General features: G+C 39.8%; 13 protein-coding genes, 1 long non-coding RNA gene and 1 pseudogene across 16 annotated transcripts in view; 3 read left to right on the top strand and 12 right to left on the bottom strand.

Moving 5' to 3' along the window:
* Window positions 1-21507, top strand: part of LOC115783546 (proline-rich transmembrane protein 3) — a 22856-nt gene extending 1349 nt beyond the window's left edge. Inside the window, exons 2-4 of one of the 2 annotated variants that reach the window (XM_030734422.1) lie at window positions 11938-12847; window positions 13513-13830; window positions 17279-21507. In XM_030734422.1, coding sequence (XP_030590282.1) covers window positions 12013-12847; window positions 13513-13830; window positions 17279-19314 — 3189 coding nt within the window. In that variant the 5' untranslated portion in view covers window positions 11938-12012 and the 3' untranslated portion in view covers window positions 19315-21507. Of the gene's footprint in view, window positions 1-11934; window positions 12848-13512; window positions 13831-17278 lie in introns of both variants that reach the window. The other variant, XM_030734421.1, reaches the window with a different exon arrangement.
* Window positions 21508-21513: 6 nt separating this feature from the next.
* LOC115783561 (cytosolic sulfotransferase 2-like) lies at window positions 21514-24561 on the bottom strand. Its single transcript, XM_030734442.1, has 8 exons — window positions 24364-24561; window positions 23104-23250; window positions 22856-22984; window positions 22405-22505; window positions 22191-22317; window positions 22002-22099; window positions 21756-21930; window positions 21514-21675 (listed from the first exon to the last, which is right to left on the bottom strand). Exons 2-8 carry the CDS (start codon window positions 23240-23242, stop codon window positions 21563-21565), a joined length of 882 nt encoding a protein of 293 aa, XP_030590302.1. The 5' UTR covers window positions 23243-23250; window positions 24364-24561; the 3' UTR covers window positions 21514-21562.
* A 2276-nt stretch (window positions 24562-26837) lies between these two features.
* LOC115783555 (cytosolic sulfotransferase 3-like) lies at window positions 26838-31476 on the bottom strand. 2 transcript variants are annotated; one of them, XM_030734435.1, is made up of 9 exons: window positions 31338-31476; window positions 30265-30363; window positions 29524-29662; window positions 29291-29419; window positions 28806-28906; window positions 28161-28287; window positions 27978-28075; window positions 27220-27394; window positions 26980-27122 (listed from the first exon to the last, which is right to left on the bottom strand). In XM_030734435.1, the coding sequence occupies exons 3-9, from the start codon at window positions 29660-29662 to the stop codon at window positions 27010-27012; spliced, it is 882 nt and encodes a 293-aa protein (XP_030590295.1). In that variant the 5' UTR covers window positions 30265-30363; window positions 31338-31476; the 3' UTR covers window positions 26980-27009. The 2 variants fall into 2 exon arrangements, with proteins under 2 accessions (XP_030590296.1, XP_030590295.1); XM_030734436.1 differs by lacking the exons at window positions 30265-30363; window positions 31338-31476 and having other exon boundaries at window positions 26838-27122.
* Window positions 31477-33790: 2314 nt separating this feature from the next.
* Window positions 33791-39046, bottom strand: LOC115783556 (cytosolic sulfotransferase 3-like). Its single transcript, XM_030734438.1, has 8 exons — window positions 38874-39046; window positions 36699-36837; window positions 36442-36570; window positions 36133-36233; window positions 35921-36047; window positions 35738-35835; window positions 34048-34222; window positions 33791-33933 (listed from the first exon to the last, which is right to left on the bottom strand). The coding sequence occupies exons 2-8, from the start codon at window positions 36835-36837 to the stop codon at window positions 33821-33823; spliced, it is 882 nt and encodes a 293-aa protein (XP_030590298.1). The 5' UTR covers window positions 38874-39046; the 3' UTR covers window positions 33791-33820.
* A 1357-nt stretch (window positions 39047-40403) lies between these two features.
* Window positions 40404-45604, bottom strand: LOC115783559 (cytosolic sulfotransferase 3-like). Its single transcript, XM_030734441.1, has 9 exons — window positions 45559-45604; window positions 44966-45062; window positions 44022-44160; window positions 43765-43893; window positions 43301-43401; window positions 43091-43217; window positions 42908-43005; window positions 40636-40810; window positions 40404-40539 (listed from the first exon to the last, which is right to left on the bottom strand). Exons 3-9 carry the CDS (start codon window positions 44158-44160, stop codon window positions 40427-40429), a joined length of 882 nt encoding a protein of 293 aa, XP_030590301.1. The 5' UTR covers window positions 44966-45062; window positions 45559-45604; the 3' UTR covers window positions 40404-40426.
* On the bottom strand, window positions 45150-49540 carry LOC115783557 (cytosolic sulfotransferase 3-like). Its single transcript, XM_030734439.1, has 7 exons — window positions 49306-49540; window positions 48135-48263; window positions 46753-46853; window positions 46541-46667; window positions 46352-46449; window positions 45817-45991; window positions 45150-45719 (listed from the first exon to the last, which is right to left on the bottom strand). The coding sequence occupies exons 1-7, from the start codon at window positions 49442-49444 to the stop codon at window positions 45607-45609; spliced, it is 882 nt and encodes a 293-aa protein (XP_030590299.1). The 5' UTR covers window positions 49445-49540; the 3' UTR covers window positions 45150-45606.
* Window positions 49541-49846: 306 nt separating this feature from the next.
* Window positions 49847-54142, bottom strand: LOC115783552 (cytosolic sulfotransferase 3-like). Its single transcript, XM_030734433.1, has 9 exons — window positions 54102-54142; window positions 53892-53988; window positions 53096-53246; window positions 52858-52986; window positions 51707-51807; window positions 51491-51617; window positions 51319-51416; window positions 50579-50753; window positions 49847-50474 (listed from the first exon to the last, which is right to left on the bottom strand). The coding sequence occupies exons 2-9, from the start codon at window positions 53892-53894 to the stop codon at window positions 50362-50364; spliced, it is 897 nt and encodes a 298-aa protein (XP_030590293.1). The 5' UTR covers window positions 53895-53988; window positions 54102-54142; the 3' UTR covers window positions 49847-50361.
* Window positions 54143-58175: 4033 nt separating this feature from the next.
* Window positions 58176-63208, bottom strand: LOC115783554 (cytosolic sulfotransferase 3-like). Its single transcript, XM_030734434.1, has 9 exons — window positions 63081-63208; window positions 62911-62997; window positions 61453-61591; window positions 61220-61348; window positions 60748-60848; window positions 60532-60658; window positions 60348-60445; window positions 58929-59103; window positions 58176-58832 (listed from the first exon to the last, which is right to left on the bottom strand). Exons 3-9 carry the CDS (start codon window positions 61589-61591, stop codon window positions 58720-58722), a joined length of 882 nt encoding a protein of 293 aa, XP_030590294.1. The 5' UTR covers window positions 62911-62997; window positions 63081-63208; the 3' UTR covers window positions 58176-58719.
* Window positions 63209-69131: 5923 nt separating this feature from the next.
* Window positions 69132-71119, bottom strand: LOC115783562 (cytosolic sulfotransferase 3-like). Its single transcript, XM_030734443.1, has 7 exons — window positions 70978-71119; window positions 70724-70852; window positions 70274-70374; window positions 70071-70197; window positions 69882-69979; window positions 69338-69512; window positions 69132-69244 (listed from the first exon to the last, which is right to left on the bottom strand). Exons 1-7 carry the CDS (start codon window positions 71114-71116, stop codon window positions 69132-69134), a joined length of 882 nt encoding a protein of 293 aa, XP_030590303.1. The 5' UTR covers window positions 71117-71119.
* Window positions 71120-76517: 5398 nt separating this feature from the next.
* LOC115783558 (cytosolic sulfotransferase 2-like) lies at window positions 76518-92262 on the bottom strand. Its single transcript, XM_030734440.1, has 7 exons — window positions 91864-92262; window positions 91346-91474; window positions 90055-90155; window positions 89839-89965; window positions 79932-80029; window positions 77374-77548; window positions 76518-77276 (listed from the first exon to the last, which is right to left on the bottom strand). The coding sequence occupies exons 1-7, from the start codon at window positions 92000-92002 to the stop codon at window positions 77164-77166; spliced, it is 882 nt and encodes a 293-aa protein (XP_030590300.1). The 5' UTR covers window positions 92003-92262; the 3' UTR covers window positions 76518-77163.
* LOC115783564 (uncharacterized) lies at window positions 91800-102695 on the top strand. The gene is made up of 3 exons (XR_004020219.1): window positions 91800-91873; window positions 102381-102497; window positions 102575-102695. It is a non-coding gene; the product is annotated as an uncharacterized LOC115783564 (long non-coding RNA).
* On the bottom strand, window positions 96822-100495 carry LOC115783563 (cytosolic sulfotransferase 3-like; annotated as a pseudogene).
* A 2670-nt stretch (window positions 102696-105365) lies between the features above and the next one.
* Window positions 105366-107549, bottom strand: LOC115783550 (cytosolic sulfotransferase 3-like). Its single transcript, XM_030734431.1, has 8 exons — window positions 107461-107549; window positions 106931-107069; window positions 106702-106830; window positions 106487-106587; window positions 106186-106312; window positions 105980-106077; window positions 105701-105875; window positions 105366-105630 (listed from the first exon to the last, which is right to left on the bottom strand). Exons 1-8 carry the CDS (start codon window positions 107479-107481, stop codon window positions 105518-105520), a joined length of 903 nt encoding a protein of 300 aa, XP_030590291.1. The 5' UTR covers window positions 107482-107549; the 3' UTR covers window positions 105366-105517.
* A 9095-nt stretch (window positions 107550-116644) lies between these two features.
* On the bottom strand, window positions 116645-118854 carry LOC115783551 (cytosolic sulfotransferase 3-like). Its single transcript, XM_030734432.1, has 8 exons — window positions 118761-118854; window positions 118228-118366; window positions 117999-118127; window positions 117784-117884; window positions 117485-117611; window positions 117279-117376; window positions 117000-117174; window positions 116645-116929 (listed from the first exon to the last, which is right to left on the bottom strand). Exons 1-8 carry the CDS (start codon window positions 118779-118781, stop codon window positions 116817-116819), a joined length of 903 nt encoding a protein of 300 aa, XP_030590292.1. The 5' UTR covers window positions 118782-118854; the 3' UTR covers window positions 116645-116816.
* A 3139-nt stretch (window positions 118855-121993) lies between these two features.
* Window positions 121994-124102, top strand: LOC115783549 (cytosolic sulfotransferase 3-like). Its single transcript, XM_030734430.1, has 8 exons — window positions 121994-122093; window positions 122374-122512; window positions 122613-122741; window positions 122856-122956; window positions 123130-123256; window positions 123365-123462; window positions 123567-123741; window positions 123812-124102. The coding sequence occupies exons 1-8, from the start codon at window positions 122073-122075 to the stop codon at window positions 123922-123924; spliced, it is 903 nt and encodes a 300-aa protein (XP_030590290.1). The 5' UTR covers window positions 121994-122072; the 3' UTR covers window positions 123925-124102.
* Window positions 124103-140073: the final 15971 nt, after the last annotated feature.

The raw sequence follows: 140073 nt of genomic DNA, 5'->3' as shown, positions 1-140073 counted from the left end.
CCTGGATGTAGGCGAGCAGAAAGAGTTGGAGTGTAACAGTCTCATCCGCTGACAGGAGAAAAGGGCCCTATTCTGTTCTAAAGCAGCTCAAGAAAGACTTTTGTGTAACAAGACATAAGATGATCCATGACTGCGTGCCTCAGTATTAAGTAGTCCATAAAAGGTGCACTGCAACTACAAGTAGTCACTCATACTGAGCTGGAGAACTTTAAACAAGCACCATAGTTAAACCGTGCCAGAACAGACAGTCCTGAACTGTCAGACTGGAAAATAAATCATAATTCAAGATATCAATGAAGCACTCATCCCAGAAGATAATCTGTACACAAGCTCTTTTATGGGTCTGGATCTTCATTGCCTGTGGGAAGATGAAACAGCCCAGTAAATGCTTAATATCCATCAAAGATAGCCATGCAGAGGATATAGCAGCTTACTTCATTTTGCACACAACTTGCTTGCAAACTTCGTAAATTGCCACACAACACTGTTTTATTGCATGCAGCTGTAACAATGTGAGTGTCTGGGGTTAAAGTAAAGCCGTGGTTCAGTAAAAGGCCAACAGTTTATGACTTGCAATGCCTGCAATCTATTTTCTTGAAAGTGTTTTGTGGCTTGACACAGTTTGGCAGCGGTCTCAATCTGTCAGCAGACCTGCTATCTTTCAGGGCGTGTTTAACATGTGAGTGCTAATTTAAGTTTCAGTAATATTTGTCTAATGTAAAATTTCTGGCTGACTTTTTCTCCATGGTCACCTGTCATATGTCAGTATTCCCAGCCTGCATTTTCTTTGTGTCTGCCTAGATGTGTGTCTTTTTATGTATGGAGTGCAGTTAAGGGTCTTAGCCTTTGTAGCTGACCTTCAGCCTTTGATCTGTGGCTCATGTAAAGGCGGAACATCACTCAAAGATGTTATGGAGCTCAGCAATTTTAAGCGGGACATCCGCTTCAACTGGGGATCAAAGGCATAGGCAATTGGTTCAGGAGCCTCTTCTCCTTGGATAGCATGTCCACGCTGTGTGGTCAGTTACTCTGTTGAAGTTTAGACCCCCCCACCCCTGAGAGAGGCATCTTTGACAGGCTATGGTTTGTATCAAGAGATAAATGTATGGTTTTACTCTGAGGCGGTGGTCTAAAAGTTGGGTGACCTCACCTGGAAAACTTTTTGGAGAGTCACTAATGTATGTAAAGAGTTCGTGTATGACAAAAACAACAGTTTAGGGTCTTTTTAATAAAATAATTTTATGTGGTAGCAAGCAGGAGTTGTTTGTAATCCATATGTTGTTTCAAGGTGAGGAATTTATTTTAACGGTCAAATCAGCGACCTCCCACACGACTTGCATACCAACATAACCACACTTACTCCCACTTCCATTTCCCCCCTCTCACTATTTCTCACTCTGTCTCACATACACACTAATTCACACACACTGCTTCACAGTCCTACCTCTCCACCCTCTAAAACGCAGTACAAACAAGTTATACATCTGTAGAGTAAGCTAATGTGTGAGCAGTAACACACACTGACACACCAGTCTCTGCTTGGTTATCCCAGCTTCTTTCTTTATTTCTTTCCGTTTATCCATTTTCATTTTCTCTCCCTCCTGCTGTACCTCTCCTGTAATCTTTACATTCATCTTCTTTCATTTGTGCTTGAAAGATTTACATATTTCCTTATTTTCTTCACATGAGGCTTCTTATTGGAAGAGACCAAAATGGACAGGATTAGAAGTGAGTATATCAGAGGGACAACTCGGGTTTAGCAGTTTGGAGACAAAGTTAGAGAAGGCTGAGATAGTTTGGACATGTGCAGAGGAGGGACAGTTGGTATATTGAATAAAGGATGCTGAATATGGAGTTGCCAGGCAGGAGGAAAAGAGGAAGATACCAGAGAAGATTTGTAGATGGAGTGAAGGAGGACACGCAGAGGATTGGTATGACAGAGGAGGATGCTAGGGACAGGGTGAGATGGAGGTGGGTGATCCACTGTGGTGACCCCTAAAGGGAGTGTGTTTTTCCATCTGTAGAAACACACTCTTAGCCAAGTTCTTCTCTGCTCACAGATAACCTTTGATAAGTAAGCCTTCTTCATGAGACAGCCACCTTGACAGTGAATATTAAAAATCAATGCAGGTATTGGAGCTCCCTGTCTTTAGCTGGGAGGCCTACCTATACTGACATAGATGGAGCACAAGCATACATCTGCACACATATACAGATTGAGACTAATGCTCAGCAGTTTTTCATTTTTCAGCCATACTAATAGCAGTGCCAGTCAGTCAACTCACAAAATGAATGACATCAGCTTTAACCCTTCAGTTATGCAAAACAATAGCATGGTAGCTATAACATTGTGAGTGTGTTGCTAACATTAACATTCAGCTCAAAGCACTACTATTCATTACAGCTCAGCGACAGTATAAAAATGGATGTAGCGTCTGTGTTGGAAAAATGAAGCCGGTGTGGAAGTGCCTTAAACGTGCATTCTGGCTGAAGATAGAAGATGGCCACTAGATGGCGATAGTTGTGGTCGCAAAAATACTTCGGAAAATGGCTTTCTAATGCTTTCCTGAATTTATGGGCTCAGTCACTCAATTTGGGTAATATTGAATAAACAAGAGCACTGCTGAGCCAATGCTCGGCTGTTTTGGATTTGTAACGGGGGAAGCGGCAGGGGTGGGGTTCAAAGTACTGTTATAGTAAAATCAGTGAACAAGTGTGTGAAGTTTGATGGATCTAGCTTGAGCAGCATGCATCTATGTATCATCCTAGGTTACTTCATTCTCGAGTTATTGTGTTCACAAGATTTTCAGAAAGCTTGACCTCTGACCTTTACCTTCAGGTTAAGGTTGCTGAAATTCGAACTTGCCGAAGATTTTTAGTAGACGCATCTATGGTGTGAATTTGAACATTCTAGGTCACATCGTTCTTGAGTTATGGCCAGCATTAATGTTTTTGTGGAACAGACGCCGCCGACACCAAAGCTATGACAACAGCTCGACTCTTTCTTTGAAACTGCCAAGATAAAAATTCAAATTTGTTTTACAAATCTGGGTCATGCCATGTTTCAAAATGAAGGATTATTAGTGGTATAAAACTGCGTGCTCACTGGTTAACGAATTGTCAATCACAGTTGTTAGTGTTGGCAGATATGCTCTCAATTGTGCAAAAGGCATGTTTGTTTCCTGTTGTTTACAGACAAGTTATTTTTGTTAAATATTAATGTGGCAGAGGACGCCGACAGCCAATGAGGCGTGTTGTTTTTGACATGTGGTATACACTGGTGGGCGTGAATAAAGTTTTCCCTCTCGCGGTGAGTTGGTTCAAGTCTGGGAAAACTAATGGCTGGTGTGTTTTTGTTCCTCCGTAATGATCGTCGGTAAAGTCTAGGCTTCCATGCCAGGATCTCTGTGCATCTTGTCTCTGCTAACAGGTTATGGGCCCAGTATAGCTTAGACTTGCCCAGAGAAAGTTGTCAAGTGATTTTCCACCGAAAGAAACGTCGCAACGTACAGCGTGTCCGGTGAGAGTTAGCATGCTAACACCATGAGTCGACGGGTCGCCGAGTCAAATAACCGCTGGTCTCGGCTAGTTTTTGACGGAGATGAAAAGAACTATGAACTGTGGGAGACGAAATTTTTGGGCCATCTTCGATTGCAAGGATTGAAAGATATCATTCTGAAGCAGCCTGCCGGCGTCGAGGAAGAAGAGGACAGCGCGAAAAACGCAGAGGCATATGCGGAGCTGATCCAGTTCCTGGATGACAAAAGTTTGTCTCTAGTGATGCGAGAAGCGGCGGACAATGGGCAGAAAGCGCTGAAGATCCTAAGGGACTATTATGCAGGTAAAGGAAAGCCTCGCATAATTAGTCTGTATACAGAACTGACTTCACTCCAAAAGTCTACCAGTGAGAGTGTGACTGAGTATGTAATACGGGCAGAGGCCGCCATCACTGCCCTGAGAAATGCTGGTGAGACATTGAGTGATGGGTTATTGGTAGCAATGGTTTTAAAGGGACTGCCAGATTCATTTAGACCGTTTGCTATCCATATCACACAAAGTGAAGTGACAGTGACCTTTGCAGAATTTAAAACTAAACTGCGGAGCTATGAGGACACTGAGAAAATGCGCACCGTAGCATCGGCGGATAATGTCATGAAAGCAGGAGCACGGCCGGGTGACAAACCCGCGTCTGAAATTCCAAATGACCGGGGAGCCGGGAATACAGACATTGTGTGTTTCAGATGTGGATTAAGGGGACACAAAGCCAGAATGTGTCAGCGCAAGCAGTGGTGCAGTGAGTGTAAAAGCTCTACACATCGGGACGCAACCTGCAGAGGGAAACAGCGACGGGACAACGCGCGAAAAGTTTCTGAGGAACCAAGCGGCAAGGATTATGCATTCCGGACGAGCGACGAGGATCCAGGGATCCAGTCAGGGCGTGGCGTCAAAAAGAAAGGTCTGATGGTGGACACGGGAGCAACTTCGCATATCGTTACGGATATTGCAAAGTTTGTAAAATTCGATGACAGCTTCCAGGCCAAGACACACTACGTAGAGCTGGCTGATGGTACGAAGTGCAACGGAGTCGCAGAGCACAGAGGAGATGCAGAGGTTTGCTTGATCGACAGCAGGGGGCAGTGCCACAAAACAACTCTGAGGCAGGCACTGTACATTCCTTCATACCCACAGGACATCTTTTCTGTAAAAGCAGCTACTTCCAGCGGAGCAACTGTTATTTTCAAGCAAGAGAAAAATACCCTACAGCACAGAGACGGTACAAAGTTTCCCATATATGAATATAACAGATTGTACTACTTGCAAACAGTGAACAAAAGTGATGACCAGTGTAACGGTTGCTATGACATGCAAACATGGCATGAAATATTAGGGCACTGCAATTATGATGACATTCAAAAATTACAAGGTGTTGTCAATGGTATGACAATCAAAGGTAAAACTGATAAATCAGCCCTACATTGCCAGGTATGCACACAGGGGAAGTTTATTCAGACTAGGAACAGGGAGCCTGATGTAAGAGCCAAGGCTGCTCTAGAACTGGTGCACACAGATCTAGCAGGACCAGTAGACCCAGAATCCAAAGATGGATATAGGTTTGCATTATCATTCACTGATGATTATTCCAGTGCAGTGTTTGTGTATTTTCTGAAAAGTAAAAGCGACACAACACAAGCAACACAGAAATTTGTGGCTGATACAGCCCCATATGGGCAAATTAAATGTATCAGATCTGACAATGGAACGGAGTTTATGGGGAAGGATTACCAGGCACTTCTCAGAAAAAATGGGATCAGGCATGAGACTTCAGCACCATACTCGCCACATCAGAATGGTACTGCCGAGCGAAACTGGCGCACACTCTTTGACATGGCCAGGTGTATGCTAATAGAGAGTGAGTTACCTAAGGAGTTATGGACATATGCAGTACAAACCGCAGCTGTGGTGAGGAACAGATGTTTTAACAAACGCACAAAACAGACACCATATCTAATGCTGACAGGAAGAAGACCAAACCTTTCTAGGATGCAGAGATTTGGGACAGTGTGTTATGTTTACAGACAGAACAAGAGGAAACTAGACTCGAGATGTGAGAAGGGAGTTTTTGTCGGCTATGACAAGAATAGTCCAGCTTACATGGTCTACTACCCTAACAGTGGGAAGGTACAGAAGCACAGACTGGTGAAGTTTGTTATCAAAACAACTGTAGAGAGAGAGACACAAACTCACATGATGCCAGGTGATGATGATGACTTTGAGGTACAAAACAGGACTAGCAAGACTAGAGAAAATACTGATGCTCAATGTCAGCTTCCAGTAACCATGCCTGAGGTGAACAACCAGTCACAAGAATGTGAGACAAACCATGAGGCTGCACGTTACCCTTCCAGAGTGAGGAAAAAGCCAGAATATTTGAGTGAATATGTAACTGGTGAGGACAGTGGTGATCAAGTGTTGACTAACATGGATTATTGTTACAGAGTCATGTGTAACATACCCCTGACATTCAGAGAAGCAGTAACGTCATCTGACTCTCAGAAATGGGTAGGTGCAATGGATGAAGAAATGGAGTCACTGAAAGAAAATGGCACATTTACCTTAACCACCTTGCCAGAGGGTAAGAAAACAGTGGGGGGTAGATGGGTATATGCAATCAAAAACAATGTAGATGGAACTGAAAAATACAAGGCACGATACGTAGCCAAAGGATACAGTCAGAAGATGGGTGTAGATTATGAGGAAACATTTTCTCCTACTGCTAACCTGACCAGTATCAGAGTATTGATGCAAAAGGCAGCGCAAGAAAACATGATTTTACATCAGATGGATGTTAAAACTGCCTACCTACATGCACCGGTAGATTATGAGATATACATGGAACAGCCAGAAGGTTATGAGGTGGAATCCGACACCGATAAAAGATTGGTGTGCAAGTTGAAAAAGTCACTGTATGGGCTAAAGCAATCAGGCAGAAATTGGAATAGGATGTTGCATGAATATTTGAGTGAAAACAACTTTGTGCAGAATCCTGCTGACCATTGTGTTTACACAAGGGTGACAGAAAATGAGAAAGTGATCTTGATAATATGGGTAGATGACCTGCTTATCGCAGCCAGTGATGTGAAAGCATTGACTATTGTGAAAGAAATGCTCACAGCAAGGTTCAAAATGAAAGATTTGGGTAAACTGAAACATTTCATTGGTATAGATTTTGACCAGAGTGATGACTGTGTAAGAATGTCACAGAAAAAATATGTTGAAAGAATACTTACAAGGTTTGATATGCAAGATTGTAAAGCCAGAGTGACACCCTGTGAACAGAAAGTAAGCTACACGGATGGTGCAGACATGATGGACAATGTCAGGAAATATAGAGAGGCAGTGGGTAGCCTGCTCTATTTGGCTACATGCACAAGACCAGATTTGAGTTTTGTAGTAAGCAAACTGTCACAGTATTTCACTGAGCCAACTGAGGAACAATGGACTACAGTAAAACATGTACTGAGATACCTAAAGGGGACATCTGAGAAAGAACTGTGTTACAGAAAATGTGATGAGAAACTGAAGGTCCAAGCATACAGCGATGCAGATTGGGCAGCAGATCTAACTGACAGAAGGAGCACAACTGGATATTGTGTAAGTCTGAGTGAGAATGGTCCTTTGATCTCATGGAAAACCAAAAAGCAATCCACTGTTGCTTTATCTACCTGTGAAGCTGAGTACATGGCATTAGCTGCAACTGTGCAAGAGTGTCTGTACCTGCTACAACTATTAGAAGGTATCGATGGACAGCAATATGCACCGTTTAAGGTTTATGAAGATAACCAAGGTGCGATAGCATTGGCAAAGAATCCTGTTACCAGACAGAGATGTAAGCACGTTGATATAAAGTATCACTTTGTAAGGTCAACTGTGAATGAGGGAAAAATTATTTTGAGTTATTGTCCAACAGATGAGATGGTAGCAGATGTGATGACAAAACCTGCCACAAAAGTTAAGCTGGTTAAGTTTGAAAGGTTTATTTTTGGAGGTTGATTGTGTATCAGTGTATACAGTGTAAGGAAAGAAACCTCATGTTTTTGTTATTTGAAAGAATGACAATGTGAGAGCAAGTGGGGGTGTTGGCAGATATGCTCTCAATTGTGCAAAAGGCATGTTTGTTTCCTGTTGTTTACAGACAAGTTATTTTTGTTAAATATTAATGTGGCAGAGGACGCCGACAGCCAATGAGGCGTGTTGTTTTTGACATGTGGTATACACTGGTGGGCGTGAATAAAGTTTTCCCTCTCGCGGTGAGTTGGTTCAAGTCTGGGAAAACTAATGGCTGGTGTGTTTTTGTTCCTCCGTAATGATCGTCGGTAAAGTCTAGGCTTCCATGCCAGGATCTCTGTGCATCTTGTCTCTGCTAACAGTTAGCCACTGAACTGCTTTTTTTTTTTAAATGGCAATTAGTGTGACAGAGATAATGAAACACTTGTGTATTTTTTTCACGTTAAAGCCGTGCTTTTCTATTTTTCAGAATTTGTAATTAGTTGGTAATTATTCCATAATTAGACATCTCATTTTGGCTGTTTTCAGATGTTTGGGAATCTAGATTTTTTTTTTTGGTATAAGATGATTGTTGAGATTTTATTTTAAATAGAAGCATGGATGTCAAGGATGAAAAAAAAAAAAAAAAACCTGACCATGATGACTTCATTGCAATGTGTTGTTGATCCAAGTATTACAGAGACACCAGTTCGTCTATAGTTTTCGTGTTAATTCATTCAAACGTACTTTAGGTTTTCTAGTATTATTGAAACAAAGAAACTTTGTAACAGACATGATTGTACAAATACAAGTTTCTGGTTTTTAACTTCCTTTTGCATAAAAACAATTGAAAACCACATATAATTAGAGCATTTTTAGATTATCTGTCATAGATAAAGGAAACAGTACTGTATGATAAGCACAAATGCAGCAGAAGAGTATTACTATATAACAGGAGTAGGGAACTCCAGGCCTCGAGAGCCGATGTCCTGCAGGTTTTAGATGTGTCCCTGATCCAGCACACCTGACTCAAATGACTGAATTACCTCCTCAGGCTGCAGTCAAGTTCTCCAGAGTCCTGCTAATGACTTCTATATGTGATTCAGGTGTGCTGGATCAGGGACACATCTAAAACCTGCAGGACACCGGCTCTCGAGGCCTGGAGTTCCCTACCCCTGCTATATAACATACAATGGGTTCATAAATGACTCCACTCTAAATGAATCAAAAATGTGTTTTAATTTGGAACTATCAAAATAAACAACTGCAATTCAGGCCTTGACTTCTGACTCATTTTCTCAATTTTACAATTTTCTATACTCTGCCCTGATGGACACCTTTCACCATAAAGTATTGAAGTTTATACCGGACAAGTGCACATTAGATTGCCTAAAAGACAAAAATGCTTCTGTCCACACATTTACATTGAAACATTCACTCAAATGAGTGGAAATGTTGCCCTGCCAGACTGTCTGGAATCTGGCAGCAAGGGAGAGAAAATATTTGCCAGAAAGAGTAGGATCCTCTAAAGACTTAAATGCCCAGACAGCCCCTCTTTGCTGGGTTCCCTGCACAAACTTCAAGCATTAGCTTGTCATATTAATACATTACTGTAGACATGACATCACTACTGTTATGATTACTAGCTGATTAGTAACAGCTGTTGTAGTACTGAATCATAAGATTGTATAACCAGCAGGTCTATACTGTGGGCAAGGAGTTTATAGTAATCTTCAGATTGTTACATGCTGCTGGGCTATTGGATATGTAATCCATGGGCATTTCCTGCACTGGACAAAGCACATATTGTGCAGGAGAGCGTGACGACATCATGCTCAACTCACTGCAAATGAAATACAGAGTGATGTGTTCTGTCTGTGTCCCCCGGGGGCTGAACGTGATAAAAATACTTTGACCATGCACACATCTGCCTTCTCCCCATGGACAGTCACAGAGAGATGTGCTGTCTTATTTGTGTGTGTGGACTATGGGATAAAGTATGCGAACATGTGCCATAAAGGACTGAGGGAATACAGATTTTCATGCTAGCCCAGAATCAGTGGTTACACTGATCTAGTCTTTGTAGAGTATGTGGTTGGAAATGACATTGGACAAGCTTGTTTGTAGCCTTTAAGGAGGTGCCTTTCTGCCTAGATTTACTCCGCTTGTATTAGTTCAGTGGAAATTCATAGTCACGCTGTCAGTGAAGGAGAACATTTTGGAGAGCTGCTCCTGTGTGTTGCTGTGTTCTTTTGGATGATGTGTGGAGATGAGATTAATTCTGACAGCGTTTCGAATACAGCAGCAGAATGTTACTCCCTCACCACTAAAGCCAAATGCCATTTGAGACTCATTATTCTGTTCTGCTTCCCCTCATACACACTGACTGACACATGCTGGTTTGCTTTTAGATCAAGATAATGCTATGTTTACTAAAAGCTATGTGCTAATAGTCAGGTTGTTCGAGCTCTTGTGCCAGAAACTGCACACCTGCCAGTTAACCTCAGAAGAAAGGTGGGATCAGTTTCTCCACATGGCTTCCTGGCTTGATGGCCATGTCAGCTTGCCATAAACCTGTTAATCCTGAAACATAGTTGCTGTGACTCTTTTTTTCTCAGATATTCATCTCCTGAGTGGCTACCTTCACCCAGTCTCCTTAGTCTAAATTTTTACAGCCCTCACTGCTTTTTCCAGTCTTAATTTTGTCCCAGATCCTTTTAACACTCTTCATACCCTCCATTGTCAGCTTCATTACAGCATGCCTCTATCTCCATCTCTCCCCTCCTGCCCAAACTCTCTTTAAGCCACTTTCCTACCTCCATGTTCTTCCATCTATTTTCTTTTTTTCCCAGCTCATCTCTCTATTGTTAGGACTCTCTCAGAAACCCCCACACAGGAGCGAGCTGGAGGCCTGTTCTAAACTAGCTCCAGCTAAACAAGGAACAAAAAGAAAAGAAAGTAAAAGGGGGGAAATGGGGGTTGGCCAAAAGCCAACTAGACAGAGCAGAAGAGGTGGCTGAGACTGGAAAGAAAATAAACACTGACGCTAGTGTGAGTGGGCGGAGATTAAGATATACTAGCCCTTATATTGCCATACTCATTGACAGTTTTTTTTCCCTTCAGAAGCGCTTGTGTGGGAGATTGTGTTTTGCAAAGGAACAGAATATGTTTCTTCACATATCAACAGTATGTTCTCTCACCTATGGTGCAGCCTTACACATACTTAAACATATTTTCCATATACTCACACAGATTACTCATGCAATGCATGTGTTCGTGAACACAAAATGCGTGTCAGCCAAATGGTGTAGAGCTGCAGTATTTCCTCTGAGACCTAAGCATCATGGCTGTGAATGGACCCTAGGTGAATCATCATCAGCAGAATGAATTCTCCCAAAGGCACTGAGTTCTATTTTCTGTACTTTCCCTCCTAATGTTTCAGCTATAGTTTAAGTATGATCCTGACTCTTATCCCTGAGGTTATCTCTTACTGTGAGTCATAGGTAGAAACTGATGTGAAGGGAGATTTATATAAGTCAGAGAGAAAGAAGAGGGGTGTTTTTTGGATAAGAACAGCTTGTTTCGGGGATGTGAATGCCAGCTGTTTGGCTAGATGACTCGTAGGATTGTGTAATCATCAGGGGCCTGGAGGTTTCTACGTGCCACTGGACTCCCTGAGCTTCACCACACTCAGTGTTACAGCTGTCAGCTCCTGGCATCCACGACTTAAACATAACAGGGAATAAAAAGAAAGTAGAGTCCTGATGCTTGGACTGAAGATTTTTGAGAAAAACTGAAACTCTTTCCAAAGAACATTTTATGGAACAGATAGTGAGGACAAAAGTTAACATGTCCATCTGCCACTAAATAAAACCATCTGTGACGTGTTTTTTTTTTTTTTTTCTTTCTTGGCTTGATCATTTTGGTGGTGTGACTTGTTATATAACTTACAAGCTTAACTTATGTCTTTATGTGTGTTCGTTTGCATTGGCATGTGTGCAATGGCCTCTGAAATCATACACCTTACCACACCCTGTATGTGTGCTGGTGTCATGCTCCTAAAACTCAGTGGGAGTTCCACTGACCTACCCTCTGAATCAGTACAGCAAGGGCTGCAACATATAATCTTTAAATCAGACATAACCACAAATTCTTGCTTCATAATTCCTGTTAAGACAAGCTTCAGACCACTGCTGGTAAATTAACGTGAATACTGGAATCTCTGCAAAGAAGTTAAACCTTTTAGATTGATCTGATGCAATATAGGAAGGTCTTGAAACACCTTTTCTGCACCCGTGTGATGTGTCTACATATTCGCTGTGCTTCATATGCTGTGTCTGTGCTTGCGTAATGTATTTGCAAAATTAACACAATTCCTGTTTTTCTCAGCAGAAACACAGTGAAAGGATGGTGTGACAGACAGATTTCCAGAGGAACCAGTCACTGCTCAGCACTCAGAGGGAGACCATGGCTCCCATGTCCCTCATGCTCCTGGCCTTCCTCACCTGCTTCATCGATTTTGCCGGTGCTCAGACCGTTATTGGCTACTCTTCCTCCTTTTCTCTTCTGGACTTGCCCAGCAGTTCTTCACCTCCACCAACCAAGCAGACTCCTCGTTTCTGGCCATCTTTGCCTCCTAGGGGGCGCAGTGATGTGCCCATCAGAGCTACAGTACGGGACAGGTTAACAACTACGAATACAGTGGAGCAGAGGCAAAGAGTCCATCCATCAGTGAGACAGGTCAACCCCTCTCTTCAATCTGCCCTTTCTATGCAGAACATTAGTAGTGAGCTAATTGTAACCCAACCAACTGCCTCTAGGCCCAGAACTGACACAGCTAGTTTAGCATTCAGCAGGGCTTTCAGAAAGGGAAATACTACTACAAAAGGCTCAACTCCACCTCCACCTGCATTGCCTTCTGCTGAAGTGGCTGAGCCTGCAGGCGATAAGTCAGTGACAGCAGCGAATCCAAAGGAAGGAACAATCAAAGAAGGGCAGGGTGTTGATTCACAAGGATTGGGATCAGGTACAGTAATGTTTGCGGAGGAGGAATCATCTAATCCTCTGTCAACATTTGATGATGAAATGGCACAATACCGGCCACAGGCACAGACTGCGACCTCTGAAGTTTCTGATTTAAAAACTCCACCACTGGACAGTCAGACTGTGAAGCCTCACCTGTTTGCGTTGACAACCACCAGCACAACCAGCATCGCTTCTACAGCACTGCAGACTGAGACAGTGAGGACGCCATTGTCCCCTGTGGTAACCCAGCAGACACTTAAGACTGTGCAATTAAAAGGTGAGAAATCAAAATGTTAGATTGTCTCATAAAGTTACTTGAGAATCATAATCACGGTTATGTTAGTCAGTATTAAGATCATGATTATTTACTGGAGTTGCTCAACTCCAATCATTTTATCTCCATTATCTTGTTAGCTCGGCTGTTGTCGCAGCGTTGGCGTCTGTTCCACAAAAACTTTAACACTGGCCATAATTCAAGAATGATGTGACATAGAATGTTCAAATTCAAACCACAGATGAATCTACTAAAAATCTTTGAGTTCCAATCTCGACGACCATGACCTAAAGGTAAAGGTCATAGGTCAGATTTTCTGAAAATTTTGTGACTGCAATAAATCAAAAACCATGTGACCTAGGTTGTTTATATTCACACCATAGATGCATACTGTTCAAGCTAGATCCATCAAATGTCGCACACTTGTTCATTGACTTTACTATAACAATCACTTTGACTCTAACCCCTCCCTCCCCCTTCCCTGTTGTTACAAATCCAAAACAGCCGAGTGTTGGCACCCACTCAGCGGTGCTCTTGTTTTTAATTGTTGGAGGCCTTAAATGTAACTGAATTTCAATTTTGACGAACTGCACAGCCCTAGTGATAGTAAGGGGTTAAGGTAAGATGTTGCACCATTTAACAAATGTTTCCTTTCCCAAAATTTCCAGGTGAACTGGCACCAAACACTCCTTCCACTGACAGAGTTACTCCAAAGCAGGACTCTGTTGCTGTGATATTACCCCAACCATCCTCCACCACGACTGGCTCTAGTGCTAAACGGCTCCAGCCTCCAGGAAAGCCAGTTACTGCCCCAAACCAGAAGAGTTCACCCTCGAACACCACAAAACTACAAGTGACAAATACGTCTTTGCCCAGTGTGCTTCTTTCTACTCTGACAGCTTCCTCCAAATCAACAACTCAGCTCAGCAAAACAGTACAGCTAGGAAGACATGCAGCAAGCACAACTGTGCAGTCAACGAAGATGGGTAAGAAACAAGAGCCTTGTGTTCTGTTTCCTGTGTCCTCTGTTAATTTAAAATGGAATTATTTGTGCAGCTGGGACTTTTTTACTGGAAGAATAAAAAAAAAAAAGTCTTCAAAGGGAAGGAAAAGCAGACACACGTTTCCATGGAAAGTGGGGTTGTAATGTGTGGGTAGACAGAGCAAGGGAGGTGAGAGAGTGAGCTTAAGAGGGGGTGGGTGGAATTGCAGCAAGGCAAGGAGATAAGAGACAAAAGGGAAAAAGTAAGGCCTAAAAAAGAGACTACTGGGAATACCGATGAGAGAGTAGACAGGGTGGGTGAAAGTGTGGTACAGGAAAGGTACTGGCATAGAAATGCAAGGAGTGGAGATGGCAATGAAAACCAGATGCAGAGGGGAAAGGGGATGAAGGGAGAGGAGATGATGAAAAGTAAATGGAAAAGGAAAAGCTTGACACATGGGACACATGACCCAGTCTCTTAGATACCATAAGAATAACATCGTAATGACTTTTAAACAGCAGGACTCTCCTTCAGAGCACCTTTAAAGGAACCATGCTCAGTGTTTTGTTCTGTAAACACGAACTAACTCTTTTTCTTTTCAACATTAGCTTAGGTTGGTTCAGCCAAAGCCATTTGGCCTCTCCTTAACTGTGACATAATAGGCAAGAGTCCGAGGTCTGCTTTGCTGTTTCATACTCAGTTATAACTGTGGTAGCAGCTGCTGCACTCATAATAAAAAGCAGAACATTGGCTATTTCGATCACATGAACTGTAGCCCCAGTTTGTGTACGTACATTATATCTGCAGAGCTATTTGCATTAACAAGCCTGATGAGCACAAATGGCAGATTTATTTCTCCCTACCAAGCTCATCTGTATAACAAACAGTAACATTAACTGCCCTAAAGAACATGGTTCTTTCTTCTTGAAAGAAAGCGGCTAGTTAGGCTACAGCACAAGTATGCACATAAAAACTCTGTCAACGGGCTATAAAATTGTTTCTAGTGATTGTCAAAGCTCCATCAAGCTCTGTCTCTCAGGTGGAGTAAAAAGAATGATTGACTAAAATGAGAATCCTCCTCCCTTCTCCCTTGACTGAGTTGGCACAGACCATGCACGTCCAAAACTGTGAAATAAAATAGATTTCTAGACTTTAAATTTTACTGGAGAAAACTGATTTGAAATGATGATAAAAAATTTTGTATTCACTATTGTACAGCCACTCCTTCTCTCATAGTTGTGTTTGGGATTTTTAATTTTTTTTTCCCAGGTGTGAGTCATGTGATGATAAAGTTCAAGTAACCTGGTTTGAGTATACCAAAAATAATTTTGTTTTAAGCCTTAAAGTCAAGTATACTGTGTGTGTGTGTGCGCGTGTGTGTATATTATCGAGTGGTCCTTGAGATGCCTACTGTAGCAGGAACTACCACAAAAATGGTTTTAAGTTCTTTGTGTTTAGACACAGGAGTTTCTCAGTTGTGCAAGATTCAATCAACTTTATAGGTGCATAATTGAGATAAAAAAAAATACCTTTCATAGATTCTTTTTCATTTATAATGTATCTGTATTTACCATATGACGTATCTTTATCCAGTGTTTAAACATATTATATTTTCAAAGGTGGGTGTGGTTGGAGAACTCACAGGCTTCGTGGCTCAAGTTATCCAATCACAAGACGGTCTCCAGTTATGTTTCACCTCATTTCAACATGTGGACATACAAAGTAGTGTTAGCAGTGTGTATGCGAAAGAGAAAAACCTCAAGGGCAGCGGTAGGTTTAAATGTATCCAGCTGTGTAATGTGATCAGTACATGTGGAATGTGTCTGGATCTTGGTTCTATTAGAAAAGAAAAAACAACTTGAGGAAAGGAAGTAAAACATACCTTTTGTATAAATAAAGGAGTGTGCCTGTGATCTGTACGCAGTGCTCAACCATGTGAAGCCTGAAAGTGGAACGTTTTTGTGTGTGGAGTGTGTGTGTGTGATGGAATGAGGCAGAGGGAGGCAGAGTGAGTCATTATTTAGTGTGGCAGTTTTATGGATGTCTTCTACAGGGTGAGGGCAGGCTTAAAGTCCTCCAAGTAGTTGATGGTTTGAGTGTTTTACCACGGATCGTACTATTCCACCGTCCATCAGGCTTAAATGTGTGTGAAACATCTTGTTATATTGTATATGTTTGCTGTCTTTCTTAAATTATTTCTAAATTATCACACTTAGTAGTATTGTTACTATGGTACTCCCCTGGTTTCTCCAATGATATGTATTTTACACTGTGTGTTATCTGTACACTTGAGTAGCTCACAAAGACCTCGGTGACGAATGAACCTATGGTCATAATGTTGTTGTGTGCATGGGTACTATTCCTGGAAGAAAAGGCGGAGTGCCTTGAACAAACAGTTTGTGTGAGCATGAGAAAATGAGAGAGAGAGAGATCTTATATTGCCAAGGTCTTGTCTTGTCCCATGAGGTCATTTTGTATTGTATAATACTGCAAATGTGAACAGTAGTTTCCCTGGTTCATACATGTGCTGTGACACATCACTGAGTTGCATAACAGAGATGTCCTTGTTTAATTACATAATCTAATCCAATTAAGTCAGACAATTGCTTCCCGCTTATTCAGAGGAGCTCTTTTGTTAGTCAGATGCATTTATAATATAAACAAGAGGACTGGCTTGGAGTGCTATTCACATCAAATTTTAGAGATTTTTGCATGTTGTGAATAACATTTCAGCTGTAAACTAATTTTAGAAGAGGTACTTTGTTTTTGGATTATTTTACTTTGATATGTAAACTGTAGACTTGTGCTTATGCAAATTGACACTGTGTTTTAGGTTTGTTAGTTCCATACTTGGGAACGGTTAAACAGCTCATGTTAGTGACACACTAATCAGATTTTCACAGAGATGAGAGTGAAAGGAAAACTGATGCTAATGTAATGGTGAACATGCGACTTGTCCGGTGTGTACCCTGCCTCTCACCTCATGGCGACCCTGAATTGGATAAGTGGTTGAGAAAATGAATGCATGGCTGGCAGAGATATCATGATTTTAAATGTTGGAGAGATCCACATCAGCAAAGATGTTTGTAAAAGCACAACTACCAGGGTATTTTCTTAATCAGATTTGACTGGTGATTCTAAACAAGTAGTTTTTATGATCCAGAGACCATAAAATAAACTTAATTTGATATCACAGTTTGGCTTATTTGTGTAGCTAGACCTTGAACAATGCACCTCTGCAGAGCTGATTAAGTTACTCTGCACAACTGAAGTCTGATGTGTCTAGCTCATGATTGTGATGGTGAGCTACACCCCTCTAGTGGCTCTCAAAAGTTATACATCATTATTGTTTTTAGATAAACGTCATTTAAGAAATATATAGCATATTTGTTTTAAGTATTTAAACATTTGAAAACTAAAACTCTGTTTCTCTTTTTTTTTTTTTTTCCAGGGGCCTCTTCCATGCTTACTGCAAGTGTTGTACCAGTCACCCAAACACGGTTTCGTCTCACATATCAGAACGGTATCAGTCAGAGGAACAACTCTCGTCAACTAGGAATCATTCCTCACCTAGCTCCCTATTCCACTTCTGATCCAGCCCCCTCTCCCAGTGCCAGTTCCTCACCTAATGGCACACTTCTTTATTGGGGTCACCTAAGTCAGACACTTGCTTTCGCCTGGGAACTTCACGTCTACGGCTCAGCAAGCCTCTTTCTCCTACTGTTTGCTGGAGCTGCTCTTGGCCTCACCTTGTCCCCTGGCACAAACTGCCCTCATCGTGGTGCTCTTGCACTGGCCAATGCTTTGCTGTTTCTGGCTGGAGGCCTTAGAGCAGCTCTCTTTCTCATTGACCCCTATGGCACACGAAAATTCCTCCCTCGTCCTGCAGTTTCAGCCATCTACAACTTGCCCCTACACCTGCTGGTATGGACACATGCTGCCCTGGCACTGCTGGCCCTGAGGGTGGCAGGACTAAGCGTGTTACCGTCAACCATGGAGCGTCCTCCTCTGGTGGCTGTGCTGGCTGTGTTGCAGTGTACCTTGCTGCTGGCAACTGATCTGCTCTCCCCAGCCCTGTCTCCTGTGGTGCCTGTCACCCTACAAGTCCTGTCTCTGTGTTGGGGTCTGGGTATCTGTCTGGGCTTTCTCTGCTATGTCTTCCCACGTATACGCTGCCCTGCTGTTCCTCAGCCTGGACTTTCCGAAGAAATAAGGAGAAAGGCTTGGACAGGAAGCAGGAGAATAGGAGTGATTCTGGGACGAGTGCTGGCAGTGTGTGCAGTTCTTGGGGCATTATGTTGTGGGTTGCATGTCCATGCTACCTTGTGGCTCTATGGAGTGTTAGGCGACTGGACACGCTTCAACTGGGGATGGTGGTTAGTACACTTCTGGGCCCGGCTACTGGAGCTGGCCTGGGGGTTCTCTCTGCTACTCCTGAGTTCTTGGGTGTTCTGGAGGCCTCAGAGTTGCCGTGGAAGGGAAGAAGGTGGACAAGATGGCAGAGCAGCAGGAGACTTGGCGTCCCCTGGCCATTCTGTAGGCTCTCCTCAAACACATACCTGTTGGTCCAAGATAGTCCAGAGCCTGAAGGGCAAGCCCTGTAGGAAGTCTGACAGTAATGGCGTAGGGGGCGGAGGAGGAGGAGGAGCAGGAGCAGGAGCAGGAGAAGTGCCTAACAACTGGGCAGGCCAGGAACGTCCTGGAGCTGATATCAGCAAGAGTCTGATTAGAAATCAGAACCACGAGCAGGCCGCTGTCCAGCCACGCAGTGTCAAAGACAGCAACCGGGGACGCAACCATAGGGTCCCCTCTGCAGAACGAGGCCTATCTGATGGCTCTACTGGCTCCCTCCTAAGACTGCAGGCGTTTGGCCAGCCTCCACAGCGCTCGGTGAGTGGCAGTCTGGATCAGGATCGAGATACTTCCCTGTCTTTCTATGAGTTTGACCTGCGCCCCCCTTCCCCCATTGACTTGACCCGCAGCATTGATGAGGCTCTGCACAGAGAACACCTGCTTGAAGGAGGGAGCCTGTTTCATCCTTTGAACCAGACCTTACAGTCCCCTTCCCCAGGCTCAGGGGTCAGTCAAGGGCCGTGGCTTCGCAGGAACAGTGATCCTCAGTTACTCTCAGAGAGTAGCGAGGCTCCAACAGAGTCTTCCATGCCACTGGGTGGAAGCGTTCTCAGCAGTGTACCCAGCAGGCAGGTGACTGCTCCCCCAACACCATCCCACCAGGGTCATAGATGGGCTGGAAATGGGGCAGCAAGTGTCCCTTCATCAGTGTCCTGCCCTGTTTCACTCCGTCCCTCCAGAACCTCAACGGGACATTTGGGGGACGATGGAGTGGACGACACACGACCATTTATCACCCCAGACTCTGAAAGTGTGCGAGGGAGAGCTGCGAGGCCAGTGGGGTCACGCAGTTACCTGGAAGTCAGTCGACATGACGATTCTGCCAGTGTCAGCAGTGAGATTATTGACCTATGAACCTAACCTTGGACATGAGGACCAGTGACTGCACATCTAACACATCCATTTAACAATCACTGTTCCTAACAAGGAATGCTGCAAATATTGGGATAATATTATTATTAAACTGCCTAATAATGACCATTGGTCAGAAGAGGGAAAATATGAAAACAAAGGTCTGGGTGATGAACTTAAAAGGTGTCACCTAGTTGCCTTTTATCTTTAACAACTGTGTTTGTTGAATGGATTAGGGTAAACATAATTTGGGAGCAAAACTAGGAGATGCAGCACAGCTAAACAAACACAGCACACTCCTTTTCACATAATTCTCTTTTGTATGTATAACACTGGTATGACTTCAAGGACACTGGGACCACACTTACATACAGTTCCTGAGAATGGCTCAGCAATAGCAAGTCCGTGCTTGTAACTGGCTTCAGATTTGTGAAGCTGATAAATTTAATCTTTCAAGAAAGTAAGTAGATTTGATATTCAAGTTCTTGTTTGCAAACAGAGCACCACTAAGTTTGAAGGGTAAAAGACAAATGATGCAATCAAGTGTCTTTGGGTCCTGTTTATATTGTTTTTGAAAAAAGTTTGGATATCATTGGTCACTAGTTCAATTCCATTCCTAGAGTTTATTTGCTGTCTTCCATATTTCATTTTGCTTTGTGATGTAAAGATGTGCCATACATAGTCAAAGTTGGTTTCTGTGCTATTTTTAATGGTTCTATACACCCATTACTTGGGCTAACGCTCTCTAGCATCTTAGCATAGTGACTCACCTGCAGATTACTACATCTAAGCTCTTAACTTGCTGCTGCCATTGCTGTACTCAGTCCAGTTTGCCTTGTATTTTAAAACCGGTTACATAAAGAGGCAGGCGATAAACAACAGCCAGAGACAGCTGTAGTGTGGACACATGCTAGCATGTGTTCCTGAGGCTTTAAGCTGTTGATGAAATTGACAGACATAAAAATGAAACCCAACTATGATGCTAAAGGACAAAGCTTCGCAATCAATAACCACGCTTAACTTGAGCCTCTGAATAAGAAGTTGCATTGAATCTGTTCAATCTGTTTGATGTCTGCTTACATGCTACACAGCTTTGCAGGGCTGCAGCACACTAGACAAGCTTAGCATGATCCTCAAACTCTTATAGTTAGGCCCGACTCAATAACGGAGCACTTAACCCTAAGCCTGAGCGCTAGACTGAAGTATTTTACTATTAAAGAGGAAAATATCTTTCAAATCTATGATGTATAAACAACAATGTACATAGTTATTTTTGATGTTTCATGAATAAAGGTGTATCTGAAACAATTATAGTTGTTACTGTGAAAGACAATCTGAGTGATATTGCTTATGCATCTGAGCTGTGCAGACAGTTTAGGTATTTCGACGTCAGATTGTGGCAGAACTGTGACAGTTGATACTTGACTGCAGATGTTGTGTCAAGGTTTTTTGGGCTGTGCTCAGAATTTAATAACAATGCAGGTTTTGCAAAGTGTACAGTTACTGGCCAGATCTGCTGGATTTTAATTTCAGCTTTAGCTTTTCTGTCATTAATGATGACACAATTATTGGGGGAGAAACAAAAAAAAAATCAAAACACTTTAGGCCATTAATTCACTTGAACTGTTTCTGATCCCCAAACTAGCCCAGTGATTTCCCCTTCAGTCTTAAACTTGAAAGGTTTTGCTCCAACATGAGATTTATTATTGTACTTCAGTCTTGGGATGTTGTTTTGAATATGTAAGGATAAAATGACTTTTTTTAAAAACATTTTTTGGAAAGAAATGTAGTTACTCATGCCTCTGTTCCTGATTAGAGCCAGTCCCTTACTTGTTTTCCGGTTACCTCAGGGTGACTTGCAGTACCTCCCAGTGATGTGAGATGCTTAAGTTGTTTAGTATTTACAGTACAATGGCCTTTTGTTGCTGTCTTACATTCCAGTGAACCTGTAGAATTTCACCGTATCAGCTCTCGCCGTTACCTGTTTTACTTCATGGCAGCCGTGGTTCCTCCAGCAGCTGTAGTGTTGTCCCACAAAGCAGTATGTGCCATAGAAAATGTGCCCCTTTCGGTCTGTAGCCAATTTGCAGGAGTACAGTGTTAGTGTTATCGGTTTACTTTGCTCATTGAACTTTTGTTCTCCTATTTCTTGCTGCATTTTACGTTTGGATTCAAATAAAAGTGATAAAACTCAAACCCACCTTTACTGTCATGATTTTCTTTATTTTTTTTCTGAGTACTGTATAATCACCTACAGAACTGTACGAAATAGAAGATCAGTGTTTTTCATCTTCTTCTCATAGTCCTCATTAAACTGTTCATCCTGCTGTACAGTGAAGTGATTCTTCCAGTCGCCAACCCTTCCTGAAAATACAGAAAACAGCAATAAAATAAATGTCTCCTACTTCCTTAACCTTTTCATTAAACAAACTTGTACACCCAACCTTTGCGCATGAACGGGGAGATTTTGAAATCAAAGACTTCATCAGTCGAGCCGTTCACCATCTTGTTCGTCTTCATGTTGTCAAACAGAACTTTTTCTGTGACTTGCTTCTTCAGTTCTGTGGTAGGAGACAGGCCGAGGAATGAGCAGATATGACCGAGTTCTTGTTCAATATCCTGCAAAAAAAACACAACCATTGTCATGTGCTTATGGCCATTAACCCACAGACAGCAACTTCGACACTGACCTCAATCAGGTCCTCATAGAACAAATACAGGATATTAGAAGAGCTTTGTTTCTTCTCCCACCAGCCTCTCACATGTTCGTACCAGGAGCCAAACACCACTGAGAGATGACAGGGGACAAATCATAGGTGATAAAATAATGTTTCACATTTAATATATTCAGTCATTCATGCTTACGGTTCATCACTCACTTTTTCCCTCCATGAATCTCTGGAGGAAACTCTCCCAGTTGCCAGGCTCTGGCTGGGCCTTGTTCATGCGATCAAAGTGGAAATAGGATACGGCAGTGTCCTTGGCATTGCGAGCCACATAGATGATCTGAAATCAGACAGAAATTAGAAAAAAAAAATGCTCATAAGCCTGTCTCCATGACTCGTACCACTAGCTTATTTGCGAGCCATGTACCTTAGAGTTCTGCTCCCAGAAGGATTTGGGAAGAAACTGGACAGGTAGGTGTGTCTTGATAATGCGTGGAAAGGTAGATAACTCATTCAGCGCATCCACTCCTGGTAAAAGAGAATGTTAGCAGAATGCCACAAAGACACTGACTTATATACAATCACCAACCACTTTGTTAGGTGTACCTTGCTAGTATCAGGTTGGAGCCTATTCTGCTTTCAGAACTGCCTTAATTCTTTGTGGCATAGATTTAGTAAGGAAACATTCCTCAGAAATTTTGGTCCTTATTGACATGATAGCATCACACATTTGCTGCAGATTTGTCACCTGCACCTCCATAATGCAACTGATTGGCTGATTAGATATTTGAGTTAACAAGTGATTGAAAAGGTGTTCCTAATAAAGTGTCCAGTGAGAGTATATGCCCGTCACACAGTCAGCCTTTAAACCAACTTGCCTGAGGGAAACCCAGGTATTTGTATCTCCAGGAATGGCACTCTTTCATGGAGTGGGACTGAGCCTTGTCGTTCTGGTGAAGTCCGGCCAAAGTACAGAAGGTCCAGAACGTAAGACACCCATGTGTTTCCTTGGAAATAATAATAATAATAAAAAAAAGACAATTATTTGGGTAATAATATCTGAAACACAGAAACAAACAACTCCTACCTCAAAAATGCTAATGTAATGTGGTATGAAAAACCCTACCCGCTTTAGGGTAAGAAGCTAAGACAATATCATCTGGTCCTGCTTTGAAATTCTGGATGTTGTCCCAGTTGTCAGTGAAGTATTTGGTCATGCAGACTCCGTAGAAATCAAAGAGTGAAGGTCGCGACAGGGACTCCATCTGGATGTCTTTGAAGAAAAAGTTTTGATTACTATCCACAGACCAGTTTGGGGGAGATTCTACCATAGTTTGTTCCTTGTAACCACAATACAGCAAAGAAAGCTTTACTACTGTATTGGAAAACTTCAGAACACCCTTTAAAAGTACACTAGCTGGTATAGTACCCCAAGGACAAAGTGAAAGAATTCATGGCTGTTTTATAACTTTGCCTGATATTATTTAAGTCTAAATTAAATAAGGATGGACCAATATATACTGGCCAAATATCAGCCAGTTTCAGCCTTCCTGACTGAGATCAGTTATTGGTGGTTATGGGTATCGGCTATCACCCAAATTGTTAAACTAGAGATCAGTATCAGTCCAAAATTTCACAATTTGTGCATCCTTAAAATTACCTACTCACTTACTGAAAAATATAGAATCTACTAAAATGTGCAAAGACATAACGTTCATTGCTTCAGTCTAAATACATAAGCAATGTCTTAAACATGATTTAACATGACAACTACAAAGTGTGCTTCAGCAGATGGATGTGAATAGAGAGGTACATCATCTACTGTAGCTACTTAAAAAAATTAATGTGACCTCTAAGGAGATCTTACAAGTGGAGAAAATGCAAGTAATGTGATGAATATCACAATCTGATTCAAGCATCTGAATCTTTGTTTCACAGTTTGGAAAGAATGAGCATGTTCTGCTCTGAGACGCTGGGCGGAGCTGATTGACAGTTTGAAGCCTTGATTATCCTCCGCTCCGATGGCTGCGGACCCGATGGCCATTCCTCTTAAGTAAACCTTGATTACAGACCGCACTGTGGAGGCAGAATGCTCAGGCTGTTTTTATTTTACTAGATAGGTTAGTGGGAAGATTACTACATGCACTGCAGATAATGAATACTTTCGATAATTTGTTGTTTCTCCGGCGCAGTCAATTTGGAAGCCAGCCTCTTATTAAAAAAAAAAAAAGTAATAGTAATACTTCAATATTGCTATATTGATCCAATCAGGAATTTTTTTTACTGAGGACTATATATAGATATATAAGGAGAGAAGGCAACTTATACTTAGTAATCATACTGCAGCAGATGTTGGGGGGACCAGTAAGAGCGGCTTATTACTTACAGCTTACTCCGATAAAAGTCCGTAATTTTCCAGGATAAAATGATGAGTGCGCAGGCAGGTCTTGGCTGATCTTGATCTTCAGCTCTTCCTCATTGTGGTTCTTTACAAAATCAGTCAAGCCCTTCTTCCAAATAAGGAGACCGAGCTGTAGTACAAATTCCGCAGTCCAGGAGACAAGAGCTGCAGGGCGAAGGCACAGCAAGCAGCCGGACTTTTTTTTTTTTTTTTTTTTTCTCCTTTGGTCAAACTTTATTTAAAACAGATAAGGTTAGGGTGACCAGATACCAGCAAATTAAATGTGGGGCAGGGAGTATGTGTAGGACAATGTGGGATATTTTATTCGTGGTGACAGGTGGCAGGAAATGTTTATAAATCCACCTTAAATAATATAAAATAAAATAAACTCTTCAAGTTGAATTTGGCAGTGATCATGTGATAGTCACGTTTTCTGTGATCATTTTGTAACATAGATTGTGAGTTGACGCTTCGGTCTTCCATTCCTTGATTGGTGGAGCAGCTAGGGGGATGCAGTCATGTATTTTACTTACTTTTATGACTGAGTTTACAACGTAGCCTGATAAAGGCAGATAATATTTAACCAAGAAAGTTCACCCTTAGGAGATCACGACGTAGCTGCTACACTTTTCTATTTGGCTGGTCAAAAGCTTGAACTCAGCTGCTTCGTATTATTTATACAGCATGTATACAAACCTTTAATTTGCCTCTACATCATTAGAGGGTGTGTGCAATATGATTGTAGATTATTTGTCAAATGCAAACAGAAATGTTGATTTCAGGTTTCCAACACTTTTATGCAAATGTTGAATTTGTATTGTTTCATGTCACCTGGATTGTGTGTGCAGAAACTTTAACAGAGTTAACTGTTATGTAAAGCAAGTCTTATGATGAGGAGCTGCAACCTCTTCACCTGTGAAGGTTATTTTTACCTCCGCCAAAGAGGTCGTGTTTTGGTAGCATTTGCATGCATGTGTGTCATTCTGTCTGTAAACGTGATAGTTTGAAAAAATAAAAATGAATTCTGATAAAACTTTGTAAGGGTTTCAAATGGGGTCATGTTAATAATCCATTAAAATCTGGCTTACATCCACAGCGGTCTTCAAGGTCAACTTAATGATTTATTGGTCAAAAATTGAAAAAACGCCATAACTTAGAAACTATGATTCTTACAAGTGTGATGTGTATTGCTGACATATAGAAAGCACCATATAAAGATTTAAAATATCATGTCACATTTGACCTGTGACCTCTCCTTCAAGGCTGATAGCTTGATCTGAAGGTCAAAGTGATAATAATGTTACATAGACTTATTTAAAACTGTTTCATACCACAATAAATAAAAAATAATTATACTCTATCAACCTTATGAATTTTAGTGCTCTGAATGTCTGAGAGCTTTGAGAAAATTAGATTTTCTTTGATCAATAACTAATTTTTAAAAGCAAGGATAATTATATCAGTTCTCTTGTACAGAACACAATTTGCTGGTTGTTTTCCTTTGCTGTAACTAAAGTTTTTTACTTTGCGTCAGTAAATCTTAAGCTCAGGCCCAGAGGAGGCAGAAGCATTCTTGTTGTTGTCTCTGTTTGGTTTTCTTCTTCTTTCTTTGTTAAATGGAGCTAAACTTGCACTTGACACTGACAGTGGTTTTCAGAAGTGTCCCTGAGATCACCGTGCAGTATTTTCCTCTGCAGAATTGCCTGTTTTCAGCGCAGCTTGAAGATCTTGACCATTCAGAGAATGTAAATCATGTAATCTACCACAGTTTATAAAATCCCCAAAGACAAAATTGCTGAACTAGTTCCATGCAGTTTTCACAAAGTGATGAACCTCTCCCCAGGTTTAGTTTTGAAAGGCTTGACCTCTTCCAGTTGCCCCCTTCTTGTTGTTCAGCTGCAAGGACATCTCAGTGCACCCCTGTGACAAGAAGGCCATTACTTTCCAGAAGCACCAGGGGGGCACCACTTTTGGAGCTTGAGTAAAAGAGGAAGGCCTAACTCCTTTCCCTGAATTGCACAGCAGATGGGTCAGCAAAGGGCCAGATATATCTCTCAGGCCCTGTGTCAGGTCTTTGCTGGATTTTTCCCCCTATTTCTTAAGTCCTTGGCTGATGTTTGTCTTTTGTCCTCCATAAGTCCAGTTTCTTCAGATTCTTTAAGGACACATTGCACACCATGCTGCTAAGTTTTCATTTGCATTTTTCATAGATTCAGCTAAAGACATTGAAATAAATTATGTTTGTATGTGACAGGATGCCAGCAACAAAGTGCCTGAAGATATCATTTAAAATGGATTCTTTGTTGTCTATTATGTATAGACTGCATAGATTAGTTTAGACCAACATGCATCAATAAAAATATGAAACAATCCAAACCAATCCAAGGAGTCAAATTAATGCTTACAAGGAAAAAGGTCACAACGTTTATGTCTTTAGAGACAGAAAGAGAGAGAGAAAGTCTTGACACTTGTTAAATTTTATTCTCAATAAAGTTATTTTTTATGAAGCTTATTTATATTAATCAGCATCACAATATAAGTAAACTGTGTTGATCAAACTTATCATTTGATTTATTATTAACTACTTATTCACATAATCACTTCAGAACTCCATCACACCCAGCTGGGCCTTTAAATTTCATAACGAAATTTGAGATCAGGATTCTTCATCTTCTGCTTGTAGTCTTCATCAAACTGTTCGTTCTGGGCCACAGTGAAGTGGTTCTTCCAGTCACCAACTTTTCCTGGAGAAGGAGAACATTCAGATCAACCTGATGTTAACTGGAGCCGATCCTGGTGCAAATACTGAGAAAAAAAATGCTGCCCAGCAGGCAGTTGTACCTTTTCTCATGAAAGGAGACACCTCCTGGTTCATCACCTCAACTGTGCTATAGTTGGTCATTTTGTTTTCTTTCATACTGTCAAATGTCACACTGGCTCTGACTCTTTCCTTCTCTTCAGCTGAAGGAGACAAACCGAGGAAGGAACACAGTCCATCTATTTCTCGTCCACAGTCCTGTTCACATCAATATTGAGAGGGGACAATGATAATTTCTGTCATTCTGTCATTCATTTTATGAGTTTGACTCATGCTGCTATACATGTGTACAGCCTCCGGGAAATAGCCTTGCATGTTGTGTGTGTATTTCCACTTGACAAAAGCTCTTATTTTCTATCAGTCACACTAAAGGAAGAATTACAGTTTCAAAATGTAACACAACTCAATAGGTCAATATAGCAGCTTCTTTAAAGCAGTGTAGGTGGTGAGGGATGGATGCATGTTTTCACCTTATTAAAGATCTTTAGACCATCCAGTACTACAAATTAAACTGGATACAGCTGATCTTTTAGGGCCTGTTATTGCTACTTGTTTTGTATTTTGGTCTCAAGATCATTTTTCTCATGCAACACAAATGAGTTATGAATGTTTTTCAAACAGCCAATGTATAACTGGAAATGTTATCGAAGAGTTTGAAACATTTTCTAAAACATATATGATCATTAAACTGGGACAAAGTGTTAATTGACAAAGTCAAGACCATTTTAAACATTATGGGCTCAGTTGAAAATGGCACACATGTCAACACAACTCACTGCACCTCAATCAAATCTTCATAGAACATGTAGTGAAGATTTGAATAAGTCTGCTTCTTCTCCCACCAGCCGCTCACATGGTCATACCACGATCCAAAAACCCCTGGAACCACAGAACAATCCACAAAGGAATGTTTAAACAGAAAAGATGACGCAGTTCCTTTACGCTGAAACTAAACAGAACTCACTCTTTCCCTCCATAAACTCCTGCAGAAAGGTGCTCCAGTCTCCTGCTTCTGGCTGGGCATTGTTCATGCGGTTAAAGTGGAAAAAGGACACAGCATTGTCCTTTGCATTGCGGGCCACATAGACTATCTACAGAAAGAGACAACACTAAATTATAATTTGCAGATTTCAGTGGCCACGAGAGGCAGTGCTTGCCACCAGACCAAGCCTCCCAAAGGGGACCCCCACCTGATACCACTCATTCCTATTGCAAGTAGCTTGAATTATTCAGCTTGTGCAAGCCTGAGGACAACAGCGGAAGCCATTCATTGAAAAAAATGAGTGGAGCAGATAAAACCAAGTAAATCAGAAATAACTAAATACTGCTAATTTTGCCTTAACTGTGGGGGGGTACAGACACTTGAATAACATAACTCCCACCAGCATCACATTATTTCTTTTGTTTACTTTGGCATTTAAGATTAGTTAACTTAGCTAGCAGAGTGTGCCCAACTCTTCTGGTTGTGGCGTAAGTCAAGTGCACAGTTTTTTTTTGGTTTTTTTTGGTGGTGTCAGATGCTGATTGGAGGGCTTGTCTGAGGATTTTTGCCTAAGGCACCAACACAAATCGCCACTGCTGGCTACAGGTGTATGTGCATGACTTTTACCCTGCTGCACTGCTCCCAGAAGGACTTTGGTAGAAGCTGGACTGGTAGATGAGTTTTAATGAGACGAGGAGTGGTGGGAAGTTTGTCAGCCATTTCTGCACCTGAGTGATAAGAAGGATTAGTTTGATCATGTGCAAAGTTAGACTTTTTTAGATACCACACATCAATAAAACTAAGTTGATAGATTAACCTGATGCATTTACACACTAATAAAACTTCTGGTGCTACCAGAAAGCTCCTGAATTTTAGGAATTTTTAATTTAGGAGCTTCCTTTTCAGCATTTGTCATAAACAGATACATGCAAACAAATCGAATGTGAAACAAACAGGTTGAACCTATTTTAGAGCAGATTCTGAAAACTAATGCAATGACTTACAATAATCCTAATGATGTCTTTATTTAAGTAGAGTACACCAAAGTGAAATTAGCACTTCGAGCTTTGGTTCTGGTATACTTTAAAGTCATAGTGGCCACATGATTCAACCTATAAGTAGTGGAGGTACGCAGAGCTCCAGGAAGGGCACTCGTTCATGAACAGGAATGGATGTCTGACGTTCTGGACCCAAGTGTCCAAAATATAGAAGATCTAGGATGTAAGAGACCCATGTGGTTCCTGTGATTGAAATGGATAAATGCTGTTTAGCTGTAAACCTGTCAACCCATCAACATGAACTTGTTTATGAAAAAATTAAAGCTCCTCACTCTTATATACAGTACCTGCTTTAGGGTACGTAGCAATGACAATATCATCTGGTCTTGCTTTGAAGTTCTGTATGTTGTCCCAGTTGTCAGTGAACATCTTGATCATGGAGACTCCATGGAAGTCAAACAGTTTTGGCCGAGGTGGCATCTCCATCTGTGTAAATGTCATGTTTTTAAATTGAAATATCTGAAACATTTTTCTCAGCTTACTGCATGGAAATTATCCTTAAATAATTTTATTTAATTACTTAGAAAGGGCCTGATACAGTAGGTGTCCCCCAGGGGTAGAGTTGTTGCTTAATGCCACACAGATCAGATGAATTGCTCAAAGCCATATTCTTAATTTACTTCATGACAACCTCATAGCGCAGCACATTTACAAAATCATCTGTTACTACTATTTAATTCTTAATTGACAATTTAAAACATATTTAAAACATGACTTTTTGTGTGAATAAAAATGAGCAAATTTATTGTTGGTAACAACTGATTATAGAGCTTGGATGCCTTGCAGGCTCACACCTATCAACTGGAATAAGCTTCAAGTTGTGAACGAGTGACTTCACAGCTTAATCATGACTCTCAGCAGTTACTCAGGGATGAGTTGAACATTTCCTGCGTATAAGTTGAACTAATTTTAGCAGCATGAAGTTACAATAATTGGTCTTGCTTGACTCCTATGCCAAATAAAAATGGCAGCACATTTTAAAGCGTGCACACCTAACAACCTGGTGTATTTGTGTACTCCACACTCACCTTGCTGAGTAGTATTACACTTGGGCTGGATCCGGATCTTTCAGAAGTCTGCTGGTTGCGTAATGCTCACTGCAGAAACTGTGCAACTTCCTGAAATCTCTGTAAAATTGCACAGACTGTTTAACCCTTATATTCACACTGAGTCTCACTGTTCACTTGAACACCAGCGGTATAAAGTCACATGAGCCGGAGTTTTAAAAAAAGTTCATCCAAACCTACCAGTAAACACAACAAAAACAAGCAAAAGAAGAGGTTTGATTATTTGATTTATCTGATTTATCTCTAGTACCGACTGGCTATAAAAAGCTCACCTACTCTTACAGAGAAAGCGGACCATGGGCTCTCATTCACTCTCACGTCAATCAGCAGCTGCGTTTGCAGTTTTGCACATTATTATTTGGGTCCGTCGGTCCTGTTTTTGGTTTTGGTGCTATTAGTTTAGTTTCGCTAATATTAGATTGGGTAGAGATCCCAAATCCAGACGGCTGAAGTTTTCCTGGTTGGTTTATGATCATCCTCTTTTGTTTGTTTTTGCCCCAGGCTCCCATCGCCACTCGGCTTTATTCTGCAGCTGCTTTTGCAGTTTGGCTTATCATTATTTGGGTCCGTCAGTCCTGCTTTTGGTTTTGGTTCTATTTGTTTAGTTTTGCTAATATTCCCGGTGGCTGGTGGCTGGTGATTTCCTTGTTGGTTTTTTCCTCTTTTGTTTGTTTTTGCCCCAGGCTCCCATCTCCATTTTTGTGTTCGGTCTTTGTAAGTTATTATATTTCCACTATTAAATTATTTGAAGTGCAGCAGCGCCCTGACATCTTATATATTAGGTTGAGCCATGGATTTAGGGACCATGACATGATGCTCAAAAGATTAAATAAAATAATGGTTGGCGTAATAAAAAAAAGAATAGATCACCAATCAACCCAACCACGAGGGGGCCACAAGCCAGCGTACTCCTAGAGCCGAATGCTGGTGTTCCCCGTCACAAATGGTATCCCCACCCTCGATCAGGAAGGGCATCCAGCGTAAAATCATTGCCAAATCAAAAATGCAGAACGTCAAGAATGAGATTTCCATACCGGATCGGCCCCGTATTAACAACGACCGCCTCCGGTGCTGATGGTCAACTGGGTGCCAGCGGAAACTGTGATACCGTTGACCGTAAACAAAGGAAGAGGAGAGGGGGAAGGCGTGTTCAGAGACAGCGAGAGAAAGAGAGGCAGGAATGCGGAGGTGAGAGTAGGGACTTAAAATATAGGGATTATAACTGTATACGAAGACAGCTGGTTGACTTGATGGAGGGAAGGAAGCTTGATGTATTGTGTGTGAATGAGACCACAAGGGAAGCAAGGCCAGGAGTACTGGAGGTGGATTCAAGCTGTTCTAACATGGTGTAAATAGTAAGATAAATGGAATAAGGTTAATCTTGAAGAAAGAGTATGTAAATAGTATTGTGGAGGTGAAGAAAGTGTCAGACAGGATCCTGTGTTTGAAACTGGAAATTGAAGGGGTGATGTTGAATGTTGTCAGTATGCCCTACAGGCTGGATGTCAGTTACAAGAGGACGAGGAATTCTGCAGTAACTTGGATGAAGTGGTACAGATTGTTGTCAGGGGGAAGAGATTGGTGCAGATTTCAATGGACATCTAGGTGAAGGGAACAGAGGTGATGAGGTGTTGGGTAGGTATGGCATTAAGGAGAGAAATGTGAAAGGGCAGATAGTGCTGGATTTTGCAAAAAGGATGAAAGAGGGAGGAACACAGGGTGACATTTAAGAGTGGAGAAAGAAAATACAGTACCAGTCAAATGTTTGGGTAAGTGTATCCAAACTTTTGACTGGTACAGTATCTTACGCAGAAGGTGCAAATGGAAAGAGATAGGTGACTGCAAGGTGGCAGCAGGGGAGAATGTATTTAGGCAGCATTGGATGATAGCATGTAAGTTGACTTTGCAAATCAAGAAGAGGAGCAAGTGAAGACAGAGGCAACAATTAAATGCGCAGAGTTCAGGGAGGATTTGAGACATGCTCTGGGTGGTAGGGTTACCAGATATTTGTGGTGGGAAAGTGCAGCTTAAGTGGTGAAGGAAACTGTGAAGAAGTTCTTCAGTGTATCCTCTGCACAGAGAAAAGAAGGCAAGGAGACTCAGTGGTGGAACGAGGAAGTACGGGAAAGTATTCAAAGGAAGAGCTTAGCAAAGTAAAAGTGGGATAGGGAGAGGGATGAAAAATGTAGACAGGAGTAATGGGAGGCTGGGCAGCAACAAACAGCAAAGCAAGAGGTGGGGAAGGCAAAGGAAAAGGATTATAGTGAGGTGTATGTGAGGCTGGAAACTAAGGATGGAGAACAGGACTTTTATGAATTGACTAGGCAGAGAGATTAACTGGAAAGGATGTGCAGCAGCTTAGGGTGGTTAAGGAAAGATGGAAATGTACTGATGAGTGAAGAAAGTGGATGGATGACAGTGAGTCAGGAAATGCAGAGGACAAATAAGGAGGAATTAAGAGCAGCTTTAAAGAAGATGGCTGGTTGGTCCAGATGACATACCTGTGGAGGTATGGAGATGTCTAGGAGAGAGGACAGTGGACTTTTAAACCAGATTGTTTAACACGATCTTGGAGAGAGAGAGAGAGAGAGAGAGAGAGAGAATGCCTGAGGAATGGAGAAGGAGTGTACTGGTACTGATTTTCAAGAAAGATGTAGAGCTGTAGTAACTACAGAGGGATAAAGTTAATGAGTCATACCATAAAGTTATGGGAAAGAGTTGTTGAAGCTAGATTAAGAAGAGAGGTGATCAGTGAGCAGCAGTAGGGCCTCATACCAGGAAAGAGTACTACAGATGTGATGTTTGCTTTGAGAGTGTTGATGGAGAATTATAGAGAAGGTCAGAAGTGTGTCTTTGTGAATCTAAAGAGACCCAAGAGAGGAACTGTGGTACTACATGAGGAAGCCAGGAGTGCCAGAGAAGTATGTGAGGGTGGTGCAGGACATTTATGAGGACAGCTGAGTTCAAGCTGGGGGTGAGATTACATCAGGTATCAGCTCGGAGTCCTTTCTTGTTTGAGGTGGTGATAGACAGGTTGGCAGATGAGGAAGCAGGTGGAAGAGAGCCTGGAGAGGTGGAGGTATGTTCTGAAGAGAAGAGGAATGAAAGTCAGTAGAAACAAGAGAGAATACATGTGTGTGAATGAGTGGGAGACAGGTGGAAAAGTGAACATGCAAGGAGTGGAGGTATTGAAAGTAGATGAGTTTAAATATCTGGGGCCAATAATCCAAAGCAATGGACAGTGCATAAGAGAGGTGAAGAAGAGAGTGCAGGCAAAGTGGAGTGGGTGGAGACGAGTGTCGGGGTGATTTGTGACAGAAGGATAGCAGGAAGATTGAAAAAGAAGTTTTACAAGATGGTACTAAGACCTGTTGTGATGTATGGTTTGGAGACAGTAGCACTGACAAAAAGATAGGAGGCCGCAATATAAGACAAATGTGTTGATCAAACTTAACATTTGCTTTATTAACTACTTATTCACATCACTTCAGAGCTCCATCAGGCCTAGCCAGGGCCTTTAAATTTCAACGCGAAACTTGAGATCAGGATTCTTCATCTTCTGCTTGTAGTCTTCATCAAACTGTTCATTCTGGGCCACAGTGAAGTGGTTCTTCCAGTCACCAACTTTTCCTGGAGAAGGAGAACATTCAGTGTATTTGATCAACCTGATGTTAACTGGAGCAGATACTGGTACACTGGTACAATACTGAGGAAAAAAAAATGTTGCCCAGCAGGCAGTTGTACCTTTTCTCATGAAAGGAGACACCTTCTGGTTCATCATCTCAACTGTGCTATAGTTGGTCATTTTGTTTTCTTTCATACTGTCAAACGTCACACCGGCTCTGACCCTTTCCTTCTCTTCAGCTGAAGGAGACAAACCGAGGAAGGAACACAGTCCATCTATTTCTCGTCCACAGTCCTGTTCACATCAATATTGAAAATATGAATTCGTTTTAAAGGGACAATTTAGTTCCCCTTTTTTGGAGATATTTGGACATGGCTGACTTCTCTTGACATATGTGACACAGCATGCAAAAGCCAGGCTAAAGTCCACAATTTTATTTTTTTCAGAAGATAAATACTTTTAGCATGTTTATAAATGTTTACATTTCTGATAATAAGTCTGCAAGGTTTACACCAGACCGCTGATGGATCACAATCCACGCAGCCACAGGTTACGATCACCTAAGACTAAAGACCGAAAGGTTGCAAGCAAATTACTATAAATAATATCTTTTAAGTTATTTTTTTCTGAACTGAAATGATAAAAAGGGAACATATCATGCAACAAGGAATTTTTAGTGCAATGCAGAGTTTCACTTATAAGTGGAATTCTGAACTTATAGTTTGCATTGTCAGCATGTGGAGGGAGCACCTTATCTTTCCCTTTTTTCTACTGGTGCCAGAAACATAAGTAATGATCCTGAGAAAAGATAGTAATGTGATACAGCATAATATACTTATAAAAGTAATGTGTTAATAGCATTAAGTTAAAAGGTTTTCACATTATAGAATTTGAATTCCTCAAATTCAGCTTCTGAATATTCTTCTTGGGCGTAGCATTCACTACACAGTGTTTACTATTTCTTTTTCATTTGATAGAAACAATGAAACACTTGCAATACAGAGGATTAAACTTATGTGCTGGGGAGTGTTACATAATAAAAATATACATTTTTTAATATCATAAAGCCACACATACCACGCTGCACATATAGCACAATAATTTACACTAATACACTTTAGTAACTGGGTATTGTTGGAATACCTGAGTTTTTTAATAGAAGATCAGTATGTTTTTTAAAAAATGCCAAATTTCAGTCCCCATCTCACACCAGACAACACAACAGACCACGTGTGGCAGTAGCAACAGTCCCACGACAATTTCATCAGAAACTTTTCTAATGTAACCTTCAAATGACTTGGTTATGCAGTATACTATAAAAGTACTCAGTGAGAATTTACATCATGAACTGTGTATTCTAGGGTCTAACTCAGATGGAAGTTTTAACATGTTTTTGATAGAGACAAAAAATAAGCCACAGAGATGTCATGTGAGACTATTTGTTGGCCTGGCGGAGGAATTTTCTCCACCCTCTGCAGGGGCAATACTCCACAAGCTGCTAGCTGTTTCCCTGCTTCCATGAATTATGGTATTCAAAGGTTGCTAAGCTAAGCTGATATAACCTAAACTGACAGTTATCTGGATTTAGCCTGAAATATGAAAGTGGTATCATTCTTCTTATCTAATTCTTCCAAGAACAGAGGTTAGCACCTCTCCTTTTTCTTTGTTTATGAATTACACAATTTCTCAAGCCAGCAACTAGCTGGAAACATTAACCAAATATTTAAACATTTTCTAAAAGGCGTATGATCGTTAGCAAAGTCTTAGAGCTCAGCTCAATGTGGCACACATTAGCTCAACTCACTGCACCTCAATCAAATCTTCATAGAACATGTAGTGAAGATTTGAGTAAGTCTGCTTCTTCTCCCACCAGCCGTTCACATGGTCATACCACGATCCAAAAATCCCTGGAACCACGGAGCAATACACAAATGAATGTTTACTTGGAAAATAAAATGATAGTGTGATACAGTAAAAGTACACTGAACTCACTCTTTCCCTCCATGAACCCCCGCAGATAGGTGTCCCAGTCTCCTGGTTCTGGCTGGACAAGGTTCATGCGGTCAAAGTGGAAATAGGACACAGCATTGTCCTTTGCATTGCGGGCCACATAGACTATCTACAAAGAGATAAAGCTAAATTATGGCCTGTGACTTTCACAAATCATATTTCTGTGGGTACAGGCGTATGCACATGACTTTTACCCTGCATTGCTGCTCCCAGAAGGACTTTGGTACAAACTGGACTGGCAGGTGAGTTTTAATGAGACGAGGAGTGGTGGGAAGATTGTCTGCCAGGTCTGTACCTGAATGATAGGATGATTAATGATTAGATACCACAGATCAAAATAAATCATTGCCAAAATGCTGTAAGGATCTTCTGAGATGTTTTAATCAACCTGACACTTTTTGCACACTAAAAAACTCCTGGTTTCACCAGAAAGCCACTGAGCACTTAGCACTTGGAGCTTTTTGTTCTGGTGTACTTTAAAGAGATGGTGGCCACAATTCAACCTGAAGGTCGAGAAGGTACGTAGAGCTCCAGGAAGGGCACTCGGTCATGAACAGGAATGGATGTCTGACAGTCTGGACCCGTGTGCCCAAAATACAGAAGATCTAGGATGTAAGAGACCCATGTGGTTCCTGTGATTGAAATGGATAAATGCTTTAGATCTGGATTTAAAGCTATCAACCCAGACATCAAGATTAAACTTGTTTATGAAAAATACTATGATTTTATATAAGCTTCACACTTATACACAAACCAGTACCTGCTTTAGGGTACGTAGCGATAAGAATATCATCCGGTCTTGCTTTGAAGTTCTGTACGTTGTCCCAGTTGTCAGTGAAGATGTTGGTCATGGCGACCCCATGGAAGTCAAACTGTTCTGGCCGGCGTGGTGCTTCCATCTGTGAGAAGGACTTGTCTTTAAATCAAGGTATCTGTCAAGTTTTCCCCAGCCCTCTGCTTGCTTGCACAACACTGTAAAAAAGTTATGCTTAAAAAATTCAGACAATTGCATTAATTAATTACTCAGGCAAAGGACCTGATAGGTTGTTTTCTCCCACCAGAGGTAGAATTGTTTCTTAATTCCACAAAGATCAGATCTCTCCAAAAGTCACATTTTAAAATAACTTTATGGCAAATTTGTAGGTAGGCTACATTATTGCAAGGGATTTTGTGCAAGGAAACTCTTCTTTCTGCTTGTGAATCTTCTTACAATGCTTAAGGTTGGTTTTGACTCCTGGCTAAGCATCTGGATATAAGTTTTGCTTTTAATAAGAGTGATTTTGCATGTGGCTCAGACATGATGGTGTCTTATTCTTCTGTGGAGAGAGAGGCACTGGAAGGTGATCAGGTGCTGTCCTTAAACTTTTTTTTTTCTTCTAAGTTTGTGGTCTTGAGTTGAGACCACAGAGTGTCTACAAAGGCTAAAAACGTAAAGCCTTAAATTTGTATTATTTTTAAATGGCCACCAGGGGGCGATTTCTGGCTAAAAACGTAAAGCCTTAAATTTGTATTATTTTTAAATGGCCACCAGGGGGCGATTTCTGGCCAAAAGAGCTGTGATTGTACAGAAGTAAAGAAAACAAACCTGCTCTTCATTTATGCCTTCAGGAACCATTTTTTTCTCATCAGTCTTCATCTTTTAAACAGCCTGTTTCAGTGTTTTCAACAGAATGTATTATTGATTTTGTAAATTATGGCCACATTTAGCATGAAATAACTTAATCCAGCAGAGTATGCTTTAGGTCAGGTGTGCCCAAACTTTTTTTCAAGGAGGGCCAGATTTGATCATGTGAAAGGGCCCAAGGGCCAACAGTCCCTGGTGCAATTATTTTAAACAATAAAAGATACCTATAGATATTCTTTTAATGTTTTCATTTTTATGCAGCAAAGAAAAAAGTGAGCAGATGTAACTGTTAAGATGAACACAGAGCATAAAAGCCATCTGCCATGTCTCAAAGCAGTTTAACAAGTCAGCAAAATTGAACCAGTAATTGCAATAACAACGATTAGCCAGTACAATAATAATTAATAATTAGTCAATCATTTTTGGATTAATACCTTTTCAAAGAAAAATAGCAAGAGAAAGTACATCACAGCTCGTCACTATCATGATTCAGCAGTGTGGAGGGCATGATGTGGACCCAGATGCAGGAGTCAGGAGGTGAAAAGTAAACTCAAAGGGTAGTTTTATTACAGAACTCCTCATTCAAACTAAAAACTAATAGGTCAGTCAAGCTGGAGCAAACAATTAAAAAAACTAGGAATCTCAGGGAGGCATGGAGCAAAGAAAACATGTGGGAGGATGCAACAAAGGACGAGTGAAGACTGAGACAATATATATATATACAGAAGGGTGATTGGGGGAACTGGGGAAACAACACACAGCTGAACCTACACAGAGATAAAACACAGGAAGCAAAACTAAAGGCAAAACACAAGGAACACAAACTTTCAAAATAAAGCAGGAAAAACGATAATGATACGGGGACAAACACGGACACATGAATAAACGTAATACAGCAGACTCAGCGAACACAGGGAGGGATCGCTGCAACAACAGAGAACTAGGAACAAAACATAACACACTAGAAATACACAAAACATAAATAAATGTTAAATAAACCAAGAATCAACAGAATATTTATAAAAACAAACATTTAAAGTGCCCCCCCCCCCCAAAAAAAAAAAATCAAAACGCTGGGCAAGTTAACACAGGACCATGACAGTCAAGCAAGAAGTAAGAATTTTGCACTGCAACATTGGTAGGGCAACACAAAAATTGCAACACTTCCCTTCCAGCTGTTCCAACCTATTTAACTGTCAAAGTATGAAAAGAATTCAAAACAGGATGTTTATTTTAAAACAAAATATTTTTTGTGAAGTAGAAACACAGGAGATTTGTTGTTGGGAACAAATGATCATGAAGCTTGCTTACCTTCTCGGGTCACTCCTGCCAACTAACATAATCTCGAAATCAGGAACAAGCCGCGTAACTCGATGGTTTAATCATTAATGTCGATGACTCTCACATATTGTGGGCGAGTATGAAGCCAGAAAAAAATCGGATTTTTCTGATCATTTATGAAAATGTACAGCAAATGTTAAAACATACACATCTACTAACCAAGCATGTGTGTTCCAGTGAATATTGCTTGAAGTACGACACACTCAACGTGCTGAGTATTTCTGCACTGGGTTGGGTCTGGATCTTACAAAATAAAGAAATCTTTTTGTTGCATAATGTTCACTTTAACACACTGCACAACTTCCTTAGTAGTGTGTACTGAGACTGACTGTTCAAACATGAACACAATGATATACAGTCAGATAAGCCAAAGAGGAAAAAAAAATACTTGTTTAATTACACACAGTCTCATGAATGGAAACACACTGTTCCTTGTTTGAAAGGTGGAGCATTTAGCCTTTTTGTTTTGTTTCATATTGTTAAAGGTCCCACTGGCTCTGACAAACCAAGGAAGGAACACAGTGGGTCTGTTTCTCATCTCGAGTTCTGGTAACATTAAAAAGCCTCAGCATGACCCCTGCTTTGAACAAGTACCAGAGACATTTGAGTTATTTTTAAAAGGCTCTATTATTCTGAACATCTCTACGCAACAATAAGATGAGAAGACTGAGGGTGTTAGCCAATATCCAATGTACTTTTGTTCTACTTCTTTTCTTAATCCACACAGGTCTGTGTCTGCATTTTAAGCAATACATCCTACAGCTTATGCATTCCCACATTACTCTTTTTGTGTTGCCAAAATTGTGAAGTATTATTGTTGAACTAGTTTTTTAGTAGTGTAGATTGCAAGTTAATGATAAATGTTGTCATATTAGGAACTTGCACAAAGTTCACTATCCCAATACTGTGTGTGTGTTTGTGTTTTGTTTGATCATGATAAACTGTATACATAATATTTTTATTTATTTATTTATTGAGAGTTTTACTCACACATCTGGCCAAAGCTCTGTCATGCAAAGCTGGGCCTCTTAATTTCAAACCCAGTGGTATAAAATCAGATGAATCAGGTTAAATCAGTTAATCCAGTGTTAGCAATAAAAATGACAGAGTTTCAATTACTTTTGTTTCACAAAAATCAATGAATGATTTAATATTAAAGGATGATAATAACATCAATGTTTAAGTTTCTTTGAACAGAATCAAAATGGGACCATATGGAATGATATAATCTGATTTAAAAGATATTATTGAACATTTTGGGAAAGGTGATCTGTCTCTTGTGGAGATTTCAGTTACATAATCAACACTTTACACTTGCCTTTAACAGAGGCTACAGCCTGCAATAGGAAAGAGTTCATGCTATGTCTTGACTCTTGTTGAACTTTAGGTACAATCAATATATTTTTTAAACAGTAGTATCATTAAAATATATGGAAATTATGTTATTCAGGCTCAGACATTTGCTTTATTCTTAACTATTTATCACAGGTCAATTTAGAGCTCTGTCACACCCAGCTGGGCCTCTAAATTTCAAAGCGAAACTTGAGATCAGGATTCTTCGTCTTTTTCTTGTAGTCTTCATCAAACTGTTCATTCTGAGCCACAGTGAAGTGGTTCTTCCAGTCACCAACTTTTCCTGGAGAAGGAGAACATTCAGAGTATTTGATCAACCTGATGATAAATGGAGCAGATACTGGAACAAATACTGAGAAAAAAAAAAAACGTTTTGTACCTTTTCTGATGAAAGGCGAGACCTTCTGGTCCATCACCTCAACTGTGCTACAGTTGGTCATTTTGTTTTGTTTCATACTGTCAAATGTCACACTGGCTCTGACTCTTTCCTTCTCTTCAGCTGAAGGAGACAAACCGAGGAAGGAACACAGTCCGTCTATTTCTCGTCGATAGTCCTTTTCACATCAATATTGAAAATATGGATTAGCTTAAAAGGGGCATTTCACCTCAAAAATTAAATTAATATTTTTCTTCCTCTGGTCTGTTGTGCTATTTATTCATCAAGATAGATTTGCTGGGCTGGGATTTTCCCCTCATAGCTGGGAGGTTTGTTGTCCAAGGATTTAGGGCAAAATAGCATATTCTTTATTTGCAATTCATGCATCTGAAACTATTTAATGAACTGCATTTTTCTGACATAACCCTGCTATGCAGGGCAGAAGTCATTATACTCCTAATGCTGGTCCCAGTCCTGGATAATTGAGGAGGGTAGCTTCACAAAGGGCATTCAATATGAAATCAAATCAAACTTGCAAACCATCAAACATGCAGATGTGTAGGAGAGAGCTCACTGGACTGTTTAAGTAGATTCTTTAACACAGTCTTGGAGAATGAGAAGATGCCTGAGGAATGGAGAAGACGTGTACTGGTACTGATTTTCAAGAACAATGTAGAGCTATGGTAGCAACAGAGGAATAAAATCAATCAGCCATAGCTTCAAGATATGGGAAAGAGTTTTTGAAGCTAGGTTAAGAAAAGAGGTGATGATCAGTGAGCAGCAGTGTGGCTTCATGCTGAGACAGAGCACGACAGATGTGATGCTTGACTCGAGAGTGTGGATGGAGACGGGTAGAGAAAGTCAGAAGGAGTTGCAGTGTGTCTTTGTGAATCTAGAAAAAGGATATGATAGGGTGCCAAGAGAGAATCTGTTGTATTGTGTCAGGAAGTCTGGAGTGTCAGTGATGTTTGTGAGGGGGGGTTCAAAACATTTATGAGGACAGGAAGACAGTGATGAGGTGTGTAGTAGGAGTGACAGAAGAGTTAAAGATGGGTGTGGGATTACATCAAGGATTGACTCTTCTTGTTTGCAATGGTGATGTACAGGCTGACACAGTGGATTATCTGCCTCCATCTCACCCTATTCCAAGCATACTCCTCTGTCACACCATTCCTCTGTGGTTTTACTGTTTTTCTCCTGCATGGCAGCTCGATGTTCAGCATCATTTGTCCAATATATCATTTATCCCTCCTCTGGATGAGTCCAAAACATCCCAGCCTCGTCTCTCTAACTTTGTTTCCAAACCATTCATCCTGAGCTGTCCCTCTGATGTACTCAGTTCTAATGCTGCCCATCCTGGTCACTCCCAGTGAAAATCTTAGCATCTTTAGCTCTGCCACCTCGTGATCTCTCTCTTGGCTTTTTGTCAAAGCCACTGTCTTCAAACCATACATTATACCAGGTTTTACTACCATCTTGTAAACCTTCCCTTTCAATCTTCCTGCTATCCTTCTGTCACAAATCACCCCTGACACTTGTCTACACCTGCTACACATTGCCTGCACTCTCTTCTTCACCTCTCTTGTGCACTGTCCATTGCTTTGGATGGTTGACCTCAGGTATTTAAATAATCAACCACCTTCACTATTTCTACTCCTTGGAGCTTCACTGTTACTCCTGTCTCCCGCTCATTCACACTCATGTATTCTGTTTTGCTTCTACTGACTTTCATTAATTTTCTCTCCAGAGCATAACTCCACTTCTCCAGGTTCTTTTCCACCTGCTCCATACTCTTACTGCGGAACTCAATATCATCTGCGAATATCATAGTGCACTGAAACACCTGCCTGACCTCAGCTATCAGCCTGTCCATCACCACTGCAATCAAAAAGGGTCTTAGAGTCAATCCCTGATGTAATCCCACCTTGAAACCATGTGTCCCTCCAGCTGCACACCTCACCACTGTCTCAATGTCCTCATACATGTCCTGCACCACCCTCACATACTTCTCTGCCACTCCTGATTTCCTCATGCAATACCACACTTCTTCGTGTGTGTGTGTGTGTGTGTGTGTGTGTGTGTGTGTGTGTGTGTGTGTGTGTGTGTGTGTGTTGCTTACTTACTGGATATTGTCAGTGTGTTTTAAAAAATGTCAAATGTTAATTCTGAGTCGGCACTAGATAATCCAACTGACCAAGTCTGCTCTCATGCAACTTTGAAACAACTTGGTTATGCAGTATATAATATGCAATTTTGCCATAATACAATACTGCACCTCAATCAAATCTTCATAGAACATGTAGTGAAGATTTGAATAAGTCTGCTTCTTCTCCCACCAGCCGTTCACATGGTCATACCACGATCCAAAAACCCCTGGAACCACAGAACAATACACAAAGAAATGTTTACACAGAAAAGACGATGTGGTTCCTTTACACTGAAACTAAACAGAACTCACTCTTTCCCTCCATGAACTCCTGCAGAAAGGTGCTCCAGTCTCCTGGATCTGGCTGGCCAAGGTTCATGCGGTTAAAGTGGAAAAAGGACACAGCATTGTCCTTTGCATTGCGAGCCACATAGACTATCTACAGAAAGATATAAAATTAAATTATGGCCTGTGTGTTTCATAAATTACATATCTCTGTAACTAGAGGTGTACGACTTTTACCCTGCATTGCTGCTCCCAGAAGGACTTTGGTACAAACTGGACTGGTAGATGAGTTTTAATGAGACGAGGAGTGGTGGGAAGTTTGTCAGCCAGGTCTGTACCTGAGTGATAAAAAGGTTTACTGGGAGACTGACAACATGAAACGATAGACTTCTTTATGTACCACAGCTCAAGAACATTAATTACCAAAACATTTTAATTTGTCCCTGAGATGCTGTGATTACACATTAACACACTAATAAAACTGCTGATACAATCAGAAAGCCAATGAATGAATGAAAACAGATGTAAGACAAACAGACTGAACCTGTACCAGAACCATTTCTGAAAAATTTTCTGACTTCCAACAATCCTAATGATGTCTTTGTTTAAGAACAGTACACCAAAGTGAAATTAGCACTTGGAACTTTTGGTTCTGGTTTAAGTACAAATATGGCTAATTAAAGGTGGTCACATGATTCAACCTGAAGGTAGAAAAGGTACACAGATCTCCAGGAAGGGCACTCTGTCATAAAGAGGAATGGAAGTCTGACGGTCTAGACCCATATTCCCAAAATACAGAAGATCTAGGATGTAAGAAACCCACGTGGTTCCTGAGAGGGAAATAGACAAATGCATACTGTTTAGTGGTAAACCTATCAAGTCAGACATCAATATTAAAATTATTTTTTTATGAAAAAGAAAATAATTTTATGATTACACAAGCTCCACACCACATCACCTGCTTTAGGGTAAGTAGCAATAAGAATATCATCCGGTCTTGCTTTGAAGTTCTGTACATTTTCCCAGTTGTCAGTGAATGCACTGATCATGGAGACTCCATGGAAGTCAAACAGTTCTGGCCGACGTGGCACCTCCATCTGTGAGAAGGACTTGTTTTCAAAACCAAGGTCATGTTTTCTCCAACCTTCTGCTTACTCGCACAACAGAGTAAAGAAATTATGCTTTGCGTTGGCCTAAATACCAAAGTGGAAGTTTTGTGGTGGTTACATCCTTTTTTAAGGACATCTAATGCTTGTGATTCAGTTTGAAGACACACATTTCATGGGGATCCCCTCTTTTGGTCACACACCCCTGTTGTGGCTACGCTGTGATTTAAAGAGTCACATCTGGTTTCTTGTCTTAATGACAGATCTGATGAAAGTGGCAAGTGTAAATCCCTGTGTCAGAGTCTGCTAATCCAGGATTCTGGAGCTGCGCTCTCTCTTGGTTTTTCTTGTTGTTGTTTTCAGGTTCAGCGGAGATGGTTTGATACTGCACCACTAAATATACTTCTAGCTCAACACCACCTTTGACAGTTTAACCTTTGTGACAGTAGTGCTGGCTTTTTCCAGAATTTATGTTTTTACTTTATGGTTATTTCTGATCATCACTTTCTGATTGCAGTTTGGACCTTGCATGTCTAGATTCTGCCTCAGCCTTGTGTTGGCTTCCCACCTGGTTTTGTGCAACCTATTTAATATTACTCTGATATTGTCAATATTTTGAATAAGTCAATACATGCACTCAGCATTGATAGACTCACCAAACTTACATTTCCCCAACACAATGAAAAAAACACAGTGAAATTTACTGAATACCTTATTTATACTTTAAAGCACATAAGTAAATAAGTAAAAACAGCAGATTTATTGTTGGTAGCACATGATTATGAAGCTTGCTTACCTTCTAGGCTCACTCCTACCAGCTGGTATGATCTTGAAATTGTGAACAAGGCATGTGACTTGATGGTTCAATCATTAATCTCAGCAATGCCTCAGACCTAAGATGGATGAGTTGAATCTTTGCTGAGTATAATCTAACCAAACTTTAGAAGCATGAAGTTAAAAAGAACTGTTTTTCTTGTTGTTTATTAACATGTCAAATTACAACCAGAAGGGAGCACATTTTCAAACTTATACATCTAACATCATGGCATGTTTAGTGAATATTGTTTTCCAGAATAAGTAATTCTTATATTTGCTTTTCAGAAGTCTACAGCTTGCTGTGTCATGGGAAACTTTAAAAAATAATAATAATAATCAACAACCAGTCAACACAATACAATCCACACCATGGCTACTTCTTGGGAGCATTTTTTTGTGCATAAGTAGATCGGATTTCACAGTATAGCTCTACATAGGACTTACAACTAAACTCAATCAAGTTTTGGTTTGTTTGTTTGATTGATGCTGATTTATATCCATCAGGATGGTTACAGTAAGGAGGGATAAATGTCCTCTGCTAATTATGAGATATCTGTGTTGATCAAAGCTTACTTATATTTAACATAATCACTTCAGACCTCCATCATGCACAGCTGGGCTCTAAATTTCAAAGCGAAACTTTAGGTCAGGATTCTTCATCTTCTGCTTGTAGTCTTCATCAAACTGTTCATTCTGGGCCACAGTGAAGTGGTTCTTCCAGTCACCAACTTTTCCTGGAGAAGGAGAACATTCAGAGTATTTGATCAACCTGATGATAAACGGAGCAGGTACTGGTACAAAAATTGAGAAGAAAAGTGTACACAGTCACACCTTTTCTCATGAAAGGTGACACAGTGTGGTTAAGTGTTTTGATGGTGGTGTAGTTGGTCACTTTGTTTTGCTTCATACTGTCAAACGTCACACTGGTTCTTACTCTTTCCTTCTCTTCAGGGGAAGGAGACAAACCGAGGAAGGAACACAGTCCATCTATTTCTCGTCCACAGTCCTGTTCACATTGAAAAGCTTCAGTGTCAGCCATGACCATGAAGAAGAGACATTTAGGATTTATTATGCTGAACATCATATAGAAATTATTCCTTGAAATTTCCTTGACAGCTTAAATTAATGACAGATTTTCTCTTATTTTGATATATATATATATATATATATATATAAACCTTCAAAGATGATAGATTAGTAAATATCTATTCATCTTTTTTATACAATTCTTCAAGCCATCAAAATACAAGGAATGTAAACACTTCCTAAAGATATTTATTAAGCAAAGACAAAGTGTTAATTGACACAATCAAATCAAGGCAGCTTTAAAAAATTACAAGTTCATCTGAAAATCAACTCACTGCACCTCAATCAAATCTTCATAGAACATGTAGTGAAGATTTGAATAAGTCTGCTTCTTCTCCCACCAGCCGTTCACATGGTCATACCACGATCCAAAAACCCCTGGAACCACAGAACAATACACAAAGAAATGTTTATATGAGGAATGAGATGATGTTGAGGTTCCTTTGCACCAAAACTAAATTGAACTCACTCTTTCCCTCCATGAATCCCTGCAGAAAGGTGCTCCAGTCTCCTGGTTCTGGCAGGGCACTGTTCATTCTTCCAAAGTGGAAAAAGGATACTGCATCGTCCTTTGCATTGCGGGCCACATAGACTATCTACAGAAAGAGATAAAACTAAATTGTGGTCTGGGGGTCTCATGAATTACATCTGTGGGTGCAGGTGTTTGTATATCAATTTTACCCTGCAGCGCTGCTCCCAGAAGGATATTGGTACAAACTGGACTGGTAGATGAGTTTTAATAAGACGAGGAATAGTTGGAAGTTTGTCAGCAAGGTCTGTACCTGAGTGATAAAAAGTTTCAGTTTGTGACTTCTAACGTACAAAGTTGGACTGTTTTTGTTTGTTTGTTTTGTTTTTAGATACCACAGGTCAATAAGAGTAAAATATCAAACACTGTAAGCATCCAATGATGCTGGGGGGAGACTTAATAACAAAAAAATTAAATGTTTATTAGCCTGAACAAAAATAAATTAATTAAAAATAAATAATAAAAAAAAACCTCCAGTATATCAAAATCCAAAAACACAGGAGATCACAGGATAACACTGTGAATAAAGAGCAAAAGGAAAACTGGCCTATTGATACACAGAGGGCTGATTAGGGAAGTGGAGACAGCTGGGGGAATCGAGACACAAGTACAGACAATTAAGAGAAGGGGGAAGTTCAAAATAAGGCACAAGATCCAACTACAACTGTAGCTTCTAGCCCAACAAAATGACAGGAATTATGACAGTGCAGTAATTCTGAGAAGTTTTAATAAACTAAAAAAATTTACACACAGATAAGGGTCTGAACAATCTGCACTAGTGAAATGAAGTAAAATGATATTTAAAGAGGCTGCAATTAATATTTTTATACCAACAGTATATCAAAGAAAAATACAAATCCTACCTGTGGTCTAATTGAGATATTCAGCATCGAAGCTTATCCTTTTGGCACTAATGTACACTACCATCCCTGACCTAAAAGAGACTGAACACTGGATTCACAACAGCAGTAAAATGACTCCAAATTAATTACAACATTCCTCAGAGAATGCAGATGTACACCTCCCTCCAGCGTGGAGGAGAGCCACAGACAAGAAAGTGAGAGAAAAACTTCTTTAAATGTTCACCAGCTAATATGAAATATTGTCTTTATAGCTCCACAAATAGTGGTATTTTTCAAAGAAAACCAGGGTGATCCTAAACTTTAAGCTTTCAAGTGAAGGGAACTGCATAATCCAGTAATAATTATCAGTGTTTTATGATTAGAATTTATGTAAAGCACAGTATTGATCATAACTGCTTTAAAAATTCGATAGTCACTGAACTTTCAGAAATAGGGATTTTAGAACAGAAAGGTTACGCTTTATCAGTCTGGTTAAGGCATGAGCCACCGTTTAATCCATCACACAGAAGGAAGCTGATGTGACACCACGTGGCTGGACCTTCACAGATTTTTTTGAATAGGCTCTGAAGGTTCTAAATACATATTTTTATGCACACCAAACTTAAATCTACACTTTTCTTTGTTATAGTGTATATAACAACATGTGAGTGACTGTCAACACATGATTCAACCTGTGGGAAAAGAAGGTTTGCAGAACTCCAGGAAGGGCACTCTTTCATGAAGATGCACGGATGTCTGACGGTCTGGATCCATATGTCCAAAATACAGAAGATCAAGGATGTATGATACCCATGTGGTTCCTAGGATTAAAACAGATAGATATATGTTGTTCAGTGGGATATTAACCTATGGAATATCAATCTTTGAAAATTTGACATTTTAGTATATTTCAGGTCAACACTGAGCTCAAAGGATTTAAAAACCTGATAAATAAAGGTTAATAAAATACACACAGAGACAGGTAGAGAGTCTTAAACAACATTTAAATTCTAACCAAATATCACCAAGTTGTGTAATTGTGCACATACAGTTGCAGTCAGAAGTTTACTTACATTCATCATGGCCATGAACATCATAGTAATTTGGGGCTATTAATGATTTCTTTAAACTGCTATTTTTCCAGGGTGGAATGAAAAACAAGAATTGGGTGTACAAGTTTGAATTCATTTCAGATTTAGTCAAATCCACACAAGGTCAAAATCATACTTTAGGCTCATGAAACATCAAATCATGTCCAAGTTACAACTGTCTATGTTGATTTAAAGTGAAGTTGAAGAATTTGGAGGTAGTCCTCCTTCATTATTACATCCACTTTGTGCAATGTACAAGTCCCACTGGCAGCAAAACAAATCTACATTTTTCATGATCATTAATGTGAAATTAATTGGCTTTGGTCATATAAAGCTGACAATGTAGAACCTTTAGAACCAATTATTAAAAGATGTAAGTGAGTGTATGTATATATTTGAGCCTGTATGTATACCTTTGACCCTGAGTGGATTAGAGAAAATCTTAAATAAATTCAAACATGTGCACCCAATTCTTGTTTTTTAAAGTCATTGAAGATGTATGCTTGTAATCATTACATTACATTCATTCCACTCTGGAAAAAAGAACAGTTCAAAGAAATCATTAAAAGCCTAAAATTACCATGACATTCAACTGTATAACTACAGACCTGTATCTGCACAGTCAGATGGTGATTGTTAATAATGTTACCAATTTTGAGTACGGTATACACTTAGCCACAAATGCTTAAGGAATACCATATTCAATGGCTTTCAGTCTCTGCTGTGCACCCAGGCTTACAAATATGTGTCTACTAAGGTTAAATAACCTTACCTGCTTTAGGGTAAGTAGCAATAAGAATATCGTCTGGTCTTGCTTTGAAGTTCTGTACATTTTCCCAGTTGTTGGTAAATTGTTTGAGCATGCAGACTCCGTGGAAGTCAAACAGTTCTGGCCGAGGTGGTACCTCCATCTGTGATGCTGAATGTTTTTATTCTAAATAATAGCTTCCTGAGTTTTACTCAGTATTCTCCTGTGTCATTCTCGTCTGTTTGGTTTTTAATACTGTGTAATCGTCTGATCTTCTCAGCTCCTCCCCCTCTGCACTTTGTGATGTTTCTTTTCAGAGTTCGAGTTTTTCCTGTTCGTTTCTGGATTCTGGCGTAACCTGCTTTCTTGGGTTTGTTTCCTTTCTATTTTTTGTATGAACTTGAAGATAAGTTATGATGCCGCAGTGACTCTGCAAGGTTCATGTAGTTCAGTGTGATGTCACCAAGACAAGACAGGGGGTGTTAAAAAGAGATGAATGAATGAATGAATCACACAAAATCAAGTTAAGATGTTTTATTTATTCTGCCAAGAGGCAAGGGTGTGTGTGTGTGTGTGTGTGTGTGTGTGTGTGTGTGTGTGTGTGTGTGTGTGTCTTAATGAGGTTTCATCTGCCCATCACTAGGTAAATGTTTACAATTTTCTATATAAAAAAACTAGTTAAAAAATGAGTGGTTATTGATAACTGGACTATGAATACAAATTAGCATACTATTCACTCTGAATAACTGGAAAAATGGCTGGCTGTTTGTTGGGCCTGGATCAGTTTGTTTTATTATGTACACTGGCTCTGAGTCTTTCTGTCTTAAACCAAGGATGAAGCACAGTCGGTCTATTTCTCATCCAAGGTCCTGTTGACAATAACAGCAACATCGTGGTGCCCAAAAATATATAGTTCTGTTCTACTGTGTTTAATTTATATATTCCTCCATCAAATGATGGATGAATGGCCCCCATTAAATATACAACTATTGTGTTGCTCCCATTTTATATCAAACTTGATTTGTTTTTAACTATTTATTCATATATCAGTGCAGAGGTCTGTCACACCCAGCCGGGGCTCTAAATTTCATAACGAAACTTGAGATCAGGATTCTTCATTTTCCGCTTGTAGTCTTCATCAAACTGTTCGTTCTGGGCCACAGTGAAGTGGTTCTTCCAGTCACCAACTTTTCCTAAAGAAGCCGAGAAAATAATTCAGGTTATTTGATCAACCTGGTGCAATAAATATTTGTACAAATACTGAGACACAAATACTGAGACTTTCAGACAGAGATACCTTTTCTCATGAAAGGGGAAACAGTATGGTCCATTATTGGAATGGTGGAGTAGTTGGTCATTTTGTTTTGTTTCATACTGTCAAATGTCACACTGGTTCTCACATTTTCCTTCTCTTCAACTGAAGGAGACAAACCAAGGAAGGAACACAGTCTGTCTATTTCTCGTCCACAGTCCTGTTCATAATAATATTGAAAATATGATTTAGTTTTAACAACCCAACATGCAGAAGTCCACAATTTTTATTTTTTACTTTATGTTTACAAAAATTTCAAAACTTTTAGATTAACATGCAAAAAACAATTTATCTGTTTTTGTTTATTTTCTATGAATTTTTAACTCAAAGATATCAAACTTTGCCCTTTCTATTTCTCACCCAGAGTTCTGTTCACATTAAGAATATCTGCATCAGCCTCGCTGTGACTGAGACTGAAACTGCAAGCCAAAATTAAATTTGTTCTACTTCTTTTACTTGATTCATACCAAATGTGTCTGTAGTTAGTGCCATGAATGCAATCCCACATTTCAAAAAACTCTTGTATCTACGTTTTGTGTTGCTTTTTAGACAATTTGTCTAAAAATACTTAACAGGGTTTTACTTTATCTCAGTTCCAAGCAATACAGACCACACATATGGGCTCTAACATATTGGACAGAGCCTATTTATGAACAAAAGTGCTACTTGTTTTTGTGACAAAATATAACAAAAACAAGAAAAATCCTAAGCACAACTCACTGCACCTCAATTAAATCTTCATAGAACATGTAGTGAAGATTTGAATAAGTCTGCTTCTTCTCCCACCAGCCGTTCACATGGTCATACCACGATCCAAAAACCCCTGGAGCCACAGAGGAATGTTTACACAGGAAATGTCAGTTTGGTCTTTTTTTAGTGAAATTACAATGAACTCACTCTTTCCCTCCATGAACTCCTGCAGGAAGGTGCTCCAGTCTCCTGCTTCAGGCTGAGCATTGTTCATGCGGTCAAAGTGGAAATAGGACACAGCATTGTCCTTTGCATTGCGGGCCACATAGACTATCTATAGAAGAAGGCAACACTAAATTACAATGGGTGCATTTCATGAATCTCATATTTCTATGGATAAAGGTGAATGTGCATGATTTTTACCCTGCAGCCCTGCTCCCAGAAGGACTTTGGTAGAAGCTGGACTGGTAGATGAGTTTTAATGAGACGAGGAGTGGTCGGAAGATTGTCAGCCAAGTCTGTACCTGAGTGATAAGAAGGATTAGTTTGATCATGTGTAACGTTAGACTTTTTTAGATACCATAAATCAATAAAACAAATTGGTTAATGGATTAACCTAATGCATTTGCACACTAATAAAACTGCTGGTGCTATCAGAAAGCTCCTGAATTTTAGGAATTTTTAATTTAGGAGCTTCAAACCTACCTTATCTTCACAGTGTTTAAAATGTAAATCTGAGATAGGCAGTCTTACACATTGCTTCTGGTCATGCATTAAAGTTAAGCAATTCTGGCAGATCATTGGTGGGGAAATGAACAAAATTCTGTGTATTAAATTAAACAACAATCATTTATTTTTATTACTAGGAATAACTGATCCAAGTATTACTGACAAATATAAAAGAAAGCTTTAGAGAATATTAATTTTCTGTGCAAGAAAATGTCTTAATTCTTAATTGGATAACTGAAAAAAATCCTTCTAAGATACAGTGGCAGAAGGTGATCTTGAATTACATTTCTCTTTATTATCTGACATGCAGCCTACAAGACAATGATGTTTTTGTTAAAACATGGGAACCCTTTCTGTTATACATTGGAATGAATATTTCCACAATCCTTACAAGAGTCTTTTTAGTGTAATATTATCAATGAATATGTTATTGTACTAGTTAATACTGATACTAAATGCTATATTTCCAATTATGTATAGGCAGCTAACACCTGATTGGGATTCCTGAACATGATTATATTTATGTTTATGGGCCAAATATTTGTCTAAGTTTTTTTTCTCTTTCCTTTTGTCTGTTTAGTTTACAATTGGTGAAAATTTCAGTAAATATATATTTTTAAAAATTTAGGAGCTTCCTTTTCTGCATTTGTCATACATCCAACAGATACATGCAAACAAATCGAATGTGAAACAAACAGGTTGAACTTGTTTTGGAGCAGTTTCTGAAAACTGATGCAATGACTTACAATGATCCTAATCCTAAAGTAGAGCACACCAAACTGAAATTAGTACTTGGAGCTTTGGTTCTGGTATACTTTAAAGCGATAATGGCCAGATGATTCAACCTATAAGTAGTGGAGGTACGTAGAGCTCCAGGAAGGGCACTCGCTCATGAACAGGAATGGATGTCTGACGCTCTGGACCCAAGTGTCCAAAGTACAGAAGATCTAGGATGTAAGAGACCCATGTGGTTCCTGTGATTGAAATGGATAAATGCTGTTTAGCTGTAAACCTGTCAACCCATCAACATGAACTTGTTTATGAAAAATTTAAAGCTCCACGCTCTTACACACAAAACAGTACCTGCTTTAGGGTACGTAGCAATGACAATATCATCTGGTCTTGCTTTGAAGTTCTGTATGTTGTCCCAGTTGTCAGTGAACATCTTGATCATGGAGACTCCATGGAAGTCAAACACTGTTGGCCGAGGTGGCATCTCCATCTGTGTAAATGACTTGTTTTAAAATTGAAATATTTGAAACATGTTTTAAAAATGTTCCTGGCTCTCCACTTACATGTACAACACTGTAAGGAAATTATCCTTAAACAATTATATATAATTACTTAGGAGACGACCTAATACAGTAGGTGTCCCCCAGGGGCAGAGTTGTTGCTTAATGCCACACAGATCAGACGAATTTTTCAAAGCCATATTCTTGATTTACTTCATGACAACCTCATAGCGCAGCACATTTACAAAATCATCTATTACTACTATTTAATTCTTAATTGACAATTTAAAACATATTTAAAACATAACTTTTTGTGTGAATAAAAATTAGCAGATTTATTGTTGGGAACAACTGATTATAGAGCTTGGATGACTTGCAGGGTCACACCTATCCACTGGAATAAGCTTCAAGTTGTGAACAAGTGACTTCACAGTTTAATCATGACTCTCAGCAGTTACTCAAGGATATAGTGGATGAGTTGAACATTTCCTGTTACAAGTACTAATTTTAGCAGCATGAAGTTAGAATAATTGGTCTTGTTTCCCCTCTGGGCCAAACAAAAATGGAAGCTCATTTTAAAACACACATTCCTAACAACGTCGTGTTTTTTGTGTCAGTAAATATTGCTTAAAGTACTCCAAACTCACCATGCTATGTAGTATCACACTTGGGCTGGATCCGGATCTTCCAGAAGTCTGCTTGTTGCGTAATGCTCACTGCAGAAACTGTGCAGCTTCCTGAAATCTGCGTAAAATCGCACAGACTGTTTAACTCTTATATTCATACTAAGTCTGACTGTTCACCTGAACACCAGCGGTATAAAGTCACATGAGCAGGGTTAAATAAGTTTTACTTACCAGTAAAAATAACAAAAAGGCAAAAAGGCAAAAAAAAAAAAAAAAAGAAAGAAAAAAGGTCTGATTATTTTGTTGTGTTATGCGAGTCTCAATGCACCGGCATATCTCTCATCCTGGTTTTCATGTCCACGCCTCCCTGATTCATCGCTAGTACCAATTGGCTATAAAACGGCTTATCTACTCTGAAAGGCGGACCATGGGCTGTCCCTCTCTCACGCACATTAATCTGCTCCGACATTATTCTGCAGCTGCTTTTGCAGTTTTGGTTAGTATTACTTGGGTCCGTCAATCCTGCTTTTGGTTTCGATTCTATTAGTTTACTTTTCCTAATACTGAATTAGGTATTAATCCTGAATCCCTGTGGCTGTGGATTTCCCGGTTGGTTGATTATCTTGCTCTATTGTTGGTTTGTTTTTGCCCCAGGCTCCCATCTCCATTCTTTGTGTTCGGTCTTTTTAAGTTATTATATTTCCACTTTTAACATTTTTTTAACTGCAGCAGCGCCCTGACATCTTATGTGTTAGGTTACTTTGGGCCACGGATTTAGGGTCCATGACATGTTAACAGAGGTGGGAAGTGACAAAGTATAAATACTTCCTTTTGGACTTCTTGCAGCAGCCTAATAACACATTTTGGTTTTTGTTGACTCCATTCTGTTTTCTGTGTGTGCATTTTGGGTCCTCAACATTGCACTTCACATAGTCTGCACCTGCAGATTGTGGTAGTCTTTGAATGGATATTTTTCTTGTTATCTAAAGGTTCTTTCTTGTACATGGTCTTATTCTGTTTTAAATGCAGTGTTCTGTCTTGTTTTTTAAATCTTGCCATCTGAAGCAATGCCTGACAATCTGAACCAAGTGTAAAAACTTTTATACTTTAATTCATCATTAGGATTATTGGATTTGAGTGGATTTGGCCACCAAAACTGAAAATACAACTAAAATAAAATAAAAAACAAAACAACACAAAGAAAAAAAGAAAAACAAGTTGTTGTTTTAGTAGGCATTTAACACAGCGCGTTTGCTCACCACATTGTGCTTCATCATTATGTCCCTAGCCCGAGGTAACCTGGACATAAGATGAGGCATGACTCCCCACTCCAATCACGCTCCATTAAAAAAATAAATACAAATGGCCAGCAACACAGAATAACTGAGGGTAAATGTAGTGATGGGACCACTGTATCGAGGCTTTCTTCATTAAGGGCGAGTGCTGTCACTGGTGACGTCGGAACCCTCGTTAGTTCAGGTAGTTGTTCGAGTGTTGGCGTGATTTATGAAAAAGTGATGAATCCCGGCAAAATTTGTTCATGTTAGATTTTCAGCAGTTTGATGTGACGGAGAGGAGCTGGTATCAGCGGAGCTGCTGAAAGGCGAAGGGTTTCCCCTTTATGACAACCCTTTGAGCTGATCTCTCCAGTAAGATATTATATATAATATATATATATATAGATATATACATATAGATAATCAAATGTATTACTTCTATAATATTCACAAGTCTTTTTTTTTTTAACCAAGGTGAAGTGTTTGCAGCTGGGAGTGGAACAGCAACACCTCATCTTTAGGCAGGGCTGGACTGATAATCGGGCGTACCGGGCATTTGCCCGGTGGGCCGACAGTCCTGAAGGGCCGAAGATATTGGATTTTTTTTTTTTCCCTTTTTTTTTTTTTTTGTTCTAAGAGACGGTCCACAATTTAGAGGGGGCGGTCCATTGGCCCATCTTGAATATAGACAGTGGATAGAACCAATCAGGATATAGGATGAGCGCGGCCCCACCCTTTCTCTGCGTGGCCCCCAGTAACTCCGCTTGTAGTTTCAGTGTTGAACGCGTGTTAAAGGAGAGGCACGTGGAAGTTTGCTTCCATTGAGGCAACATGGAGAAACCAAAGCGGCAGAAAGGAGGTGCGGAGAAGTTACGTGCGAAGAAACTGAAGAGTGTCACTGTAGATGCTACAAAATGTGTAAAGATCACAGACATGTTCGCTGCTGTAGCCTCCACGTCCTCTCTAACAGCAACGCTTCAGCAACAGCAGGCTGTAGGCAGAGCCGGCCGAGGCATAGGCGACATATGCGGCTGCATAAGGCCCCCTGACCACCAGGGGGCCCCCAAGCTCACCCACGTTTGTCACGAAACTGTTTTGGTTTGTTTTAGTTTTTTACAAATGCCAATTTCCTAAAAAAAAAAAAAAAAAGAAAAGAAAAAAAGAAGAGATCATTCTAACGGCCAAATTTGTACACTTGTAACAACACTCATTTAATGAGTAGGCTACACTCTAATATTTCTGTCAGACCGATGCTGAAAAGCTAATTCATGCATTTATTACTTATAGGTTAGACTATTGCAATTCATTATTATCAGACTGTCCTAAAAGCTCTCTGAAAACCTTCAGCTGATCCAAAATGCTGTAGCTAGAGTATTGACAGGGACTAGAAAGAGAGTGCATATTTCTCACATATTGCTTCTCTTCATTGGCTCATAGTACTCAAATCACCCCAACAGAGCACTTTGCTCTCAGACTGCTGGCTTACTTGTGGTTCCTAGGATACTTAGGAGTAGAATGGGATGCAGAGCCTTCAGCTTTCAGGCCCCTCTTCTGTGGAACCAGCTCCCAGCTTGGATTCAGGAGACAGACACCCTCTCTATTTTTAAGATTAGGATGACTGTTGGATTTTCTCTGTAATTATTCTAGGGTCTTTACCTTACAGTATAAAGCGCCTTGAGGCGCCTGTTTGGTGTGAGTTGGCGCTGTATAAATATAATTGAATTGAAAAAGTGAATTGAAAACGCTGAAACAGTAATGCATCCTAAAAAAAATTAATAATTAACTTTAACCCTCCAGCATTAATAATGGGGACAATGAAGTGGTATGAAGTGGGCCCCAAATCAAATGTTGCTTGTAGGGCCCCTTCAAGGCTTGGGCCGGCTCTGCTGTAGGTGAAGACAGTAGCAGCAGACAGGGAGAGGAGCAGCCAGAGATGAAGGCTTTGGAAACCGAGGGACAGAGTGACCGAGGAAGTGTAGTACATAAGCAGGTAGTAACGTTAGGATAATACAGGGACTTTGAGGTGATGGAGGTAACGTTAGCTCTATTACATGAGAATGATGAGCAGTGGCGATAGATTAGTATCAATATTTATTGGTATTTGCATACTTCCCAAAATCTGGCAGCCACGGCCCTTTAATCTGATAAAATAGCAAACGATCAAGGCCGAGAAGTGTTGAATCAGCAGCAAGTGTTCATTTTAGGCTACATCATAGCATTTTAGATATTTAGGTTAAAGGTGTGTTGAAAGGCTGCATAGTAGCTTGAATTTGTAGCCTCTAAGCTGGTTAAACATGTTTTAAAAAGCACTCAAACAGGTGAAATAACAGATTTTTTAAAAAGCCAAATGATGAATAAAAGCTTTGTAATTTAAGCATTACTAAAGTAAGTGTACAAAAAAGGATAAAAGTATTATTATCAAAAGGTGTGCCCACATTGAATAAGAGTAAGACAGTGTCAAATGCTTTTAAGACATAGTTGCGGGCCGGTCTAAGCCAAAAATGCCAGGGCCGATTTTTTGTCCCAGTCCAGCCCTGTCTTTAGGTATCAGATGCCTCTAAAGATGCCTAAATATATGCCTCTGCCTAGGTCCTAGGCAGAGGCATATATCCAAGCCTATACAGGCTTGCTGTGGGATACTTGTGCAGCCCTCAATCCACCATAGCATGTAAAACAATTTTCTCAAAAGCCAGGGAGGTGATTTCCAAAGAAGAGAAACTGACTGAGTCCGAGCACAGTGGAAAAATATATCTTAATAAAAACGATTAAAGTCACCATCACCCCAGAATTCATAAGCGCAATTGCTGTACCATCGTTTGAAAATGCTGCAACAGTTTTAACACAAACACCTTGTCCTATTGGATTTACTTAAACACTGACTGAAATCAAGTTTTTGAATGTATGAATCACACAAAATAAAGTTAAAGTTTTTATTTCTATTCTTGTCAGTGATTATTCTCATGCTGACACTGTTGCAAAAAAGCCAAGAGGCCATCACAAATAGCTGAAATGACAATAGAGGTTTTGACCAGCAGGGGGTGTCTGTATGCACATGAAGCCTCCAGAAATGAACCTTTTTTTTTTTTTTTTTTAAAACAATTGAATGGAAAGCTTCCAAGGCTTCATCCGCCCATCACTAGGTAAATGTTTACAATTTTACTATATAAAAAACTGTTTACAAAAATAGTGGTTACTGATAACTGGACTATGGATACAAATTAGAACACTCTGTTCACTCTGGAAACTGGAAAAATAGCTGGCTGTTTGTTGGGCCTGGATCAGTTTGTTTTATTTTGTATACTGGCTCTGACTCGTCTCATACCAAGGATGGAGCACAGTCGATCTATTTCTCATCCAAGGTTCTGTTGACATTAACAGTGATGTCATGCTGCCCAAAAATTTATAGTTCTGTTCTACTGTTTTTAATTAACATATTACACCATCAAATTATGGATTAATGCCCCCCATTAAATATACAACAATTCTGCTGCCAAATTTTACATTAAACTTGATTTGTTTTGAACAATTTAATCATAAATCAGTGCAGAGGTCTGTCACACCCAGCCGGGGCTCTAAATTTCATAACGAAACTTGAGATCAGGATTCTTCATTTTCTGCTTGTAGTCTTCATCAAACTGTTCATTCTGGGCCACAGTGAAGTGGTTCTTCCAGTCACCAACTTTTCCTAAAGAAGTCGAGAAAATAATTCAGGTTATTTGATCAACCTGGTGCAGTACATAATGCACAAATACTGAAAAACAAAACTTGCAGACAGAGATACCTTTTCTCATGAAAGGAGAAACAGTATGGTCCATTATTGGAATGGTGGAGTAGTTGGTCATTTTGTTTTGTTTCATATTGTCAAACATCACACTGGTTCTCACGTTTTCCTTCTCTTCAACTGAAGGAGACAAACCAAGGAAGGAACACAGTCTGTCTATTTCTCGTCCACAGTCCTGTTCACATCAACATTGAATTAGTTTTAAAGGTACAGTTCACCCCCAAATAAAATTTATTATTCTTCTTCTGGTCTGGAGTTCTATACATTCATCACGATAGATGATGCGTGAGCTGCCCAATTTGAGATATTTAGACATGGCTCTTCACATTTGTGACACAACATGCGAATGTCCACAATTTTCATTTTTTACTTTTTTATGTTTACTAAAATTTTTAAACTCTTAGATTAACATGCAAAAAACAATTTCATTTATCTGATTTTGTTTATTTTCGATGAATTTTTAACTCAAAGTCAAACTTTAACTCTTCTATTTCTTGTTCAGAGTCCTGGATGACCTAAAAATATCGAAAAATATCAGCCTTGCTGTGAGTGAGACTGAAATTGAGAGTGGTAGTCAAAATTAAATGTCACTATTTTTCCTATTTTTTTTACTCGATTCATACCAGAGGTGTCTGTAGTTAGTGCCATGCACCCTACGCACTCCCACATTTCAGAAAAAAAACTCTTGTAGCTATGCCTCATGTGTTGCTCAGTTGTTTAGTGTAACATTCACTTGAGAAGTAAATGAAGATTAATTTATTTTAAGCAGTGTCGGCAGTAAGTGAAGGATAAATGTTTTGATATTAGGAACTTTCAAAAAGTTAAACACCACCTACACTCAAAAACTAAAAAACTAAAAAAAAAACAGAAACTTATCTAATAAGTACAGAAGAATGAAGTTATTGTTCTAAGAGTTTTGTGGCTAACTGCCATCAGTATTGGAATTTTGCCTAGTGAGTGTCATTTTGGCCCATTGCAGGATCACAGGTCAAAATGACCTCCCACTCTATAAAGGGTGCAACCATAGAAAGAGCATAGCAAATCTAACCGCAAATATTAGTGCTCCACAGAAAAAGGCATTTTTAACCCTTCTGCAGTGTCCCTATTTTTCTTTTATATATATATATATATATATATATATATATATATATATATATATATATATATATATATATATATATATATATATATATATATATATATATATATATATTTATTTATTTTTACTCAGCCAATGTTGGTGGGTCTGAATTTGACACATCATTGTGTTATTAAATCAATAACAGATGTTTGCTGTCTGTATTCCAAGCAATACAGACTACAAATTTGTTAGAGCCTATTTATGAAAAAAAAATGCTACTTGTTTTTGTAACAAAATATAACAAAAACAAGAAAAATCCTAAGCACAACTCACTGCACCTCAATCAAATCTTCATAGAACATGTAGTGAAGATTTGAATAAGTCTGCTTCTTCTCCCACCAGCCATTAACATGGTCATACCACGATCCAAGAACCCCTGGAACCACAGAGAAATACACAAATGAATGTTTACACAGGAAATGTCAATTTGGTCTTTTCATAGTGAAATTACAATGAACTCACTCTTTCCCTCCATGAACTCCTGCAGGAAGGTGCTCCAGTCTCCTGCTTCAGGCTGAGCATGGTTCATGCGGTCAAAGTGGAAATAGGACACAGCATTGTCCTTTGCATTGCGGGCCACATAGACTATCTATAGAAGAAGGCAACACTAAATTACAATGGGTGCATTTCATGAATCTCATATTTCTATGGATACAGGTGTATGTGCATGATTTTTACCCTGCAGCCCTGCTCCCAGAAGGACTTTGGTAGAAGCTGGACTGGTAGATGAGTTTTAATGAGACGAGGAGTGGTCGGAAGTTTGTCAGCCAAGTCTGTACCTGAGTGATAAGAAGGATTAGTTTGATCATGTGTAACGTTAGACTTTTTTAGATACCACAGATCAATTAAACTAATTCACTGATTAACCTAATGCATTTGCACACTAATAAAACTGCTGGTGCTATCAGAAAGCTCCTGAATTTTTAATTTGGGAGCCTTTTCCGCATTTGTCATAGACAGATACATGCAAACAAACAGAATGTGAGGAAAACAGGTTGAACCAGTTTCAGAGCAGTTTCTGAAAACTAATACAATGACTTACAATGATCCTAATGATGTCATTATTTAAGTAGAGTACACCAAACTGAAATTAGTACTTGGAGCTTTGGTTCTGGTATACTTTAAAGTGATAGTGGCCACATGATTCAACCTGAATGTAGAGAAGGTACACAGAACTCCAGGAAGGGCACTCGCTCATGAACAGGAATGGATGTCTGACGTTCTGGACCCAAGTGTCCAAAGTACAGAAGATCTAGGATGTAAGAGACCCATGTGGTTCCTGTGATTGAAATGGATAAATGCTGTTTAGCTGTAAACCTGTCAACCCATCAACATGAACTTGTTTATGAAAAAATTAAAGCTCCTCACTCTTATATACAGTACCTGCTTTAGGGTACGTAGCAATGACAATATCATCTGGTCTTGCTTTGAAGTTCTGTATGTTGTCCCAGTTGTCAGTGAAGATCTTGATCATGGAGACTCCATGGAAGTCAAACATTGTTGGTCGAGGTGGCATCTCCATCTGTGTAAATGACTTGTTTTTAAATTGAAATATCTGAAACATTTTTCTTCACTTACATGTACACCACTGAAAGGAAATTATCCTTAAATAATTATATATAATTACTTAGGTGAGGACCTGATATAGTAGGTGTCCCCCAGGGGTAGAGTTGTTGCTTAATACCACACAGATCAGATGAATTGTCCAAAGCCATATTCTTAATTTACTTCATGACAACCTCATAGCTCAGTACTGTCAGGTTTAGGGCTGTGGCCAACGAGGCAGAGGACCCCAATGCAGGATTCGAAGCAAGGAGCTTAATTTAACTCTTTAGCTTTAATATCAACTTTGATTGAGCAAAAACATAGCATAACTTAGTAACATAGACTTGAAGCGTAGACATAAACTTGAACCATAAACATGGACATGAAGCACAGACATAAAGGCTCACAGTAGGAAAAAAACAACGACGACGTGACAAGGAACTAAACAACACAGAGACCTTAAATACACTGAGCGATAATGAGAGAAAAGGGAAACAGGTGACAACACAGGTGAACGAAATACATTGGAGACAAAGGGAAGTAAACCAAACACAAAGCACAATGAACACAAGATTGTCAAAATAAAACAGGAAGTGACCTAACCAAATACATGCACACTTGAGGAGACTGACACACAGAGGGACTCAGAAAATGACCAACACAGAAACCTAAAACACAGGGAAACCTTGGGACATCCAACTAAACACAAGACATGAGACAAGGGAGAGACACTAAGGGAAACACAGGGAGAACTAAACCAGAACTAAGGGAGAGGGAACCTAAACACAGAAGGGACCAGAACATGGAAAACTAAACCGAAAACAAAGACAAACTAAAATTATGAAAATCTTGAACAACCAGAAATAAAACAAAAAAACGGAACTTCACAAAAAGAACTCAAAACACTGGGCTTGGGTACATTTACAAAATAATCTATTACTACTATTTAATTCTTAATTGACAATTTAAAACATATTTAAAACATCACTTTTTGTGTAAATAAAAATTAGCAGATTTATTGTTGGGAACAACTGATTATGGAGCTTGGATGCCTTGCAGGCTCACACCTGTCAACTGGAATAAGCTTCAAATTGTGAACAAGAGACTTCACAAATTATGACTCTTTGTCATGACTCAGCAGTTACTCAGGGATCTAGTGGATGAGCTGAACATTTCCTGTTATAAGTTGAACTAATTTTAATAACACGAAGTTAGGCAGCATATTTTAAAACATACATCCCGAACAGCATGGTGTATTTGTGTTAGTAAATATTGTTTAAAGTCCTCCACACTCACCTTGCTGTGTAGTATTATACTTGAGTCTCCAGAAGTCTGCTGGTTGCGTAATGCTCTCTGCAGAAACTTCGCAACTTCCTGAAATCTCTGTAAAATTGCACAGACTGTGAATCTGACTGTTCACCGGCGGTATAAAGTCACATGAGCGGGGTTAAATAAGTTTTACTTACCAGTAAAAAATAACAAAAAGTCAAAGGAAGAGGTCTGATTATTTTGTTGTGTTACGTAAGTGCCAATGCACCGGCATAACTCTCATCCTGATCCCAGTTTTCATGTCCACGCCTCTCTGATTTATCGCTAGTACCGATTGGCTATAAACCGGCTTATCTACTCTTAAAGGCGGACCATGGGCTGTCCCTCTCTCACACACGTTATTCTGCAGCTGCTTTTGCAGTTTTGATTATTATTATTTGGGTCCGTCAGTCCTGTTTTTGGTTTCGGTTCTATTAGTTTAGTTTTGCTAATATTGAATTAGGCATTAGTCCTGAATCTCTGTGGCTGGGGATTTCCCTGGTAGTGATCTTCCTCTTTTATTTGTTTTTGCCCCAGGCTTCCATCTCCATTCTTTGTGTTCGGTCTTTTAAAGTTATTATCTATCCACTTTTAACATTTTTTTTAACTGCAGTAGCGCCCTGACATCTTATGTGTTAGGTTACTTTGGACCGTGGACAAGCCGGGTTCACCACTAAGCGCCAGTCCTTACAATTTTAAAGCAGGCTCGTTACTTTAGGTTTATCGTATTTGAGGGAAGTTTTTATTTCACGTCACTGATTCTATAAATGCTGTGTGTCTGCTAGCTGAAGGTCCAGCTGCTGTGCTTCCAGGGAGAGAAAAGAAAGAGAGAAGTTCACTCAGAGACGGAGAAAGATGTAGGAAAGAGGGCAGGAGAGGAAAAGGAGAGGTTATATTTAAAGTTAAGGATGTGATGTTTTTCATATTGGGAAACATCCTGCAAAACAAACTGATGTACACTAACTTTGTCTTATTCAAATACTCTGGAGTTTAGTGCAGGATAAACAGGTTAGTCTGCTGTACTGTATTTACAGTAAAGCTCTGTGTTGGACAGGTGCACAGCTGCTGTGTTCATGGTCAGAGTTTTTTACATCAAGTGTAGCAGAGATGAATTTGAGTCTAAACCCATGATGCTTAGATTCATTCACCAAATTCAACATTTATACAACTTGTATACTGCCAGTATAAAGAAAGTATAAACCATATACTGTTAGTGTAGGTTATGTAAATCAGCTAAGATAGCTCATAAAATACTGGGTTACATCTTACTGAATTCAGTTCATCTACCAAGAGCAGTAAACGTCAGCAGCACAGGTCAGCTGATAACAGCCTGTACACATAGAAAATCTCACAATAGAAAGTTGCTATTTTTTTCCCCACACTGAGCCAGTACAACTGAGCTCCTTTTTACTTTCTTACTTTAAGTAGCTTGTACTTTTTCACTTTTACTTGAGTAGAGAAGTTGATTCAGTACTTCAACTTTCACCTGGGTACTTCTACTTAAGTAAAGAATGTCTCTACTTTTGCCACCTCTGCATGTTGCACAAAACATTTAATACAATAATGTTTGGCTAATAAAAAAGAATATATCAACAATCAATGCAGCCACGAGCAGGCTACAAGCCAGTGTACTTCTAGTGCTGAGTACTGGTGTTCCCCTTCATAAATTGTATCCCCACCCTCGATCAGGAAGGGAATTCAGTGTCAAATCAAACATCAAGAATGAGATTTCCATACCGGATTGGGGCCCATATGAACAACGACCTCATCCGGTGCTGATGCTACTATTGACCGTAAACAAAGGAAGAGGAGAGGGGGAAGGTGTGTTCAGAGGCAGCAAGAGAAAGAGAGGCAGGAATGCAGAGACAGCTGGTTGGCATGATGGCAAGAAGGAAGCTTGATGTATTGTGTGTGAATGAGACCACAAGGGAAGCAAGGCCAGGAGTATTGGAGGTGGATTCAAGCTGTTCCAACACGGTGTAGATAGGAAGAGAAATGGAATAAGGTTAATCTTGAAGAAAGAGTATGTGAATAGTATTGTGGAGGTGACAAAAGTGTCAGACAGGATCCTGTGTTTGAAACTGGAAATTGAAGGGGTGACGTTGAATGTTGTCAGTATGCCCTACAGGCTGGATGTCAGTTACAAGAGGACGAGGAATTCTGCAGTAACTTGGATGAAGTGGTACAGATTGTTGTCAGGGGGAAGAGATTGGTGCAGACTTCAGTGGACATCTAGGTGAAGGGAACAGAGGTGATGAGGAGGTGTTGGGTAGGTATGGCATTAAGGAGAGAAATCTGGAAGGGCAGATGGCAGTGGATTTTGCGAAAAGAATGTGCTGATCACATATTTCAGAAAGAATACACAGGTGGAATACTGCATATCTTATGCAGAAGGTGCAAACTGATAGACAGGTGACTGCAAGTTGGTGGCAGGAGAGAATGTAGTTAGGCAGCACTGGATGGTAGTTTAAAGGATGACTTTATAGGATCACTGCAAATTAAGAAGAGGAAGCAAGTGAATGCAGAGGCAAGGATTAAATGTGCAGAGTTCAGGGAAGATTTGAGACAGGGTCTGAGTGGTAGTGAAGAGTTACCAGATAGCTCTGGTGGCCCTCAGTTTTTCTCTGTTCTTCGTTACATCATCATCTTTAATCCCGGTTCTGTGTATCTATGCAGCACTGGGAGAGAATACATTTTAATTTTCCGCACTCCTACGCACTCAAAGTACACAAAAAAATTTATTTAAGGGCTAAAAAAGTGGATTTTGCATGATATGTCCCCTTTAAGAGCCACATTTTGAGCATTTTGAGAAGACTCATGGTTTTGGAAAAATATCTACCTGAGAGTGTTGCCATGTGTCAGCTTTTCCAAAAATTGCTCTAGTGATATCAGTAAACATTATCCCGACAAGTTCAAGGTCTTGTTTAATAGTTTCATGTTGTACGGAATACAATATGGTGCTCAATTATGAATTTTGGTAGAGTGCAATTTAAAATAAAGTAGGCTGTACAGCAGGACATGCCTAATTTTGTGCTTTCCAAGTTCCTAATGTGTGAGTATGCTGTGTATTCCAAAATACAGCATTCATGTATATCAATCAATTTATCTTCACTGGCAGTACACATTTGCTTTATGAGAAAGTACACCTGGTAGAAGGACATTTGGGACAATCATGTCATGCAAATCAGGTCTAAAGCTGGTCTAAAGAAAAAACAGAGCACATATAATTGGTTGCCAATTGCTGTGTCTGTAACAAAGCACACACACACACGCACACACACACACACACACACACACACACACACACACACACACACACACACACACACACACACACACACACACACACAAAGAGAACAAACAGCACCTGCAAGACAAAAACGGAAACAGAAACAAGCACACAATCATGGTTTGTTTTTGTGTGAGTGAGCAAGTCTAAGTGTCTGTATATTGTGTGTTTGTAATGAAACATACTTGGTAATGAGGGTGATAAGCTGCAACATTGGCCCCCAGAAGCCTGAGACAGACAGTGAAGGACCCAGAAGACCCGGACCGCCCGCTGCACCCAGGAGCGGTGAAGAACCAAGGCCACACATCCCGATAACATCCATATGCCAACTGCAGCAGAAAGAAGAGGGAGGCCCAGTCAGAGCCTCCATGGCCAAAAGGCAAGTGAACCAGAGGCAGCGGGCTGCCGACCCCACCAGAGGCCGGCCACCTCGGTGCAAGCCAAAAGCAGGCCCCCAAGCGCCCTAGAATCACCCAGTACCCCACCATACACACACCGGCACATACTCACACATACACATAAATACACACAGGCCACTCTCACACACACATCCACACAAAGAAAACAATAAATGTGTCCTTTAAAAATAAAGGACACACTCATCCACACTAATTCCCCTCAGAGTGAAGGTGAATGGATGCCCCCAGTGGCCAGCAGCAACCCTGGGGTGCAGCTGGCCCTGTCCCCTAATCACCCCCACCTCACCCCAAGGGTTGGATGCAGGAAACAGGGGTGTGAGAATACCTACCTGCTCACCCCTCACTCATCAATGTTAAAGGTGAAGTGTTGGGTGCAGGGGTGAGGTGGAAAGGATGAGTATGAGTGTGTGAAAACTAGAATGTAATTAAAATTGAGGGAACAGTTGTGACATGAACACTTGACAGCTGGTCATCAGTACTCGTCCACAGTGGCCCTCACTACCCTCAGACCCTTTTTCCACTGACCGGGTGCTGGTGCCAGTATTTGAACCATTCAGCGGTTTTTCCACCATGAACGCACTCTTCTCTGTGCTTGGCCGAAAAACGGGTTCAACTCGGGCCCCGCAAGCTAGCTGTTCTGGAACCAAGAACATGTGACGAAAGCAGCAGAAGGGCATGACTCTGCCATCTCAACGTAAAGTTTTCTACCACTATTTCACTGCATGACTACATGAGAAAACCTAATTCACAACTTTTCACAGCTGTGAATTAGGTTGGGCCCTAAGGCTGAACTTGCTGCTTTGTATCAGTTCATAATCACAGAAAAAAGGACACAGAGTGCATACTTGTCATCTTGCTTGTAATCTCTGTCTGTGTTTACCTCTGTGCTGCACACGGATGCTGCAGTAGTTTTGTTTGGACTGTAAAATATGTTTGCAGCACAAGAAAGGGGAGCATATTGTCCCACATTTGTGCCCTTAGGCTTCTGTGTCCAGATGAGGACCCGCCCACACTCATACGTAAAGGATCAGTTCACAAAGCGTGATGGAAACGCAGGTTCCTTCTTAAGTGTTTCACCAGTTTATTGAGCTAAACAGATAATAAGCCAGCAAAACGGTACATTAAAAACAAAAGAAAGCTGAGATATCATTCATATTATAAAAAAAGCCCTCCTGCTCACTTGATTGATGACATCAATAAACACTATCCTGATGAGATCAAGATCTTCTTAACCATTTTCATGTCCTATGAAACAACATTTTGTGCATTACAAAGTCATGCCAAGTTCCTAAAGTGCGATTATGCTGTGTATTCCGAAATGCAGCATTCATGTGTTATCAATCAGTTTATCTTCACTGGCAGCACACATTTGCTTCATGAGAAGGCACACCTATCTGAAGGTGGTTGGGATAATTCTGTCATGCAAATCAAGTTTGACACCAGGCAGCAGAAGCAGGACATCCCGGAGGTGATGGGAGTTCCATATTAATGCTAATAACAGCCCAAAACTGCATTCATGGAACTTCTAACAAGAGACTGAAAAGGGAGACAGAGTGCTTTGATTGCTCAGCACAACACTTTTTAAAAAAATCTATTTATTTGTTTATTAGACTGAAATGAATTAATGAAGTGAATGTTTGCATGCAATAGTTTTGGTGATTTGGAATGGAAAATGTGTGAAATGTCAGACTGATTAAAATTTTATCCATCTATTTTAGATTTTCAAAACTTGCTGCACCATTTGTAGTAGCTATATTTCAGCTAGTGAAAATACTTTGACATGAAATGTTAACAAAACATTTGTGAATCACAGAAGTCAAAGTTTTTGTGAAGAAGGTGCCATCTCTTGGTAACACTGCAATTGAAGGAAAGGGGTGTGATCATGGTGGAAAGTAAATATGCCCCAGGATATCAGGACTTCCAGAGGCTAACAGCCAGCTGGGAGCAGCAATTTTAAATGGCTGTATCTGTATTATTTGTATTGTGCATCCCGTGGAAATGTTAAATATTGGTTTTGATTATTTCAATGAATATGAAACAATCAAACCCATGGCTTCATCTGTAAATTTTCTGCTTCCAAGAAACACAAAGCTTTGTCATAAGTTCACAATGTGTCTCGAGAGTTAAACTTGATGGTGAAACTTCAGTCTCAATCACATTCTTTGTTTAAGATACTGATTTACATACATGAGCATTACAATGTAGATACAGTACATATCTGCCAGTAATTATTTAACAACTGTGTTGATCAAAATTAAAATTTTATTTACTGAATCAAATATCAGTTCAGAGCTCCTTCATGCCCAGAAGGTTGTAATACAAGTAGAAAAAAAACAGACTGGTTATTTTCAAAAATGCTTCATTAGTGTCAATTCATTTTTTTGTGAAGCTGATTTTTATCCATCAGCATCACTATATAAGAAAATTGTGTTGATCAAACTTAACATGTGATTTATTGACTGTGTGATCACTTCAGAGCGCCGTCAGGCCTAGCCAGAAGTCTAAATTTCAAAGCGAAACTTGAGATCAGGATTCTTCATCTTCTGCTTGTAGTCTTCATCAAACTGTTCATTCTGAGCCACAGTGAAGTGGTTCTTCCAGTCACCAACTTTACCTGGAGGAGGAAAACATTCAGAGTATTTGATCAACCTGATAATAAATGGAGCAGATACCGGTACAAATACTGAGAAAAAAAAAAGTTTTGTACCTTTTCTCATGAAAGGAGACACCTTCTGGTCCATCACCACAACTGTGCTATAGTTGGTCATTTTGTTTTGTTTCATACTGTCAAATGTCACACTGGTTCTCACATTTTCCTTCTCTTCAGCAGAAGGAGACAAACCAAGGAAGGAACACAGTTGGTCTATTTCTCGTTCATAGTCCTGTTCACATCAATATTGAAAATATTGAAAAAATTAAATTTATGTTTTTCTTCTTCTGGTCTGTAGTGCTATTTATTCATCAAGACAGATTTGATGTAAGTTTATTGATAGTTAGATAAAAGTCTGATTTTAAAATGGCACATTCTTTTCATCAGCGCTCAACTCCTTCTGAGAATAAAGATTAGCATTTCTAGTTTTTATTTATTTAGATTAATAACACTGTTTTTCAAACCAGCAACATAAATCTGGAAACATTATTGAAGGGTTTTAAACATTTTCTAAAAGGAGTATGATCATTACACAAAGTGACACAGTCAAGACAGTTTTAAACATTAGGAGCTCAGCTGAAAATCACACAACTCACCACACCTCAATCAAATCTTCATAGAACATGTAGTGAAGATTTGAGTAAGTCTGCTTCTTCTCCCACCAGCCGTTCACATGGTCATACCACGATCCAAAAATCCCTGGAGCCACAGAATAATACACAAAGGAATGTTTACATGGAAAATGAGACAATTTTATTTTTCCTTCATACCAAAACTAAACTGAGCTCACTCTTTCCCTCCATGAACCCCTGCAGAAAGGTGCTCCAGTCTCCTGGTTCTGGCATCCCACCGTTCATTCTCCCAAAGTGGAAAAAGGATACTGCATTGTCCTTTGCATTGCGGGCCACATAGACTATCTACAGAATAAGGCAATACTAAATTATGGTATGTGGATTTCAGAAGTCACTGTGGTTAGAGGTGTATGACTTTTACCCTGCATTGCTGCTCCCAGAAGGACTTTGGTACAAACTGGACTGGTAGATGAGTTTTAATGAGACGAGGAGTGGTGGGAAGTTTGTCAGCCAGGTCTGTACCTGAGTGATAAGAAGGATTACTGTGAGACTGACAACTTCTTTATGTACCACAGATCAATAACATTAATTGACAAAAAAAATTTAATTTGTTCCTGAGATGCTGTGATTACAGATTTACACACTAATAAAACTGCTGATACAATCAGAAAGCCAATGAATAAGGCTGCATTTTGGCTGCTTCCTTTTCAGCACTTATCACAGATGCATGTAAATAAAACAAAACAACAAAAATAAAACAAAACAACAGTACAAAGAACAGTACACCAAAGTGAAATTAGCACTTGGAACTAACTTTTGGTTCTGGTTTAAGTACAAATATGGCTAATTAAAGGTGGTCACATGATTCAACCTGAAGGTAGAAAAGGTACACAGATCTCCAGGAAGGGCACTCTGTCATGAATAGGGATGGAAGTCTGACGGTCTAGACCCATGTGCCCAAAATACAGAAGATCTAGGATGTAAGAAACCCACGTGGTTCCTGAGAGAGAAATAGACAAATGCATACTGTTTAGTGGTAAACCTATCAAGTCAGACATCAATATTAAAATTGTTTTATGAAAAAGAAAATAATTTTATGATTACACAAGCTCCACACCACATCACCTGCTTTAGGGTAAGTAGCAATAAGAATATCATCCGGTCTTGCTTTGAAGTTCTGTACATTTTCCCAGTTGTCAGTGAATGCACTGATCATGGAGACTCCATGGAAGTCAAACAGTTCTGACCGACGTGGCACCTCCATCTGTGAGAATGACTTGTTTTCAAAATCAAGGTCATGTTTTCTCCAACCTTCTGCTTACTTGCACAACAGAGTAAAGAAATTATGCTTTGCGTTGGCCTAAATACCAAAGTGGAAGTTTTGTTGTGGCTACATCCTTTTTTTAAATACAGCTAATGGTTGTGATTCAGTTTGAAGACACACATTTCATGGGGATCCCCTCTTTTGGTCACACACCCCTGTTGTGGCTACGCTGTGATTTAAATTTCCAAATAACAGATCTGATGAAAGTGTCAAGTGTAAGTTTCCGTGTCAGAGTCTGCTAATCCAAGATTCTGGAGTTGTGCTCTGTCTTGGTTTTCCAAGTATTGCAATCAAAATGAAGCTTGCTTACCTTCTCGGCTCACTCCTACCAACTGACATAATCTTGAAATTGTGAACAAGGCGTGTAACTTGATCGTTTAATCATTAATCTCAGCAATGACTCAGACCTAAGGTGGATGAGTTGAATATTTGCTTTATATAATCTGACCAAACTTTAGAAGCATGAAGTTAGAAAAATATAATTTTTCTTGTTGTTTATTAACATGTCCAATTACAACTAAAATGCTGCACATTGTAAAACATACACATCTAACAGCATGGCATGTTTTTTCTAGTGAATATTGTTTAAAGTTGCTGCGTAAGCAATTCTTACATTTGTTTTCCCTTTCTCTGACAGGGCACTGTTCATATGTTCAAAGTGGGAAAAGGATACTGCACTGTCCTTTGCATTGCATTGTCTACCTGCAGAAAGAGATAAAACTAAATTATGGTCTAAATTATGGTCCATGAATTACATCTCTTTGTGGGTACAAGTGTTTGTGTATGACTTTTAGCCTGCAGCTCTGCTCCCAGAAGGAGTTTGGTACAAACTGGTCTGGTAGATGACAGGTACAGACAATCAACACAAGAGGGAAAGTTCAAAGCGGCACTAATATTAACACGAGTCCAAACCAGAAAAACACTGTAAATCCCATCATGACAGGGATAACGGCAGTGAGGTAATTCTGAGAGGTTTTAATGAACTAAAAAAATTTACACACTGATAAGTGGCTGAACAATTTGCACTAGTGAAATTAAGTTTAAAATGATACTCAGAGGCTGCAATCAATATTTTTCTACCAATAGTACAGAATGCAAACATATACTCCACTCCAAAAGTATTGGAACAGTGAGGTTTGCTGTGGACTGAAAACATTTGGGTTTGAAATTAAAAGATGAATATGAGACAAAAAAAATCAACATTTTAGCTTTTATTTTCAGGTATTTACATCTTGATCTGATACACAGTTCAGAAGTACTCAGAAGAAGGGGGTAGCATGATGGCGTGGTGGTTAGCACTGTTACCTCACAGCAGGAAGGTCTGGGTTCAGATCTACCTTGGCTGAGGCCTTTTTGTGTGTAGTTTGCATGTTTGCGTGGGTTTTCTCCTGGTACGCTGGTTTCCTCCCACAGTCCAAAGACATGCAGTTTGTGGGGTAAGGTTATTTGGTTCTATTCTAAATTGCCTATGGGTGTGAGTGGGAATGGTTGTTTGTCTCTCTGTGTTAGCCTGTGACAGGCTGGTGACCTGTGCAGGGTGTACCATGCCTCTCATCCTATGACAGCTGGGATAGGTTCCAACCCCCCACCACGCAACTCTGAAAAAGGATAAGCAGAAGAAAATGATGATTTTCTGTGTTCAACTGAAACCTGGCAACAACCTATGAACTTTTCACTACTTAACGACTCCACTCCACCTGGCTTTGTTTACATTTGTCAACCCTGTGGCTCAGGTCGCGGAGGTGGTCTCGTGATAATTCATCACAAAAAATGGAAAGCCCTGTGTCCATACCTATGGAAGCTTGTTCCCGCCACTAAAAATAAATTAACAAAGACAAAAATTGCTATCCGCAACTCCAAATTTTGAGTTATTAACTCGAAAAATACTGACACCAGTTTTTTTTTTTTTTTTATAGAGACGCTCTAATTGACGTCTTTTGGTTTTCAATGACCGAATTTCGAGTTAGGGATGGCGATTTTTTTTTTCTTGTGGCGGAAACAAGCTTCCATACAATACCCACCATCAGCTCATTCGAGTGTATGTCTGTAAACTGTCTGGACCCATTTCCACCATCCTTGTCACAGTTTACTGCCCCCTGAAGCCACACAGTGACTTTGAAAACCAAAAGACTTCAATTAGTGTCTCCATTAAAAAAAAAAAAAAATGGTCTCACTATTCATAAAGACATGTAAAAATCTCACATATTGCATTATAAGGACTCAATTACAAACCAAATCGGCCTACAACTCCAGCCTTATGTCCTCTAATTAAGGCAACACCAAGACCCTGTTTTCACTGCTAAATAATATTCTCCACCCCCCCAACCCACCCCCGACTTATTTCCTTCTCATTTTTACTCCACTGTAACTTGTAACTCCCTTATGTTGTTTTTCAGTAAAAAAAAAAAAAAATCAACAAAATCCACAAACACCTTTGTCCTGTTTCTCCTTCCCTCCCCCATCTGAACTTTCCCACCTCTGTCAGCTGCTCTCCAGCTTTCACCTACCAACTCCCCCTGAAATCACTGACCTCATACAGAAATCCAAGCCCTCCACATGTCTTCTTGATCCTCTCTCTCTACAGTTCTGTTTAAATCCTGCCTCTCCTCTCTCCTCCCCTTCATATCTGCCATTTTTCACTCATCTCTTACCACTGGAATTGTTCCCACTCTCTTCGAAACTGTAGCTGTCACTCCAATTCTAAAAAAGCCTGGTTCTGATCCAAATAACTATAATAATCTTTGCCCCATCTCTTATTTACCTTTCATTTCCAAAATACTTGAAAAAAACCATTGCTATTCAGCTTCACACCCATTTAACCCAAAACAGTCTGTACGAACAATTCCAGTCTGGTTTCTGCCCCCGCCATAGCACAGAAACTGCTCTACTAAAAATCAACAACAAACAAAATCCACCTTATCCATAGTTGGTAGTTTCTCCCTCACCGTCGACAGCTCCTCAGTTTTCCTCTCCCCTCAGGTTAAGAGTCTCGGTATCATCCTTGACAGCACTCTCTTTCCATTCTCATATCAATAATATTACCTGGTCTGCATATTTCCATCTACGAAACATAAATCGTCTCTGCCCCTCCCTCTCCCCAGCGTACCACCTTCATCCTTGTTCATAGTCTTATTACCTCCCGTATTGATTACTGTAACTCTCTTTTATTTGGCCTCCCTCACAAATCCCTCCAAACGCTTCAAATGGCTCAAAACTCAGCCACTCGCATTATCACCAAAACCCCCTCATTTCACCACGTCACCTCAGTCTTACAGCAACTCCATTGGTCCTAGGTAAATTCAGAATTAATTTCAAAATCTTGTATGCTTCAAGGCCATCCACAACCTCGCCCCTCCTTATCTAGCTGAACTTCTTCACATCACCTCCTTCTCCCGCACCCTCCAGTCTTCCTCTTCTATCCGCCTTACTGTTCCCCCCGCCTGCCTCAGTACCATGGGGAACAGAGCTTTCTCCCGCTCTACTCCCCAGCTGTGGAACTCTCTCCCACCTGACATTCGCAAAATTGACTCTCTTCATGTTTTCAAATCACGACTCAAAACTTAACTGTTCAAGATTGCATACTCGCTTTAGTTCCTTTGGTCATTTTAGTTTCTGTTTGTGCTTTATGTGATTTCTTTTGTTTTAACCCCTGTAAAGTGTCCTTGGGTGTCAGGAAAGGCACTTACAAATAAAATATATTATTATTATTAATGCTGCACCCTTAACCCGTTGCCCCACCCCTCCTCTGCAACCGAGTTCTAAATCATACACCACCGCCCAACTCAGCCACGGCCAGAAGCTGTGACCTCACTGGATTTGGGAGCTCAAATACTCCAATATTGTCCTTTAGGTTTAACTTATCATAATTCCAAGCAGCACAACATGTGCCACCATCTTTCCTTGCTTATTTTAGCTGAGAGATGCTAAGGCTGAGAGGTGAGGTTTGTGGTCTGCTGAGGGCTCAGGACACAGTCTTTAAGAGATGGTGACACTGCAAGAACACCCAGAGACAACCTATCCCATGCTATCAGGAAAGCAAAATGATAGTACAGAAAGGAAATGTCATATCTGGTCCTCTTTTGAAGGACTGTGCCAGGGAGCTGAAGGATGTCTTTGCTGACATCTTCAACATCTCTCTGAGCCAAGCTGTTGTCCCCACGTCTCAAAGCCACAGCTATAATACCAGTACCAAAAAAGCCTCTTCCATCCAGCTACAACCCGTAGCACTGACTTCCATCATCATGAAGTGCTTCGAGCAGCTAGTCATGCAATACATCAAGTCCATCCTCCCTCCCGCCCATGACCCATTTCAGTTTGCTTACAGGTCAAATAGAGGACCTATTCTCTGCTGCTCTCCTTCCAGCCCTCACCCATCTGGACATAAAGAACTCTTATATGCGGGTGCTGTTCTTAGATTTCAGTTCAGCATTGAAAACAATCATTTCCCAGCAGTTAATACAAAAATTCAAACACCTGGGACTCAAAACTTCTCTCTGTAATCGAGTTCTGTACTTTCTGACCAGGAGGCCACAAAATGTGCGGGTCAGTAGTAACCCCTCCAAGACCATTATGCTGAGCACTGGTGACCCCCACCCCTCACACCCGGTTTGATTTGAGGTTTGATTTTATATGTTCTCAAGAGTGTCCTTTTAGCTTTTCTTAACTCTTCTTTTATGCTAAGGTGGGAGAAAAACAATATTTTGATTCTCCTGTATGTCCTATACAGCCAATTGACAATTAAAAAAAACCAAAAAACTTTGAATCTTGTTTGTATGACTAAAAAACTTAAGTTTTATTTATTTGCCAATTAAAGTTTTTGAAACTTTATAAAATCTGTGCAATTTTTCTTTAATATATCATAGAAATGTAATAAAAACTGAAGCAACAAAGTGCATGAAAAACTGCAGTGTTGGAGTACACTTAAAATAAGCGTAGTTATGATGAAATATCTTCACTGGTAAATTAATGTATTTACAATGGGTTTTCTTTTGTGCAAATATCAATGCTTGTTAAATAAAATTCTTAAAACAAAATATTTTATTAAAATAATGATAATTATTCTACTTAGAAAGCACGTGTTTTCTTGATTATTCAGTTGTAGTGATTTTTCACAGTACAGATATGGCTATAGTGGCAATGGTATTACTTAATGGAAAAGGCAGTGTTTCAGTTATAAGACTGTCTTGTTTTCTCCAGCTGTCTCTACTTCCTCTGTGTGTATATATAGTGAGATCTTGCCATCTGAAGCAATGCCTGACAATCTGACCCTAGTGAAAAAACAGTATACTTTAATTCATCATTAGATTTAATTCAAGTAATGATTAGGATTAACAGAGTAGATTTGGGCCCAAAAACAAAAAAGACAATTTTTTTAAAAAAAACAGTTTTTTCAGTAGACCTTTTCCACAGTGTGTTTGCTCACCAAGTTGTGGTTCATCACGTGAACTGTGAAGTAGTTGTTCATTTTGTTTTATTTTGTATACTGGCTCTCACTCTCAAACCAAGGATGGAGCAAAGTCGGTCTATTTCTCATCCAAAGTCCTGTTGTCATTAAATGGCTTCAACATCATCCTTGTTGTGATTATGCAGAAAAATTTTACTAGCTTTAAAAGTATTTATCATTCTTAAAGGGACAGTTCATCTCGGAACAAATTTATAATCATATTCTTTATTTATCCATACATAGCACTAAATGCCACAGGAAAAAAATATTTGGGGGTGACTTGTCCCTTTAACATCTCTACAACTCTGATTTTGGTCTTGAATAAAATCCAACTGTATTTCTTAAGGTTTTTGAAGATGCTACATTACAACATGCAGTTCTGTTCTACTGTTTTCAATTTACATATTACAGCATCAAATTATGGATGAATGTCCCCAATTAAATGTACAAAAATTGTGTTACTCCAATTTTACATCAAACTTGATTTGTTTTAAACTATTTAATCATAAATCAGTGCAGAGGTCTGTCACACCCAGCCGGGGCTCTAAATTTCATAACGAAACTTGAGATCAGGATTCTTCATTTTCCGCTTGTAATCTTCATCAAACTGTTCATTCTGGGCCACAGTGAAGTGGTTCTTCCAGTCACCAACTTTTCCTAAAGAAGTCGAGAAAATAATTCAGGTTATTTGATCAACCTGGTGCAGTAAATATTTGTACAAATACCGAGAAACAAAACTTGCAGATAGAGATACCTTTTCTCATGAAAGGAGAAATAGTCTGGTTCATTGTTTGGAAGGTGGAGTAGTTGGTCATATTGTTTTGTTTCATATTGACAAACATCACACTGACTCTCACTCTTTCCTTCTCTTCAGCTGAAGAAGACAAACCAAGGAAGGAGCACAGTCTGTCTATTTCTCGTCCACAGTCCTGTTCAAATCATTATTGAATATATTAATTAGTTTTAAAGATACAGTTCACCCATGAGTTTATGTTATTCTTTTTCTGGTCTGTAGTACTATTTATTCATCAAGATCGATATTGTACGAGTTTCCCTATTTGAGATATTTGGACATGGCTCTTCACATTTGTGACACAGTATACAAAAGTCCACAATTTTCATTTTTTACTTTTTATATTTCCTAAAATTTCAAAACTTTTAGATTAACATACAAAGAACAATTTAATTTATCTGTTTTTTGTTTATTTTCTGAATTTTTAACTCAAAGATATCAAACTTTGACCCTTCTATTTCTCACCATATTAAGAATATCTTCATCAGCCTTGCTGTGACCGAGACTAAAACTAAAAGGGCTAGCCAAAATCCAATTTTTCTACTTCTTTTACTTGATTCATACCAGATGTGCATTTGCAGTTAGTGCCATGCACCCTATGCAATCCCACATTTCAGAAAACTCTTGTATCTATGCTTTGTCTTGCCAAATTGTTGAGTAATGTAACATATTCACTTGGGAAGTAAACAAAGTTTGACTTCTTTTAAATAGTGTCGGCAGTAAGCTAAGCAAAATTTTTTTACTAGGAACTTTCACAAAATGAACTACCACCCACACTCAAAAACTAAAAAAAAAGAAACTTCGGTAATAAATACAAAAGTGTGACATTGGTTTAGTTAGTTTTAAAGTTATAGTTTAATCACTAACTACCCATCAGTATTGGAACTTTGCCTAATGAAGGTAATTTCAGCCTGTTACAAGACCACAGGTAAAAATGACCTCCTTCCATCTAGGTTATGTCACTACAATTAAACAATTTTGGAATCACCACTGCTCATCTAGTAGATTTATACATGATATGACGGTTGTATTCCTACTCAGTCTATAAGGGCACAACTGTAGTCATAGCATATTTATACACATTTATACATTTTTCAAACCTCTATCACATAACTTCAAACATTAGCGAGCTACAGAAAAAAGCATTTTTAACCCTTCTGCAGTGTCCCTATTTTTTTTACTCGGCAAATGTTGGTGAGCCTGGTGAACCTGTCATATTATTGTGTTATTAAATCAATATACCCAAAACAATTTATGTAAAAATACTTCAAGGATAAACACACCACTTTTTTTTTTTTTTTACTGGCTTTTGAGTTACTTTGATTATGTATTATTTCAATATAGATAATTTACATTAATTTTAACCATCTTTGTATCATTTTAATTTTTTTACAAGCAATTTTGATTGTCTGAATGTACAAAAATGCTACAAAAGTTTTAAAACACCGCCCCCATGTTGATGACGTATTACCATGTATTTGACAGTGGATCTTGGACTATATCATCATCAAGTTTCTTGTGTTTTCGCGATATCTATTTGAGTTTGCCTATTCAAAAATGGCTAAACGAGCAAGGAAAGATGGTGCTTGGAATTGTGACAAGTTAAACCAAAAGGACAATATTGGAATATTTGAGTTCCCAAATCCAGTGAGGTCACCGGAGTGTCATCAATTTCGGTGCAACCAAGTGAAACGTGCCTGGTATTACAGTAAGGCTGTGTTTAAGGCAGGGTCTTCAAGGTTTTGTGCTGCACCTTTTGATGCATCTGCAGTATCAAAAACTTGCTGGTTGCTGGTTGTTGAAACCCAGAACTGATGCCAAAAAGTCAAGTGTATGGGACATTAAGAGTATTTTCAATGTAGCCCAGCAAGTCAGCACAATGTCTAAAATAAGAAGTCCAGTTGCCAAGAAAAACATACAAAGACTAACCCTTCTGTACTGTGTTTATCCAGTGAGTGCAGGCTGTCAGACCACTGTTTACCTTATAATGCCAGGTGTGGCACATCCACATACTCTGGATGAGGCTGTGAAACTTTGGGAAAAGAGTCCAATACGGGTCAATGAGTGCTAGAACAGCTCACTTCTGTCCAATGACAGCGATACTGAGGTGAGTTGTTCAATGTCTGATGATGATACATCGCTGCTCTGCACACTGTCCATGCTGTTTTGTTTGATCGTATACACGGTAATACACCATCAATGGGAGACACTGCTCACGAGTAGTCTAGTGGGCATAAAAAACAGCTTCTGCTCATCAATAGATGAAAATAAATAACATTGTTGCTGTTTCTAGGGTGTTTTACAATACAATACATGTACATACAAGTAGTACACTGGTAATGTGCTTATCCTTTAACAGGTGTTTATTTTATTTCAATTCCAAGCAACATAAACTACAAATATGGTTAATATTTGGAATTTACTTATGTTAGAGCCCTTTTATGAACAAAAGTGCTGCTTGTTTTTGTGACAAAATATAACTAAAAAAAGAAAAATCCTAAGCACCATACTCACCATACCTCAATCAAATCTTCATAGAACATGTAGTGACATTTTGAATAAGTCTGCTTCTTCTCCCACCAGCCATTCACATGGTCATACCACGATCCAAAAACCCCTGAAGCCACAGAGGAATTGTAGCCCAGGTGACAAAACTGACTAATGAAAGGAAAATGGAATTAATAGGAGTGTATGCTTAAATTTCAAATGCCCTACTGCACTTGAATGCATCGTTCAGTGTATGCGATCCTACGCTGTTCGGCAGCCAATCAGGAATCACGCTCAGAAGCGTAGGGTGAAGTCGAGGAGCAAATGGAGAAGGTAGCTACATGCTGAAGGGAGAACATCTCGGTTGATAAAGTGAAGAGAAAGCCAGAAGCAATTAGCTTACTTGCTGCGAGCTCAGGAGAGAGTGATTCGGCAAAGGGAGACGAGTTACAGCAGCTGGTGTTGCCGTTCGCATTGGGAGCTGTGGATGCGCCGAAGCTAACAAACTCCATTTGAAATCCAGAGCAACGGTGAGAACCACGTTTCGTTTGGCTACAGCTAGCTTGTTTCGGCTGCTGGAATTAAAGCTAATGAGTGAGCTATGGTGAAATAAGTGCAAACTGAATGTGTAACTGCAAGTAGGCTGCAGTCACTGTGATTTATGTATTGTAATGTATGCTAAGAAGAGTTGTAGTTGTGTATTGTTGCTAAATGTGTTTTGTAAGCTCAAATTATAGGGGAACTCTATTCCTCCTTTGTAAATTAAACCAGGTTAGAGGGCAATTTTTGGTGCAGTTTCTCTATTGTATTAATAGGCCTGTAATGCAAGGGAAGAAATTAAGCACACTTCTTTGATACCTCTAAACCAACTTGTATGTGTACTCGTTTTGTTTAAAATTGTTTGTTTATTCAGGTTGTGATAACTTTTCACAAGATTGATTTGAAATTGTAACTTAGTAGAACATTGTTCACACGAACAGTAAGTAATATGAGTGCTTGAATATTTAGTTCTCATGTTTGATTAGTTTTGAATTGCTGAATGTTGTACAACTAAAACAGAGATTTAACTGACTGAGGACATATGACCAAGGTTAAATTCAATAGATATGTTGATTTTGAATCTTTAATGATGCATCTAAGAATATGAAGTAATGGACATATACATGTATGACCTTATCTGTAGGTCAGGTTTTTTTGAGTGGACAAGAAAAACAGTCTTGAGGACCCAGCGAGACTCCGATCCAATTCGATGGCAAGCTAAAAGGACTTTGGAGAAAGACCCAGATCCAGAGAAGGAAAGAGTCAAGTACACACATATACACATACAGACCATTCAGATAGACTCAGCATACCCGGTACACCTGCAACACGGGCTGTCTTTCCCATAAGAGACTCAGACGGACAATTTCCTTTTTCATCCCTAGTGGGACTTGTGCACAATTTTCTTTTTTTTGGTTTGGGGTTTTCAGTTAATTGATTGTAAGCCATGGCAAATTTTATTTTTATTATGTAACAATATAAGAGTTGCTACTCAATTTCATCTCTGTGTTCGGCTCATTATTACTGCTTTATTCCTTGGCTCCACGAACCAGGTTCTTCTGATCTTAGGCCCACAGTTGTTCTATCAGTTATATCACTATTAAATGTAATCTGCTCTCGTATCTCGGGAAATTGGTTACATAAGTGGCGAGCCAGCCAGGAGCCATTTGAATTTAGCAGCAATACTGAGACGTGATCAGTATGGATTTCATACAGAAGTCTGGCGTCAAAATTCCAAACGCAGTTATTATCAGCGGAGTCACTAAGGTGGCCAGCCAAGATGAGCAGGTGATCGACTTTCTGAAACATTATGGGAAGATTGAGAGATGCTTTTCTGTTGATGATTCATTGTCTAAGTTCCACCAAAACCTGATCGTTGAGTATTCCAGTGGTTCAGCCATAGAAGGTTTAGAGGCTCACTTACCTTATAAATACACCTCACATGATGACCCCACTGTTGTGTATGAAATCAGTGCACTCAGTAGCGTATATGCTGCCCAGGTTGGAAGTAATGTCACAAAAACTTACTTAGCTGAACTTAAAGAACTAGCCAAGCTGAGTGGCGAAGACTATAGTGAGGTGTTGAAGCAAACAATGTCCCAGATTGGGGAGGATGTTGAAGCCATTCAACCCGTAGCCGAAGATTCTCCCCGTACACATGTTGAGACCATCACACTATCTTCACCCACTATTAAAGAGCAACAAGATCCCACTATTTTCCTAAATGCCACACCAAGCAGCAATGGTGCCACTGACCATGTCACCCTCACTAGTAAAGGGAGGACACTGCCACTTTCATTAAGTGATATGAACCCACCTGACATCCAGAAGGTCGTGGTTGAGCATATAGTACGGAGTCAAGATGTTGTTCCACCCATGCAGTCCCAAGTGAGGCTTCGCTCTTTCTCCGGGAAAACTTCCCGACCTAATAATGAAACCGATTATGACACATGGCGCGCACACATTGAACTACTCCAAAGTGATCCTAGTATGCCTCCCTTGCAAATATCCAGAAAGATTCTTGAGAGCCTGCTTCCTCCAGCAGCGGATATAGTAAGGGGTTTACGGCCTGAGTCATCACCCGCAGCCTACCTGCAGCTCCTAGACTCCGCCTTTGGCACAGTGGAAGATGGGGAGGAACTTTTTGCCCGATTCTTGAATACTCTCCAAGATCCAGGTGAGAAACCATCCACTTACCTCCATCGACTTCAGGCTGCATTAAGCCGCGTTGCAAAGAGGGGTGGAATTGCCTGTACAGAGGTTGACAAACATCTCCTAAAACAATTCTGCAGGGGTTGTTGGGATGACGCTCTGCTGAGTGCCTTGCAGCTTGAACAAAAGAAAACCGATCCCCCCCAGTTTTCAGATCTCCTACTACTGATTCGCTCTGAAGAAGATCGACAACAAGCAAAAAGTAGTCGTATGAAAAAACACATGGGTACCACAAAACACAGAGCCCAGTTGCAGCTCCAAGGTGCCTATGCTTGTGAACCAGAAAAGAAACATGAGGGTAGTAACAATGCCATTGAGGAATTGAGGAAACAGGTGGCCAGTTTACAAAGTCAGTTAACTACATTCATGACACAGAAGAAAGAAAAAAATAAGGGATCTCCATGGAAACCTCAGGGCAGAATGTCAAGACCAGAGGAAGGGGATGCGGACGCACAAAGGCAGACTAAAAAGAAACAGATATACAAACCCAAACCCTGGTACTGCTTCAACTGCGGTGAAGATGGGCATATTGCCTCACGTTGCACTGACCCTCCCAACCCTATCCTAGTAGGAGAAAAGAAGAAGCAGTTGAAAGAAAGACAGCTCAAGTGGGAGTCACAAAATGGTGCTGCCTCACCTTTAAACAGTTAACAGTTCCTGTTGTGGGACAAACAGGGACTGAGGGGAGTCAACAATGTCCCTCAGACATGCCAAGTGAATCCAAACTCTCTGTCAAGAGCTGTGGGGCGACTACATCCGCGGAAGAGCTTAATGCTCAACCACGCTCTGGCCTACGACATTCAAAGCAGAACCAACCCTCCCAAATGCCCAAACGGTTGGTTGGTACCAAGAGTACAGCTCAAGTGATTGTGAAAGGGGAAGAGGTTAGCTGTCTTCTTGACTCAGGATCGCAAGTTACAACTGTACCTGAGTCATTTTACAAGCAATACCTCTCCGACCAGGAGATTAAGCCCCTGCACGACCTCTTAGAAGTGGAAGGTGCAAATGGCCAGTTGGTGCCATATTTTGGTTATGTTGAGCTTACCATAACTTTTCCAAAAGACTTCTTAGGGGATTCGATAGATGTGACCACACTCGCTTTAGTTGTGCCTGATACCTCACAGTCCCTCATGATTATAGGCACAAACACGTTAGATGTATTGTTTGACATTTACTCAGGGACTGATGTAATCTGTCGCCATTCTCTCCCATATGGCTACAAAGTAGTTTTCAAACTTATTGAGCTGAGACGAAAACAAGCAAGTAATGACCAGCAGGGGTTGGTGAGAATGCAAGGCAGGAGCCCTCAAGTCATCCCAGCCGGTAAAACAGTAGTGGTGGAGGGTGTTGCTCTGGCCAATGGCCTCCAAGGTGAAAAATCCGTTATTATTGAGTACCCATCATCATCCCCCTTGCCAGGTGGGCTGCTGGTTCGAGCTGGTCTAGTTGACTTCCCTCGGTTGCGGCCCCATAAGTTGCCAGTAGTCATAAGCAATGAGTCAGACCATGACATTGTCATCCCTGCAAAAAGCACTATTGCAGAGATTGGCACTTATCAGACCATCCTATTAAAAGAACATGGCATAGTCAAGCAATCAGAATCCCTCCAAAGAACCCCAGAAACTCAGTCATCTCAAGAGTCCACCTTACATTTCAATTTTGGTGACTCCCCAGTCCCACTTGAATGGAGAGAGCGCATCACTCGGCAGCTCAACAGCATGCCTGATGTCTTTGCGCAGCATGATCTGGACTTTGGCCAGACAGATAAAGTGAGACACCACATAAAACTCACAGATGAAACCCCTTTCAAACTGCGTGCCCGACCAATACACCCTCAAGACATTGAGGCTGTCCGAAGGCACATTCAAGAGCTCCTTGATGCAGGAGTAATCAGAGAGTCAGAGTCACCATTTGCGTCACCCATAGTGGTAGTACGGAAAAAGAATGGCCAAGTACGGCTATGCATTGACTACAGACGTCTGAATCTCCAGACTATAAAAGACGCATACAACCTTCCAAAGCTGGAGGACACATTCTCAGCTCTCAGTGGTTCCCAGTGGTTCTCTGTACTCGACCTAAAGTCAGGATACTATCAGATCGAGGTCGAAGAAGCAGACAGACAAAAGACAGCCTTTGTATGTCCCCTCGGATTCTGGGAGTTCAACAGGATGCCCCAGGGTGTAACTAATGCTCCCAGCACCTTCCAGAGATTGATGGAAAGGTGCATGGGGGACATGCATTTGAAGGACGTGCTGGTATTCCTGGATGACGTGATAGTATTCTCCAAAACTCTTGAGGAGCACGAGGAGAGACTTATGAAGGTGCTCACTCGCCTCAAAGAGTTCGGATTGAAGCTATCCCCAGAAAAATGCATCTTCTTTCAGACCTCAGTTAGATACTTGGGCCATATAGTCTCCAGAGATGGGGTTCAGACTGATCCTGAGAAGATAGCAGCCCTTAAATCATGGCCTGTTCCCCAGACCCTGCGAGAACTAAAATCTTTCCTCGGTTTTGCTGGGTACTACAGGAGGTTCGTTAAGGGTTACTCTAGCATCGTAAAACCTCTCCACAATTTGACCTCTGGTTACCCACCTTACCACAAGAAATCAAGGGGGAAACCAGTAGGTATAACACAGAGAAGAGACCAATACCATAACCCGAAAGAGCCCTTTGGAAGTCGCTGGACGCCAGGTTGCCAGCAGGCTTTCGAGACAGTCATTCAGAGCCTTACAACCGCCCCTGTATTAGCCTTTGCTGACCCCCAGAAGCCTTATATATTGCACACCGATGCCAGCACCACTGGCCTGGGAGCGGTGTTATATCAGGAACAAGAGGGCCAGCTTCGAGTTATAGGCTATGCAAGCAGAGGGCTGTCTCGAAGTGAGAGTCGATATCCAGCACACAAGTTGGAATTTTTGGCACTCAAGTGGTCGGTGACAGAGAAGTTCAGTGATTATCTTTATGGCAACCACTTCACTGTTGTAACAGATAGCAATCCACTGACTTACATCCTGACCTCTGCAAAACTTGATGCAACCAGCTATCGATGGCTATCAGCGCTATCCACGTTCTCATTCAAACTCCTCTATCGTCCAGGAAAACAGAATGGAGATGCAGATGGGTTATCTCGAAGGCCCCATGGGGTACTGGCAGATGATTTAAGGTCTCAAAAAGAAAGAGAGCGCATTCAACAGTTCACACAAGATCACATCTCTGATCCAAAGAACATCAATGCAGTAGATCAGTCAGTTGTGAGAGCAATTTGTGAGAGGCAGCTCATCTACAGTGCCCGTCCTGATGATGGGGAAGAGGGGAAGACAGACTGCGTTGCTTTAGTGGAGACTCTTGCCATGTCCCCTAGTGCTGTACCCGACAGCTATGGACAGGAAGAACGGTTTGGTGGCCTGCCAACCATCCCCCACCTGTCTGAGACCGAACTGGCAGATAAGCAAAGGGCTGATGAATGCATAAAACATGTCATTTCCCAGATGGAGCATGGGAGCACACCACCTCCCACATTGCGGGATCAACTTCCTGATCTCCCGCTCCTTCTCCGAGAACTCCCCCGTCTTGAGCTTATGAACAAAGTTCTGTATAGACGACGCCGGGTAGGGTCTCAGATAACTTACCAGCTTGTACTTCCATCAGAGCTTCGAGACACAGTCCTCACCAGCCTACATGACCACATGGGTCATATGGGAGTCGACCGCACCATGGATCTTGTGAGGACCAGGTTCTATTGGCCAAGGATGGCTGTGGATGTAGAGAAGAAAGTGAGGACATGTGGCAGGTGCGTGCGGAGGAAAGCACAACCTGAAAGAGCGGCACCCTTGGTGAATATTAGCACAACCAGACCCCTTGAACTCCTCTGCATGGATTTCTTGTCCCTGGAAGCCGACAAAAGTGGAACCAAGGATATACTTGTGATCACAGATCACTTCACCAAATTTGCAGTTGCCATCCCAACACCCAACCAAAAGGCCCGCACAGTAGCAAAGTGTCTGTGGGAAAATTTCATGGTACACTATGGTATCCCAGAAAAGCTACATAGTGACCAGGGGCCAGATTTCGAGTCCCGAACAATCAAGGAACTTTGTCATGTCGCCGGTATCCACAAGGTTAGGACAACTCCATATCACCCAAGAGGAAACCCTGTGGAGCGATTTAATCGCACCCTGCTTGACATGTTGGGCACTCTTCAAAATCAAGATAAGTGTTGTTGGCGTGACCATGTAAGACCTCTTGTCCATGCCTATAATTGCACCAGGAATGAGGTAACTGGTTTCACCCCATATGAACTGATGTTTGGCCGCCAACCTCGTCTGCCAGTTGACCTTGCATTCAACTTGCCAGTAAACGAGAGTCAGCATTCATCTCACTCCGAGTATGTGAGAAACCTCAAGTCACGTCTCAAAGAAAGCTACCAGGTAGCTATGGACCAGGCTGCAAAAATAGCTCATAAGAACAAAGCAAGGTACGACAGACGTGTAACAGCCTCAGATTTGGAAGCTGGAGATCGAGTGCTGGTCAGAAATGTCCGCATTCGGGGTAAACATAAGCTGTCAGACAAATGGGAAACCACTGTGCATGTAGTGGTGAGAAGAGCAGGTACCCTCCCAGTTTACATGGTCAAGCCTGAGAACAGGGATGGTCCCTTAAGGACGCTACATAGAGATCTACTACTCCCATGTGGGTATCTGCCCATGGAGGAAAGCAGTGCGCCTGTCCAAAACCCAGTATCCCGCAAGCCAGGAACTCGTGCTAATCCTGCTGTAGAGGAGGAGAACTCCTCAGATGAAGGAGATGATGTACTAATTCCAATTTATTCAGGGTCTCCTGTTCCCACAGTTTGTGAAAGTCCTGTGGAACCTGATCTATTGTTGACTAATGTACAAGATACACAGCGTGCTGAACCTCCAGGCCTTCACCCTGTCAAGAGTCCAGAAACCGCTCAGAATGCCAAGAGAATTTCTGATATTGACAACCTGCCTGATATTGACAACCCGCCTGATATTGACAACCCGCCTGATATTGACAATCTACCCGATCTTGACCAAAACTTACCTGATATGTCCAACAGTACTTCAGATGGTCCCCTGATACTCACTGAGTCTAACTCTTATCAGAGTGACACTGAGTGCTTACCCAAATCCACCGAACAAGCAGAAAAGACAGCCTTCACTCAAGAAGAATTACCTGAGGTTGAATACCCGAGCATCCAAGGTGAGCAACCTCTAGTTCCAGCAAAGATAACAGCGAGTACTGAGGAGAATGGCAGTAAAAGTGCAGAATCTGAGGAGGATGGGACAGTCCTGATGGATGAAGAGAAGGAAAAGAAGGAAACAGATATGAATGATTTTGTCAGGAGATCTGAGAGGGACCGTCAACCACCAAAACGGCTCGACTATCCGGAGTTAGGTAATCCCTTAATCACTGCAGTGAAGTCATTCTTTCAAGGACTCTCCAAAGCTTGGGAAGATATCGAAGGTGATGGTAAAGAACCTGGTCATACCCCTTCTCTGTCCCCCCGAGTGATCATTATTTAACCATCTACCATGCACAGGGACGTGCATAGGTTCAGGAGGGGAGGGTGTAGCCCAGGTGACAAAACTGACTAATGAAAGGAAAATGGAATTAATAGGAGTGTATGCTTAAATTTCAAATGCCCTACTGCACTTGAATGCATCGTTCAGTGTATGCGATCCTACGCTGTTCGGCAGCCAATCAGGAATCACGCTCAGAAGCGTAGGGTGAAGTCGAGGAGCAAATGGAGAAGGTAGCTACATGCTGAAGGGAGAACATCTCGGTTGATAAAGTGAAGAGAAAGCCAGAAGCAATTAGCTTACTTGCTGCGAGCTCAGGAGAGAGTGATTCGGCAAAGGGAGACGAGTTACAGCAGCTGGTGTTGCCGTTCGCATTGGGAGCTGTGGATGCGCCGAAGCTAACAAACTCCATTTGAAATCCAGAGCAACGGTGAGAACCACGTTTCGTTTGGCTACAGCTAGCTTGTTTCGGCTGCTGGAATTAAAGCTAATGAGTGAGCTATGGTGAAATAAGTGCAAACTGAATGTGTAACTGCAAGTAGGCTGCAGTCACTGTGATTTATGTATTGTAATGTATGCTAAGAAGAGTTGTAGTTGTGTATTGTTGCTAAATGTGTTTTGTAAGCTCAAATTATAGGGGAACTCTATTCCTCCTTTGTAAATTAAACCAGGTTAGAGGGCAATTTTTGGTGCAGTTTCTCTATTGTATTAATAGGCCTGTAATGCAAGGGAAGAAATTAAGCACACTTCTTTGATACCTCTAAACCAACTTGTATGTGTACTCGTTTTGTTTAAAATTGTTTGTTTATTCAGGTTGTGATAACTTTTCACAAGATTGATTTGAAATTGTAACTTAGTAGAACATTGTTCACACGAACAGTAAGTAATATGAGTGCTTGAATATTTAGTTCTCATGTTTGATTAGTTTTGAATTGCTGAATGTTGTACAACTAAAACAGAGATTTAACTGACTGAGGACATATGACCAAGGTTAAATTCAATAGATATGTTGATTTTGAATCTTTAATGATGCATCTAAGAATATGAAGTAATGGACATGTACATGTATGACCTTATCTGTAGGTCAGGTTTTTTTGAGTGGACAAGAAAAACAGTCTTGAGGACCCAGCGAGACTCCGATCCAATTCGATGGCGAGCTAAAAGGACTTTGGAGAAAGTCCCAGATCCAGAGAAGGAAAGAGTCAAGTACACACATATACACATACAGACCATTCAGATAGACTCAGCATACCCGGTACACCTGCAACACGGGCTGTCTTTCCCATAAGAGACTCAGACGGACAATTTCCTTTTTCATCCCTAGTGGGACTTGTGCACAATTTTCTTTTTTTTGGTTTGGGGTTTTCAGTTAATTGATTGTAAGCCATGGCAAATTTTATTTTTATTATGTAACAATATAAGAGTTGCTACTCAATTTCATCTCTGTGTTCGGCTCATTATTACTGCTTTATTCCTTGGCTCCACGAACCAGGTTCTTCTGATCTTAGGCCCACAGTTGTTCTATCAGTTATATCACTATTAAATGTAATCTGCTCTCGTATCTCGGGAAATTGGTTACAGAATGCTTACACAGGAAATCAGATGTCAATCTGGTCTTTTTACAGTAAAACTACAAGGAACTCACTCTTTCCCTCCATGAACCCCTGCAGGAAGGTGCTCCAGTCTCCTGGTTCAGGCTGGGCACTGTTCATGCGGTCAAAGTGGAAATAGGACACTGCATTGTCCTTTGCATTGCGGGCCACATAGACTGTCTACAGAAGAAGGCAACACTAAATTATAATGTGTGCATTTCATGAATCACATATTTATATGTCTATAGGTGTATGTGTAGGATTTTTACCCTGCATTGCTGCTCCCAGAAGGACTTTGGTAGAAGCTGGACTGGTAGATGAGTTTTAATGAGACGAGGAGTGGTGGGAAGTGTGTCAGCCAGTTCTGTACCTGAGTGATAAGAACAATTAGTTTGCAGCTAATAAGCTGAACTTTTCTAGACACCAGAGATCAACATGAGTAAAAGACTAAACATTTTAAGATGACTTTGGAAATTTTGTTTTGGTTTGTTTTTTTAAACCTGTTGTGTCCAGCACCATTCCCAAGCAGACTCATGATCTCAGTGCACTTTTATGCCAAACACATTTGCTTTATTTATTATTATTCACATTAGTATATAAGTAATTTAACAATACCAGAGCTGACAGGCAGGGAGAGACAGAAGCAATAAAGGGAAGAAGGAAAGAAAAAATAAGAGATAAACAGAAAAGCAAAAAAGGGAAAACAGGAGAAAAGATAAAAACTAATTAAAATGAAAGGAAAAAGCACAGATAGTGAAGCTCACCGGCTGCAAACATACAATGTTGCTCTGTGTGTGTGCGTGTGTGTGTGTGTGTGTGTGTGTGTGTGTGTGTGTGTGTGTGTAAGAGAGAGAGAGAGAGAATGTGACCATGAGCATGACCGCCCGTGTCTTTGTCACAGAACGTACTTGATATAATGAGGGTGAAAATCCAAAACAACACTCACTAGGAGCCAGAGGCCAAGGTGGCTCGGAGGGGCAACCCCCACCCTCCACGACCACTTCTCACATGGGCCTAGGCCCAGTCATACACACACACACACACACACACACACACACACATTTACTGGCGACTCACACACATGCACAATCACTCAATTATAAGTGCACAAAGGCACACACCCATCCATAACAACCCACCCTCCGATGTGTGGGTAAATTATCAAGCAAAATAAAAATAATTTGCACTTGATTTAAAATTATACTCAAAGAGGCTGTAGTTAATATTTTTTCTATTTTTTTCGGTTCATATCTTTGTACTTTTTACATATCTTATCTGTGCAAAATATTTTATATACCATGCTCCACCTGAGATAATTGCAAATGAGAAGCACACTAAATGAAGACAGATTTATGCAAACACAACTGATGTGTAACTAGCTGGCCGGACCTTCAGAGACGTGTTTCAAATAGTTTGTGAAAACTGTTGCAATGACTTCCAACAAAAGACAACCTAAAGATATCTTTATGTAAGCAGAGTACATAAAACTGAAATCTGCACTTGTTGCTCTTTGGTTTGGTGTAATAAAGCAGCTGAATGACAGTGAACACGTGATTTAACCTATGGGCACAAAAGGTTTGCAGATCTCCAGGAAGGGCACTCTGTCATGAAGAGGGATGGCAGTCTGACGGTCTTGACCCAAGTGTCCAAAATACAGAAGATCTAGGATGTAGGAGACCCACGTGGTTCCTTAGATTGAAACAGATAATAACATGTTGTTCAGTGGGAAATATATCAATCTATAAAATTATTTATTTTAAAAGAATATGCTATGATAATGAGCTCTACACAAGCCTTCTACTTAACCCTTAAGATTTATTTATTTATCATCTTTCAGTTCAGCATTCAGCTCAAAGGGCAATATCAAAATGATTTAGAAGTCAATAAAACACGCACACACACGAATACACACAGACAGAGAGAGTGAGAGAGAGAGCGAAAGAGAGAGAGAGAGAGAGAGGTAAAGTCTAAAATCACTTCCAAGGCTTTCGAGTTCAATATTTCGATACGTCTTCAGTGTCTGATGCATGTGCACCCAGGCTAGCAAAAATCTGTCTACCAAGGTTAAATAACCTCACCTGCTTTAGGGTAAGTAGCAATAACAATATCATCTGGTCTTGCTTTGAAGTTCTGTATGTTGTCCCAGTTTTTGGTAAACTGTCTGGTCATACAGACGCCATGGAATTCAAACAGTTCTGGCCGAGGTAGCGCCTCCATCTCTTGACTTTCTTATTTGAAATACCTGCCTTGGTTTTATCTTGCACTCTTGGGTGTAATTCTCGCTCTCTTAATTTTGAGTCTTCTGTACTGTATTAACTGATATTTTCTGCTCCTCCTTCTCTGCTTAACTAAGTCCATGCCACAAATCACTAACCTTCAGTAGTTATGCCTGCAGTGCCCTTTGCTTTATCGGGTTCTGGTTTTATTGCTCATCATAACATTCTGGTTTCTGCATCAATCTGTTCCCTGCTTCTTAGTTTTGTATTAACTTCCAGATCTGCTGTTAAAAAAAACAATCTGGTCAACATCCTAGTTCTGATTAATGATTAGTCAAAACATTTATTGGTTTTAAGACAAAAAAGACACACCGTACCAGGAGTAAAAACCGGCACAACAGCACTTTCCCTAATTTCTTATATGCATGAAATTGCTATAAGTTATTGAAGCCTCTGATCTGTCCAGTGGTCCTCTGTGTGTTTCAGTGGGAATACATTCATAGATCAGCACTTCTCTTTGCAAGCATGTTTCTTGTGATTTATATGTGTTGACTTTTGTAAATTAGAACCAATTAATATGTGAGTCTCACATATTAATTGGTTCTAATTTACTAATTTCTACTCTAATTTTGTCTCTTTGTCTGTACATGTGTAGCAGGGGGCAAAAGATAATAATGTTGTGCAGTCTCACATGTTCTTTATGTTTTTTCTCAGCGAGACTACATAATGAAGAAACATCTACAAAAAAAACGAAACTTTTCTCATTCATTGAGTTTTCAGCTGTCTTTAACCTTATATAAATTAGTGATATTAAAGTTGTACACTTTTTCTTGTGTAACTCCCTCCAAGATAATATATTAGCAGAAAAAAGGTGCTCCAGTCTCCTGGAACTTGCTGGGCAATACGATAAGCAATAGGCAATAAAAGGACTGCACTGTCCTTTTATTGCAGGCCACACAGACTACCTACAGAACGAAAGAATAAATACACTATAATCTGTGGGTTTCACTGATCATGTAGTTCACTCGCTATGGGTATTTGGGCATGACTTTTACCCTGCAGTGCTGCTTCCAGAAAGACTTTGGTACAAGCTGTACAGGTGGATGAGTGGTGGAAAGTTGGATGCCAAGTCTGTGCCTGAATGATAAGAACGATTAGTTTACAACTCATAACATGCAAAGACAGACCTTCTTAAATGTCACAGATAAATGAAAATAAAAGACCAAGTTAAGGTGCTTCTGAGGTGTTTTAATGGCTGTAAAGTTTACACATAAAATAGCTGATCAAGACTGATATAACCTCATTTTCAAAGAAAGAAAAGACTTCAAATACTAATGGATGCTGGAGAATCTGCCTTTTTTTATTGACAGAACACATTGTCCTTGTCTTCCACCTGTTTTCTTCTTTTTCTTGTAGTTTTTAATTTGTTTTTATCTTAACTCTGATTCCAATTTTTTTTTTTTTTTCATTTTTACTTGAGCCACAGTGAATATAACAGGGGAAATGACAGCCTGAGAGTCACTATTTATTATTATTTTTAACTGTAGAAACTGGGGAAACACTTTGGAAAACTGTACCTCTTCTGGCTTCCTCCTTGAACCTCAAACACAATTATTCAATTTTTTTTACAGCCAGACTTTCTCCTTATTTCTTGCCTCAGAGGTGCGGGCTTCTTGCTTACATCTTCAGCACTTTCCCTGATTCATCTGGAGATAAACGTGTTTCCTTATAGAGGAAATGAGGTCGGGGCAGTATGCAGATAGTATGCAAATTGGACGGAGATTGCGCAAAGGCTGTCTGTTCCAAATGATGGTCTGCACAGCAGTGAGAACAAAATAGGCCGGTACGACAATTTTGTGTGCAAACTAATTTTTTTGAGCAGGTTAAGAACATTAAATACAAAGGAAAAATACAAAACTGCAAAACAACAAACTCAAAACACTGGGCAAAAAGCCCAGGGCCATGACAATGAGCTTGAACTCTCCTAAATTACTCCTTTCCGAAATAGTTCAGAAATATGCTCCCTGAATTTCTGGTACTGCTTGGGTGGTATGTGTCAGTGAACCCCAGGTCCTCATCATTTACAGCAAACACATCAGCATATCTCTACAAGAGTGCCCCGAGCTCTGCCTGCTGCTCTGGGCTGTTGCCAAAGAATGCATAATCTAGTTTTTGGTAACAACCAGATATCCTGCGAGATGTTTACTACCTGAACCCAAAACACTGATCTGTTAGATGAGATGGCAGTGAGAACAACCATCAACCCACCAGGCAGAGGTGAGTTTCCAGGCTTGAGCAGCATGGAGGAGTCACCACTGGACTGTCTCTTGCGCCCCCTTGCAGAGTGTGGCAACAGAGAGGGCAGGCACACCTACCTTGTGCTTACTGGCGAGCCAGGCCATGGATGTCTTCCCAACTAGTGCCACCTTTGTACTCTGATAAACTTCCCTACAGACAGGATCAAACTCGCCAACCAGAACTATGTCAAACTGTGTGTACTAACTGCCTACATCTCTTAGCAATGTTCATTTCAAAATGCCAGGCACCAAGGGGTCTGGCTCTTCAGTGTCACCATATTTGATTATCAGGAAACCACACTCAGGGATAAGTATCCCAAGGAGTTGTATGTCTAGCTCGACATAACCCAAGTAAAGGAGTGGCAGTTTGTTGGCTGCAGTTAGTTTGAACCATTTAGCAGTACAGCTCATCTCCTCCGTGGAGGTGGTTTCTGAAGAAACCCTCAGTCAGAGTGCTTACATTGCTTCCTGTATCCAGTATACACCTAAGGGGCACACCCCCATCTGAACCTCTAGTTTAGGACATGTTCTTTGGTTAAATGCACTCTGAGCTTTCTGACTTGCCTCACATTGCCTGGCTCACAGCAATGAAGGATTCCTGTTTCCCTGCAATGTGAAGCTAAACATAAGCTTAGTCTGCAAACAAATTTGATATTAGGCCTGCAAGTACAGTCTAGGTGTACTGTTTTAGGATCATCTAATATTAATGGTTATAGAACAGTAACATCGCTGTGAAATTGTTTGCTGCCAATAGAAAAAAAATCAAGGACTAAAGCAGTGTCTAAAGATCTGTAGTTATTACTGATGCTCATCAGGGAAACACAAAGACTTTAGATGGTACTGAAAAACTTTAGAACCTTGTGCTCTCCCCACAGAGGATTGAGGGATCTTCCAGGAATGGTAAAGCTATTTTCTGGTTAAATAATTGGTCAGTAGGTAGTGATTTCATACATGTTGATCTCTAATCTGGAACTTAACCTTCTCAGGTTAGTTTCACAGCACATGTTACCATGGTCATGGTAAGAAGTAATTATAATCAATTCAATTCAATTTATTTCTAAAGTACCAAATCACAACAAACAGTCACCTCTAGGTTGTCATGGACCCCACAGCGGGTGCCGCTCCTGTCTGTTAAGAACAGGAGATTGACACCACAATTTATGGGCACACCAAAATCAGACAACAGAAGATTGGAAAAACACTTCCTGGTTTAATGAGTCTCGATTTCTGCTGCGACAGATGGTAGGGTATAAACATAGATGCATGGATTCATCCTGTCTTATATTAATGGTTCAGGCTGCTGTCGGTGGTGTAATGGTGTGGACAATATTTTCTTGGCTCACTTTGGGCCCCTTAGTGCCAATTGAGGATTATTTAAACACCACAGCCTACCTGAGTACTAGAGCACTTTTGGATATGGTGGAATGTGCAGCCAGTGAATCTCCAATAACTGTCTGATGCTATCACGTCAATATGGACCAGAATCTCTGAGGAATGTTTCCGGCACCTTGAATCTATGCCATGAAGAATTAAGGACACCCTTTGGAAGGCAAAAGGAAAAAGAGACTCAAAAGCTTAGGGAAGTATAGATGAAGATCAAAACATTGATAATAACCAAACTAAGAACTGAACTATAATAATCTCACTTCCAAGCTCTTTCCTTTCCAAGATCCAAGCCCGAGCCACAGCAGACCACCACATCTGATTTGTGGAGAAAGTTTAGTTTTTTCAATTTGTAATTTCACGAGGTGAATATGGGACACAATATTAAAATGTTTGGACAGAAACATGCACGAGTATCCCGCTGGAGGCCATTTTCTTGGCTCTGGCAGGAACAGATACTGATACAACAAAACTATGCATGGATGTGGCATCCTGGAGGAGCTGGACTACTTATGCAACCTGCAGGTACTGCCTCATACTGGCAGCAGTGATAAGGACACTATCAAAAAATCAAAACTAGAGAAAAAATTAGTCAGGAGATATAAGGAAATTGTCTGTGGCCCCCACCTGCAAAGCCATTCCCCTTTTGGGGACCTGCTGTATTGCAGGTCATAGCGCCAAATCACAACAAACAATTGCCTCATGGTGCATTATATTATAAGGTACAGACCCTACAATAATTACAGAGAAAACCCAACAGTCAAAATGACCCCCTATGAGCAATCATTTGGTGACAGTGGGAAGGAAAAACTCCCTTTTAACAGGAAGAAACCTCCAACAGAAGCAGGCTCAGGGAGGGGCAGTCAATGAGTAAAATGAACGCATACTTCTGGTATGCAGGTTTATGGCAGGGGCTTGATGTTTCTAGAGAGGTATTTACCCAGAGATAGAGAGAGAGAAACAGACACAGATTGTCCTTTAAGATGTTCTGAAGAACTGTGGAAATAACAGGATATTTGGTCTTCTTGAATTGTTCATTCTTGCAGTAGATTATAATGTCACCAAGGAGAAGTTTTCTAAGTTATTCTAAGGGCTTGCAATTTAAACACATTCATTATTCAACTCATTATAAAACTCCTCGGTCTGCTGACTGTCTAGTTTGTCAGGTTTATCATTAACACTTTTTTCCTTAGGCCTATCTTGTGGAATGTTAGCTTGTAAAATAAAGATATTTGGGGTGTTTATATTACCTTATTCTACTGTATAATTCTGTCACATGTGTGATACAAGTTATTTAGATTGAATCTTTCTAATTAACACTCCACAGTGGTACTTCTCTATATGCCACATCTAGTCAATCATGGAGCCATTTTTGCACACTGTGTAGTATGTTCAGTCATGTTTAAATTTCAGTGCGGGATCTTTCATCTTCTTCTTGTAGTCTTCATTGAACACTTGATTTTGAAGTGGTTCTTCCGGTCACCAACCTTCCCTGTAGAAACACAGATAAAAATCAGTCAGGTCTTTTTTTTCTAATGTCATTTCTTGCATGGCATTACTGTTCACCATACCTTTTCTCATGAAGGGAGAAATTTTGAAATCAAAAATGGGAGATGTAGACTGGTTGGCCATCTCATTGTTTTTCATGTTGTCAAACTGCACTCCACCTGCAATCATTTTCTTCTCCTCAGCTGAAGGAGTCAAACCCAGAAAGCAGGACAGTTTGTCTATTTCCTGTTCAATATCCTGGAAACGCACCATGGAATATCATTACAACATTATAAACAGCTAGATGACAGCTTTAGGCAAATAGCATACATGGGAAAATGCCAACAAAACAACTAAATGACCTCAATCAAATCTTCATAGAACATGTAGTGAATCTTTGAGCATGTCTGTTTCTTCTTCCACCAACCATTCACATGATCATACCAGGAGCCAAAGACCACTAAGATCCAAGAACAAAATAGGAATAATGCATACTGTGTATGCTGTGTACAAATTGCAAATTACTGGCTACAATCATATATAGTGTTTTTGATATCTGTATATAGTGTTATGATGTATATGTGTATTGATATTTTTTGATAGTGTTTTCTATTTTATTTTATTCTATTTTATTTTATTTTATCTTTATCTGTACTTGAGCTGCTGTAATGTGCAAATTTCCTTGAGGTGGGATCATTAAAGTTTATCTTATCTTTTCTTGAATACAGTATTCAAACAATGTGAGGTGAAACATCTGCATCTTTCTACAACTGAAAAAGCCTTTATTATAGTATTTGATGCATACTTTTTCCTTCCATGAATCTGTGGAAGTAGTTGTTCCAGTCTCCAGGCTCTGACTCAACCCTATTCATGTGATCAAACTGGAAAGACACCATGTTGTCCTTTGCATTGTGGGCTACATGGACTAAAGGTGACAAAAAAATCTTTGAACTTTATCTGAGATAAACACTCTTGATTTGTACCATTTCTCTTTATTGTCATTTCAGCTTCAAGTTTAATATAAGCCCTTTTAAACAGACATATTGACAAATTAGCTTCAGAAACTCTGTAAGTTCCTGAAGCTCATTTAGTGCCCTAGACTGCACTATCATCAATATTTCTGGATTTTTTTTTTTTTTTTAGATTCTTGATAATACACTGAGATGATGCAGACAATACGCAGGCCACAGCCCGAGTCTTAATGAGTCGGGCAGAGGTGGGGAGCTTGTCTACCAGGTCTTTTCCTGCATGAAACAGTGAAGATGTAGTAAGCAAAACCTTGAATGTGTTAAACGATGATACCAACTGGTTATATTAAAATATAATTTTAGCAATATGACTGATTGGCAACCTGACTTCAAAGTTGGAACACAAATGTCCAGTAATGGTAGTCTCTCATTAAAAGGGATGGTTTTCTGCCACTCTGGGGATGTCTGAAAAAATACAGCAGGGCAAGGATTTGGGAGACCCATGTGGTTCCTACAGAGAGAGTAGGAGAGAGGCAAATATCATCCCAATCCTGACCTCTGCATACACATTTTTACGAGATGTAAAGTTTTTACACCTCTTTCTTGGACTGACCTATGTTGGGATATATTGCAATAAGTATATCATCTGGTCTGGCCTGAAAGTTTTGAATATTCTCCCAGTTGTCTGTGAAAATGTGAGTCATTGAGACTCCATGGAAATCAAACAGTTCTGGTCTGGAAGGCAAAACCACCTTTGAGGAAAAAAGAACAAAGAATAAACAAACATCTAAATATGTGAACAGCAACTGCAGTGATTTGACAGGGGAAAAGAGAAAGCAGTGTTGCCAGTTGTAGTTAGTGAGGTCAGACAGTTCAAAAGTACTCAGTGTGCTCAGACTTTGGTCGTTGGTTAAATTCACCAAAAACACTAATGCTGACTGACAAAAAAGAGGGTAAAATGTTGGCAAAACAAGTGGAGTATGCATCGCTCCTGCATTTAAACCTTCCTATGTTATTAGCTCAGCCTTACATGCTTAACAAGAAACAAACTCCATGAAAGGAAAGCAAACTAGCAAAAAAAAATGCTAAAACAGTTTTCTTTAAAGATGTCAGACATACCTTCTCAGAATTAAGTGGCATGTTGATTCTTAGTTTCTGTCTGGCTTTTTTTTACTGTAAGAATAATTTTCTCCCCCTCTTTGGCATGTAACATTGTCAACTATTGTCAGAGTAGGCTCACTTCCAGACATGTGATCTGAAAGTGCAGCCCCTGTGGTTTCAAATTCCCTGATCCCTTCCTGGCAGTACTGATTTCTAAGTGTGTGTGTGTGTGTGTGTGTGTGTGTGTGTGTGTGTGTGTGTGTGTGTGTGTGTGTGTGTGTGTGTGTGTGTGTGTGTGTGTGTGTATAACAGAGCTGGATGGGAGCCAGCAGAACAAATTACAAAATTAATTACTTAATTGATCTAGAAACAAAACATGAACAGTAGAGCACACAGCAGGAAGGAACCGATGATGAGGGCGTGACGAGGAACAAATATACATGTACCTAGACGCAGCATTCAGCGGGGCAGGGCGGCGCCATTCTACAAAGTTATTCAAGTTAATGCGTTTCATTCACACATTCAAATATGCACTAATATAAACTGGGAAACTGATAGGCACAAAAAATTATGTAACTTTCTCTGATAATTAAAAATGTTAAATAATCCATTTTAGGGGCAGGCATCAAACCAGTGTATGTATTTCTAATGTTTTTATGCGTGTTTACAGCTACTGATGTTTGTAACACTGTTACTGTAATGATAAATATCTACAATAACCAGATCCTGACATAACATCTGCAGGTTTTCTTAATTTAAAAAAGCATTTTTATAGTCACTGATTTTATTTTTTTTAACCAATTTAAGTGTTATTAATGACAATCTTTAAGGCAAGAAATGAACAAAGTTTACGAATTAAAATAAGAAACTGCAATAGACACTGATCGACTTAATTTAACAGAGGAAAAGAGATAAGAGGAAAATGTTGCTAGTTGTAAGCAGTGAAGTCAGTTTGTGCTTGAAGCTGGTTTCTACAAATCCTCTGAGTGAAACAACAAATGATTAACAGTACAAAACATGGTGCTGAGTGATGATAAGAAGGCCTAAAATTTCCAAGTATTGAATTGTTCTTGCATGCATACAAACCACTTTTATTCACAAATACATTTTCATTAGCTCAGCCTTATATGCGTAACAAGAAACAAACTCCATAAAAGACAAGCAAAATATAATAATAATAATAATACATTTTTAAAAAGCAAAAATAATTTTGTTAATAGATGTCAGACATACCTCCTCAGGATTAAGTGACATGCCGTTTGCTGGTTTCTGCCTGGCTACTCTTACTGTAATTTCTCACTGACCAGCTGTGTATTTTCTCTTTTTGGATCTCAAGTGTCTCAGATTTCTCACTGAAATCATTTCAGTGAGCTTTATTTGATCTGAAATTTTAAATAGACAGTATTACAAATGCATAAATATATAAATGAATATAAAGAGTCTTGGCATATTTATTTATAATTTTTTTCTATTATTTGTAGTGAGTAATAAGAAGTTGAATCTTGTAATGTTGTTGCTACAGGAGAAAGTAAACAAAGTAATTTTGTGACAGAAATCAGTGGTGAAATTTTAAAACAGGCTTTATCTGAAATATAGCAAAAACTGCAAACTGTTCTGATAATTGTTGTGGCTTATAAAGGGTCTGTTTATTTTTATTTGTTTTCTAAATATCATCAACAACGTTAGTTATTATAAGCTAGATTAATGGAGATCATTAGCTAATTTTTTGCTTTAAAAGCTATTACTTTGCTGGTATATCACTAGATGCCAGCCAATGAACCAATGTACCTTATTATTTTTGTGTGTTAAAGTTTTCCTTTTCTTTTTCTGGTCAAATCGGGCTTCATTGTGTGTTTAGAGTACAGCTTCAGCACCAGCAAGTCAAAAACATGTAACCTGTCAATGGCCAGCAGCAGCCTGCATTCAGTTTGAATATTGCTATAAATTGATATGGATCAATTTATTGGGTTGTAAATTGTTTTTCACTGTTATATTTAACTTTTGGGTGACAGCATCCAGATGGTGAGAGAAGGAGAGTAGGATGAAGACAGCAAAGAAAGCAAAAGCAAGAAAGAAACAAATAAGCACAGACAAAGTCAACAAAACATTATAAAAACCAGTGTAGCTTCTGTTTTGCCCACATTCATTGATGATAAGTAAGCAGTTTGTTATACTGTCTGTGTAGGTTTTCAGTCATCCAGGTCATAGTAGTCTCTGGAGCTTGAAAATACTCTTAGTAAATGTAGATCTCCTACCTGCTCTCATAATAATTTCTTTAAGATTATATTTTTATTTACTAGTTGAATACAATATGATTGCCTGTGATTGTCAGTGCAAAGAAGGAGTGAGGAAGATGGAGAGAGAGGACAGAGAGACTGTATGAGAGCAAGAAGAATCAGGTGAGCAAAAGGGCTGATAGTGTGATTAAGAAGAAAAACAATAATTATTTTTAATAAAATAAATTTACATTCAGTTCATAGGTGCTTTGTGTGGTTTCCAGTAACACACTTAAAAAATGCAAGAGGACATTCTAAACAGAACATATTGATATGAATAGCAGCATTTTACTGGATTTATATCACTTTAAACATGGCTTGAACAGGATAGCTGCCGCTACATTAATGTGACATACTACAAATGTATTCTCCACTCTTGGATTTGGGGTACATGATGCTCTGTGCTGAGTCTGCATAGTAAAGAAAATTCTGGTCAACAAGAGCCTTTACCTCAGGTTTGATCATTCAAGAGTCCACACTAAAACTGGTGTGTTATATTGAAATTTGTTATTATTCATTCTGAATCTCTCCAGAAACTGCAATAGGTCATCCATCTGATTTGTTTTTTTGTTTGTTTGTTTTGTGTACTCAGAGATGTTCTTCTGCAGACCTTGGCTGTAACAAGTGGTTATTTAAATGCCTTCCTATCCCAATTTGTATCCTCTCCACTGCTAAATAGAATTCCCCCATTGTGGGACTAATAAAGGGATTTCTTATCTTAAATCCTATAGATGGTTGTGTGGGAAAATCCCAGTAGATCAGCAGATCGGCTGTCATTGTCCATTGTTCCTCTTAGTTTGATCCATTTTTTCTTTCTTTTTCTCCTCTCTATCATGTGTTTTTGTTTAACTTTCCTTGTGTTTCAGGGGCAGGCCTATCCTGTGTCCCACCTTCCCAGTGACTCACCTGGTGGCCATCAGCTAATTATGGAAACCCTATTTAGATGTGGAGGAGACCTTCAATTGATGCTGGCACCTACTACAGTTAGTGTTTTGTTCTCCAGTTACTTCCACCTGCTCCTGTGTTGGCTTTGCCTCATCTTCTGTTCTCTTCTGTGCAGGAAAACCTGAGAGAGCAGAGAGGAAGTGCTTTTATTTGCAGAGTGAATTTTGTTTAGAGTGTGCCCAACCAGCACCTGAGCCTTACATTTTAATGGTGCACGTTTATCACAGAATAAAACTATGGACAGTATGGATGGTGAGTGCTTTTTGTTTGTTTTATTAGTTAATAACATTACAGGTTGTTTTGGGTGCATTCATTCTGTTGTCTTATATATTCTTGATGATTCATAATATAAAGTTTATGTATTTAAATAAACACTCCAGCAATTCTCACATCTAGTCAATCATAGAGCAATTTAGAGCTTTAAAAAAAAAACCCGATGTGGGCTTTATAGATAATTGGGAAACTTTCTGGGGAAAACGTCGTCTTGTTAGGAGAGACGGCATCCATCCCACATTTGGTGGAGCAGCTTTCATTTCTAGAAATATGGCCAAATTTATTAACCCTCCTAAAACCTGACTACCCAGGGTTGAGACTAGGAAGCAAAGCTGCAGTCCCCAAACCCCATCCGCATAGAGATGGTGCCTGCTCCCAAACCACCAAAAAAACAAAACAAAACAAAAAACCCACTAAAATCAACAAAAAATTAATTTAAGCATAAAAATTCAAAAACAATAAATAATATAGCATCCTCAACTGCACCAAAGAATTCAACAGTTAAATGTGGATTATTAAACATTCGGTCTCTCTCTTCCAAGTCCCTGTTAGTAAATGATTTAATAATTGATCAACATAGTGATTTATTCTCTTACAGAAACCTGGTTAGAGCAGGATGAATACATTAGTTTAAATAAATCAACACCCCCGAGTCACACTAACTGTCAGAATGCCCGAAGCATAGGTCGAGGAGGAGGAGTAGCTGCAATCTTCCATTCCAGCTTAGTAATTAATCAAAGGCCCAGACAGAGTTAATTCTTTTGAAAGCCTGACTTAGTCTTGTCCACCCTAATTGGGAAATTCAAAAACCTGTTTTATTTGTTGTCTGTAATAGAGACCAGGGGTTCCATTACCTTTACCTGCTTAAATTGTTTAATGAAGGATTGATGTTTTAAATAAGCTATATAAAAAATAACACACATTAATTGTTTTGTGCATTCTTTATTGAGTTTTAAGGTAGTTTTTGTTAAAGTGACAGTTATGAAATGTGAAGAAATGGAGAAAGATTGGCAAGAGCTCAATCACCTGCTTATGAGCCCCTGGAGCAAACCAAAACCAAAGTGCCAGGTTAGGAGAGTTTAGATTAAAGAGTTTTAATATATATATATATATATATATATATATATATATATATATATATATATATATATATATATATATATATATATATATAATCAATTTTTAAAAGAAATATGTTATTGAATTATGTATGTGAATTTGTCTATATGTAAATATTCCTTCTTTGTGTTAAATTTTGTTTGGTTTTGGATTGTTATTTGGTTTTCATTTGTTTGACTACACCCAAACTTGGACTATTCTGGATGCTTGCCTGTGGCAGGGAGAGTATAAAAAAGAAACCATTTGCTTGTAGAGTTGTTGGTGTGTTGAAGTCTGTGAAATGCTCTTGCTTATTTAATAAAGACCACAAGTTGAATGAGTTTTATTCCAGCCTCATGCCTTTGCTTAAATGCCAAGTGACTGCTGGCCAAACTGGAATTGTCTATTGTCCACCTGGCCTTTCTGTTTCTGTCTGATTTCTCAGACTTTTTGCCTGATTTAGTGCTCAGTTCAGATAAAATAATTATAGTGGGTGATTTTAACATCCATGTAGATGCTGAAAATGACAGCCTCAACACTGCTTTTAATTTATTATTAGATTCAATTGGCTTCTCTCAAAATGTAAAGGAGCCCACCCACCATTTTAATCATACTCTGGATCTTGTCCTGACATATGGCATAGAAACTGAAGATTGGGTGGCATTACCTTGGCCTCCAGTAACACAGTGAGAAATCTTGGAGTCATATTTGAGCAGGATATGTCCTTCAATGCATATTAAACAAATATGTAGGACTACGCCCACAGGGGTTTAAATACCTGGGTCTCTCCACCATTTGGTTGAGAACTGAAGAAGCCTTTCGGATGAGAGGTGAAACGTCTTCAAGAAACAAAAAGAAGTCCAGTCGCCTTTTTCAAGCTCCAGAGACTACTATGACCTGGATGACTGAGAATCTACACAGACATATGTAGGACTACTTTTTTGCATTTGCGCAATGTCTCTAATTTTAGAAATATCTCTTCTCAGAGTGATGCTGAAAAGCTAATTCATGCATTTATTACTTCTAGGCTGGACTAGAAGTAATAGAGCACTTTGCTCTCAGACTGCTGGCTTACTTGTGGTTCCTAGGATGCTTAAAAATAGAATGGGAGTCAGAGACTTCAGGTTTCAGGCCCGTCTTCTGTGGAACCAGCTCCCAGTTAGGATTCGGGAGACAGACACCCTCTCTATTTTTAAGATTAGGCTTAAAACTTTCCTTTTCAATAAAACTTACAGTTAGGGCTGGATCAGGTGACCCTGAACCACGACTTAGTTACATTGCTATAGGCCTGGGGGGAGGTCCGTAATGCAGTGTTTCTTTTTGTTCACCTCTTTATGCTCTTTAACTTAACTTAAGCATTTAATCATTAGTTATCAATCTCTGTCTTTGGTTGTGTCTCTCTCCTCTCAGCCCCAACTGGTTGCGGCAGATGACTGCCCCTCCCTGAGCCTGGTTCTGCCGGAGGTATCTTCCTGATAAAAGGGAGTTTTCCCTTCCTACTGTCACCAAATGCTTACTCATAAGGGGTTGTTTGGACTGTTGGGTTTTCTCTGTATTATTGTAGGGTCTTTACCTACAATACAAAATGCCTTGAGGTGACTGTTTGTTGTGATTTAGGGGAATATAGATAAAACTGAATTGAATTGAATTTTTGCATAATGCATTCACACAGTATGTGTGATCCTGTTTAAATTTCAGTGCGGAACTGAAGTGTGGGATCTTTCATCTTTTTCTTGTAGTCTTCATTGAACACTTGATTTTGGGCCACAGTGAAGTGGTTCTTCCAGTCACCAACCTTCCCTGTAGAAACACAGATAAAATTTAGTCAGGTGTTTTTCCTACTGTCATTTTATTTTATGGTTCACTGTACCTTTTCTCATGAAGGGAGAAATCTTGAAATCTAGAAGCGGGAGTGAAGAATAGTTGGCCATCTCATTCTTTTTCATGTTGTCAAACTGCACTCCACCTGCAATCATTTTCTTCTCCTCAGCTGAAGGAGTCAAACCCAGAAAGCAGGACAGTTTGTCTATTTCCTGTTCAGTATCCTGTAAATGCACCGTGGAATATCTTTACAACATTATAAACAGCTAGATGACAGCTTTAGGCAAATAGCATACATGGGAAAGTGCCAACAAAACAACTAAATGACCTCAATCAAATCTTCATAGAACATGTAGTGAATCTTTGAGCATGTCTGTTTCTTCTTCCACCAACCATTCACATGATCATACCAGGAGCCAAAGACCACTAAGATCCAAGAACAAAAAATAGGAATACAGTATTCAAACAATGTGAAGGAAGCATCTGCATCTTTCTATAACTGAAAAAGCCTTTATTATAGTATTTGATGCATACTTTTTCCTTCCATGAATCTGTGGAAGTAGTTGTTCCAGTCTCCAGGCTCTGGATGAATTCCATTCATCCGATCAAAGTGGAAATAAGACACCATGTTGTCCTTCGCATTGCGGGCTACATAGACTATCTACAGAAGACAAATAAAACAGGGGGGGGGTGTCAAAACTTTACCAGAAGTATTCTTGTCAGGCTTCAAGTTTAAATTACACCTGAAATTACTGAACTATCATCCGTAACACTGGATATTTTTAGCTTCTTGATAATACACTGAGATGATGCAAACACACACAGGCTACAGTACCCTGCAGTTTTGCTCCCAGAAGGACTTTGGCACAAACTGAACAGGAAAATGAGTCTTAATGAGTCGGGGGGAGGTGGGGAGCTTGTCTGCCAGGTCTTTTCCTGCATGAAACAGTGAAGATGTAGTAAGCAAAACCTTGAGTGTGTAAAATCATCATAACAATGGCCAACTGGTAACAATATATTTTAATCAAATTAATGTGACTGATTGGCAACCTGATTCTAAAGTTGGGACGCAAATCTCCAGGAAGGGCACTCTCTCATAGATGGGGATGGTTTTCTGCCGCTCTGGAGATGTCTGACCAAAATACAGCAGGTCAAGGATTTGGGAGACCCATGTGGTTCCTACAGAGAGAGTAGGAGAGAGGCAAATGTCATCCCTACCCTGACCTCTGTATACACATTGTTACGAGCAATAAAGTTTTCACACGTTGTTTGGACTGACCTGCTTTGGGATATGTTGCAATAAGTATATCATCTGGTCTGGCCTGAAAGTTTTGAATATTCTCCCAGTTGTCTGTAAAATAGTGAATCATTGAGACTCCATGGAAATCAAACAGTTCTGCTCTGGAAGGCAAAACCACCTTTGAGGAAAAAAGAGCAAAGAAAAAAAACAAACATCTGAATGTGTGATTAGCAACTGCAGTGATTTGACAGAGGAAAAGAGATAAGAGGAAAGTTGTAGGCAGTGGAGTCAGTTTGTGCTTGAAGCTAGTTTCTACAAATCCTCTGAATGACACAACAAATATTAACAGTACAAAACACTGGTGCTGAGTGATAAGAAGGCCTAAAATTTCCAAGTGTTGAATTGTTCTTGCATGCATTTAAACCACTTTTATTCACAAATACATTATCATTAGCTCAGCCTTACATGTGTAACAAGAAACAAACTCCATAATAGGCAAGCAAAATATAATAAAAATTAATACATTTTTAAAAAGCAAAAACAATTTCGTTTATGGATATCAGACATACCTCCTCAGGATTAAGTGACATGCTGTTTACTGGTTTTCTTCCTGGCTACTCTTACTGTAATTTCTCACTGACCAGCTGTGTATTTTCTCCCCAACATGTGGTTGCATAACAGCACTATAAGCATACGCCCACTTTCACATGTGATCTGAAAGTCCAGCCTTTCCCTCTTGTTCATGATTTCCTGACTCCTTTGTTAGCAACATTTTTTTTTTAGATCTGAAGTGTCTCAGATTACTCAGTGAAATCATTTCAATGAGCTTTATTTGATCTGAAATTTTAAATAGACAGTATTACAAATGCATAAATATATATAAAGAGTCTGAGCATATTTTTTTAATAATTTTTTCTATTATTTGTAGTGAGTAGGAAGAAGTTGAATCTTGCAATGTTGTTACTGCAGGAGAAAGTAAACAGAGAAATAATTTCATGACACAAATCATGGTGCAGATTTAAAACTTGCTTTACCTGAAATATAGCAAGAACTACAAACTGTTCTGATAATTTTTGTGGCGTATAAAGTGTGTGTTTGTTTATTTTTATTTGTTTTCTAAATATCATCTATAATGTTTGGTACTGTAAGCTAGATTAATGGAGACTATTAGCTAATTTTAGGTTCTAAAAACTTTTACTTTGCTGGTATATCACTAGATGCCAGCCAAGGAGTCAAAGTATGGAGGACCAAAACTGGCATAATTAAAATTTGTCACTTATCTATATATATATATATATATATATATATATATATATATATATATATATATATATATATATATATATATATATATATACAATATATATATATAGATATAGATAGATATAATTTTTTTTTTTTTTTTTTTTTTTCCAGTCTCGACTTGGGGACAGCAAGAAGTAGGTGGTTAACCGACCTGAGGGATCTTTTCAGGGTGTATGTGTGTAAGAGGTCCTCTGTGGCAAGTCGAATATTTAAGAGAGCTTCGTGATCATAAGTCAGTAAAGAGTCAATATGGTTCACTAAAAGTGACAATAGCAAAATAAAGACAGAAAATAAAAACAGAACTGAGAGCCGTGGAGTGCGAGCCACACACTGGCGCTATCTCTCACCACACTTTATGTATGTCATGTGACCTTGCAAACTATGACAGTCACACTAATTACTTCCCTGTACATGTTTGTAATGAAAAAATAACTCCTTTAATAGTTAGTTTAAGCCTTTGTAAATTTTAATAGTAAAATTTTATTATAAAGATAATATCATAGAGCACATATATGAAAAGCAATACATACTATTACATACATACTATTCACTCTTATGTTTATGTTAGAAATGCATTACCATCTTTGAATACCTGGGGGCTCATATATATATAATATATATATATATAGAGAGAGAGATAGAGAGAGATAGAGAGAGAGAGGAGAGAGAGAGAGAGAGAGAGAGATAAGAAGAGATAGAGAGAGTAGAGATATAGAGAAGAGAGGAGAGAATGATAGAGAGAGAGGATAGGAGAGATATATGATAGAGAGAGAGAGAGGAGATAGAGATAGAGATATTTATATAGATAGAGATATATAGATATTATATATATTTTAGTATATATATTATAGATATATTTATAATATATTTTATAGATATAATATATAGATATATATTTATAATAGATATATATATTATATATATATATATATATATATATATATATATATATATATATATATATATATATATATATATAATCGTTGTTTTGACAATATTTATGTATTTACTGTTAATCTATTAGCATAACTTGTTCTTCAAATAGCCATTTAGATGATTGGGGGATGAATAAATGTGACTGATGCCTGGGTCTTCTAGGTTCTTATTTGTCTGCAGTGTTTATCTCCTGACATCAGACGGCTCACCGTGCGCCTTTAAACTTCGCTGAAGCTGTTCAGCCTGAGATGAGCGTCTTCCTCCTCACGTCTGTATCTTTGCAAGAGTTTAATTTCTTAAGACATGGTGCAGTAGCGAGTGGACAGTAAAAAAAGGCGCAGGTGTGTGGTGTCTGTCTGTAGGCAAATGAAACTGCAGGACGCTCAGGCAGCACCGGGAAACCACATTTAACTGCCAAACAGGGGCGGTTCTAGGGGCGGGACCACAGGGGCCTTGGCCCCATCTGAAATCTGATTGGCCCCCTGAAGTGCCCCTGTCCTGTCACTCATCTGTCCTTTGTCCGAGAGCGAGGATCAAATTATAGGTGGATGCAATTCCATGCCGAAACACCAGTAGCACTAATGAGCCAAATAGGAATGCTCAGCGTGAATAAAGCTTACAGAAGAAAAAGATTTGAATAATCTTGCGGAGAAAGTTTTTTTAACTCACAACCGATGCAGTCTACATTTTGAGGAGTTTTTTTGGTAATGATAAGTCATAAATCCCTTTTTACTCGCAGCTGTCACATAGCATAAGTCTGACAAACATTAAATTAGGAAGCAAAGTTAGTTAAGAGTAATGTTAACTGAGGCACTACTTGTGTTTGGACATGAGTGTTAGCATTTCACTAATTCGTGTAATACTAATTCATGTACTTCTTTGTAATTTGCATTTGTGTGTTTACATTAACTATAATGTTTAGCAGTAATAATTCAATTCAATTCAATTCAATTTTATTTATATAGCGCCAAATCACAACAAACAGTTGCCTCAAGGCGCTTTGTATTGTGGGTAAAGCCCCACAATAATACAGAGAAAACCCAACAGTCAAGCACTTGGCAACAGTGAAAAGGAAAAACTCCCTTTTAACAGGAAGAAACCTCCAGCAGAACCAGGCTCAGGGAGGGGCAGTCATCTGCCGCGACCGGTTGGGCTGAGGGGAGAGAAAAGACATGCTGTGGAAGAGAGCCAGAGATTAATATCAATTAATGATTAAATGCAGAGTGGAGTATAAACAAAGTAAATAAGGTGAATGAGAAGAAACAGTGCATTATGTGAACCCCCCAGCAGACTAGGCCTATAGCAGCATAACTAAGGGATGGTTCAGGGTCACCTGATCCAGCCCTAACTATAAGCTTTATCATAAAGGAAACTTTTAAGCCTAATCTTAAAAATAGACAGGGTGTCTGTCTCCCGAATCCAAGCTGGAAGCTGGTTCCACAGAAGAGGGGCCTGAAAGCTGAAGGCTCTGCCTCCCATTCTCCTCTTAAGTATCCTAGGAACCACAAGTAAGCCAGCAGTCTGAGAGCAAAGTGCTCTATTGGGGTGATATGGTACTATGAGGTCTTTGAGATAAGATGGTGCCTGATTATTCAAGACCTTGTATGTGAGGAGAAGAATTTTAAATTCTATTCTAGATTTAACAGGGAGCCAATGAAGAGAAGCCAATATGGGAGAAATATGCTCTCTCTTTCTAGTCCCTGTCAGTACTCTAGCTGCAGCATTTTGGATCAGCTGAAGGCTTTTCAGGGAGCTTTTAGGACAGCCTGATAATAATGAATTACAATAGTCCACCCTAGAAGTAATAAATGCATGAAATTAGCTTTTCAGCATCACTCTGAGAAAGGATGTTTCTAATTTTAGAAATATTGCGCAAATGCAAAAAAGCGGTCCTGCATATTTGTTTAATATGTGCATTGAAGGACATATCCTGGTCAAAAATGACTCCAAGATTTCTCACAGTGTTACTGGAGGCCAAAGTAATGCCATCCAGAATAAGTATCTGGTTAGACACCATGTTTCTAAGATTTGTGGGGCCGAGAACAAGAATTTCAGTTTTATCTGAATTTAGAAGCAGGAAATTAGAGGTCATCCAGGCCTTAATGTCTTTAAGACATTCCTGCAGTTTAATTAATTGATGTGTGTCATCTGGCTTCATTGATAGGTAAAGCTGACTATCATCTGCATAACAATGAAAACTGATGCAGTGCTTTCTAATAATACTGCCTAAGGGAAGCATGTATAATGTAAATAGAATTGGTCCTAGCACAGAACCCTGTGGAACTCCATAATTAACCTCAGTGTGTGAACAAGACTCCCCATTTACATGAACAAATTGGAGTCTATGAGATAAATATGATTCAAACCACTGCAGTGCAGTACCTTTAATATCTATGGCATGCTCTAATCTCTGTAATAAAATGTTATGGTCAACAGTATCAAAAGCTGCACTGAGGTCCAACAGGACAAGAACAGAGATGAGTCCACTGTCAGAGGCTGTAAGAAGATCATTTGTAACCTTCATTAATGCTGTTTCTGTACTGTGATGAATTCTGAAACCTGACTGAAACTCTTCAAATAAACCGTTCCTCTGCAGATGATCAGTTAGCTGTTTTACAACTACTCTTTCAAGAATCTTTGAGAGAAAAGGAAGGTTGGAGATTGGCCTATAATTAGCTAAGACAGCTGGGTCAAGTGATGGCTTTTTAAGTAGAGGTTTGATTACAGCCACGTTGAAGGTCTGTAGTACATAGCCAACTAATAAAGACTGATTGATCATTTTTAAGATTGAAGCATCAATAATTGGAAAGACTTCTTTGAACAGTCTAGTAGGAATGGGATCTAATAAACATGTTGATGGTTTGGAGGAAGTAACTATTGAAGTTAACTCTGAAAGATCAACTGGAGCAAAAGAGTCTAAACAAATATCAGCAGTGCTGAAAGCAGCCGAACATGAAGAATAATCTTTGAGATGGTTATGAATAATTTTTTCTCTAATGTCTAAAATTTTATTTGTAAAGAAATCCATGAAGTCACTACTAGTTAAAGTTACAGGAATACTCGGCTCTACAGAGCTCTGATTCTTTGTCAGCCTGGCTACAGCGCTGAAAAGAAACCTGGGGTTGTTCTTATTTTCTTCAATAATGATGAGTAGTAAGATGTCCTAGCTTTACGGAGGGCTTTTTTATAGAGCAACAAACTCTTTTTCCAGGCTAAATGAGCATCTTCTAATTTAGTGAGACGCCATTCCCTCTCCAGCTTTCGGGTTATCTGCTTTAAGCTGTGCGTTTGTGAATTATACCACGGAGTCAGGCACTTCTGATTTGAAGCTTTCCTTTTCAGAGGAGCCACAGTATCCAAAGTCATACACAGTGAGGATGTAAAACTATTGAGGAGATAATCGACCTCACTGGGAGCAGAGTTTAGGTAGCTGCTCTGCACTGTGTTGGCACATGGCACTGAAAAGCATAACAATGAAGGAATTAGATCCTTAAACTTAGTTACAGCACTTTCAGAAAGACTTCTACTGTAATAAAACTTATTCCCCACTGCTGTGTAATCCATTAAAGTAAATGTAAATGTTACTAAGAAATGATCAGACAGGAGGGGGCTTTCAGGGAATACTGTTAAGTCTTCAGTTTCTATGCCATATGTTAGGACAAGATCCAGAGGATGATTAAAGTGGTGGATGGGCTCCTTTACATTTTGAGAGAAGCCAATTGAATCTAACAATAGATTAAATGCAGTGTTGAGGCTGTCATTCTCAGCATCTACATGGATGTTAAAATCACCCACTATAATTATTTTATCTGAACTGAGCACTAAATCAGATAAAAAGTCTGAGAAATCAGACAGAAACTCTGAGTAAGGACCAGGTGGACGATAGATAATAACAAATAAAACAGGTTTTTGATTTTCCCAATTAGGATGGACAAGACTAAGAGTCAGGCTTTCAAAAGAATGAAAGCTTTGTCTGGGTCTTTGATTCATTAATAAGCTGGAATTAAAGATTGCAGCTAATCCTCCTCCTCGACCTGTGCTTCGAGCATTCATTTAAACTAACATATTCATCCTGCTGTAACCAGGTTTCTGTAAGGCAGAATAAATCAATACATTGATCAATTATTAAATAATTTACTAATAGGGACTTGGAAGAGAGAGACCTAATGTTTAAAAATCCACATTTAATTGTTTTATTTTTTGGTGCAGTTGATGAAGCTGTATTATTTATTGTTTTTGAATTTTTATGCTTAAATAGCTTTCTGCTGATTTTAGCTTTGTTTTTTGGTGGTCTGGGAACAGGCACAGACTCTATGGGGATGGGGTTTTGGGGGGATGGCAGGAGAAGAGAAGCTGCAGAGAGGCGTGTAAGACTGCAACTCTGCTTCCTGGTCTCAACCCTGGGTAGTCAGGTTTTAGGGGTTTTAGGGTTAATAAATTTACCCTAACTGTAATGTAATGGCTTTAATTTTTATTGGTCCGTATATCACCACATCTACCACAAATACTTGGCCCCTATATGGATACTGTGGCCCCTTGATGGCCCCTGACTCAGAAAAATCTTAGATCCGCCACTGCTGCCAAATAACAAACGATTGCGTATTTTTCGTGACAGGTGGCAACGCTAGTCTATACTATAAGGACCTAATCAAGATTAGAGCCTACATTCTATTTGCAAAACAGAAAGGGTCACGTAATGTTAGCTAGCTAACAACTTGACTAATGCTATCATAGCATATTAACAGCTAGAAAAGACAAAAACACATACCTCCACAACATTCAATGAAGAATTTGTAGCTTTTGTCCAGTTTTAAATGTGTTGTCACTGAAAATTTGCCTGCATTTCATGGCATATGAAACCGTATTAAACTGTGTAAACTCCATGGCCATAGACATTATGGTCAAAAGCGCAGGCATGCACAATCGATCTGCACATGGCTCCTGCTCCTTCTTGTTTATTGATCAATAGTAGAGGAACTGGAGCAAGAAGGCAGCCCTCCTCACTTGCATAATGAGGCAGAAATGCATACGGTAAAGTAAAAGAGGAGACAAGGAAATGTAAAAAGAACAAAGGCTTGTATAAGGAAAAGGCAAAACAAAATATATATATATCTTGATGAAAACGCATGTATAAGGAAAACAAAAAAGAAAATATATACTTTCTTGATGGAAATGCATGTATAAGGAAAAGGAAAAACAAAATATATACAATATATATATTTCTGCTTTTATTTTTAATTATGTCAATTTTGGTCCTCCATACCAATGCACATTTTCATTAAAGTTTTCTATTCCTATTCTGGTCGAATCGGGCTTCATTGTATGTTTAGAGGACAGCTCCAGCGCCAGCTGACAGCGGGTTAAAACATGTAACCTGTCAATGGCCAGCAGCAGCCTGCATTCAGTTTGAATATTGCTATAAATTGATATGGATCAATTTAGGCCTTTCATTGGGTTGTAAATTGTTTTTCACTGTTATATTTAACTTTTGGGTCATGGCATCATGATGTCGAGAGAAGGAGAGTAGGATGAAGACCACAAAGAGAGCAAAAGCAAGAAAGAAACAAATAAGCACAGACAAAGTCAACAAAACATTATAAAAACCAGTGTGGCTTGTTTTGCCCACATTCATTGGAGATGATGTCACATAACTACAGTAAGCAGTTTGTTATACTGTCTGTGGAGGTTCTCAGTCATCCAGGTCATAGTAGTCTCTGGAGCTTGAAAATACTCTTAATAAATGCAGATCCCCACCCTGATCTTATAATAAATCCTTTAAGATTATATATTTTTTCATTTTCTAGTTGAATACAATATGATTGACTGTGATTGTCAGTGCAAAGAAGGAGTGAGGAAGATGGAGAGAGATGACAGAGAGACTGTACGAGCGCAAGAAGAATCAGGTGAGCAAAAAGGGCTGATAGTGTGATTAAGAGGAAAAACAATAATTATTTTAACAAATAAATTTACATTCATTTCATAAGTGCTTTGTGTGTTTTCCAGTAACACACTTAAAAAATGCAAGAGGACATTCTAAACAGAACAATATTGATATGAATAGCAGCATTTTACTGGATTTATATCACTTTAAACATGGCTTGAACAGCATAGCTGCCGCTACATTAATGTGACATACTACAAATGTATTCTCCACTCTTGGATTTGGAGTACATGATGCTCTGTGCTGAGTCTGCATAATAAAGGGAGGGTTTGCAAGAATACTAAACCTAATGTAAAAGCATCAGTTTGCTTCCTGTCCAGGTGTATTAAGTGGCAGTTTGATTTTCCAGTGTCTTTACTGAAACTGAAAATGACTGAAAATAATGCTACTTTAAGTGCTTGATGATGTTTTTGGACTGCCTCTACTGCATGTGGTTAAGAGATGAAATATTGTTGTGCATGTTTCTCCTCCTATTTCCTTTGCTGAAAATTGCTCTTCAACTTACTTTGGAAAATTCTAGTCAATGAGAGCCTTTACCTCAGGTTTGATCATTCAAGAGTCCACACTAAAACTGGTGTGTTATATTGAAATTTGTGATTGTTCATTCTGAATCATTCCTAGACACTGCAATAGGTCATCCACCTGATTTGTTTTTTTGTTTGTTTGTTTTGTGTACTCAGAGATGTTCTTCTGCAGACCTTGGCTGTAACAAGTGGTTATTTAAATGCCTTCCTATCCCAATTTGTATCCTCTCCACTGCTAAATAGAATTCCCCCATTGTGGGACTAATAATGGGATTTCTTATCTTAAATCCTATAGATGGTTGTGTGGGAAAATCCCAGTAGATCAGCAGATCTGCTGTCATTGTCCATTGTTCCTCTTAGTTTGATCCATTTTTTCTTTCTTTTTTCTCCTCTCTATCATGTGTTTTTGTTTAACTTTCCTTGTGTTTCAGGGGCAGGCCTATCCTGTGTCCCACCTTCCCAGTGACTCACCTGGTGGCCATCAGCTAATTATGGAAACCGTATTTAGAAGAGGAGGAGACCTTCAGTCGATGACAGGTTAGTTGGTGTTTAGCTCTCCAGTTACTTTCATCTGCTCCAGCCCAACAACCATACCATGTTCATCAAACTGAAGGTGGCAATAATACAACATCAAAGTATGCTAACTGAAACTAAAACCAGAAAAATTAAGAATATTTGGTTCAGTCAGATTGAGTTAAGTTCTTGTTTTGTTTAGCAGTATTTTTGAGCAGGGTTCCAGTTGATCTCTTTTATGCCTGATACATGTTGGTAGGTTTAAATAATTGCTAAGTTTTTTGATGTTTGTATAGAATATGTTGATGGAAAATAGATTATGCTGTCTTCTAATTGGCTAAATTAATGAACTGAACTTCAACTACAGCTACAGTACCAGTCAAACGTTTGGACACGTTTAGGGCAAGTGTGTCCAAACTTTCGATACTGTAAGTGCAAAATTCTTTATTCTTATTACATTTTAATGGTGCACGTTTGTCACAGAATAAAACTATGGACAGTATGGATGGTGAGTGCTTTTTGTTTGTTTTATTAGTTAATAACATTACAGGTTGTTTTGGGTGCATTCATTCTGTTGTCTTATATACTCTTGATGATTCATAATATAAAGTTTATGTATTTAAATAAACACACCAGTACTTCTCAGATCTAGTCAATCATAGAGCCATTTTTGCATACTGTATTCACACAGTATGTGTGATCCTGTTTAAATTTCAGTGCGGAACTGAAGTGTGGGATCTTTCATCTTTTTCTTGTAGTCTTCATTGAACACTTGATTTTGGGCCACAGTGAAGTGGTTCTTCCAGTCACCAACCTTCCCTGTAGAAACACAGATAAAATTTAGTCAGGTGTTTTTCCTACTGTCATTTTATTTTATGGTTCACTGTACCTTTTCTCATGAAGGGAGAAATCTTGAAATCTAGAAGCGGGAGTGAAGAATAGTTGGCCATCTCATTCTTTTTCATGTTGTCAAACTGCACTCCACCTGCAATCATTTTCTTCTCCTCAGCTGAAGGAGTCAAACCCAGAAAGCAGGACAGTTTGTCTATTTCCTGTTCAGTATCCTGTAAATGCACCGTGGAATATCTTTACAACATTATAAACAGCTAGATGACAGCTTTAGGCAAATAGCATACATGGGAAAGTGCCAACAAAACAACTAAATGACCTCAATCAAATCTTCATAGAACATGTAGTGAATCTTTGAGCATGTCTGTTTCTTCTTCCACCAACCATTCACATGATCATACCAGGAGCCAAAGACCACTAAGATCCAAGAACAAAAAATAGGAATACAGTATTCAAACAATGTGAAGGAAGCATCTGCATCTTTCTATAACTGAAAAAGCCTTTATTATAGTATTTGATGCATACTTTTTCCTTCCATGAATCTGTGGAAGTAGTTGTTCCAGTCTCCAGGCTCTGGCTGAATTCCATTCATCCGATCAAAGTGGAAATAAGACACCATGTTGTCCTTCGCATTGCGGGCTACATAGACTATCTACAGAAGACAAATAAAACAGGGGGGGTGTCAAAACTTTACCAGAAGTATTCTTGTCAGGCTTCAAGTTTAAATTACACCTGAAATTACTGAACTATCATCCGTAACACTGGATATTTTTAGCTTCTTGATAATACACTGAGATGATGCAAACACACACAGGCTACAGTACCCTGCAGTTTTGCTCCCAGAAGGACTTTGGCACAAACTGAACAGGAAAATGAGTCTTAATGAGTCGGGGGGAGGTGGGGAGCTTGTCTGCCAGGTCTTTTCCTGCATGAAACAGTGAAGATGTAGTAAGCAAAACCTTGAGTGTGTAAAATCATCATAACAATGGCCAACTGGTAACAATATATTTTAATCAAATTAATGTGACTGATTGGCAACCTGATTCTAAAGTTGGGACGCAAATCTCCAGGAAGGGCACTCTCTCATAGATGGGGATGGTTTTCTGCCGCTCTGGAGATGTCTGACCAAAATACAGCAGGTCAAGGATTTGGGAGACCCATGTGGTTCCTACAGAGAGAGTAGGAGAGAGGCAAATGTCATCCCTACCCTGACCTCTGTATACACATTTTTACGAGCAATAAAGTTTTCACACGTTGTTTGAACTGACCTGCTTTGGGATATGTTGCAATAAGTATATCATCTGGTCTGGCCTGAAAGTTTTGAATATTCTCCCAGTTGTCTGTAAAATAGTGAGTCATTGAGACTCCATGGAAATCAAACAGTTCTGGTCTGGAAGGCAAAACCACCTTTGAGGAAAAAAGAGCAAAGAAAAAACAAACATCTGAATGTGTGATTAGCAACTGCAGTGATTTGACAGAGGAAAAGAGATAAGAGGAAAGTTGTAGGCAGTGGAGTCAGTTTGTGCTTGAAGCTAGTTTCTACAAATCCTCTGAGTGAAACAACAAATGATTAACAGTACAAAACACTGGTGCTGAGTGATGATAAGAAGGCCTAAAATTTCCAAGTGTTGAATTGTTCTTGCATGCATTTAAACCACTTTTATTCACAAATACATTGTCATTAGCTCAGCCTTACTTGAGTAACAAGAAACAAACTCCATAAAAGGCAAGCAAAATATAATGATAAAAAAAAATATTTTTAAAAAGCAAAAACAATTTTGTTAATCGATGTCAGACATACCTCCTCAGGATTAAGTGACATGCTGTTTGCTGGTTTCTGCCTGGCTACTCTTACTGTAATTTCTCACTGATCAGCTGTGAATTTTCTCCCCAACATGTGGTTGCATAACAGCACTATCAGCATACGCCCACTTTCATATGTGATCTGAAAGTCCAGCCTTTCCCTCTTGTTCATGATTTCCTGACTCCTTTGTTAGCAACTTTTTTTTTTTCAGAGCTAAAGTGTCTCAGATTACTCAGTGAAATCATTTCAACGAGCTTTATTTGATCTGAAATTTTAAATGAACAGTATTACAAATGCATACATCTATAAATATATATAAAGAGTCTGGGCGTATTTATTTATAACTTCTTTTTCTATTTTTTGTAAAGCAAGTACCTGCTTTGCATCACACTTGTAACGCCACCCAGTTGCAAAAGGAAATCAGCAGTACACTGATAATCATCTTATGACCATTACAATTTCATTGATTGGGTACAGGCATTACATAGAGAATCATGACACTTTAATTAGTGGGCAATCGCTGACGCCACCTAGTGGACGCGGGAGACTTTCGGTGGCTGATGTGATGTACGGGTAGCCTGCTGGGCTGACAGCATCCGGGTGAGGCCGCTACTCTCCTGTTCGCGACAGTCTCGGAGCGCGGCACAGCTCGAGCGCGCCATGGGTCGACACGCGCCGGGTGCGAGGGCCGATCATCACCGCTTGCGGTTTCAATTCAAAATATGTTTACTTTGTTATACGGGCCCATGCACAGATTCATTGTGTGCCACTTCAGTGAGCTGCACAATATACTTCCTGTTAAACCCACAGAGCTCCCTGATTGGATTAAAAATATTACAGTATACTCAACCTATGCAATGCTTGTGAACGGCTCTATAAGTTCTCCTTTGTTGAAGGCAAAAAACGGGATGTCATCGGTTTCAAAACCTTCTGCATAAGCTTTGCGTTATGAACACCACAATGTTTTTGTCCATGTTAAAGCATGGAGTGGAGCGGTGACAGTGTGCTCAGCTGACACGGAATTTTTGTTGGTTTTGTTGGATTAATTGTTACAAACTAGTCTAGTAAGAAAAGTGTGATACTAGTGTATATTTCCTAATCTATTACTGAGTTAATTCTAATGTTTTTATTTTTGAGATAGCCACACAGGTGCAACAATATCAGCCTCAACGATGGTGCCGTCGGGATCCAGGGAGCCATAACGCTTCTTTTTAAAACAAACAAACAACCAAACAAAAAACACCTTTTTTTACTCAAATCAGCATTTGGATGGATCTCTTTATTCGGAACGTTTCACTCCAATCTGCTAGGAGCATTATACAATGACTGATCGTTTTAGCAACAACAGCAACAGTTGGTTTGTCTTTATTATGTATGTTTCACGATAGCTGTAAGCTCCTTACACAAAGACTTATAGTCTATCATAAACAATAGCCATCCTGGCTACTTTATTATGTGTTTCACCGATACCTCACACAGAGCGCAGTATGCACATTTACTCAAACGGCTGTTTTACTTACATATACATTTACTTACATACCTCATATTGTGCCCCCTACTGGGCAAAATATGAGAATTTTTTTTTCCTCACCTGTCCTATCTTGGATGGGTGTTCTGGAACGGCAATGTACTTGTGTACAATGACAAAATAGTTCAATCAATCAAAATGATGAACATTTTCTATCACTCAGTTGGCAGTCACAGTATACTTTGCTGCACTCTGCTGGGTGAGCAGCATCAGAGTTGGTGATGCCAACAGACTGAATAAACTCATTAGGAAGGCCACCTCTGTGCAAACTGGAGAGCTTCAAAAACTGAAGACTTTTGAAATTGTAAGGTTGGTAGCAAGTTTCTGACCCTACAACAATGTATTGTTTACTGTATGTGGCTGAAGTAGAACTTTCTCTGTATGAGGGGCTCACAAGACAAAATCAAGACAACTGTACTTATATTTTAATTAGTAATTAATATAAATTATAAACTAAATGTAAATTCTAAATGAAAAATACACCATTTGAGCAGTACACCTGTACCTGTGTTTTCTTTGACTGCTTGGTTAATTAAGCTATTTTGAGAAATAATGTCTAAATAGCACTCACTTCATCACTTGATTAGGAGGAATAGTCTGCCTGAGCTAAACTAGAGAGGTGTGTTTTAAAATACTTGGGTGAAGAGAAGAGCAGAGCTGTCAACTGATCACCATACAATGGTGAGCTGGATCAAATGGCTGAGTAGGCTGCCAGACAGACTTTGTAAACCTAAATAGTGAGGATGAAATGTGAGTCCACATTCAGAAGGATTTGTCTGAGGTTGAGCATATGGTCTCTGAATGTTTGATTGCAAAGGCAGCAGGCAGGAACTATGGTCATAAGATCATCAGTGAAATTGAGTGACCCTGGATTTAGGAGGAGTAATGTAGATTCTGTCCTGTTGGTGGAACAGTAGACAGTTATCCTTATATTCAAGATATAGGCCTTAGGCCAGCTTTATGTCCTCTTTGTCTTTTAGGGGGAGAAATGATAAGTTATATACTTGAAGTTCACTTAATATGCTACATGTAACCTGTGTAACCTGTTATTATGTGCCTTAAGAACTGAATTCTGTGTAACCTCGGAGAAGCTGTGCCTTTATGTTGTATGCCTTATATGTTGGGCCCAGCACAGTAGACTGGCCTTGAAGGGAGGTTGTCATACAGTCAGCAGGCAGAAGCACGTTGAACATACTGGAAGTCCGCAATCCGGATGTGAGCTGCTGTGTAGGAGGCATGATGAACACAGTGGAAAAGGCTGGGTTACGCCTGATATGTTTTCTGGGTAAGAGGTGATTCAAAGTGCACAGAACAGGAATACACAGTGGGCATGACTGTGCACAATATGTCTGTATTGCTTAATTTTATGGATAAGTAACAAAGAAAAGAGGGGCCAGTATAACTGAAAAAAACACATCAGATGACATTGCCCTTTGGACAGTGTGAGAATATTACTTCAACTTTTTTCTACTCACTACAAAAAATAGAAAAAGAAGTTATAAATAAATACGCCCAGACTCTTTATATATATTTATTGATGTATGCATTTGTAATACTGTTCATTTAAAATTTCAGATCAAATAAAGCTCATTGAAATGATTTCATTGAGTAATCTGAGACACTTTAGATCTGAAAAAAAAGAAAGGCTGGACTTTCAGATCACATGTGAAAGTAGGCGTATGCTGATAGTGCTGTTATGCAACCACATGTTGGGGAGAACATTCACAGCTGATCAGTGAGAAATTACAGTAAGAGTAGCCAGGCAGAAACCAGCAAACAGCATGTCACTTAATCCTGAGGAGGTACGTCTGACATCTATAAACAAAATTGTTTTTGCTTTTTAAAAATATATTTTTTTTATCATTATATTTTGCTTGCCTTTTATGGAGTTTGTTTCTTGTTACTCATATAAGGCTGAGCTAATGACAATGTATTTGTGAATAAAAGTGTGCATGCAAGAACAATTCGACACTTGGAAATTTTAGGCCTTCTCATCTTTCTCTTTTTCCCTGTCAAATCACTGCAGTTGCTAATCACACATTCAGATGTTTGTTTTTTTTCTTTGCTCTTTTTTCCTCAAAGGTGGTTTTGCCTTCCAGACCAGAACTGTTTGATTTCCATGGAGTCTCAATGACTCACTATTTTACAGACAACTGGGAGAATATTCAAAACTTTCAGGCCAGACCAGATGATATACTTATTGCAACATATCCCAAAGCAGGTCAGTTCAAACAACGTGTGAAAACTTTATTGCTCGTAAAAATGTGTATACAGAGGTCAGGGTTGGGATGACATTTGCCTCTCTCCTACTCTCTCTGTAGGAACCACATGGGTCTCCCAAATCCTTGACCTGCTGTATTTTGGTCAGACATCTCCAGAGCGGCAGAAAACCATCCCCATCTATGAGAGAGTGCCCTTCCTGGAGATTTGCGTCCCAACTTTAGAATCAGGTTGCCAATCAGTCACATTAATTTGATTAAAATATATTGTTACCAGTTGGCCATTGTTATGATGATTTTACACACTCAAGGTTTTGCTTACTACATCTTCACTGTTTCATGCAGGAAAAGACCTGGCAGACAAGCTCCCCACCTCCCCCCGACTCATTAAGACTCATTTTCCTGTTCAGTTTGTGCCAAAGTCCTTCTGGGAGCAAAACTGCAGGGTACTGTAGCCTGTGTGTGTTTGCATCATCTCAGTGTATTATCAAGAAGCTAAAAATATCCAGTGTTACGGATGATAGTTCAGTAATTTCAGGTGTAATTTAAACTTGAAGCCTGACAAGAATACTTCTGGTAAAGTTTTGACACCCCCCCCTGTTTTATTTGTCTTCTGTAGATAGTCTATGTAGCCCGCAATGCGAAGGACAACATGGTGTCTTATTTCCACTTTGATCGGATGAATGGAATTCAGCCAGAGCCTGGAGACTGGAACAACTACTTCCACAGATTCATGGAAGGAAAAAGTATGCATCAAATAATATAATAAAGGCTTTTTCAGTTATAGAAAGATGCAGATGCTTCCTTCACATTGTTTGAATACTGTATTCCTATTTTTTGTTCTTGGATCTTAGTGGTCTTCGGCTCCTGGTATGATCATGTGAATGGTTGGTGGAAGAAGAAACAGACATGCTCAAAGATTCACTACATGTTCTATGAAGATTTGATTGAGGTCATTTAGTTGTTTTGTTGGCACTTTCCCATGTATGCTATTTGCCTAAAACTGTCATCTAGCTGTTTATAATGTTGTAAAGATATTCCACGGTGCATTTACAGGATACTGAACAGGAAATAGACAAACTGTCCTGCTTTCTGGGTTTGACTCCTTCAGCTGAGGAGAAGAAAATGATTGCAGGTGGAGTGCAGTTTGACAACATGAAAAAGAATGAGATGGTCAACTATTCTTCACTCCCGCTTCTAGATTTCAAGATTTCTCCCTTCATGAGAAAAGGTACAGTGAACCATAAAATAAAATGACAGTAGGAAAAACACCTGACTAAATTTTATCTGTGTTTCTACAGGGAAGGTTGGTGACTGGAAGAACCACTTCACCATGGCCCAAAATCAAGTGTTCAATGAAGACTACAAGAAAAAGATGAAAGATCCCACACTTCAGTTCCACACTGAAATTTAAACAGGATCACACATACTGTGTGAATACAGTATGCAAAAATGGCTCTATGATTGACTAGATCTGAGAAGTACTGGTGTGTTTATTTAAATACATAAACTTTATATTATGAATCATCAAGAGTATATAAGACAACAGAATGAATGCACCCTGCAATGTTATTAACTAATAAAACCAACAAAAAGTACTCACCATCCATACTGTCCATAGTTTTATTCTGTGATAAATGTGCGCCATTAAAATGTAATAAGAATAAAGAATTTTGCACTAGTACCAGTACCAGTCAAAGGTTTGGACACAAGTGTATCCCAACCTTTGACTGGTACTGTAGCTGTAGTCTGTGATAGAAATTTTTACTTCCACTTATCTGTTGGTTGACCACAGAGTGACCGGTAGGTTGTAAAACCCAGATGTCTTATCTGTAATCTACACACACCCTTCCTCTCTCAGGACCCTCTGTGTTAATGGGGGTCACATTCGTTAGTTTTATTGTCCTTTTGGTTAGTCTCTTTTCCTGTAGGGACATGTAACTGGGGGAGGATTTCCTCTTCCTTATGGTTGGGTTAAGGAGGGGGAGAACAGGGGGGTGTAAAAGGGTATAAGTACATAGTGTTTCTGTGTAAGATTCAGAATTCACTCATGCCCCTCTGGGGGTATGGGGCGACTTCTCCTCGTACGAGTAATAAACCATGTAAAGGAATTTTGTCTCTCTCATTTGATAAATAAATTTCCATAACAAGTTGAAGTTCAGTTTGTTAATTTAGCCAATTAGAAGACAGCATAATCTGTTTTCCATCAACAAATTCTATACAAACATCAAAATTACAAATTATTTAATCCTACTAACATGTATTGGGAATAAAAGAGATCAAACAGAACGCTGCTCAAAAATACTGCTAAACAAAACAAGAAATTAACTCTTAAATCTGATGGAACCAAATATTCTTAATTTTTCTGGTTTTACTTTCAGTTGTGTACTTTGATGTATTACTGCCACCTTCAGTTTGATGAACATGGTACGGTTGTTGGGCTGGTCTGAGTATTTTAGTAGATGTCATGGCTAGTGATGTGGAGGAGACTCAGCCACAGACTGAGGGAAAAGTTCACAAGTTTATTTACATCAAGTAGTAAGTAAGCAAAAAGCCAAAATCAGTCCAACTCTGCCAGTTGAGGCTCAGGTGCTGGTTGGGCACACTCTAAACAAAATCCACTCTGCAAATATAAGCACTTCCTCTCTGCGACTCTCTCAGGTTTTCCTGCACAGAAGAGAACAGAAGATGAGTGAAAGCCAACACAGGAACAGGTGAAAGTAACTGGAGAACAAAACACTAACTGTAGTAGGTGCCAACATCAACTGAAGGTCTCCTCCTCTTCTAAATAGGGTTTCCATAATTAGCTGATGGCCACCAGGTGAGTCACTGGGAAGGTGGGACACAGGATAGGCCTGCCCCTGAAACACAAGGAAAGTTAAACAAAAACACATGATAGAGAGGAGAAAAAAGAAAGAAAAAATGGATCAAACTAAGAGGAACAATGGACCATGACAGTAGATATGCTGATCTACTGGGATTTTCCCACACAACCATCTATAGGATTTAAGATAAGAAATCCCTTTATTAGTCCCACAATGGGGAAATTCTACATAGCAGTGGCGAAGGTACAGATTTACAGAGACAAAAAAAAAAAGAAAAAATATCCCACACGCAGAAGTTCTCTGAGTAAAAATGCCTTATTGATAATAGAGATCAGAGAAGAATGGCCATACTGCTTCAGCGTGATAGGAAGGCATTTAAATAACCACTTGTTACAGCCAAGGTCTGCAGAAGAACATCTCTGAGCACACAAAACAAACAAAAAACAAATCAGATGGATGACCTATTGCAGTGTCTAGGAATGATTCAGAATGAACAATCACAAATTTCAATATAACACACCAGTTTTAGTGTGGACTCTTGAATGATCAAACCTGAGGTAAAGGCCCTCATTGACCAGAATTTTCCAAAGTAAGTTGAAGAGCAATTTTCAGCAAAGGAAATAGGAGGAGAAACATGCACAACAATATTTCATCTCTTAACCACATGCAGTAGAGGCAGTCCAAAATAGCGTTTAATCCCGGGATCCGGGATTCCCGGGAAATGCGATCAGAACCATTTCCCGTTTCCCAGGAAACGTTAAGACGGGAAACCGGGAAAAAAGTCACGCAAAGAAAAGAAAGAAAAGAAAAGAAAGCTTCAGAATGTTAAATTTAAGGAAATATTGAGAGAAGGGTTCGTTTAATGCGAAAAGCATTACTCTTCATTTCAGGCACGTTCAGCCTCCGTTTAAGGCTTCAGCCTTCATCTCAAGCGTTTTAATAGAGGTATTACACAGTTGTACTTTTTTCCTCTTTATTTTGTTGAAATCGTAGGCAATGTGTTTAGCCTAAGGTATTTTGTATTATATAATTGTTTATTATTATATATTGTTATATTGCATTATGTAGCCTACAAAATATGCCTGCCCTGAACAATAAAGAAATATCTGTTTAACTTCGAGTGTTTCTTTTCCTCTTTTGCAGCCGCTTACTAACAATCATGAATTAGGATGCGGGCCTAATGTGTGATCAAAGTATCATGAAATAGATTACTTTAACATATTTCGCTTTTAAAATGGAGTTGAGTAAAATGTATATTTTTTAGGCTATAAGGATTGGCCAGTTTTTCAAAAGACGATTCACAACGAACCTACTTTAACCCTCAGACACGGCGTTATAAATTTGCTGTTGCCAGAATGGCAATGACCAAGTCGTAGTGCATTACTCAAGGCCCTGTGTTATGCCATATTATAGTGTAGTACGGTAGTTAACTTTTCAATGACTATTAGTGCATTGTGGACAGCGCAAGTCTCTGAGCCTTTATCAATGCTGTGTAGAGATGAACCGTATTGTTTTGCACCAGCAGTTGTAAAATAGCTTGGTATAATTCCATGTACAATGCAGGAATATTCGAATTATATTTGTTAAGGGAGTGTTGAGGAACGATACAACACCGCATAGCTCGATCACTCGAATGCCGAGATGTAGGTTTTATTGCATTAATCAAGCCAACGTTGCCCCCTACTGGGCATAACAGGACATAGCTGGAAAGCTACCTCTACAATATCAAAATAGGTTAAAAAAAAAAAAAAAAAAAAAAATAGGTTAAGCCCGACACAGGCTACAGAAGGCCTAATTAAAATGTAAAAAAAAAAAAATTTCCCGGGATTGCCGAGAAATGGCTCGTCTTTTCCCGGGATTTGATTCATGTCATTTTCGGGAAAAATATTAAACCCTAGTCCAAAAACATCATCAAGCACTTAAAGTAGCATTATTTTCAGTCATTTTCAGTTTCAGGAAAGACACTGGAAAATCAAACTGCCACTTAATACACCTGGACAGGAAGCAAACTGATGCTTTTACATTAGGTTTAGTATTCTTGCAAACCCTCCCTTTATTATGCAGACTCAGCACAGAGCATCATGTACCCCAAATCCAAGAGTGGAGAATACATTTGTAGTATGTCACATTAATGTAGCGGCAGCTATCCTGTTCAAGCCATGTTTAAAGTGATAAAAATCCAGTAAAATGCTGCTATTCATATCAATATTGTTCTGTTTAGAATGTCCTCTTGCATTTTTTAAGTGTGTTACTGGAAAACACACAAAGCACTTATGAAATGAATGTAAATTTATTTGTTAAAAATAATTAGTTTTTCCTCTTAATCACACTATCAGCCCATTTCCTCACCTGATTCTTCTTGCTCTCATACAGTCTCTCTGTCATCTCTCTCCATCTTCCTCACTCCTTCTTTGCACTGACAATCACAGTCAATCATATTGTATTCAACTAGAAAATGAAAAAATATATAATCTTAAAGTTACAAAATTAAAAAAAAATCAAGTCTATAAGTAAAGAGCTATATTCAAAGGAGGTCAGACCTTCCCGTCTTGCTAAGATCAGGGTGGGGATCTGCATTTATTAAGAGTATTTTCAAGCTCCAGAGACTACTATGACCTGGATGACTGAGAACCTCCACAGACAGTATAACAAACTGCTTACTGTAGTTATGTGACATCATCTCCAATGAATGTGGGCAAAACAGAAGCCACACTGGTTTTTATAATGCTTTGTTGACTTTGTCTGTGCTTATTTGTTTCTTTCTTGCTTTTGCTCTCTTTGTGGTCTTCATCCTACTCTCCTTCTCTCGACATCATGATGCCATGACCCAAAAGTTAAATATAACAGTGAAAAACAATTTACAACCCAATAAAAGGCCTAAATTGATCCATATCAATTTATAGCAATATTCAAACTGAATGCAGGCTGCTGCTGGCCATTGACAGGTTACATGTTTTAACCCGCTGTCAGCTGGCGCTGGAGCTGTCCTCTAAACATACAATGAAGCCCGATTCGACCAGAATAGGAATAGAAAACTTTAACAAACAAAAATGAAAATGGGCATGGAGGACCAAAACTGACATAATTAAAAATAAAAGCAGAAATATATATATTGTATATATTTTGTTTTTCCTTTTCCTTATACATGCATTTCCATCAAGAAAGTATATATTTTCTTTTTTGTTTTCCTTACATGTGTGTTTTTGTCAAGAAATGTAAATATATATTGTTTTTCCTTTCCCTTATACATGCGTTTGCATCAATAAATATATATATATTTTGTTTTGCCTTTTCCTTACACATGCGTTTTCATCAAGAAATACATTTTGTTTTGCCTTTTCCTTATACAAGCCTTTGTTCTTTTTACATTTCCTTGTCTCCTCTTTTACTTTACCGTATGCATTTCTTTTTTTTTTTTTAATTTACCGTATGCATTTCTGCCTCATTATGCAAATGAGGAGGGCTGCCTTCTTACTCCAGCTCATCTACTATTGGTCAATAAACAGGAAGGAGCAGGAGCCATGTGCAGATCGATTGTGCATGCCTGCGCTTTTGACCATAATGTCTATGGCCATGGAGTTTACACAGTTTAATACGGTTTCATATGCCATGAAATGCAGGCAAATTTTCAGTGACAACACATTTAAAACTGGACAAAAGCTACAAATTCTTCATTGAATGTTATGGAGGTACATATTTTATGTCTTTTCTAGCTGTTAATATGCTAGGATAGCATTAGTCAAGTTGTTAGCTAGCTAACATTACGTGACCTTTCTGTTTTGCAAATAGAATGTAGGCTCTAATCTTGATTAGGTCCTTATAGTATAGACTAGGGTTGCCACCTGTCACGAAAAATACGCAATCGTTTGGTTTTCTTTTTGGCCACAGCGGGTTTTTGTCTACAGTGGAGAGTGACAGGAAATAGGGGAAAGATACAGGGGAAGACACGCGGGCAAATTGGCAATGGGCCAGGACGCGAACCCGCGCCGCCCGCACCGCAACGTGTGTATGTGGTCGCCGGCTTCACCACTAAGCCACCCAGGTGCCCCGCAATTGTTTGTTTTTTGGCAGTTAAATGTGGTTTCCTGGTGCTGCCTGAGCGTCCTGCAGTTTCAGTTGCCTACAGACCCCACACACCTGCGCCTTTTTTTACTGTCCACCCGCTACTGCACCATGTCCTAAGAAATTAAACTCTTGCAAAGATACAGATGTGGGTAGGAAGACGCTCATCCCAGGCTGAACAGTTTCAGCGAGGATGAAAGGCGCACGGTGAGCCATCTGATGTCAGGAGATAAAACACTGCAGACAAATAAGAACCTAGAAGACCCAGGCATCAGTCACATTTATTCATCCCCCAATCATCTAAATGGCTATTTGAAGAACAAGTTATGCTAATAGATTAACAGTAAATACATAAATATTGTCAAAACAACGATATATATATATATATATATATATATATATGAGCCCCCAGGTATGGTAATGTAAGATGGTAATGCATTTCTAACATAAACATAAGAGTGAATAGTATGTATGTAATAGTATGTATTGCTTTTCATATATGTGCTCTATGATATTATCTTTATAATAAAATTTTACTATTAAAATTTGCAACAGCTATTTGAAGAACAAGTTATGCTAATAGATTAACAGTAAATACATAAATATTGTCAAAACAACGATATATATATATATATATATATATATATATATATATATATATATATATATATATATATATATATATATATATTAGTGATGGGACTCGATTAAAAATTTTAATCGAGTTAATTACAGGGTCTGTAATTAATTAATCACAATTAATCGTAAACCATACATCAACAAACACTTTCAATTTAAAAAATAATTTTACTACTAAAATTTTGAATGACTAGACGTATATGCTTATCAGCAAAAATGTTTATTGCTTTTTGAAATGTTTTTTTTTTAAATTGTTTTTAAACCAACAGATTGGGCAAAGTGCTATTATAGTTATTCAGATTTCAAGTCACGATTGTTTAACTTATTTGAAAAATTAAAAAATAAATGTAAACAGCACACTAAACAATAACAATAGCACCATTTCTTGTACAGAACTGTAAAAATAAATAAAACAACTATACAATATTGCAACTCTTCTAAGAGTTTAACATCTGGTGTGACATTCAACCTGCAATGTTTTGTACAACCAAAACATATAACACTGAGGCTACTTACGTTTACTTGCATACAACAGTAGTCTTTTCGAAAGTCCCATCAGAACGTTTTTTAAAGCTAAAGTTGTTTCTACTTTTCCACCGCCGTGCCAGTGCTGGATTCAATGAACCAGCGAAACGCTTAAGAACGGGCCTGCATTTCCACTGCGCTTTGTGAACTGTGAACTGATCATTTATGCATGAGTGTGGGCGGGTCCTCGTCTGGACACGGAAGCCGAAGAGCACAAACGTGGGAGAACACGCTCCCCTGTCTTGTGCTGCGAACACATTTTACGGTCCAAACCAAACTTCTGCAGTATCTGATATGAACTGATACAAAGCAGCAAGTTCAGCCTTAGAGCCCAACCTAATTCACAGCCGTATAAATTGATTCACTTTTCTCAGGTAATACACATGGAAAATGGTAGAAAACTTGATGTTGAGATTCAATTCAATTCAATTCAATTTTATTTATATAGCGCCAAATCACAACAAACTGTCGCCTCAAGGCGCTTTGTATTGTGGGTAAAGACCCTACAATAATACAGAGAAAACCCAACAGTCAAAACGACCCCCTATGAGCAAGCACTTGGCGACAGTGGAAAGGAAAAACTCCCTTTTAACAGGAAGAAACCTCCAGCAGAACCAGGCTCAGGGAGGGGCAGTCATCTGCCGCGACCGGTTGGGCTGAGGGGAGAGAAAGACATGCTGTGGAAGAGAGCCAGAGATTAATATCAATTAATGATTAAATGCAGAGTGGAGTATAAACAAAGTAAATAAGGTGAATGAGAAGAAACAGTGCAAGAAACAGAGATGGCAGAGTCACGCCCTTCTGCCGCTTTTGTGAAGTGTTCTTGGTTCGAGACCAGCTAGTTTGTGGTGCTGGAGTTGAACCCGTTTTTCGGCCGAGCACCGATTGCGTTTGCAGTGGAAAACCCGCTGAACGATTCAAATACTGGCACGGGCACCAGAACCCCGTTGGTGGAAAAGCGGCCTGATGAGTAATCAGTAGACCGAGAGAAGCAGCTTCATTGTCCATCGTTGTTGTTTGCGGATGTCGCTTGTCCATCAGATTTAGAACACGCGAATACAAAGGTTCCGGCTCCAAACTTTAAAAAAAAATGTGATTACTTGCGATAAAATTTTTAACGCGATAAATTCTTTGTAATTAATTAATCGAAATTGATGCGTTAAAGTCCCGGCCCTAATATATATATATATATATATATATATATATATATATATTAGGGGTGGGACTCGATTAAAAAAATTAATCGAATTAATTACAAGCTTTGTAATTAATTAATCGAAATTAATCGCATTTTAATCGCATTTTAATATTTGACATGATAAATATTAATTTAAGTTTAGTTGATGAATGAATCAATATACATAAGCTTAAACTTCAAAATTTTGTTTATTTTCCCACCAGTCTACTACACAGACCAACGAAGGGTGGAAGTGCTCCTGTGATAAGCAAACACCTGAAATTAAAGTTAAGCATCATAACTGGATAGTTTTATTCAACATTAATGTCTCACTTGTTATAGTTGGAAATTAATCATTCTCTCAGCTGTATTCCTTGATGTTGAAATGTGTTATGCTTGTTTTAACAGCTTATTTTGAATTAAAGATTTAAAATTAAACCACAAAAAGGAGAAAAAGTTCGTTCTCCGTTTAACCAGCTGCTTTTACACAGCTGTGCTTCGCACTCACGGTTGCTAGGCGACATGAGCTACGCAGAGGTGACGGCAGCTGATATGAAGGCTAGCCGCTCACTTCCGGCCTTTGTGGGCTGCGAAAGACGTGGGCCGGGTCCTTTGCAGGATGCAGCCCCTAATTTGGACATTGTGCGTCGATATAATCTGTATGCCGGGAACTCGTGCACTGAGAAACGTTCCACGGTGCAAAGTGCGATTAAAATGCGTTAAAAATTTTAACGCGTTAATTTCCCTGTAATTAATTAATCGAAATTAACGCGTTAAAGTCCCACCCCTAATATATATATATATATTAGGGCTGCATAAAACGATTATTTTAGTAATCGAGTATTCTATCGATTATTCCAGCGATTAATCGAGTAATCGGATAAGAAATACTTTTTTTTATTAACAGTTTATCTGCATATTTTAACTTCAGTAATGCAGTTTCTCGCCATGTGAACAAACAGCGGTGAATGGAGCAGCTACAAAGTTCTCTTTTCTTCACCTTAACACTTGCTGATCAGGTGCTTGATGAAGGACCTCCAGCTGTTTCACAGATTTAATGGTGGTTACTAAAAGAAAAAGCTGCTGTTTTGGACGCTGGAAAAACGTTTCCTTTTTCACTACTTGAGCTAACCGTCACAGCTTTGCCTCTTTGCGCTTGCGCAGTTAAAACCGCTGCCTGCTATGAGTGTTTTGAAAAACTAGTGGCTGCGGGAGCCATGGCGCATGTGTGAGTAATGGTGTAATGCTTTGTATTCACAAGCATTCTCGAAAATACGTTTCTACTGCAGGTCTATATTTAGTCACTAATAAGGGATTAAAGTACAAAAAATATTTTGAAGGAGCCCCTCGGTCCTGGGGGGCGGGCCTTCCGGTACCGAACCATCGCTAGTGCTAATGGCCCGCGCTCGCTAGCAAACCAGTTCTGGTAGCTACAGCTGAAGTAAAGACAAAAATAGCAGCTGAAATTCTCAGTGAGCACAACACACACAGACACACAGAGAGCAGTGGAGGCGTGGAAATGCATGTCAGCGACAGTTGCCACCCGTCCCGTAATGTTACGGAGCCGTATTCCACGGAGTCCCGTAACATACGGGGTTCTGTATTTTACGAGACAGGTGGCAACTCTAGTGATGATCCACTCTGTGTTAAATAAAGTCCATCGCAGCGACGGAGAGCTTTTTAGAATGTGTGCTTGTGTATACGTGAGTGATTCACACTCCAGTCCAGTAGGTGGCGGTAATGCAGTTCTATGTTGGTTTGCCAGCCCCCAATAAATCCACAAAAAAACGTCAGCACTAATGCTGCTAATGCTAGTGAGGAGCGCCGCTTACACCGAGACAGCTAAGCGCTGCAGAGTTTAAATGAAGCATCGACACAGTAAATTTGTGTCCATAAATTTTTAGAATCGATTTAATCGAGTTAATCGATGAATCGTTGCAGCCCTAATATATATATATATATATATATATATATATATATATATATATATATATATATATATATATATATATATATATATATTAGGGGTGGGACTCGATTAAAAAAATTAATCAAATTAATTACAAGCTTTGTAATTAATTAATCGAAATTAATCGCATTTTAATCGCATTTCAATATTTGACATGAGAAATATTAATTTAAGTTTAGTTGATGAATAAATCAATATACATAAGCTTAAACTTCAAAATTTTGTTCATTTTCCCACCAGTATACTACACAGACCAATGAAGGGTGGAAGTGCTCCTGTGATAAGCAAACTCCTGAAATTAAAGTTAAGCATCATAACTGGATAGTTTTATTCAACATTAATGTCTCACTAAATATAGTTGGAAATTAATCATTCTCTCAGCTGTATTCCTTGATGTTGAAATGTGTTATGCTTGTTTTAACAGCTTATTTTGAATTAAAGACTTAAAATTAAACCACAAAAAGGAGAAAAAGTTAATTCTCCATTTAACCAGCTGCTTTTACACAGCTGTGCTTCGCACTCACGGTTGCTAGGCGACATGAGCTACGCAGAGGTGATGGCAGGTGATATGAAGGCTAGCCGCTCACTTCCGGCCTTTGTGGTGTTCGTGGGCTGCGAAAGACGTGGGCCGGGTCCTTCGCAGGATGCGGCCCCTAATTTGGACATTGTGCGTCGATATAATCTGTATGCCTGGAACTCGTGCACTGAGAAACGTTCCACGGTGCAAAGTGCGATTAAAATGCGTTAAAATTTTTAACGCGTTAATTTCCCCGTTATTAATTAATCGAAATTAACGCGTTAAAGTCCCAGCCCTAATATATATATATATATATATATATATATATATATGAGCCCCCAGCTATTCAAAGATAAGAGTGAATAGTATGTATGTAATAGTATGTATTTCTTTTCATATATGTGCTCTATGATATTATTATGTTTTCGGTCGCGTTGGTTTGTTTGTCTGTCTGTTTGTTTGTTTGTTTGTTTGTTTGTCAGCAGGATTACTCCAACAGTTATGAACGGATTTCAATAAAGTTTTGTGGAGTGGTTGGAAATGACAAGAGGAAGAAGTGGTTAAATTTTGGTGGTGATCCGGATCACGATCTGGATCCAGGAATTTTTTTGAGGATTCTTCACTATTGCGGGATACAGGCAGAGCCTTCCCCTTTAAGAATGTTGTCATGTCCTGGGCCGTCTGCCCAGCATTTTGTGTTAAGATTTAATTTTCCTGAGTTTCAGTCCCCAGGTTGTTTTAATGTCTTGTTCCCTTTGTCCCTGTCTCCCCTATGGTCTTGTGTCTGTTTTGTCATCTTGTTCCGTATGTTTTCCTGGTGTCTACTCTGCGTCTTTGTCTCCCTCTTCTGTCTTCCTGTTTTAATTTGATAGTTGTCTGGCCATTTCTGTTATCTTCAGTTTTGCTTCCCCCAGTCAACGTAATCAGCGTCACCTGTGTTCCCACCTGTTTCCTCTTCCCTCATCAGCCCCTCTGTGTATTTAAGTCCTGTGTTTTCTCTGCCTGTTGTTGCGTCGTTGATATTGCTGCATCAAGTGTTCCCGTGCTGTGTGTGTCCCTCCGCCCTGCTTTTGTTATTAGTCCTGGCACCCGTCCAGCCCCTGTATAACTGATTTTTGGTTTTTCTGTTGTCAATGAATCCACCGTTTTTGTTATACCTCTGTCCGAGTCTGCATCCTGGGGTCCTCTCCTGCCTGCCACACACACTCTAGACATGACAAATGTAGCCTTATGGGAAATGTATTTCAAGCCACAGGTTGTATGTTGCAGGCTGAGAGACACTGCCCACTTTTCACTGCCCCATGTGTGTATGCGGACAAGCGCGGGAGACGAGCGCAAGGGAAAAACTGTGTGCAATGCAAATGCACGGGCACACATGCAAAAATGCGCAGGCTTCCACCCTACCAGCCAACCTCGGATATCCCACGCATGCACACACGAATGCATATACATGAGCGCACATGAATTAGAAAGCCGGACAAACAAACCACATCACCTATGCAACTTCTGACCTTTGTACAGATTTATGTACAAACACATGTGGGCGAGTGTAGACGTCCACCCGTCCTGCCAACCCTGGATCGCTACAAATGCACATGTCAATGCACATAAAGGAGTACACGTGTAAGGTTCTACTTCACCAAAGAAACCAACCAACAATTCTTGGCTTCCCACATATGTGCAAATGCACGTGTACACATGCAAACATGCGCAGGCTTCCACCCTACCAGCCAACCTCGGATATCCCATGCATGCACACATGAACACGTATACCTGAGCACACATGTGGATTTAAAAACCGGACAAACAAACCACATCACCTATGCAACTTCTGACATTTGTACAGATTTATGTACAAACACGTGCGCGCGTGTAGATGTCCACCCTTCCTGCCAACTCTGGATTGCTACGAATGCACATGTCAATGCACATAAAGGAGTACACGTGTAAGATTCGACTACAACAAAAAAACCAACCAACAATTCTTGGCTTCCCACATATGTGCAAATGCACGGGCACACATGCAAACATGCGCAGGCTTCCACCCTACCAGCCAACCTCAGACATCCCACGCATGCACACATGAATGCATAACATGAGCACACGTGCATTTAAAAGCCAGTCAAACAAAGCACATCACCTATGCAACTTCTGACCTTTGTACAGATTTATGTACAAACACGTGCGCGCACGTAGACGTCCACCCGTTCTGCCAACCCTGGATTGCTATGAATGCACATGTCAATGCACATAAAGGAGTACACGTGTAAGGTTCGACTTCAACAAAAAAACCAACCAACAATTCTTGGCTTCCCACATATGTGCAAATGCACGGGCAGACATGCAAACATGCGCAGGCTTCCACCCTACCAGCCAACCTCAGACATCCCACACATGCACACATGAATGCATATACATGAGCACATGTGGATTTAAAAACCGTACAAACAAACCACATCACCTATGTAACTTCTGACCTTTGTACAGATTTATGTACAAACACATATGTGGGCGAGTGTAGACATCCACCCGTCCTGCCAACCCTGGATCGCTACAAATGCACTTCAATGCACATAAAGGAGTACATGTGTAAGGTTCTACTTCACTAAAGAAACCAACCAACAATTCTTGGCTTCCCACATACGTGCAAATGCAGAGGCACACATGCAAACATGCGCAGGCTTCCACCCTACCAGCCGACCTCGGATATCCTACGCATACACACATGAATGCATATACATGAGCGCACATGAATTAGAAAGCTGGACAAACAAATCACATCACCTATGCAACTTCTGACCTTCGTACAGATTTATGTACAAACACGTGCGCGCACGTAGACGTCCACCCGTCCTGCCAACCCTGGATCGCTACAAATGCATATGTCAATGCACAAAAAGGAGTACACGTGTAAGGTTCGACTTCAACAAAAAAAACAACCAACAATTCTTGGCTTCCCACATATGTGCAAATGCACAGGCACACATGCACACATGCAAACATGCGCAGGCTTCCACCCTACCAGCCAACCTCAGACATCCCACACATGCACACATGAATGCATAACATGAGCACACGTGGATTTAAAAACCGGACAAACAAACCACATCACCCATGTAACTTCTGACCTTTGTACAGATTTATGTACAAACACGTGGGTGAGTGTAGACGTCCACCCATCCTGCCAACCCTGGATCGCTACAAATGCACATGTCAATGCACATAAAGGAGTACACGTGTAAGGTTCGACTTCAACAAAAAAACCAACCAACAATTCTTGGCTTCCCACATATGTGCAAATGCACGAGCAGACATGCAAACATGCGCAGGCTTCCACCCTACCAGCCAACCTCGGACATCCCACGCATGCACACATGAATGCATATACATGAGCACACGTGGATTTAAAAACCGGACAAACAAACCACATCACCTATGTAACTTCTTACCTTTGTACAGATTTATGTACAAACACATGTGGGCGAGTGTAGACATCCACCCGTCCTGCCAACCCTGGATCGCTACAAATGCACTTCAATGCACATAAAGGAGTACACGTGTAAGGTTCTACTTCACTAAAGAAACCAACCAACAATTCTTGGCTTCCCACATACGTGCAAATGCAGAGGCACACATGCAAACATGCGCAGGCTTCCACACTACCAGCCGACCTCGGATATCCTACGCATGCACACATGAATGCATATACATGAGCGCACATGAATTAGAAAGCTGGACAAACAAATCACATCACCTATGCAACTTCTGACCTTCGTACAGATTTATGTACAAACACGTGCACACACGTAGACGTCCACCCGTCCTGCCAACCCTGGATCGCTACAAATGCACTTCAATGCACATAAAGGAGTACACGTGTAAGGTTCGACTTCACCAAAGAAACCAACCAACAATTCTTGGCTTCCCACATACGTGCAAATGCACGTGCACACATGCAAGGATGCGCAGGCTTCCACCCTACCAGCCAACCTCGCATATCTCATGCATGCACACATGAATGCGTATACACGAGCGCACATGAATTAGAAAGCTGGACAAACAAATCACATCACCTATGCAACTTCTGACCTTTGTACAGATTTATGTACAAACACTTGCGCGCACGTAGACATCCACCCGTCCTGCCAACCCTGGATCGCTACGAATGCATATGTCAATGCACATAAAGGAGTACCCGTGTAAGGTTCGACTTCAACAAAAAAAACAACCAACAATTCTTGGCTTCCCACATATGTGCAAATGCACGGGCAGACATGCAAACATGCGCAGGCTTCCACCCTACCAGCCAACCTCGGACATCCCACACATGCACACATGAATGCATATACATGAGCACACATGGATTTAAAAACCGGACAAACAAACCACATCACATATGCAACTTGTTAGAAAGACTAAGGGCTGCAGCCGACAGCTCGCGCATGCACCCAGATCACACCCGACGTACTCGGTTCGTTTCCTTTTCCTCTCAAGTGCAGACAGACACCGACGCCATTACGAGCACTCATCGCCGACTCGCCAGACAATCCAGCCTCGCAGTGCCTGTGACTTCAGAGCTGCTCACCTTGTAGCAGATGCGAGATTGTGTGTCACTGATGATCCGTGAGTGTTTCCATTGTTAATGTTGATTGTTGTATGCTGATGTAGCACGGTTAGCGCTGGCGGCTAACGTTAGCGGCTAGCGTTAGCGATTAGCCTGTTCGTACCTAGCTGTTTGCAGTATTAGAGGCTAAGCTAGCGATTTGTTTGCTGTGCCTGCTATATATTAATCCATTTGTGATTGTTTGCATTACTGTCAACTGACTATATTAATGAGAGCTTTTATTGAACTCGATGTTATGCAATGGAGCACTAATTCCTTTTCAACCCACTCATAGTTAAATGGACATGCCTGACCATAAACAGGATATCAATGTCAGTTTACTCTACCTGCATTATTGGTGTGTTATACAGTGTTTGATAATATATGTAGTGAATGTATGCATTAGCATTACAAACCAGTGTTCATCTTATTTCTTTCTTAGACCACAAGTTGCATCTGTGATCCCTACATACTGAGCTCTGTGTATAGCCGTGCTGCATGATCCTTATTAAAGTTTTGCCAACATCCAGACTCTCTAGGTGTTCTTAACGACACACCGGGGCGGTCCCATGATACTCCGGCCCAGCCCTTACAGTCCATAAACAGTCAGTAGTCTAAACAGTGGTCCTTCAAGCCGGATTTCGTGAGGCTGCCTTGGATTTTACGCCTACGTGATGCAACCTTCTCGACCTGGTGAGGAGCTTCCTGCAGCTTCTACATGCCCTAAGTGTCAGTCTCACCTGCCTGCTTACCTGAGAGACTATGAGGTCCGAGCAGCAGGTTGGGAACCGATAGAGCCACCCCCGGCACCACATGCAGCACAGCATACACAGGGTTCAGAGGACTGGACTCCCAACGTGGCCGCGGCAGAAGTGGGAAGGAGGACAGCGCAGGCATCCTGCCCCACCAGCGCCAGCCCTGTCAGCCAGTATGCCGAGTCTACAGCAGAGGAGTGGAGCCCCGTGGGGGGACGACGATCCGCCGCGACACCTACACTTGAGGAGAACGCATGGTACCCTTCCCGGTCCAGTGCACAGCTGATCGGTCCCACTGGGAGCAACCAGATGTCTCCTTCTGCCTTCTATAGACCGTGGGAGGGCCCTGGTCAGCAGGAGGCACAGTCAGTGCCTCATGATGGACATGTTGGGTTATATAGACAGTCTGTGTCTCATAGTGATAAGTTGCAGTTGAGTGCTTATGATGATGAGAATTTTATTTCCTTCCGTCAGCCCCCCGGTGGTGCCTC

Source organism: Archocentrus centrarchus, chromosome 7 (genome assembly GCF_007364275.1).
Source record: "Archocentrus centrarchus isolate MPI-CPG fArcCen1 chromosome 7, fArcCen1, whole genome shotgun sequence".
Lineage (NCBI taxonomy): Eukaryota > Metazoa > Chordata > Actinopteri > Cichliformes > Cichlidae > Archocentrus > Archocentrus centrarchus.
The sequence above is the reverse complement of the archived record's forward strand: the minus strand, read 5'-3'. Positions and strand labels throughout refer to the sequence as shown.

What these genes read in the sequence shown, in the direction of transcription:
- LOC115783554 (XM_030734434.1), bottom strand. Translation starts at nt 61,591, where the DNA reads ATGGAGATGCCACCTCGACCAACAATGTTTGACTTCCATGGAGTCTCC. An exon ending in TGCTACGTACCCTAAAGCAG is followed by an intron (nt 61,349 to 61,452) that starts GTACTGTATATA and finishes TTTCAATCACAG; the next exon opens with GAACCACATGGGTCTCTTAC. An exon ending in TGTACCTTCTCTACATTCAG is followed by an intron (nt 60,849 to 61,219) that starts GTTGAATCATGT and finishes CTTATCACTCAG; the next exon opens with GTACAGACTTGGCTGACAAA.
- LOC115783552 (XM_030734433.1), bottom strand. An exon ending in CGTACCTCCACTACTTATAG is followed by an intron (nt 51,808 to 52,857) that starts GTTGAATCATCT and finishes CTTATCACTCAG; the next exon opens with GTACAGACTTGGCTGACAAT. An exon ending in TTCCCCTTTCATGAGAAAAG is followed by an intron (nt 50,475 to 50,578) that starts GTATCTCTGTCT and finishes CGGCTTCTTTAG; the next exon opens with GAAAAGTTGGTGACTGGAAG.
- LOC115783549 (XM_030734430.1), top strand. Translation starts at nt 122,073, where the DNA reads ATGTCACTTAATCCTGAGGAG. An exon ending in CGTCCCAACTTTAGAATCAG is followed by an intron (nt 122,742 to 122,855) that starts GTTGCCAATCAG and finishes TGTTTCATGCAG; the next exon opens with GAAAAGACCTGGCAGACAAG. An exon ending in TCTGGGAGCAAAACTGCAGG is followed by an intron (nt 122,957 to 123,129) that starts GTACTGTAGCCT and finishes TGTCTTCTGTAG; the next exon opens with ATAGTCTATGTAGCCCGCAA.
- LOC115783561 (XM_030734442.1), bottom strand. Translation starts at nt 23,242, where the DNA reads ATGGAGTCCCTGTCGCGACCTTCACTCTTTGATTTCTACGGAGTCTGC. An exon ending in AGCTTCTTACCCTAAAGCGG is followed by an intron (nt 22,985 to 23,103) that starts GTAGGGTTTTTC and finishes ATTATTTCCAAG; the next exon opens with GAAACACATGGGTGTCTTAC. An exon ending in TCTGGGAGCAGAACTCTAAG is followed by an intron (nt 22,318 to 22,404) that starts GTACATGGCTCG and finishes GTCTGATTTCAG; the next exon opens with ATCATCTATGTGGCTCGCAA.
- LOC115783551 (XM_030734432.1), bottom strand. Translation starts at nt 118,781, where the DNA reads ATGTCACTTAATCCTGAGGAG. An exon ending in TGTCACTTAATCCTGAGGAG is followed by an intron (nt 118,367 to 118,760) that starts GTATGTCTGACA and finishes TTTTCCTCAAAG; the next exon opens with GTGGTTTTGCCTTCCAGACC. An exon ending in TCTGGGAGCAAAACTGCAGG is followed by an intron (nt 117,612 to 117,783) that starts GTACTGTAGCCT and finishes TGTCTTCTGTAG; the next exon opens with ATAGTCTATGTAGCCCGCAA.
- LOC115783550 (XM_030734431.1), bottom strand. Translation starts at nt 107,481, where the DNA reads ATGTCACTTAATCCTGAGGAG. An exon ending in TGTCACTTAATCCTGAGGAG is followed by an intron (nt 107,070 to 107,460) that starts GTATGTCTGATA and finishes TTTTCCTCAAAG; the next exon opens with GTGGTTTTGCCTTCCAGAGC. An exon ending in CAGATTCATGGAAGGAAAAA is followed by an intron (nt 106,078 to 106,185) that starts GTATGCATCAAA and finishes CTTGGATCTTAG; the next exon opens with TGGTCTTTGGCTCCTGGTAT.
- LOC115783556 (XM_030734438.1), bottom strand. Translation starts at nt 36,837, where the DNA reads ATGGAAGCACCACGCCGGCCAGAACAGTTTGACTTCCATGGGGTCGCC. An exon ending in TCTGGGAGCAGCAATGCAGG is followed by an intron (nt 36,048 to 36,132) that starts GTAAAAGTCATG and finishes ATCTCTTTGTAG; the next exon opens with ATAGTCTATGTGGCCCGCAA. An exon ending in GGGGTTCATGGAGGGAAAGA is followed by an intron (nt 35,836 to 35,920) that starts GTGAGTTCAGTG and finishes CCGTGGTTCCAG; the next exon opens with GGATTTTTGGATCGTGGTAT.
- LOC115783559 (XM_030734441.1), bottom strand. Translation starts at nt 44,160, where the DNA reads ATGGAGGTGCCACGTCGGCCAGAACTGTTTGACTTCCATGGAGTCTCC. An exon ending in TGTACCTTTTCTACCTTCAG is followed by an intron (nt 43,402 to 43,764) that starts GTTGAATCATGT and finishes TTTATCACTCAG; the next exon opens with GTACAGACCTGGCTGACAAA. An exon ending in TCTGGGAGCAGCAATGCAGG is followed by an intron (nt 43,218 to 43,300) that starts GTAAAAGTCGTA and finishes ATCTTTCTGTAG; the next exon opens with ATAGTCTATGTGGCTCGCAA.
- LOC115783558 (XM_030734440.1), bottom strand. Translation starts at nt 92,002, where the DNA reads ATGGAGGCGCTACCTCGGCCAGAACTGTTTGAATTCCATGGCGTCTGT. An exon ending in TCTGGGAGCAGCAATGCAGG is followed by an intron (nt 89,966 to 90,054) that starts GTAAAAATCCTA and finishes CTTCTTCTGTAG; the next exon opens with ACAGTCTATGTGGCCCGCAA. An exon ending in TCTATGAAGATTTGATTGAG is followed by an intron (nt 77,549 to 79,931) that starts GTATGGTGAGTA and finishes TGATTTGAACAG; the next exon opens with GACTGTGGACGAGAAATAGA.
- LOC115783562 (XM_030734443.1), bottom strand. Translation starts at nt 71,116, where the DNA reads ATGGAGGTGCCACGTCGGTCAGAACTGTTTGACTTCCATGGAGTCTCC. An exon ending in TGTACCTTTTCTACCTTCAG is followed by an intron (nt 70,375 to 70,723) that starts GTTGAATCATGT and finishes CTTATCACTCAG; the next exon opens with GTACAGACCTGGCTGACAAA. An exon ending in GGGGTTCATGGAGGGAAAGA is followed by an intron (nt 69,980 to 70,070) that starts GTGAGCTCAGTT and finishes CTGTGGCTCCAG; the next exon opens with GGATTTTTGGATCGTGGTAT.
- LOC115783555 (XM_030734435.1), bottom strand. Translation starts at nt 29,662, where the DNA reads ATGGAGATGCCACCTCGGCCAAAACTGTTTGACTTCCATGGAGTCTCC. An exon ending in TCTGGGAGCAGTGCAGCAGG is followed by an intron (nt 28,288 to 28,805) that starts GTAAAAGTCATG and finishes CTCTTTCTGTAG; the next exon opens with ATAGTCTATGTGGCCCGCAA. An exon ending in GGAGTTTATGGAGGGAAAGA is followed by an intron (nt 28,076 to 28,160) that starts GTGAGTTCTGTT and finishes CTGTGGTTCCAG; the next exon opens with GGGTTTTTGGATCGTGGTAT.
- LOC115783557 (XM_030734439.1), bottom strand. Translation starts at nt 49,444, where the DNA reads ATGGAGGTACCACCTCGGCCAGAACTGTTTGACTTCCACGGAGTCTGC. An exon ending in TGCTACTTACCCTAAAGCAG is followed by an intron (nt 48,264 to 49,305) that starts GTAAGGTTATTT and finishes TTTTAATCCTAG; the next exon opens with GAACCACATGGGTATCATAC. An exon ending in GGGATTCATGGAGGGAAAGA is followed by an intron (nt 46,450 to 46,540) that starts GTGAGTTCAATT and finishes CTGTGGTTCCAG; the next exon opens with GGGTTTTTGGATCGTGGTAT.